The sequence below is a fragment of the Somniosus microcephalus genome, chromosome 1, assembly GCF_052327205.1.
Source record: "Somniosus microcephalus isolate GS21.2 chromosome 1, FLI_Smic_1.0, whole genome shotgun sequence".
NCBI lineage: Eukaryota > Metazoa > Chordata > Chondrichthyes > Squaliformes > Somniosidae > Somniosus > Somniosus microcephalus.
Window position 1 is genome coordinate 224,795,946 of NC_140987.1, and position 144,179 is coordinate 224,940,124.

Below are 144,179 nucleotides of genomic sequence, written 5' to 3' on the forward strand. Positions count from 1 at the left end.
GAGTTCCCTGAGCTCACCAGGCCCACATTTTCTTCTTCAGTCGCGAGGCACGGTGTGGCGCACCACATTACCATGACAGGATCCCCCGTTTATGCGAGAGCTCGAAGGCTGGAATCTGGTAAACTCGCGGCCGCCAAGGCGGAGTTCCATACAATGGAACGCCTGGGTATTATTCGACGTTCGAATAGTCCTTGGTCCTCGCCATTACACATTGTTCCTAAGCCGGGCGGCGGATGGCGACCATGCGGCGACTACAGATGCCTGAATGAGGCTACCCCATGGATCGGTACCCAATTCCACACATTCAGGATTTTTCGGCCCATCTGGCAGGGAATTCCATCTTTTCCAAAGTAGACCTCGTCCGAGGCTATCATCAAGTGCCCGTGCATCCTCAGGATGTCCCCAAAACTGCCGTCATCACACCTTTCGGGCTCTTTGAGTTCCTTCGTATGCTGTTTGGGCTGACGAATGCAGCACAAGCCTTCCAACGTCTCATGGATTCCGTGTTGCGCGATCTGCCGTTCATCTTCGTCTACCTAGACGACATCCTTATTGCCAGTAACAGCACGAAAGAACACATTACGCACTTGCGTACCCTTTTTTCTCGTCTCAGCCAACATGGCCTTATTATCAACCCGGCCAAGTGCCAGTTTGGGTTGCACAGCATTGATTTCCTGGGACACAGAATCACCTCAGAAGGCGCCGTCCCGCTGGCCACGAAGGTGGAAGCAGTCACCTCGTTCCCTCTTCCTCAGACCGTCAGGACCCTCCAGGAATTTCTGGGAATGGTCAATTTTTATTATCGGTTCGTCCCCAAGGCGGCATTGTTGATGCAACCTTTGTACGAGGCCCTCAGAGGTAAATTGGGCAAAGACCCGATCGATTGGACACCCTAGATGAACCAGGCTTTTCTCAACATGAAGAACGCTTTGGCTGCTGCGACCATGTTGGCACATCCCCTTCCGGGCGCAACCATTGCCCTTACCACCGATGCACCTGATTATGCCATCGGGGCAGTACAGGAGCAGTGGGTCGACGGCACATGGCAACCACTGGCTTTCTTCAGCCGCCAATTGCGGAAGAACGAACGCAAGTATAGTACTTTTGATAGGGAGTTGTTGGCATTGTTTCTGGCCATCCGCCATTTTCGCTTCCTACTGGAAGGACGCCCATTCACGGCTTTTGTAGACCACAAGCCACTTACTTTTGCGATGGCCAAGACAGCGGAACCATGGTCGACATGGCAACAATGTTATCTTACGAACATATCTGAATTTACAACCGACATACAACATGTCTCGGGCAAAGACAACCTGGCGGTGGATTGTCTCTCCCGCGCCCAGCTCCACGCAGTACACCTGGGAGTCGACTATGTTGGTTTGGCAAAAGAACAGAAGGCAGACCCTGAAGTGCAGGCATTCCGGACCGCACCTTCCAGCTTACAAGTGGCTGATGTCAGTTTCCAGGCCGCAGGGACCACACTCCTGTGTGACATCTCGATGGGCGTCCCAAGTCCAATCGTTCCAGTCGAATGGTGCAGGAGAATTTTCGACACTATCCACGGGTTGTCACACCCTGGCATGAGAGCGTCACAACGACTCATGGCAAAGAAATTCATCTGGAAGGGCATGCATCTCGACGTCCGTGACTGGACCAATACCTGCGTGAGTTGCCAGAAGTCCAAGATACAACGCCATGTTAAGGCCCCAGTCACCACTTTTCCGGTTCCGGAGCGTCGATTCGACCATGTGCACGTGGACCTGGTTGGTCCTCTCCCTTCCTCTCGCGGGTACACTCACCTCCTCACCGTGGTAGACCGCACCACCAGGTGGCCAGAGGCAATTCCTTTGGTTGCCACCACAGCGGCAGACGTCTCCAGAGCCTTCATCTCATCGTGGGTAGCTCGGTTCGGGGTACCGGCTGACATCTCCTCCGACCGGGGGCCTCAATTTACCTCTGAGCTTTGGAACGCCGTAGCTCAAGGTTTGGGCACCAAGCTTCATCGTACCACCGCCGACCATCCACAGGCGAACAGTCTGTGTGAAAGATTCCACAGGTCCCTTAAAGCCGCACTGCTTGCTAGTCCCTGTGGGCCTAGTTGGATGGACAGGCTCCCTTGGGTGCTGCTAGGTCTTCGCACGGCGCCTAAGGACGACCTGCATTCTTCTTCAGCAGAGCTGGTTTACGGCCAACCACTCAGAGTGGCTGGCGGTTTTCTTCCTCCTCACACGGAACTCTGGTCCCCAGCTCAGCAGCTTGTCAGCCACCAGGAAGCGGCTAGGAATTTCATCCCAGTGCCTACGTCGCATCATGACCTGCAGCGCTCCCATGTCCCGGTGGATCTTAAGAGCGCAGAATACGTGTTCATTCGGCAGGATGCTCGCAAAAACCCGCTCAAACCGCCTTACACAGGTCCGTTCCACGTCATCTCATCAGGTGACAAGTCCTTCACGGTCGACGTCGGCGGTAAGCCTGACCACATCTCCATCAACCGGTTGAAACCGGTGCATCTGGATCTGAGCGAACCAGTCGTCACCGCTCAGCCGCCTCGTCGTGGTCACCCACCGTCGACTGCCGGTCCAGTACAGCCACAGTCATCCGCCGAGTCGCCAGTGCCCGCCTCACCGGGTCGACCACAGCCGGCCTCTTCTTCTCCTCCGCCTGCGGCGTCATCCCAACCACAGCCAATGGCCAGTTCGTCTTCTAGCGCTCCGTTCCAGCTGCCGGGGTATCGCAGTCAGTTGGACAGACCTGTCAGACCCCCTTCTCGCCTTACCTTCTCTGGTGGCATAATGGTTAGCACTGTTGCCTCACAGCGCCAGGGACCCGGGTTCGAATCCGGCCTCAGGTGACTGTCTGTGTGGAGTTTACACATTCTCCCCGTGTTTGCGTGGGTTTCCTCCGGGTGCTCCGGTTTCCTCCCACAGTCCAAAGATGTGTGGGTTAGGTTGATTGGCTATGATAAAAATTGACCCTTAGTGTTAGGGGGATTAAATACGTGGGGTTACGGGGATATGTGTTGGTGTAGGGGTTACGGGGATTGGGTGGGATATGTGTCGGTGCAGGCTCGATGGGCCGAAATGGCCTCTATCTGCACTGTGAGGTTTCTGTGAGGTTCTGTGAGGTTAAAAGCAATTCTGGGGGGGCACATGTGGCAGAACCACCAGAGGATTATGGACAATTGTATATAATTCCTTTTACAGCAATGCAGTACAGCTGGGGGCTACACCTTTAATGTATCTGTTAACTGTACTAGGGCTTCTTTCCTGTACTCCGCGTGATGACGTCATGCCGTCCGTCACGTGATCTCTCAACGGCGGGAAGAACGTGATGACATCATGACGTCAGAGCTCAGAACCTTCTAGCAGTAGAGCTTGGAACCTGCTAGCAGTTGAGCTCGGAACCTGCTAGCAGTTGAGCTCGGAACCTTCTAGCAGTTTCCAGAGAGGCTTTCAAGCAGACCACACCTATTTGCATTGTATCCTACAGTTTCCTGTACAGCTTTGTTTGTTCATTAAATTTTATTGTTTTTGATTTTCTGAGTCGATCTCAATTCTTCGGCTAGGAACCCCAGTTCCTACACTAGTATATTACCCCCAATTCCATGTGCCCTCATTTTTTTCACCAACCTCTTGTGTGGGACTTATCGAAAGCCTTCTGAAAATCCAAATACACCACATCTACTGGTTCCCCTTTGTCTACTCCACTAGTTACATCCTCAAAAAACCCCAATAGGTTTGTTAAACAGGATTTCCCTTTCATAAATCCATGTTGACTCTGCCCAATCTTACTATTATTTTCTAAGTGCCCAGTTATTGCATCCTTTATAATAGATTCCAGCATTTTCCCAACTACTGATGTGAGGCTAACAGGTCTGTAGTTCCCCGTTTTCTCTCTCCCTCCTTTCTTAAATAGTGGGTTTACATTTGCTATCCTCCAATCTGCAGGAACCGTTCCAGAATCTATAAAATTTTGGAAGATGACAACCAAAGCGTCCACTTTCCCAATGGCCACCTCTTTCAAAACCCTAGGATGTAGGTCATCCGGTCCTTGGAATTTATTGACTTTTAGTCCCATTTATTTTGCTAGTACTGTTCTTTTACTAATAATAATTTCTTTAAGTTCCTCATTCTCGCCATACTTTCTCATATTTCTGGGAGGTTTCCTTGTGTCTTCATCCGTGAAGACGGAAACAAAGTATTTATTTAATTTCGCTGCCATTTCCTCATTCCCCGTTATAAATTCTCCCGTCTCTGACTGTAAATGACCAACATTTACCTTCGCCAGTCTTTTCCTGTTCACATACCTATAGAAGCTTTTACAATTTGTTTTTATATTTTTCACTAGTTTGTGCTCATATTCCATTTTCGTTTTCTTTATCAATTTCTTGGTCCTCCTTTGCTCCTCAGGCTGACCGCATTTTTTCTGGCAACTTTTTCAGCTTCTTCCTTTGACTTAATACTCGCTTTAATTTCTTTTGTTAGCCATGGTTGGATCACTTTTCCTTTTGGGTTTTTATCCCCTCGAGGAATATATGTTTGTTGCAAATTATGCATTATTTCCTTGAATGTTAGCCATTGTATGTCCATCTTCATACCTTTTAGTGTAGTCTCCCAATCTACCATGGCCAGCTTGTCCCTCATACCCTTCTAGTTTCCTCTGTTTAGATTGAAGAACTTAGTTTAAGATTGGATGACATCACTCTCAAACTTAATGTAAAATTCAGTCATATTATGGTCACTTGTCCCTAAAGGCCCCTTTACCACAAGATTATTGATTAGCCCTTTCTTATTACACAGTACCAGATCCAGAATAGCCTGTTCCCTGGTTGGTTCCTCCACATACTGATCCAGGAAACCATCTCGCATGCATTCCAAGAATTCTTCCTCCGCCATTAGTGGTAATTTGATTTGCCCAGTCTATATGTAGATTAAAGTCCCCCATGATTACCGTATTGCCCTTGTTACATGCACTTCTAATTTCTTGATTGATACTGTGCCCTACATTACCACTACTGTTTGGAGGCCTATACACAACTCCCACCAATGTTTTCCGCCCTTTGCTGTTTCTTAGCTCCACCCAAACTGATTCCAGTTCTACATCACGATCTGCCGAGCCAAGATCTTTTATCGCTACTGTACCAATCTCATCCGATATTAACAGTGCTACGCCTCCTCTTTTTTCCTTTTTGTCTGTCCTTCCTAAATGTTGAGTACCCTGGAACATTCAGTTCCCAGCCTTGTTTATCCTGCAACCATGTCTCTGTAATGGCAATTACGTCATACCCATTTACTTCTATTTGTGCCATTAATTCATCCACCTTGTTGTGAATGCTACGTGCATTTAGATAAAGTGCCTTCAACTTTGCCTGTTTAATATTTTTCTGCACTTTGACCCTTTTTACTGTTGGCCTTTGTTTCTGCTCCCTACTAGTTTTGCTGACTACTTTTCTAACTTGAAATTCCAGCTTTGTTGCTCTCCGTTCTGGGTCCACACTTAGGTCCCCAGCCCCCTGACAAACTAGTTTAAATCCTTCCCAACAGCACTAGCAAAACCCCTGCGAGGATATTGGTCCCGGTTTTGCCGAGTCCAGCTTGTACAGGTCCCACCTTCCCCAGAATCGGTCCTAATGCCTCAGGAATTTAAATCCCTCCCTCCTACACCATCTCTCCAGCCACGTATTCATCTGGCCTATTCTCCTATTTCTGCTCTCGCTAGCACGTGGCACTGGGAGTAATCCTGAGATGACTATCTTTGAGGCCCTGCTTTTTAATTTATTTCCTAGCTCCCTATATTCTGCTTGCAGGACCTTGTTCCTCTTTCTACCTTGTCCCTCTTTCTACCCATGTCGTTGGTACCAATATGGACCACAACCTCTGGCTGTTCACCCTCCCCCTTCAGAATGTCCTGCAGCCGCTCAGTGGCATCCTTGACCCTGGCACCAGGGAGGCAACATGCCATCCTGGAGCCACGTCTGCGGCCAAAGAAACGTCTATCTGTTCCCCTTACGATCGAATCCCCTATCACTATTGCTCTCCCACTCTATTTCCTCCCCTCCTGTGCAGCTGAGCCACTCGTAGTACCACGGACTTGGCTCTTGCTGCATTCCCCTGAGAAACCATCTCCCCCAGAAGCCTTGGAGAGTTCCTGCAGTGCATTTTGTAGATGGTACACACTGCAGCCACGGTACGCCGGTGGAGGAGGGAGTGAATGTTTAAGGCCGCAGTATGCTGGTGGTGGAGGGAGTGAATGTTTAAGGTGGTGGATGAGGTGCCAATCAAACGGGCTGCTTTGTCTTGGATGGTGTCGAGCTTCTTGAGTGTTGTTGGAGCTGCACTCATCCAGGCAAGTGGAGAGTATTCCATCACACTCCTGACTTGTGCCTTATAGATTGTGGAATGGCTTTGGGGAGTCAGGAGGTGAGATACTCGTCGCAGAATACCCAGTCCCTGACCTGCTCTTGTTGCCACAGTATTTATGTGGCTGGTCCAGTTAAGTTTCTGGTCAATGCTGAACCCCAGGATATTGATGGCGGGGGATTCGGTGGTGGTAATGCCGTTGAATGTCAAGGGGCGGTGGTTAGATGCTCGCTTGTTGGAGATAGTCATTGCCTGGCACTTGTGTGGCGCGAATGTTACCTGCCACTTATCAGCCCAAGCCTGAATGTCGTCCAGGTCTTGCTGCATGCGGGCATGGACTGCTTCATTATCTGAGGAGTTGTGAATGGCGCTGAACACTGTGCAGTCATTAGCGAACATCCCCATTTCTGACCTTATGATGGAGGGAAGGTCATTGATGAAGCAGCTGAAGATGGTTGGGCCTAGGACACTGCCCTGAGGAACTGCTGCAGCGATGTCCTGGAGCTGAGATGATTGACCTCCAACCACCACAACCATCTTCCTTTGTGCTAGGTATGACTGCAGCCAATGGAGAGTGCCCCCCCCCCCACCGATTTCCATTAACTTCAGTTTTATTAGGGCTCCTTGATGCCACACTCGGTCAAATGCTGCCCTGATGTCAAGGGCAGTCACTCTCGCCTCACCTCTGAAATTTAGCTCTGTTGTCCATGTTTGTACCAAGGCTGTAATGAGGTCTGGAGCCGAGTGGTCTTGGCGGAACCCAAACTGGGCATCAGTGAGCAGGTTATTGGTGAGTAAGTGCTGCTTGAAAGCACTGTCGACGACACCTTCCATCACTTTGCTGGTGATTGAGAGTAGACTGATGGGGCGGTAATTGGCTGGATTGGATTTGTCCTGCTTTTTGTGGACAGGACATACCTGGGCAGTGTTCCACATTGTCGGATAGATGCCAGTTTTATAGCTGTACTGGAACAGCTTGGTTAGAAGCACGGCTAGTTCTGGAGCACAAATCTTCAGCACGACAGCTGGGATGTTGTTGGGGCCCATAGCCTTTGCAGTATCCAGTGCGCTCAGCCGTTTCTTGATATCACATGGAGTGAATTGAATTGGCTGAAGATTGGCTTCTGTGGTGGTGGGGACTTCAGGAGGAGGCCGATATGGATCATCCACTTGGCACTTCTGGCTGAAGATGGTTGCAAACGCTTCAGCTTTGTCTTTTGCACTCACGTGCTGGGATCCACCATTATTGAGCATGGGGATATTCATGGAGCCTTCTCCCCCCGTTAGTTGTTTAATGGTCCACCACCATTCACGACTCGATGTGGCAGGACTGCAGAGCTTTGATCTGATCCATTGATTGTGGGATCGCTTAGCCCTCTCTATAGCATGCTGCTTCCGTTTTTTAGCATGCATGTAGTCCTGTGTAGCAGCTTCCCCAGGTTGGCACCTCATTTTTAGGTACGCCTGGTGCTGCTCCTGGCATGCTCTTCTACACTCCTTATTGAACCAGGGTTGATCCCCTGGCTTGATGGTAATGGTACAGTGAGGGACCTGGGTGTCCTTGTGCACCAGTCGCTGAAGGTAAGCATGCAGGTGCAGCAGGCGGTTAAGAAGGCAAATGATATGTTGGCCTTCGTAGCAAGAGGGTTTGAGTACAGGAACAAGGATGTCTTGCTGCAGTTGTACAGGGCCTTGGTGAGACCACATCTTGAGTATTGTGTGCAGTTTTGGTCGCCTTATCTGAGGAAGGATGTTCTTGCCATGGAAGGAGTTCAGCGAAGATTCACCAGGCTGATACCTGGGATGGCAGGAATGACGTATGAGGAGAGATTGGGACAATTGGGCTTGTACTCGCTGGAGATTAGAAGAATGAGAGGGGATCTCATTGAAACTTATAAAATTCTAACAGGACTAGACAGACTAGATGCAGGAAGGATGTTCCCGATGGTTGGGGAGTCCAGAACCAGGGGTCACAGTCTAAGGATAAGGGGTAGGCCATTTAGGACAGAAATGAGGAGGAATTTCTTCACCCAGAGAGTGGTGAACCTGTGGAATTCTCTACCACAGAAGGCAGTAGAAGTCAATTCATTAAATATATTCAAGAAGGAGTTGGATATATTTCTTAAGGCTAAAGGGATCCAGGGGTATGGGGAGAAAACAGGGACCGGGTACTGAAATTGGATGATCAGCCATGATCGTATTGAATGGCGGAGCAGGCTCGAAGGGCCGAATGGCCTACTTCTGCTCCTAGCTTCTATGTTTCTATGTTTCTATGGATATGCCGGGCCATGTGGTGTAATACAATTCTGCTGCTGCTGATGGCCCACAGCGCCTCATGGATGCCTAGTTTTGAGCTGCTAGATCTGTTCTGAATCTATTCCATTTAGCACGGTGGTAATGCCACACAACACGATGGAGGGTGTCCTCAGTGTGAAGACGGGATTTCGTCTCCACAATGACAGTGCGGTGGTCACTGCTACCAATGCTGTCATGGACAGATGCATCTGTGACAGGTAGATTGGTGAGGATGAGGTCAAGTAGGTTTTCCCCTCGTGTTGGTTCTCTCACCACCTGTCACAGGCCCAGACTAGCAGCTATGTCCTTCAGGACTCGGCCAGCTCAGTCAGTAGTGGTGCTACCAAGTCACTCTTGGTGATGGACATTGAAGTCTCCCACCCAGAGTACATTCTTTGCCCTTGCTACTCTCAGTGCTTCTTCCAAGTGGTGTTCAACATGGAGGAGTACTGATTCATCAGCTGAGGGTTTCCTTGCCCGTGCTTGACCTGAAGACATGAGAATTCATGGGGTCCGGAGTCAATGTTGAGGACTCCCAAGGCCACTCCTTCCCGACTGTATACCACTGTGCCGCCACCCCTGGTGGGTCTATCCTGCCAGTGGTACAGGACATACCCTGGGATGGTGATGGGGGCTGAAAGGTATGATTCTGTGAGTATGACTATGTCAGGCTGTTGCTTGACTAGTCTGTGGGACAGCTGTCCCAATTTTGGCACATCTCCAGATGTTGGTGAGGAGGACTTTGCAGGGTCAACTGGGCTGGGTGTGCCGTTGTCATGTCCATAGCCGGTGGTGCGTCCGCTTTTATTCTTACTGTTTTTCGTAGCGTGTTTTTTACAGCTGAGTGGCTTGCTAGGCCATTTCAGAGGGCAGTTAAGAGTCAACCACATTGCTGTGGGTCTGGAGTCACATATAGGCCAGACCAGGTAAAGGCAGCAGATTTCCTTCTCTAAAGGACATTAGTGAATCAGATGAGTTTTTATGGCAATCCGATAGTTTCATGGTCACCATTACTGATACTAGCTTTTTATTCCAGATTTTTATTTAATTAACTGAATTTAATTTCCCCAACTGCCGTGGTGGGATTTGAACTCATGTCTCCGGTTCAATAGTCCAGGCCTCTAGAATTAGATAGAGTTATACAGCACAGAAAGAGGCCCTTCGGCCCACCATGTCTGCGACGGCCATCAAGCCCTGTCTATTCTAATCCCATTTTCCAGCACTTGCTCCGTAGCCTTGTATGCTATGGCGTTTCAAGTGCTCATCTAAATGCTTCTTGAATATTGTGAGGGTTCTTGCCTCTAACACCCTTTCAGGCAGTGAATTCCAGATTCCAACCACCCTCTGGGTGAAAAAGTTTTTCCTCAAATCCCCTCTAAACCTCCTGCCCCTTACCTTGAAACTATGCCCCCTGGTTATTGACCCCTCTACTACGGGGAAAAGTTCTTTTCTATTTACCCTATCTATGCCCCTCATAATTTTGTACACCTCAATCAGGTCCCCCCTTCTCTGCTCTAAGGAAAATAACCCCAGCCTGTCCAGTCTCTCTTCATAGCTGAAACGCTCCAGCCCAGGTAACATCCTGGTGAATCTCCTCTGCACCCTCTCCAATGCAATCACATCCTTCCGATAGTGTGGCGACCAGAACTGCACACAGTATTCCAGCTGTGGCCTAACTAGCGTTTTGTACAGCTCCATCATAACCTCCCTGCTCTTATATTCTATGCCTTGGCTAATGAAGGCAAGTATCCCATATGCCTTCTTAACCACCTTATCTACCTGTCCTGCTGCCTTCGGGGATCTATGTACATGCACACCAAGGTCGCTCTGATCCTCTGTCCTTCCTAGGGTCCTACCATTCATTGTGTATTCCTTTGCCTGGTTAGTCCTCCCAAAATGCATCACCTCACACTTTTCAGGGTTAAATTCCATTTGCCACTGTTCTGCCTATCTGACCAACCCGTCTATATCGTCCTGTAGCCTGAGGCTTCCCTCCTCGCTATTTACCACTCCACCAATTTTCATATCATCTGTGAACTTACTGATCATACCTTCTACATTCGTATCTAAATCATTAATATACACCACAAACAGCAAGGGACCCAGCACCGATCCCTGCAGTACACCCTGCAGGCTTCCAGTCACAAAAACAACCTTCAACCATCACCCTCTGCCTCCTGCCACTAAGCCAATTTTGGATCCAATGTGCCAAATTGCCCTGGATCCCATGGGCTCTTACCTTCTTGACTAGTCTCCCATGCGGGACTTACTGAAGTCCATGTAGACTACATCAACTGCACTACCCTTATCCACACACCTAGTCACCCCCTCGAAAAATTCAATCAAATTGGTTAGACATGATCTCCCCCTGACAAAGCCATGCTGACTATCCTTGATTAATCCTTGCCTAATTCTGTCCCTCAGAATTTTTTCCAATAATTTCCCTACCACTGATGGTAGGCTCACTGGCCTGTAATTCCCTGGTTTATCCCTACTACCCTTCTTGAATAATGGTACTACGTTAGCTGTCCTCCAGTCCTCCGGCACCTCCCCTGTGGCCAGAGAGGTTCTGAAAATTTGTGTCAGAGCCCCTGCAATCTCCTCCCTTGCCTCACACAGCAGCCTGGGATACATACTAGTCCAGTAACATAACCACTATGCTACTGTTCCCTCTCAAGGGGTCGGGGAGAGATTGGAGAGGGTTCAGAGATGGGGGAGGGGTTGGTGCTGAGGGAGTCAGTGATCACAGGCTGGGGTCGGTGATGAGGGGGGTGATTGTGGAGGTAGGGGGGTGGGTTTACAGGGTAAGCTTGTTGGGAGAAGATTGGTTGCCCCCCCTCACCTGCCTCCATTAAAACCGGAACTGGGCGTGTTCGAGGCGAGTTGGGTTCCTGCTTTTGATTTTTAACATTTTAACCTCCCACCTGACACCAACCAACCCATTTTTGGGGGTAAAACTTACCCAAAATACATCTTAAGAATGTCAGACAGAGAATGCAACAAATCAGGCTGAATGATGTTACCTTCAGGGAAAGGGTAGAATTATCCTTGGTTATTTGGTTCCCCTTCAGAGATTAGGGCAATTTCATGACAGTTCATATTGCACATGGTCCATTGGAAAGATCAAACTTGATAGGCTGATTGGCCTTTTTTTGTTCCACACTTTAAGTTTTGCCATTCTAAGCAAATGCTGGGGCAAAGACTCTGAAGGGTACCAGCCATCTTGAAGCTTGTTGGGTTATAGGATAAAATTACTAAAAAATGCACTTGCTCATTACTATATTTTTCTGTTAAGCTTCGTGCTTTATAAAGTTCATATTGTGCCACTGACTAAATCCAGACAACCACTCATGATTAACTTTGATCATGCATGCAGGAAGCAACTATAGCATTAGATTACAGCCCTCTGATTCTTTGGAGAAATAGTAACCTAATCTGCCTGGTGGGAAACTGATGGGATCGGGTTGAGCACCGCTCTTGATTTTACTCTTCATTGACTTCAGTGGAGAGTAAAATTGGGTGGGCCGTAAACCCAGCATTTCCCGCTGAGTGGGCTAGGTAAAAATTTCCCCCAAGTTTACTCACTTAGTGATTGGTAATTCTCTTAATCTTAGATTGCCTATAAAATTTGTAGGTCTAGACAACACCTACTTGTCCAGTTTTAGTAGCTACATTCCCTGCCTTTACCTCCTACTAAGGATAGTCTTTCCTATATTCTGGGTTATCTAAAGAAACCAAGAATTTAACTAAACCTGTCACAGTACAGTACGACTTACAGAGAAATGTAATTCTCTTAGCGCTGTTCCTGATTAGACTTTACAGATTTCAAAAGACTATGGAGTCATAGTGAGCAGAATAGCTGTACTCAAAGGTTAATACCCCTTTCGTTACCACTGCACACGAAAAAACTATGGAGGTTGGGATCAGCAAGTGACCTTTGCAAATCAAGTCCTGAAAGTAGAATCATGTAATCTGTCAAAGCTTCCACTATGTCATTACTTTACAAGTATTAGATAGGAAAATTGCAAGGGACATACCTGAATTCTACAACTTGTGAACTGGTAAATTGCGCGGACAAGTTTGATCTTGAATACACGTATTTTATCTGTAACCAATGAAAAGAAAAGAAATATCATATCCTGCAGTACTTTGTGAGTGTAGGAATGGGTTCTAATACACTAATACTAACTGAAGGGTGGGGTACTCAGAAAATATCTTTTTAATAACATAGTTCATTCAACATTATACGCTTAGGTTAAAATATTTGCACATATCTTGCTGTTATTTTTAAAGGAGTTGCATATTATATTGCTCCTTCAAAAGCATATTTAAGCAATACAAATCGGACTGTTAAGTTCTTTTAACTTTAAAATGGTTTTGGTAGCCCAGCCATTTCTGTCTGCCTCAGCACTCTCTGAAAGAGAGAGAGACAGCGATAGAGACAGAGATAGCAAGACGGAGAGACAGAGAGAGAAAGAGACAGTTAGAGAAAGAGAGAGTTAGGGAGACAACTATAGCGAAACAGAAAGAATAATGTGATATTCAGCCTATCCCTTTTGTCACTGCAAAACACATTAGGATACATTTCTCTCTGTCGTGCTCCAAAATAGCACCAGAGCAATTCCTTTTTACCCCATTCTACACATGAACATCCTCATGTCTTTTATTATGCCTGTGCCAGACTGCATCTGAAGAAGGTGCAGTTGTTTAAATTAAATATAAATTAACACCAAACTACATTACTTGAGCATGTGCCCAGATTTCATCTACTTCCACTGGTTATATGCCAGGAAAAACACTATTGCTTCTTGTGTTGGCATTTAGGTACGAGCTGTATTCAAGGGACAGACCGCTGAGCCCTAGTATGTGCTGAAAAGTTGGTAAATTGCTTGAAGATTCATTTATCAGCATCTGAAACTGTTCCTAATGCTGCAGTAGTAGTGTTAGTAGTGACAGTCTGCTTAGTGTATTGTTCACCCTCCCACAGTAAAATGGTAGTATCACATTGGACTACCCTTGTATATTTAGCATATGTGAATGTAGCAGTGGAACATCGCTACAATTGAACACGTCTTATTCCAGCAACAACAACTTGCATTTATATCGCACCTTTAACATAGTAAATCATCCCGAGGCACTAGGGACAGGTTAGGGTCACGGGGCAATGGCATATTTAAATAAACAAGAAGAGCACAGACGATTAAATTTGAGTTTCTGGCTGTCTAAAATGGATCTTAACACGAATATTCGTCAGCAGCTGACAGTAAAAAGTTCCTTCTTCCATGAACAGACTTGAATCACTCTATTCCTTTCACGGGGGCTTCAATTGTACCTTCCCCTTTAATGTGTTGCTAAGGCCTCAGAGAAGTGTCCAAACTTACACACCTCTGTTTGCCTGCATCCAATAAGACACCTGGGGGGGGATTTTAACTCAGGTGTGGGATGGTGTCGTGTTATCCGAATTTCGTGTTTCCCACACGAATCTAAATGGATGTGGGAGATTGATGCAATTTTAGCTTAAGTGGCCAATTGATTTCCAATGTGTGGGAAGCCTTTGCAAATGGGTTTTTCATGACTGAAAGTCCCCTCCGATGACGTCATCATTGCTGCTGCATTTAAGGTCCACAGCAAGCCTTGCTTCTTCTGCAGACTACCAAGCTTCTTGACTGTGCAGTGTGAGGGAGCTGCAGCATATATTACAAGCGGGAGGGGCAGATCAGCTCCTCGCTTTGATGAGGTGGCACTGCAGGCATTAGTGGATGGGGCTAGGGCCAAGAGGGAGGTGCTCTTCCCTTCATCAGGGAGGAAGAGGCCTCCCACTCAGACCAAGGCAGTGTGGATGCAGGTGGCTGAGGAGTTCAACTCCTTGGGAGTCACCCGCAGAACCTGGATACAGTGCAGGAAAAGATTTAATGGCCTTCAGCGCACTGGAAAAGTGAGTATGAATTTCCCATCACCCTCAATCTGATCCCCACTGCCTTTCCTCACCAGCACTCAGCTTTAGCAATCTCTTCCTCCACATCCCACTTGACACTGACATCCATGCACCCTTACCCATTCCCTCTCTCTCTATGCTCACATTCACATAACTATTCGACCATGCAGCCCTCACACTCCCTATCACTCTGATGCTTTGAACACAACTGACAACACACAGGGAGGGCCCTTGGTCTTGCAACCTCACTCCATCTTTGTCTCCTTCTAAGTATCTATATTATACAATCTCTACACTCACTCCTTCATTCTCACTCAACCTCCACTTGTCTCCCTCATTGCAGGAAAAGAGAGCTCACAACAAAAGAGAGCGAGCCAGGACAGGAGGAGGGGCAGCCTCAATAGCCCACCTGACCCCTTGGGAGGAGGCCGTCCTGGAAATTATGGGAATAGAGGATGATTCGCGCATGGGGGACGGACAGACGGGTGTAACACAGCAAGCTGGTGACAGAAAAGTTTCCCATCTCTCTCTTTGACATTGCATGTGTTGCTGATAATGATTGTGAAGCTTTAACAGGTGGACTTATGAGCATCTGCAAAACGCGATGTGCATGTAGCCTTTGCATCACATCTCTGACTATTTCCTTTACTCCCCCACAGGGCCATCACAAGCATCCGTCCCCCTTATCCAGGAAGAAGAGGCTAAGCAGCCAGACTCCTCAGAGGAAGCTGCAACCTCTGAGGGTGCAGCGTAAGCAGAATTCATCGCACCCAGCACCAGCGCAGACACTCACACCTCAGTGGGACTTTCGGGACATAGGGTAGTGTTGTCACCTGGTGTATCACAGCTCACAAGTGAGCATTAGCAGATTGTGGAGACAGGGACAGCAGTGGAGAGTCCTAGTCGGAGGGCGCAGGACTCTGCCAGCTTGGCTCAGCAGCATGTCAACCCTCTACCTCTGTGTCCATCCATAAGATCAGAGGTGATAGAACTCCATGCACAGATGCAGGAGTCTCTGGCAGGTTTTGTCTCTAGGGTCACTGCGAGTGTGGAGCGAATGGAGGAGTCCATAGTGAACATGAGCAGAGCCTTTGTGGAGTCATTGGTGCATGACTGCATCACCACGGAAAGGATGGCTACCTTCGTGGAAAGGATTGCTACCTCCGTGGTAAGGCTGGCTACCATAGAGGAGAGGATGGCTATGGCCATGGAGGAGCTTAGTCGCCAGGGTATGGAAAACATGGTCCTTGTTCAGAATAGAATGACATCTCTTGAGGAGTGATGGGCATTTATTGCACATTGAAACCAGACCTTCATGGAAGTCCTTCTGAGTAGGACTGCCATTGCAGATACGTGTCCCCATGGCCCCCCTGGTGTGCAGCAAGGTGCTCTCCAGCCACTTGCAGGTGCTGAGGGGGACCTGACCCATGAGAGGGAGGTTGGTGGCAGACCACAAGGAAGTGGGGGCTCCTCTCCAAGTGCTCACACTTCCATGCCATTGCAGAGCCCTTGGTCAGAGCCCCACCAGAGTCCACACCCAAGTGAGATAGACGTCTCAACCCCTGCACAGCCGCAGGAGCAGCAGACTGTTGACGAGCCCTCACAGGCTCGCCACCCCAGAGGACGCCCGGCAAAGGTGTCGAGACAAGAGCAGCAGGAAAGTGAGCAAGGGACCTCCACATCTGCTGAAGCCACAGGGGAGGCAGCACGTATGAGCTCGCGTAAGAGGAAAATTCTGCACAAATAGTCACAAGGGTACTCACTTGGGTGCAATTTGTGTTTATTGTAAAAATGCCATCACATCGTCATTGAACATAAAAATTCTGATGGCAAATGTTGCAGTTGTGGCGTCTGTCATTTCGCTATTGGGACTTCCACATTGAGGCCTTAGGAATACTTGCAACTGTCAGTATGCTGGACAAATAGCTAGGAATCCGCAGGGTCTTGGCCATTGTCGATGCTCAGGTAAGAAGCAGCAAGGCAAAAGTGTTTGATTGACTAGGCTAAGCAAATATGGCCAGGATGAGTGCGTTCCTTGCATCCCGGGCAGCGATGTTCTCGCATAATGCTGCTGCTGGTTGATGGGCCTCTGCAGGATGTTCGTTTTCGCACTCCTTCTCCTCCACCTCCTCCTCCTCCTCATCTGAGGAAGATATGTGAGGAGCCACTTGGTCCTCAGGAATCTGCAAGCCATGATGCTGTGGCATGTTGTGAAGTGCACAGCAAACCACGACGATTCTGGAGACCCTGGCTGCTGAGTACTGCAGGGCTCCACCTGATCTATCCAGGCATCTGAAGCGCATCTTCAGCAAACCGGTGGTTTGCTTGATAATGGGTCTGGTGGAAATGTGGCTGGAGTTGTAGCACTCCTCAGCTTCATTGGCTGGCCTCCTCAACGGCGTCATTAGCCACGTCCTCAAGGGATATCCCTTGTCTCCAAGTAGCCATCTGTTAAGTTGGTCTGGCGGACTGAATAGCAGAGGCACACTAGACTGGCGCAGTATGAAGGAGTCATGGCAACTCCCAGGGTACATGTCACAATCATGCAAAATTTCCTTCTTGTGGTCACACACCAGCTGAATGTTGAGGGAGTGGAAGCCCTTGCATTTGACAAAAATACCTGGATTGCGATGGGGTGCCCTAAGGGCCACATGTGTGCAGTCAATGGCGCCCTGCACCCTTGGAAAGCCTGCCAGATTAACTAATCCAACCACTTGTGCCGTGACACTTGCTCGATCCTTGGAGAAATGGATGTGATTGTGCGCGAGGGCAAAGAGGGCATCGGTTACCTGCATGATGCAAGTGTGTGCGGCCGCCTGGGAGATGCCGCTGATGTCTGCTGCTGATCCCTGGAATGAGCCTGAGGCAAAAAAGTTCATTGCGGTGGTGACTTTGATGGCCACTGGTAACTCTTGTCCACCTGGTCCTCTGGGCTGCAGGTCTTGCTGTAGCATTGCGCAGATGCCAGTCACTACCTCTCAGACATGTTGAGGTAGCTGACCCTGCGTCTGTAGACCCTGTTTGGGGGGTATCTCCTGCACCGACGGGCTTCCAGGCGCTGGCCCCTTCTGGCCTGTGTAGCCTCAGGTGGGTGAGCAGCAGCCTGGCGCTCCTGCTGCTGCTGCTGCTGCTGTTGTTCCTGGTTCTGCTGCTGCCACAGCTGGTGCTCGAGCTCCTCTAATGCCCAGATGGGAAGGAAATAAATGGCTCCCATGCTTCTGGTATATGCCTCCGTTGAGGAAGCACTGAGTGAAGGTGGCGAGAGGGGTTTCCCAGGAGGTGACAGTGGAGATGGGTGTGAGGCTCCAACCTTCCACAGGTGTGGTTAAGCCTTCTAAAAGTTGCCCCAGACCTGAGACCACTAAGTCCTGCCACCTGCAAATAATGGCTGATCAAATCTCCTCTTTAATGGTTGACCTGCAGTTGATAGTCAGCAATCCAATAGTGCTCCCACCAGGTTTCACATTCGTGTTTCCCACCAGGCGCGTTTCACGTGGGAAAAGGGTTAAATTTGCAAGGGCCTTTCAAAATAGGATTATAGAGGCCATTTAGTGGTTGTTAAGGGCCTTAACGACCAGTCTCGCCTGTTGGATGCGGGACAGATTCGGGACCATCAGACACGACTGAGTTAAAATTGCTCGGAGTCAGGAACCAGGCCCGGGGGGGTCCCGCATGCCAGTTTTTGCGATTTTAACCCTCGCACAACTACAAGCCCGCCTCCACGTCTCAATGAAAATCGAGGCCCTGGTGTCAGCCCATGATATTTAAATTAGGCCCAAGAGGACGTTTGGGCGCTGACGTGAAGGTCCCACTTGCATTGCATTGCACCTAAAGTGCACCTGGAAAACACCAGGAGAGGAAAATTGGCCTTAATATATTGGGAATAGGAAAACACTGCTGCCAAGTGATTGCATACAATAGTCTGCCTGTCATCGTGAGTGTTTCCCATATACCTCCTGGCCAAACACCTAATTTGCATTCAACATGAAAAGTGAACTGCCATTTAGTCATAGAGTCCTTGGGCTGGATTTTGTGAATGGAGGTGAGTTGGAGGCGGGACAGCTGCTTGTCGTGTCAATGTCCCGCCTCCATCCTCGCCTGACCATTCAGAGGGATTTTCCCCTGATTGACCTTGTTAAGACCGCCCGGTGGGCTCAGCAGGCCAATTAGGGAAGAAGTCACTGATAGATCACGTCAACGTCAGACGTGCTATCTGTCAAGACTTCTTGAAAGAAGAAATGACAGTGTTTGACAGCCCTGTGAAGCTGTCAAACACTGACATTCTCTTTAGTTTGATGAGTCTTTGAGGTGAGGACTCATCAAACCTTTCAAATTTGTAAATTCCAGATGTCTGATGGATCGGAGGGTCCATCAGCCATTACCTGAAATTGACAAGCAGGGTGTCGACTCTCCCGATCCTCCGCGGCTAAAGGCTATGGAAGGAAAACAAGGTAAGGTAAGGGAACACTTGTTTAAACTTATCACTCACCTTGCATACTTACCACTCCACACTTGCACCCATCACTCACCTCTACATCTTACTTCCAGGTGCCTCCAACCACCGCAGACCTCCTCCACGCCTCCTCCAACGCGGTGGGTTCTCCGAGGTCGGGAAGCCTTCATCTGTGAAGGTAAAATGGCACTAATACTTTTTTCTGCCTGTTAACTACCTGTTAACAGGCAGTTAAAAGGATTAAATGCCTTTCCCGCCTCCAGGAGATGGGACCCGAAGCTGCACATCTTCCGCCTCCTGGCAAATGGGCACGGAGGTGGGATGGGGGTGGGTTTGCCATCTGCCCCCAATTTCTCCGAGTTTACCGGCTGTCCCGCCTCCATGCCCGCCTCCTCGGGGCTTGGAAAATCGAGCCCATAGAGTCATAACGGCACAGAAGGAGGCCATTCAGCCCATCGAGTCTGAGCCGGCTCTCTGTAGACCAATCCAGTCAGTCCCATTCCCCTGCTCTATCCCCGTAGTCCTGCAAGTTTATTTCCCTCAAGTGCTTATCCAGTCTCCACTTGAATACATTGAGTGTCTCCGCTTCCACCACTTCTGTTGGCAGCAAGTTCCAGGTCCTCACCACTCATTGCGTAAAAAAGTTTTTCCTCACGTCCCCCCTGCACCTCTTGCCCAAAACCTTCAATCTGTGTCCCCTAGTCCTTGTACCATCATCTAGTGGGAACATCCTTTCCCCGTCTAGCCTATCCAAACTCATCATAATCTTGTACGCACCTCTATCAAAATCACCCCTAACCTCCTTTGCTCTAATGAAAACAAATCCAGCTTAGCCAACCTGTCCTTGTAGCTAAGATCTCCCATCCCCGGAACCATTCTGGTAAATCTCCTCTGCACCCTCTCAAGGGCCTTCACATCCTTCCTAAAGTGTGGTGACCAGTTGTGGCCTAACCGGCACTTTATAAAGGTTCAGCATAACTTCTCTACTTTTGTACTCAGTACCTCTATTTATGAAGCCCAAGATCCCATATGCTTTGTTAACCACTCTCTCAATATGTCCTGCCACCTTCAGGGACCTATGCACATTAACTCCCAGGTCCCTGCACACTCTTTAAAACTGTGCCATTAAGTGTATATTGCCTCTCCCTGTTCCTTCTGCCAAAATGCATCACCTCACACTTCTCTGTATTAAATTTGATCTGCCACTTGTCTGCCCATTCTGCTAGCCTATCTATGTCCTGTTACAGTCGATTGGTATCATCCTCACTGTTTGCCACACCCCCAAGTTTGGTGTCATTGGCAAATTTAGAAATTCTACTCTGTATTCCAATGTCCAGGTTATTTATATATATCAAAAAAAGCAGTGGCCCCAGCACTGACCCTTGGGGAACACCACCGTCTACCATCCTCCAGTCTGAAAAACAGCTATTTACCACAACTCGCTGTTTTCTGTCCTTAAGCCAATTCCTTATCCAAGCTGCCACTGACCCACCTATTCCATGAGCCTCAATTTTGTTAACCAGCCTTCTATGTGGTACTTTGTCAAACGCCTTGCGAAAATCCATGTAGACAACATCCATTGCATTCCCTTCATCAATCCTCCCTGTTAGTTCATCAAAAAATTCAATTAGATTAGTCAAACATGATCTGCCTTTTACAAATCCATGTTGGATCTCCTTAATTAGCTTAAACCTCTCCAAGTGCCTGTTAATTTTTTCCTTGATTATTGTTTCTAAAATTTTACCCACCACTGATGTTAAACTGACCGGCCTGTAGTTACTAGGATTGTCCTTACACCCTTTCTTGAGCACATTTCATGATGATTTTTTACAAAGTTACCACCCTGATGTGCGTTAGTTCCTGATAAAATCAACCACATCATCAAATCAGTGTGTTTTATTCTCATATTGTGTAACGTTGACATTTAAAAAATTCGTTTTGTTGGCAGCTGATTGGTTGTTTAGGAAGATTGTTATTTCCTAAGGGTGAAGGAGTGGCCTCAAGCTTTGCAGTAAGCAGCACACTGTGTAATGTGGGGGAGGGGGCGCACTGGTGGGAGGGGGGCACTGGGGGGGGCGCACTGGTGGGAGGGGGGCACTGGTGGGGGGGGCACTGGTGGAGGGGGGACACTGGTGGAGGGGGGGACACTGGTGGAGGGGGGGACACTGGTGGAGGGGGGGACACTGGTGGGGGGGGACACTGGTGGAGGGGGGGACACTGGTGGAGGGGGGACACTGGTGGAGGGGGGACACTGGTGGAGCGGGGGGACACTGGTGGAGGGGGGGGACACTGGTGGAGGGGGGGACACTGGTGGAGGGGGGGACACTGGTGGAGGGGGGACACTGGTGGAGGGGGGGACACTGGTGGAGGGGGGGACACTGGTGGAGCGGGGGGACACTGGTGGAGGGGGGACACTGGTGGAGGGGGGACACTGGTGGAGGGGGGACACTGGTGGAGGGGGGGACGCACTGGTGGAGGGGGGGCACACTGGTGGAGGGGGGGACGCACTGGTGGAGGGGGGGCACACTGGTGGAGGGGGGACGCACTGGTGGGGGGGGCGCACTGGTGGGAGGGGGGCACTGGTGGGAGGGGGGGCACTGGTGGAGGGGGGGACACTGGTGGAGGGGGGGACACTGGTGGAGGGGGGATACTGGTGGAGGGGGGGACACTGGTGGGAGGGGGGGCGCACTGGTGGAGGGGGGGGACACTGGTGGAGGGGGGGGACACTGGTGGAGGGGGGGACACTGGTGGAGGGGGGGACGCACTGGTGGAGGGGGGATACTGGTGGAGGGGGGATACTGGTGGAGGGGGGGCGCACTGGTGGAGGGGGGGACACTGGTGGAGGGGGGGACACTGGTGGAGGGGGGGACACTGGTGGAGGGGGGACACTGGTGGAGGGGGGGCGCACTGGTGGAGGGGGGCACTGGTGGAGGGGGGATACTGGTGGAGGGGGGGCGCACTGGTGGAGGGGGGGCGCACTGATGGAGGGGGGGCACACTGGTGGAGGGGGGACGCACTGGTGGAGGGGGGGCACACTGGTGGAGAGGGGGGTACACTGGTGGAGGGGGGGGACACTGGTGGGGGGGCGCACTGGTGGAGGGGGGACACTGGTGGAGGGGGGACACTGGTAGAGGGGGGACACTGGTGGAGGGGGGGACACTGGTGGAGGGGGGGACACTGGTGAGGGGGCGCACTGGTGGGGGGGGACACTGGTGGAGGGGGGATACTGGTGGAGGGGGGGACACTGGTGGAGGGGGGACACTGGTGGAGCGGGGGGGATACTGGTGGAGTGGGGGAACACTGGTGGAGGGGGGACACTGCTGGAGGGGCGCACTGGTGGAGAGGGGGGACACTGGTGGAGCGGGGGACACTGGTGGAGAGGGGGGACACTGGTGGAGAGGGGGGACACTGGTGGAGAGGGGGGACACTGGTGGAGGGGGGGACACTGGTGGAGGGCGGGACACTGGTGGAGGGGGGGACACTGGTGGAGGGGGGACACTGGTGGAGGGGGGGACACTGGTGGAGGGGGGAGACACTGGTTTGACCCAGATTGCCATAACATGAGGAAAAAGCTTAGAAAAATATCAAACCAAAAACACAGACAGCCAGAAAACGAGGAATTACGCCTTACTTATTGTCAGACACTAACACAATACAGAAACACACTCAGAACCAAAAAAGAGCAGTATATTAAGAATACACTCAGCTCCATTGAGGAATCCATTGATTCCAATTGTTTCTGGGACAACTGAAATACATTACACAAAAAACAACACGACGAATTGACCATTCAAAATGGAGACACATGGGAAAACCACTTTGAAAAATTATACCAGAAAAACACACTAAGGCCAGAGCAACACCAAATATGCAAAAAACTGGAAAAGCTCGAAATGGCCATAAAAGATAACCAAAACCCACTAGACTCCATAATAACAGAAAAAGAACTAGTTGAAAAACTCAAGGACCTGTGACCAGGAAAAGCTTGCGGTGCAGACGGCATACTAAGCGAGATGATTAAACACACAGACGATAAAATGAAACTGGCTATCCTAAAACTCTTCAACTTGGTTCTGAGTGTCGGTTACTTCCCTGATATCTGGAACAAAGGACTCATAACGCCCATATACAAAAGTGGGGACAAAGTCGACCCAAATAACTATCGAGGCATCTGTGTAAACAGTAACCTGGGGAAGGTATTCTGTAGTATCATAAACAAAAGACTTATAAACTTCCTTGAGGAGCACAATGTCTTGAGTAAAAGCCAAATTGGATTCCTGCCAAACTATAGAACATCAGATCATATCTTCACCCTACAGACCCTAATTGACAAACACGTTCATCAAAACAAAAGCAAAATCTACGCATGCTTTATAGATTTCCAGAAGGCTTTCGATTCCATCTGGCACGACGGTTTATTCCTGAAACTTATTGAAAGTGGGGTAGGGGGAAAAACATATGATGTAATTAAATCAATGTATACAAACAACAAATGTGCAGTTAAAATTGGAGACAAACAAACAAAATACTTCCCACAGGGGCGGGGGGTGATGCACGGCTCGCCCATCTCACCGACACTCTTTAATATTTACATAAATGAATTGGCAAAACTACTTGAACAACCTACAGCACCCGGCCTCACCCTATGTGAATCCAAGGTTAAATTCCTCCTCTATGCAGATGACCTGGTTCTGCTGTCACCAACTAAGGAGGGTCTACAGCAGAACCTGGATCTGCTGGAGTCGTTCTGCCAGACCTGGGCCCTGACAATAAATCCCCAAAAAACCAAAGTCCTTGTGTTCCAGCAAAGATCCAGACATCAGGGACCCAAAATAAATTTCACACTAGGAACAACCATAATTGAACAAACCACTAACTACACATACTTGGGCTTAAAAATCAGTTCTATGGGAAATTTTCATCTGGCTGTGAATGAACTGAAAGAGAAAGCAAGAAGGGCTTTCTATGCCATTAAAAAATCAATCCAAATAGAAATCCCAATTAGCATTTGGCTCAAAATTTTTAAATCAGTAATTGAACCAATTGCACTCTATGGCAGTGAGGTGTGGGGACCGCTAACACAACAAGAATTTGCAAAATGGGACAAACACCCAATTGAGATCCTACATGCAGAATTCTGTAAAAGTATCCTCCAGACTCAAAGGAAAACCGTAAACAATGCATGCAGGGCAGAACTAGGCCAATATCCATTAATAATCACTATCCAAAAAAGAGCCACCAAATTTTGGAAACACCTAGAAATGAGCAACCCCCAATGCTATCATTACGAAGCCCTGAAATGCCAAGAGAGGACCATAAAGAAGAATACCCTCAGTCAACTAGTCCTGGGACTCAGTGAAGTAACTACTAACACTACTAACAATAACTAGCCCCAGGACAGTGACAGCGTAACACAAAGAATTCGACCCAACACAATCGTCGCTAAGCAAAAGGAAAAATATCTGTCATATTGGACAGAAACAACAAAAACCCAAAGCAAACTCAATTGCTACTTGGCCCTAAACAGATAATACAACATGGCTGATTACCTGACCATGGTAAAGGATAGCAAACTGAGAAAAACCTTGACAATGTACAGACTTAGTGAACATAGCCTGGCGATCGAAAAAGGTAGACACAGGCAGACCCGGCTACCAAGAGAGGACAGGATATGCTCTCACTGCAGTCAGGGAGTGGTGGAGACAGATATGCACTTCCTCACAGCTTGTAGAAAATATCAGGGCATAAGGGAGAATTTCTACCCAAAATTCACAAAAATATGCCCGGAATTCAGAAATTTGAATGACGACCAAAAACTCCCATACCTACTAGGGGAAGAGAGAAATTGTGTAACCTTAGCGGCACACTATGTTACAGCTTGCCATAAACAGAGGGACAACCACTAAATATAAGAAAAGAGTATATACAAATTATATGAATGTATATTTATACACTCAGGGATATATCTGTTTATACACTGTATGGATAGATCTGTATTTTTGTGTACAACCATGAATGTTTTTCGATGCTTTGGCAACATAAGATGTACCTTGTCATCATGCCAATAAAGCGATTTGAATTGAATTGAATTGAATTGACACTGGTGGAGGGGGGACACTGGTGGAGCGGGGGGGACACTGGTGGAGGGGGGGGCACTGGTGGAGGGGGGGGGCACTGGCGGAGGGGGGGGGACACTGGTGGAGGGGGGGGGACACTGGTGTTGACCCCAAAGTGCTTCATACCCAATAAATGACTTTTGTATTTAGGTGTACTTGAGTTGTAGGCAAATGTGGCAGCTAATATGCTCACAGCAAGATCCCACAAACAGGAATGAGATAAATGACAAGTTACACCAGGAGAACTCACTTGCTCTTCTTCAAATAATGCCATGCAATCTTTTACATTTACCTGAGAAGGTTTTGGTTTAATGTTTCATTTGAAAGACAGCACATCCAGCAGTGCAGTGCTTTCTCCGCCTAGATTAAGTGTTTAAGCTCTAGAGTACAGAATTCTTGTATCCCATTGATTAAATGGGCAGGAATTAATATCAAGTAACAACCTTAGAAGAGAAATAAGTTGAACTGCTACTGCGTATAAAGATTGATAAAGCTGATCTGGACTAAATCTTCAGTATGGCTAAAGGGTTTAAATACCAGGGACACTAATTAAAATTAGAAGGTAAAGGTTATGAAAGACAGACAGATGGGACTTTATTATACTTGTGAAATAAATTACTAGCGATAGTCATTTAAGCAAACAATATAAATGGGTTCAGGAGACAATTAAGTTTCTTATCTGGAGAGAGAAAACATAAGTGGAAGATGATGTGAAGGTTGATAAATGGGGTTGAGATCAATCTAAATTAATGGGCTTGTTGGCTTGTTGATTCCAATGTCCTTTTCCTGTTTTAAAAGAAAATCTTATTGTTTCAATTCTTGCATCATTGCCTATCACTTAGCTGCTCCTCAGATATGAATCAGCTATGAATCCCTGATTTCCAGCATATATCACAATAGTATCTTTTTCAGCAAGAAATAACTGTGAGCGCTAATGGTGGATATAATGGCTGGTGCTATTAGTGGGGCCAGCCTTGGCTCGGTTGGTAGCACTTTCGCCTCCGAGTGAGAAGGTTGTGGGTTCAAGTCCCACTCCAGAGACTTGAGCACATAATTTAGGCTGACATTTCAGTTCAGTCCTGAGGGAGTGCTGTATTGTGGGAGGTGCTGTCTTTTGAATGAGACAATAAACCGAAGCCCCATCTGCCCTCTCAGCTAGATATAAAAGATCCCATGGCACTATTCAAAGAAGAGCAGGGGATTTCTCCCTGGTGTTCTGGCCAATACTTATTCCTCAACCAACATTACCAAAACAGATTAACTGGTTGTTTATCACATTGTTGTTTTTGGGACCTTGGCTGCTGCGTTTCCTACATTACAACAGTGACTGCACTTCAGAAAATGCTTCATTGTCTGTAAAGTACTTTGGGACATCCTGAGGTCATGAAAGGTGTTATATAAAAGAAAGTTCTGGCTTTCTATATAGTGACTGGTGATATTAGTGAATATAATAGTTGGCAATATTAGTGAATATAATGGCTGGGGATGAACACTTAATTTGTTTGTATGGTGTTCCTTGGTCAGTTATTTTAATGGAGGCATTAATCTGCTTGTGGTAAATATGATCATATTTCACTTAAAATAACAGAGAAAAGAATGGTATGAAGCAAATATCCACTTAATATTGCCAGCAGTAACTACTAGGCCTATCAATTTTTATGGCTTTTGCTTGGCTGGAAACTTGAGGCCTCCCTCATGATATTTTGAGGTGGCAACATTAGCAATGCCTGGAAAACAGAGTGCCCTGCCAGTGCAGAGTTAGCTGATGTTACAGTGCCCAATTACCCTCAGAATTGGTATCTTGCAACCCCTGGGAAATGGATATGCACAGACGCTGGATGAGGATAGTATCAGGGTCATTTGTGATGCTGTCTATAGGTAACACTCACTATCTAAGTGCACACATGAAGAATGGCCACAGGGCAAGGTACTGGAGGGCTTCTGGCACAGTGCCTTTGGGAGAAGAGGGGGGGGGGAAGTTGGAAAGGAAAACATATATCTAAATATACTGTCCAGGCTCACATATGAAGAATAGTGGTTGGATGAGGTACTGGAGAGTTGTAGCTGGAGTGGCAAGGAGAGAAAATCAAAGGGAAAATTAAAAGAAAAATATACAAGCAATGTAATGTTCAGAGGAGAATCATTTAAATGGCTTTCAATGGAACATATAAACTCTTACTTGTGTCTCAATATCATTCGCTAATGCCGAGAACTCAGCTGCACTGCGTATTGCCAAGTTATCATTGTAAGGAACATTTAATATTCTGAAATTTCCTCTGTAGTAAACATCACTCAGACTGGAAGCTGCAGCTTTAAAAGAAAAGAACCAGAAGTTATTGCAGTTGTTGTATTGTACTGTGAATCTGAGCCATAAGTCAGCAAAACACATTGACCTGCTAATAGTAACAGTACGATATCCACTGTAAGGACCCATAGGGAGATTGTACATTAATTCACATTAAGGGATGCAAGTTAGGAACCAGATGCTTAAAAATCCATCCCTCACCCCCTCCTTCCATCTATCTATTTATCAACTTAGCCATCTAGCTACTTTTCCATTTATCTATCTATTTACTTCTCGATATCTATCTATCTATTGCAAATTTGTGATTTGAATTAAGAAAATAAGGCCTCGATTTTAACTCAGGTGCGGGCTATTGTCATGTTCCCCAAATTTCGTGTTTCCCACACGAATCTAAATGGATGTGGGAGATTGATGCAATTTTAACTCAATGGGCCAGTTGATTTCCAACGTGTGGGAAGCCTTTGCAAAGGGGTTTCTCATGACTGAAAGTCCCCTCCGATGACATCATCATTGCTGCTGCATTTAAGGTCCACAGCAAGCCTTGCTTCTTCTGCAGGCTTCCAAGCTTTCTCCATTTGAAGACACAGGAACCTGCAGGAACAATGGCCAGCGGGAGGCCAAGAGCAGCTCCTAAGTTTGACGAGGCAGCACTACAGGCATTGGTGGATGGGGCTAGGGCCCACAGGGAGGTCCTGTTCCCTTCATTAGGGAGGAAGAGGCCTCCCAGGCAGACCAAGGCTGTGTGGATACAGGTGGCTGGTGAGGTCAACTCCTTGGGAGTCACACCTGGATGCAGTGCAGGAAAAGAGTCCATGACCTTCAACGCACTGGAAAAGTAAGTATGAAGTTCCCATCACCCTCAATCTGATCCCCATTGCCTTTCCTCACCAACACTCAGCTTTAGCAATCTCTTCCTCCACATCCCACTTGACACTCACATCCATGCACCCTTACCCATTCCCTCTCTCTCTATACTCACAATCACATAACTATTCCACCATGCAGCCCTCACACTCCCTATCACGCTGATGCTTTGAACACAACTGACAACACACAGGGAGGGCCCTTGGTCTTGCAACCTCACTCCATCTTTGTCTCCTTCTAAGTATCTATGCTATGCAATCTCTACACTCACTCCTTCATTCTCACTCAATCTCCACTTGTCTCCCTCATTGCAGGAAAAGAGAGCTCACAATAAAAGGGAAAGAGCCAGGACAGGAGGAGGCCCACCATCATTAGCTCAGCTCACCCCCTGGGAGGAAGCCATCCGGGAAAATGTCGGGGTTGAAAAAGATGCGCACATTGGGGATGGACAGACAGGTGCATCACAGCAAGCTGGTGACAGAATAGATTTCCATCTCTCTCATTGACATTGCATGAGTCGCTTCTAATGATTCTGAAGCTATAACAGATGGACTTATGATCATCTGCAATATGCAATGTGCATGTAACCTTGACCTCACATCTCTAACTCTTTCCTTTACTCCCCCACAGGACCATCAAGAGCCCCGATCCCCACCATCCAGGAAGAAGAGCCTGAGCAGCCAGACTCCTCAGAGGAAGCTGCAACCTCTGAGGGCGCAGTGTCAGCAGAAATAAGTGCACCCAGCACCAGCGCAGACACTCACACCTTGGTGGAACCTTTGGGACATAGAGTAGTGTTGTCACCTGGTGTATCACAGCTCACAAGTGAGCATCAGCAGATTGTGGAGAGAGGGACAGCAGTGGAGAGTCCTAGTCAGAGGGCGCAGGACTCTGCCAGCTCGGCTCAGCTGCATGTCGACCCTCTGCCTCTGGGTCTATCCATAAGATCAGAGGTGATGGAACTCCATGCACAGATGCAGGAGTCTCTGGCAGGTTTTGTCTCTAGGGTCACTGCGAGTGTGGAGCGAATGGAGGAGTCCATAGCGAACATGAGCAGAGCCTTTGTGGAGTCATTGGTGCATGAACGCATCAACACGGAAAGGATGGCTACCTACGTGGAAATGATTGCTGCCTCTGTGGTAAGGCTGGCTACGGTAGAGGAGAGGAGGGCTACGGCCATGGAGGAGGTTAGTCGCCAGGGTATAGAAAACATGGTGAGTGTTCAGAATAGAATGACATCTCTTGAGGAGCGATGGGCATCTATTGAACATAGAAACCAGACCTTCATGGAAGTCCTTCTGAGTAGGACTGCCATTGCAGATATGGGTCCCCATGGCCCCCCCGATGTGCAGCAAGGTGCTCTCCAGCCACTTGCAGGTGCGGAGGGGGAGCTGACCCATGAGAGGGAGGTTGGTGGCAGACCTCAAGGAAGTGGGGGATTCTCTCCAGGCGCTCACACTTCCATGCCACTGCAGAGCCCTCGGTCAGAGCCCCACCGGAGTCTGCACCCAAGTGAGATAGACGTCTCAACCCCTGCACAGCCGCAGGAGCAGCAGACTGTTGACGAGCCCTCACAGGCTCGCAACCCCAGAGGACACCCGCCAAAGGTGTCGAGACAGGAGCAGCAGGAAAATGAGCAAGGGGCCTCCACATCTGCTGAAGCCACAGGGGAACCACAACGAAGGAGCACACGTAAGAGGAAAATAAAGCACAAGTAGTCACAAGGGTGAAATTTTATCTATTGTTAAAAAAAGCCATCAGATGAATTCTGTCAATAAAACGTCTGATGGCTACTGCTGTATTTGTGGCATGTGGCATTTCGTGAATGGGACTTGCACATTGAGGGCTTAGGATTACTTGCAATTGTCAGTATGCTGGACAAATAGCTAGGAATCCGCAGGGTCTTGGCCATTGTCGATGCTCAGGTAAGAAGCTGCGAGGCAAAAGTGCTTGATTGGCTAGGCTAAGCAAATCTGGCCAGGATGAGTGCGTTCCTTGCATCCCGGGCAGCAATGTTCTGGCGTAATGCTGCTGCTGGTTGTTGGTCCTCTGCAGGATGGTCGTTTTTGCCCTCCTCCTCCTCCTTCTCCTCCTCATCATCATCATCATCTGAGGAGGGTATGTGAGGAGTCACTTGGTCCTCAGGAATCTGCAAGCCACGATGCTGTGCCATGTTGTGAAGTGCACAGCAAACCACGACGACCCTGGCTGCTGAGTACTGCAGGGCTCCACCTGATCTATCCAGGCATCTGAAGCGCATCTTCAGCAAACCGATGGTTTGCTCGATAATGGATCTGGTGGGAATGTGGCTGGAGTTGTAGTGCTCCTCAGCTGCATTGACTGGCCTTCTCAACGGCATCATTAGCCAAGTCCTCAGGGGATAGCCCTTGTCTCCAAGTAGCCATCTGTGAAGTTGGTCTGACGGCCTGAATAGCGGAGGCACACTAGACTGGCGCAGTATGAAGGAGTCATGGCAACTGTCAGGGTATATGGCACAAACATGCAAAATCTCCTTCTTGTGGTCACACACCAGCTGAACGTTAAGGGAGTGGAAGCCCTTGCGGTTGACAAAAATACCTGGATTGCGATGGGGTGCCCTAAGGGCCACACGTGTGCAGTCAACAACGCCCTGCACCCTTGGAAAGTCTGCCAGATGAGCTAATCCAACCGCTCGCGCCGTCACACTTGCGCGATCCTTGGTGAAATGGATGTGATTGTGCGCGAGGGCAAAGAGGGCATCGGTTACCTGCGTGATGCAAGTGTGTGCGGCCGCCTGGGAGATGCCGCTGATGTCTGCTGCTGATCCCTGGAATGAGCCTGAGGCAAAAAAGTTGAGTGCGGTGGTGACTTTGACGGCCACTGGTAAGGAGTGTCCACCTGGTCCTCTGGGCAGCAGGTCTTGCTGTAGCATTGTGCAGATGTCAGTCACTACCTCTCGCGAAAGTCAGAGCCGCCTTTGTCACTGCTGCTCAGTCATGTTGAGGTAGCTGACCCTGTGTCTGTAGACCCTGTTTGGGGGGTATCTCCTGCGCCGACGGGCCTCCAGGCGCTGGCTCCTTCTGGCCTGTGCTGCCTCAGGTGGGTGAGCAGCAGCCTGGCACTCCTGCTGCTGCTGCTGTTGTTGGTGCTGCTGTTGTTCCTGGTTCTGCTGCTGCCGCGCCTGGTGCTCGAGCTCCTCTAATGCCCAGAAGTGAAGGAAAAAAATGGCTCCCATACTTCTGGCAAATGCCTCCGTTGAGGAAGCGCTGAGTGAAGGTGGCGAGAGGGGTTTCCCAGGAGTTCACACTGGAGATGTGTGTGAGGCTCCAACCTTCCACAGGTGTGGTTAAGCCTGGTAAAAGTTGCCCCAGGCCTGAGACAAAAAATCCTGCCACCTGCAAATGATGGCTGATCAAATCTCCTCTTTAATGGTTGACCTGCAGCTGATAGTCAGCAAGCCAATAGTGCTTGCGCCAGGTTTCACAGGCGTGATTCCCACCAGGCGTTTTGTACGTGGGAAAAGGGTTAAAAGTGCAAGGGACTGTTAAAATGGCATTATAGAGGCCATTTAATGGTGATTAAGGGCCTTAAAGACCAGTCCCGCCTTTTGGATGCGGGACGGATTCGGGCCAATCAGACACGCCTGAGTAAAAATGGCTCGGATTCGGGAACCAGGCGGCGAGGGGGGGGGTCCCGCCCGCCCGCCCGCTAGTTTTTGCGATTTTACCCCCCTGCACGCCTCCAAGCCCGACTCCACGGCTCAGTTAAAATCGAGGCCTAAGTGTTGACTGAGCGTAACGTGCGTTATTATCTTGGGAGATTCCCAATAAAATTCAAACCACCAGTTGGCCGATACATTAACCAATTACCAACTGCTAGACTTGGTTCTTACCTCGTGTCAAAAGGGCTCCTAAAAGAATAGCTGCAATAACTGCAAGAACCAGAACAACGCAAATAACCGCACAAATGATCACGAGTGCTTTCGAAGTTTTCATTTTGAATAAGTAGAGTTTTTAAAGTATTTAAAACCTTCAGTTTGAAGAGAAAAAAAAGTAGTTAGCTTTCTTTGCTTTTTGTCAGATTAAGAAAAAATTTACGACATTTATGGGTTCTTTTCTTGAACATTTTCCAGACGCAGTCTGGGTAGAAATTAATATGTATCAGAAATTAATCGCTGACAAGTGATTAATTTGCCCTCTTTTCTGCCTGCCTGCCCCTAATCTGTGCTGGATTAATCCATCGAGCACAGATCAGGGCAGGCAGGCAGAAAGAGGGCAAACAAGAGAGGCTTGTGATAATCTGGGTGATTGAGCCACGCTGATACCCAAGTCATTATGTGATTGATTTAGCACACTCAGTTCAAAGCTTAACATGGAATATTAATGCATTTAATCTACAAGATGTGTAAAATGTAGATGGAGTGCAGGAGACCCAGCAGCTACTTTAAGAGACAAGTAGGTTAAAAATCCTAAGGGTGATCAGGAAGTGGCAGATGAGTTCAGTCAAATCTGCACAACAGTCTTCACAGTTTAGACTGGTACACTTTCTTCTTACCTCTTACCCAATCATTATGTGTCTCGGGTCAAATGTTGTTTGATAACGCTCCTGTGAAATACCTTGGGATGTTTTAAAGGCACTATATAAATGCAAGTTGTTGTTGTTGTTGTCTGATACAGGAACTTTTAGCAACTGGTTGTTTGTTAGTACAGTGCATATTTTTAAAATTGAGAAATAGGGGTGTGGGAGCAAGGCCTATAATGCAGAACTCCACCAAGGCTGAAAGGAATAGTGATATTTTGGATAAATTAGGGTTTAAGGGTAGCTATTCAGACTGGCAAATGGTGGGAAGTGGTGTTCCACAGGGATCAGTGCTGGGACCACTGATGTTCACAATTTACATTCATGATTTAATCGGGAATCTGAAGTACAATTTCAAAATTTCCAGACAACTCCAAATTGGGGTGTGTAGTTAATACAGAGGAAGACTGTGACAAAATACAGGAAGACATTAATAAGCTTGCAGAATGGACGTGAAATTGGCTGGATCAAATGCCTGGAAATTTCTGCCTAACAGCACTGTGGGAGCATCTTCACCACATGGACTGCTGCAGTTCAAGAAGAAGGCTCACTACCACCTTCTCAAGGACAACTAGGGATGGGCCTTATGTTGAAATATCGTTATCACTGATTTATATCAAATAGTCTTTCCATTTATGTGATATTTCTTATCCATGTTTTAATTCACTAGATCACAAGATTGATTTAGATCAATAAGGTTTATGAACTATTCTTATCTATCTAAGTTACCAAACTTCCTGTCTTTCAGTTGTAACATCCAGTATCCTGGCCTCGGCCACAACACATAACAAGCCTGTTCCAGATGTTGATCACCCCTGCATAAAGAAAATACTTCCTGGCACCAATCCTAAACATGCCCTTCAGAACTTACTATCCTGCTGTATTAGTGAGGCTTCTCCTTTCTAGACAGATGAGTTTCCACACAGCTCATTCCTCTAAAACTAGGAATCAGCCTCCTTGAGTTCCACTGAGATCCTCTCAGGTCTAGATGGCCCACCTTAGACACAGTGACCAGAACTGAATGCAGTATTCCAGGTGCAGCCTGACCAGAGCAATGTACAGCTTCAGCATGACCATGTGATGATTTGAGTTCAGCTGAATTGGCAATGATTATTGCTGCCTGACACAGTTTGGACCTGCTGAGTGATGAATCTACACACAGGCATCCAGGTTTTTTTTCAAATTTCCCCCTTAGCACATTCTGTCCCAATTGTGAAGTACCTGTGCTTACTGTTTTTACTTCTAATAATAATGCAATATCTTGCACCAATCAATATAAATTTAATTGCCACCGATCAGCCCAGGCGCATATCCTGTCAAGCTCTTTGTAACAGCTTGGCTACCCCTAGCTTGGTGTAACCATTTTGGAATATGAGAGGAATTTTAACCCCCCAAAAACGGGTGTGTTTGGGTCGGGTGGGATGCAAAAAATTTTAAAATCTCAAACCTGAACCCAACTCGCCTCAAATCCGCCCACGTCTGGTTTTAAGGGAGGCAGGAAGGGGGCGGGCAACCAACAACAACAACTTGCATTTATATTGTGCCTTTAACATAGCAAAACATCCCAAGGTGCTTCATAAGAATCAAAATTTGACAAAGCCACAGAAGGAGATATCAGGGCAGCTTGGTCATAGACATAGGTTTTAAGGAGCATCTTCACAGAAATCACAGAAACCCCACAGTGCAGATAGAGGCCATTCCGGCCCATCGAGCCTGCACCGACACATATCCCACCTGATCCCCGTAACCCCTACACCAACACATATCCCACCCTATCCCTGTAACCCCACGTATTTAATCCCCCTAACACTAAGGGTCAATTTATCATAGCCAATCAACCTAACCCGCACATTTTTGGACTGTGGGAGGAAACCAGAGCACCCGGAGGAAACCCACGCAAACACGGGGAGAATGTGCAAACTCCACACAGACAGTCACCCGAGGCCGGATTCGAACCCGGGTCCCTGGCGCTGTGAGGCAACAGTGCTAACCACTATGCCACCGTGCTGCCCTTAAAGGAGGACAGAGAGGTAGAGAGGCAGTGAGGTTTAGGGAGGGAATTCCAGAGCTTAGGGCCAAGGCAGCTGAAAGCACGGCCGCAAATGGTGGAGCAATTAAAATCGGGGATGCACAAGAGGCCAGAATCGGAGGAGCGCAAAGATCTCAAAGGCTTATAGGGTTGGAGGTGGTTACAGAGATAGGGAGGGGCGAGGCCATGGAGGGATTTGAAGGCAAGGATGAGAATTTTAAAATGGAGGCGTTGCTGGCCTTGGAGCCAGTGTAGGTGGGCGAGCACAGGGGTGATGGGTAAACGAGACTTGGGCTGGAATTTTGCCTACCTCGGCGGGTCCGGTGCGGGCGGTGGAAACAAACTTATGTTAATAGGGCCAATTAAACCCGCCCAGCGTGTTACCTGGCCCAATTAAATGGAACGGGTCTGGTGACGTCATTCATGACGCGTTTTCAGCTTTAAAGGGACCATGACCATATTGGATTTGAAGGTTAATGTAACATAGTGCTGTCAGTGCACTACAGCATTTGAGTGCTGCAAACACTGACAATCACTGCACAGAGGCTTTATGCTGTAAACCCATATGGCTGCACCCAGGTTCTCTGAAGACTCTCTCCATGTACTTATGGAGGGAGTCACAGCACGCAGGGAGGTCCTCGTCCCTTCTGATGGGCGGAAGAGACCTCCCTAGGAGACCAACACAGCCTGTTTGCAGATTGCAGAGGAGGTCACAAACAGGGATGTGGTCAGGAGGACCTGGGTGCAGTGCTGCAAACCTTTCAATTATCTCATTAGATCACAAAACATTAGTACAAAGCCACACTCAACCTCAACCTGCTGTGCCTCTCATCACATCCCCATCACTTTGCCTTTCCTACCCTACTCCTGCATATCCTTACTCACACCAACTTACCTTGCACCTCCACCCATCCCTCTCTATCTATATTATCACATCCCCATCTCACTAGCCACCCCTCACACTCACCCTCATCCCTGTCCAATCATGTCAACTAACAACACACAAGAGTAGCCACTTGAGTGTTTTATCCAATGTTTATGTTTCTGTTAATGTGGTGTCAAACATAAAAATATTTATTTTCAACACTTTCCAGTCTTGGACAGATTTGTGTGCACCTTTGGAAGTGACTTAGTGAGTTGCAGTGAATGGTGAGACATAACGGTACCCCCCACAACGGTGATGAGTGTGAAAGGAATGGCTTGGGCATTGTATGAATGCTTTATGGTGTTGCTGTGGGGTGGTGCCAACCTGGCGCATCATGTGGCAGCCATATGGGTTTACAGCATAACGTTAACTAAATCTGGCCATGGTGAGACCGTCCCTGGCCTCCCAGGCAGTAATATGCTTGGGTGCTGATGCCCTCTGTCCTGTGCAGCATCAGGTGATTGCGGAGAAGGTTGGTGTTGTTGTTGGTGCTGCTGGTGTGACTGGTACTGCTGGTGTTGGGGCTCATCGTGGTCCGATTCTGAGGACAAGGTGAGAGAGTATAAATGGCAATAGCAAAATACTGTGGATGCTGGAAATCTGAAATAACAACAGAAAACGCTGGAAAAACTCAGCAGGCCAGGCAGCATCCGTGGAGAGAGAAACAGAGTTAACGTTTCAGGTCGAAGACCTTTTGTCAGAACTCAGAGAGTATAAATGGCACCCATGTTAATGGAAAAGATGGCAGGTGAAATACAGATGAGAGAAGCATTCTGTCAATAGTGAGAGTTCTTCCAATGAGGTGATATTGGATGGAGACTTTGCTGGAAAGACTTGCAGCCTGCAGAATCTGTGCTGGAAATGGACCGAGCAACAGCTTCTGCCTGAGGAAAGTGATCATTTGTCAGGTGGGAACTCTTACTGTACATTTGATGCTGTCAAGTAATCAGCTGGAGCAATGGCCACGGAACTCCCGCCTCCGGTTGACAGACGTGTTTCCCGAGCTGCGTGGTTCCTAAAAAGCAAGTTAAAAAAGCCTGTTAAGCATCTGGCAACTAGCTGTTAATCATCTCAATTGGGTCGCCCACCGCTTCCAGTCGGGTTAGCTCCGCAATGACAGACATGCCTGGGAGAGAGACGCGTGGGGGCGAGATGACAGTGGGTTCCTGACTCGCTGTCAAAAATAACAACTTTCTCACCCGACCCGCCAACGATTGCGCCCGCTACCACCTTGGAAAATTCCAGCCTTGGTGTGAGTCAAGATATGGGCAACTGAGTTTTGGATGTGCACAAGCTTACGGAGGGTGGAAGATGGGATGCCGGCCAGGAGTGCATTGAAATCTTCAAGTCTAGATGGATTCGGCAGCAGATGAGCTGAGGCGGGGTCAGGGTCAGGCGATGCTACAGAGGTGGAAATTGGCAGCCTTGGTGGTGGAGCAGGTATGTGGTCAGAAGCTTATCGTCAAACACAACATAAGGCTGCTAATAGTTTGGCTCAACTTCAGACAGTTTCCAGGGAGAGGGATGGAAATGGCAGCTAGGGAACGGAGTTTGTGGTGGGGACCAAAGACAATGGCTTTGGTCTTCCCAATATTTAATTGGAAGAAATTTCTGCTCATCCAGAACTGGATGTCGGACAAGCAGTGTGACAAATTAGACAGTGGAGTTGTCAGGAGAGGTGGTTGTGAGATAAAGCTGAGTGTCATCAGCATACATGTGGAACCTGATGTGTTTTCGGATGATGTTGTCGAGGAGCAGCATGTAGATGAGAAATAGAAGGGGGCCATAGATAGATTCTTGGGGGACTCCAGAGGTAACAGTGCGGGAGTGGGAAGAGAAGCCATTGCAGGTGATTCTCTGCCTATGATTCGATAGATAAGAATGGAACCAGGCAAGGGCAGTTCCACCCAGCTGGGCAGCAGAGGACAGGCGTTGGAGGAGGATAGTGTGGTCAACCGTGTTGCACGCTGCAGATAGGTCGAGAGGGATGAGGAGGGGCTGTCACATAGAATGTTATTTGTGACTTTGATAAGGGCCACTTCAGTACAGTGACAGGGGCGGAAACCTGATTCGAGTGAATCAAACATGGAATTGCGGGAAAGATGGGCTCGGATTTGAAAGGCGACAACAGGTTCAGGGCTTTGGAGTAGAAACAGAGGTTGGAGAGGGGGCAGTGGTTTGCAACAACAGAGGGGGTCAAGGATTTTTTTTTGAGGATAGTGATGATGGCAGGTTTGAAGGCGAGGGGTCAGTACCTGAGGAGAGAGAACTGTTAACAATATCAGCTAACATGGGAGCCAGGAAGGGAAGTTGGGTGGTTAACAGTTTGGTGGGTCAAGGAAGCAGGAGGTAGATCTCATGGACAAGATGAAAGAAAGAAAGACTTGCATTTCTATAACGCCTTTCATGACCATTGGACCTCCCAAAATGCTTTACAGCCAATGAGATACTTTTGAAATGTAATCATTGTTGTAATGTAGGAAAAGGTCAGAGAGAGCATGATGGGAGATGGGATAGAATCCCAGAAGGTAGATTGGTCATTTAAATATTTTAATGAGGCTGTGTGCCTCACATTTTAGCTCCATTTTAAATTTAACCCTGGCCGGCCGGGTTTCTGGGCTTCAGGAAACCCAGCAGCTAAAGGGAGACGAGGACTGCTGCGTCGAAGAGGTAAGTGCTTTTCCAGTACTGCTTGTGGGCCGAGAGGAGCAGGAGTGCTTCCCCTCGGCCCCCCAAACTAACCTGCTTCTCTCCCTGTGATTGGACCACCCCACGTGATCAGACCACCCCCCCCCCCACGATCACTGACCCCTCCCTCCCCGTGATCAGCAACCCACTCTCCACAATCACCGACCCCCTCCCCACGATCACCAACACCCCCCCCAACCTCTCATCTCTGCCCCCGATTTGTTTCCACCCCCCCACGATCACCCCCGACCCTCCAAACAACTCTGTATCCATCCCCCCACCGTTCGCGATATCCAAGCAGCCGCAAACCTACCTACTCCTGGGCTGCAGCCTCTGCTACAACGTTTCCAGCCCAACAGGGAGCCAAGACTGTCAAGCAGGGAGGCTTTCGGGCGGGGAACCTGCTAAACAAAACACGTTCACTGTGGAGTCGAAACTCCACACTGCTGAGGTCCCGACCAGAACTCCCCCCCCACCCCACTTGGAAATCCCACCCCAGTAACTATCAGGGCCATGAATCCAAGTTATTTATGTATGCCAGAAATAGGAGGGGTTTGTCCATCATGGACTCATTGGGCATCCCATTCAATATTCTCCCCCAACCACTATTTACTTTAAAATTACTCACTGATTCTTTCTATATAGCCCGTCACTATTCAATGTTCATAACTTACTTTTGATACATAGTTACCTTAGTTTGTTAGGGAGTTTGTCATACGGTACTTTATCAAAGGTTTTTTCGGAAGCCTCGGCTATGCCATGTGGCTTCCCCATCATTGTGCGATGTCACCTCCTCAAAAGTTCCATGGCCAGGAATTTCCTTGGAATGCCATAAGTTCCGTAGAAGTGTCTCGGCGGAGCGGGAGTAGCTCCGAGGAAATTCTCGGCCACTGAGTTAGTCAGGCATGATCTACTTCTATGCGACTCTGTTAAGTATTCGTCATTAAGTTATTTTTACACAAGTATTCTTCTGTTTTACTTCTGATCATTGATTCAATTAGTATTTGAATTATTGAGGTAAGGCTATTGGAAATGTAATTGCCAGGTGCGGCTCTGTTACTGCTTTTGAATACAGAACTACATTTGCCTGTTTCCTGACTGTTGGAATCTCCCCAATGTATATTTACTCCATTAAAATGACTATTAAACTTCACAAATCCCCTCTTTTAAGAAGAAAGAATTTGAATTTATATTGTGCCTTTCATTACCTCAGAATGTCCCAAAGCACTTTACAGACAATTAAGTATTTTTGAAGTGTTGTAATGTAGGAAACGCAGCAGCCAATTTGGGTACAGAAAGGTCCCACAAACAACAATGAGATACATGACCAGATCATCTCTTTTTTAATGATGTTGGTTGAGGGATACATATTGGCCAGGACACTGGGGAGAACTCTCCTGCTCTTCTTCGAAATTGTGCCATGGGATCTTTTATGTCCAACAGAGAGAGCAGGTTCAATGGTTTAATGTAATGGTTTAATGTCTCATCTGAAAGGCGTATGCCTGTATAGGTAACCTGCAGTATAATTCATTGGTCTCAGGGTATTTATTGGTTTTCAACCCCCTGATACCTCTTCTTTGATAATGTCAAAGACAATGGCTCGTAATTTCTGATCGGAGGCTTCCTGCGTGCAGATGCCTCCTATTGGGAAAGAAATCTACGCCCTTACCTGAGATCTCCCGAGGTCTGGCCATTTCCGCCCCTGGTCCTCTCCACAGTTGAAATGCGCAGGGCCCATGTATCCTAGGGGTGCAGGCGGTTCACAAGCATCCCTGGGATCACGTGGGCCAGGTGAGCCAATGGGAGAAGGGAATCTCCCTTCATACTTTTGACAGATAGACCAGATCACCCCAAAAACACACCAAAACATTAAGTAAATTTTAAAAAACCATCACGTTTTTAAAATGAGTTAAAATTACTGTACATTAAATTAAATATTTTAAACAAAAATTTAATTTTTTGAAAAAAATAATTGAAGTTCTTTACGGGGCTAAAAATAAACTTACCTTTTTTAAAACTATTTTTAAATTATAAATGAGTGAAAAAAAATTATTTTTTAAACTTTTTAAAATTCTTATGCTGGTAAAAGCAGGCCTACCAGGAGTACGATTTTTAAGTGTTTTCAGTGGGCGGAGGTTCTCCAGAAAGCGGAACTCTCCACCCGCAGAGGATTTTTGACAGATCGGAAATGCCGGTTTTCAGCTCGTAGGCATCGGAAAATACGGGCCAATATGTACTGGCATTGGAGGGTGTACTGTTAGTGTCCCTCCTTGTACAAACAGTTCAAGATAGTTATGTAATATATAATCTATTATTCACTTAAGCTTGTGAAGAGCTTCCTGACCACTTGCTGTTTTAGTATTTTTTTGCCATTGTGTTTTTAAGCAAACACAGAGCCAGGGAAAAGGTGAGCAGGAAAAGAACAAAGGCTGGAATTTTCTGGGGTGTCAGCGGGTGGTTTCGGTGGTGGGTCAGGTGGGAAAGTGTTTTTTTTGATAGCAGGTTGGGAACCTGCTGTTAACCCGCCGCAACGCGCCTTTCCCAATGTCGGGTCGGTCAGTGCTGAGCAGACCTGGCAGGCAGCACCAGGCGACCCAATTAAACTCATTATAATGTACTTGCCAGACCCTTACCAGGCTTTTTTACCTTACTTTTTAACTTTAACTTCTTGGCCACAGAAACCACGCTGTTCAGTGGCCACGTCTGTCAACCTGAGATGGGAGTTCAGTGGCCATTGCTCCAGTTGATTCCTTGACAGCTTCAAATGTACAGTAAAATACCCGACAACCTGTTCCTCACTGCATTTCCACAACAGATTCACCATGCTGCGTCTTTCCACAAATCTCCATTAAGTCTCACCCCATTACCTCTTTCACCATTGACAGAATGCTTCTGTCATCTGTACTTCACCTGCCATCTATTCCATCAACATGAGTGCCATTTATACTGTCTCACCTTGGTCCTCAGAATCCGCCCACAATCAGCCCCAACATCAGCTGCACCAGGTACACCAGTAGCACCAACAACAACACCAACCTTCTCTGCAATCACCTGATGCTGCACAGGACAGAGGGCATCAGCACCCAAGCACATTGCTGCCCGGGTGGTCAGGATAGCCTCATCATGGCCAGATTTAGTTAACTTTACACTGTACACCCATATCGCTGCCACATGATGCTCCAGGTTGGCACCACCACACACCAGCACCATAAAGCATCCCTACAATGACCAAGCCATTCCTTTCATACTCATCACCATTGTGGGGGGTGCCCTTATGTCTCATCATTCACTGCAACTCACTAAGCCACTTCCAGAGGTGCACACAAATCTGTCCAAGACTGGGAAGTGTTGAAAATAAAGACTTGTATGTTTGACACCACATTAACAGAAACTTTACATAAACATTGGATAAAACATATGGAGTGAGTCATGGGAGAACCTGGGTGCAGCCCTGCACCTCTGTGCAGCCATTGTCAGTACTTGCAGTACTTCAATGCTGTAGAACACTGATAGCACAAATGTTAAAAGAAAGTTGGCCATGGTCCCTTTAAGGAAACTGGCTGATGACACGACAAGAATGACGTCACCAGACCCGCTTCCTCTAATTGGCCCAGAAACGCACTGGGTGGGTTTAACAAGCCCTATCAACATAAAATCATTTTAGACAACGGATGGAGCCAGCAATGGTGCCGTGACCTGCCACCGATGTCGTCAGCCACGGACCTGCTGAGGTAAGGAAAATCCCAGCCAAATGGTCTGTGATATGGTGGAGGACAGGAGTGATTAAATGACAAAAGGGATGATGGTGCAAGGCAAAAGTCACGAGGCAAGTAAAAAAACAAAAGACAGGTCCAGAGCAATGCTCCCTCTTATTTTTTTTTGGTGTGCATGGCCCCTTTAATGGGCTGCACGGCCCATTCAAATTTCCTCGCATGCGCTGGTTTTACATTGAAAAGCCGGTGACCAGCCTGCGCAGGACCTCCAGACCACTGCACAGCTGCGCAGCCGCACAGCTTAACGGGAACATTGGTTTGGAGGCGCAGTAAATAATTCAAGCAGAATAACATTGGGGGAGAGAAGCATGGAAAATCTGGTGAAGAATGTCATCCAGCCAGTCCTGCCTCTTCTGATGACGTTCAAGTGTCTGATGGAATTTCCCGCTGTAGGAAGAGAAGGGTGTGAAGATCTGGCGGAACTGTGTCTCACCCCGAGTTCCAGATTGCCCACCTGCCACAGTGTTCTCCCACCCAGGTTTAGGAATTTCGGAGCTGTTTTCTCTGAACTGCAAGCTCCGATTTTAACTTGAGGTGCGAACCATGCTGGTGGTGGGGTGTTGGGGGTGGGGGGGTGGGGGTGGCGCCGAGGTAGATGGAGAACCATCTTGACCTCAGCAGTGAGATTTGAACCCCTGGGCCTCAGCTGCCTGGGCACTGTCAGGACGTGAAAGTGGCTGGTGGGTAGGAGCAGAACGTCGGGTGGCAGGTGGCCACCACGGGTGACTGAACAAATGGTCCCCAGCACTCGGGGGAGGGGGGGGGGACGGCAGGGAAAGCCCGGGGCCGGGGAGGCCTAAACTTTCCTTGTGGGGCTTGATGGAGCAGAAAACCACCTACCTGTTAAGGAGTCTTCTGGCTCCTCTGTCCCCTAGGTTGGCATAGCGGGGAAGCCACAACGGACCCCCCATGCAGGTCTATGGTTAAAATTGCAGTCAGGCCCCTATTATGTCATCGGAGCCCGATCTATATATTTAATGAAGGACCCGGCTTTAACAAGCAGATTAAAACCTGAATCCGCGGGAAGATCGTGCGATCTTGGCAGGTAAGTCCCATGGGAAATTTTAACTGCCCATCCATCCGGTTTAAAGTCAGCCCGACAGACACTGGAATGGTCGAAATCCAAGCAACGATTAAAGATAAAACGGAGTGCATGACTTGCATCAAATACTAAAATCAATAACAGAAACTTGTGATGAATTAAAATTCCTCCCTAAAGGAGCTCTGTTGTGACTGAGTAATAACAAGAACACATTTCAGCACCTACAGCAGGGAGTCAAGACTATTTCACCAAACAGTTTTAATTATTCAGAAGTTAAATATACAGGCTTGACCTTGAGTTCAAATTCAACCGGAATCATTTTTTTAAAGATTCATCAAGTTTCCAAACTAGGAAAGACGTAAATGAGTCACTGAATTTTTTAACGAGGTTATTGTGTCGGGGAAGTCTCCCGGGTAATGCTATTTTAAATTCAGTATGTTACTTTTATATATATAATATAATTAACTGGTAAATAAAAAGAAAAATCTAAAACAGATAGAGAAGCTGCTGATGGATTACATAGAAATTACAACACGGGAACAGGCTGTTCAGTCCAATCAGTCTGTGTCAGTCTTTACCCTCTATACAACAGTAGTCAGAATCCCATGAGCCCTCCCTCTTCCCATGTCCTTTTATTCCCCTTTCTTTCAACCACCTATCTAACCTATTCTTAAATATTGACATGGTCTTTGCTTCAATCATGCAGTAGTGCATTCCACAACCTCAACCCTCTGTGTAAAAAAAACTTTCTTCCGCTCTACGTCTTAAATCTCAATCGTATATCTATGTTCCCTTCTTCTAGATTACACAATCACTGGAAACAGTCTGTTTCTATCTATTCTTTCTCATCCCTTCATCATTGTTTATTAAGTGTATTTCCTTTATAAGCATTAGCAGTGTGAAGGCAATGAAGGCATTTGCAGAGAAGCTGAGAAACAATTAGATAAAATCTTACCTGCGACTACATCGAGGTGTGGATAGTTTGAAGTGGTGAGGAAAGCTTAAAGACAGGCAGACAAGAGCGAGCAACTGATCCAACAACAAAGAACAAGTTAAACTTGTTCTGCAAAATTCACATGATTTCTGATTGACAGCTCTAAGCGAAGCAGTTGAGTCCTTTTAAGTAAGTTTTTTCTATTTCTATTTACTGTGTTACTGTTGACATAATATTTTAAGTTAAAAGCATAAAATTTGTGTTTCTTTTTGTTTATTTATTGCATTGTGATTTATTTGTTTTATTTCTCATAAGTACGTTTAGACGGTTGGACGTCTGGTTTCAACGCACATTGTGAGCAAAGAATCCGTCCCCACGACAAAGCTCCAGGAAGAATCAAATTTAAACCTACAGTAAACACAATGGACCAATCAAGTGCCAAGTTCCAATTTTAAAAAGTATATGACTGGTATAAATCAAATCAAATCAACTTTTATTGTCATTGTTAGTGCACAAGTGCGGTACAACGAAATGTAGGCTTGCGGCTCCCGAGAGTGTACATTTAGATTAAGACATTTAAACATTCAACATACATTTGGCTTGTAATACATTAACATAAACATAACCATAATAAAGTGCATTGGCAGATGTGCAGGCTTTAGAGTTTATTTGTGGAGTTCAGTAGGATGATAGCCCTGGGAAAGAAGCTGTTCCTAAATCTGGTCGTACGGGTGCGAATGCATCTGTAGTGTCTCCCAGATGGCAGGAGGGCGAACAGACTGTGGCTGGGGTGGGTAGGGTCTTTGATGATGGACCGTGACCTCCGTAAACAGCGTTTCTGGTAAATGTGCTCTATGGTCGGTAGCCGGGTGCCGGTAATGCGTTGGGCAGTTTTGACTACCCGCTGCAGGGCTTTCCGGTCATAGTAGCTACAGCTGCCATACCATACTGTGATACAGTTCGTCAGGATGCTCTCTATTGTGCAGCGGTAAAATGCCAGGGAGACAATTACCTGAATATCAAAAATTATGTGCCTTTTTTTTAGTTTTAGCTGTGTGTGCACTGCGCCAAGCTAGGCAGGATCCAATAAATACTCCATTCACAGACAAAAATGCTTCATTTTGTCACATTCAAGCTCCTTAGCACAGGTAAAACTGCCCTATTTTACCTGTAGGTATATTACAGGTAGAGAATAGGTATCTGTAGGCCCTTGCCTCTCACTACATCTTACCTGTTCTCAGGAGTAATGGTATGAATTTCACTACTTGAATGTCTCTACCAAGCACCAGTCCATGTCCTTGATAGGATGGGGAAGCTTGTTCTCTTGATCATCAGAGCATTCTTAAAACTTGAATTTCAAAGGACTCAAATTCCCAAATCTCTGAAACCAGATCCAGCCATAACTTTCTAATTTACTTGGATGCTTTGCCCCAATTGATTGTCCTTCTGCCTGCAACTCATTTCATTTCCATCAAGGTTGTCAAGCAACAAGAAGTGATGGATATATGGATCTGTGATTTGCCGTTTGAACTTTCAACTTTGGCGGGGACATAAAACAGGTGATGACACAATGGCCACCCAATTTTCTTTTCCATTGAAGTCAATCGAGAGGAAAATCGGGCTGGGTGTGTAACGGGCAGCTGATCCAATATCGCCCGTTCCATTCCCCCACCAAAGCTGAAAGTTCTGCCGTACATTACACAGAGCTGGACTAGAGAAAAACAGAATGGACCGAAACTGAGGATGAAAGTGAAACAGTTAATAGATTCAACGATTATTTCTTCTAACTATTAAAAAAAGACTTGCATTTATATAGTGCCTTTCACAACTTCAGGACATCCCAAAGCGCTTTATAGCCAATGAAGTACTTCTGAAGTGTAGTCACTGTTGTAATGTAGGAAAGTATTCACTAGAGAAGAAAATTGTAATAATCCCTCCATAATCATAGATCACCCTAGTCGGTTTAATGACGTCAGATGGAGCTCTAAAATAGGTTAAAAAGCATTCAAAACAAAGAAATCCCAGGACTGATGCACATGGGTAGGGACATTGCCAAGGATATGGAACTCCCTTCCTAACAGCACTGTGGAAGTACCTTCACCACGCAGACTGCAGCGGTTCAAGAAGACAGCTCACCACCACCTTCTCAATTAAGGATGGGCAGTAAATGCTGGCCATATGTACATATAATCCAAAACTAATCCAACTATCCCATTCTCTACCCACAGCCCTGCCTACGTTTTCCTCTGCTTCAAATATTTTCCCCAATTTTTCCCTTAACTAATGCTGTGATCTCTGCCTCAACCATACCCTGCAGCAAGGCATTCCATGGTCCAACAATCTGCAGCTCCCCAACCAGAACCCTTTATAATTGTAAAAACCTCTTTTAAACATTCTCTGAGCCTTCTCTACTCTGGTGGAAATAATTCGCATATGGAAAATAAAAGAAATTGCATTTATATCATGCCTTTCACAACCTCGGGCTGCCCCAAAGGGCTTTACAGTCAATTAAGTACTTTTGAAGTGTAGCCACTGCTGTAATGTAGGGAAAGAGGAAAGCCAATTTGTGCACAGCAAGATCCCACAAACAGCAATGAGATAATGACCAGATAATCTGTTTTTCAGTGATGTTGATTAAAGGACAAATATTGGCCAAGGAGAACTCCCCTGCTCTTCTTTGAATAGTGCCATGGGATCTTCTACATCGACCTGAGAGGGCAGATGGGGCCTTGGTTTAATGTCTCATCCGAAAGACGATACGTCCGACAGTGCAAAGCGCACATCACCACTCACTTCACCCATAACAAGTACCAGCACCGGTACATCTATTCCCGGGGAATTTAAACTGTGTGGAGGAAGCCCCAAGTGAAGCACAGAGCATGAATGAGGAAGAGGAAGTCGAGGTGGCAGTAGGGAAGCAAGAAAATTGTTGGCCAGAGGGCGAGGGCAACATTTATCTTTGTCACTTGATCTTGCTGCTGACCCAGTCCTCCCAAACAATTGGAACAATAACAAAACCAATATTGGGGGGTCACATGTTTTTATATTTAATGCACAATTTAACTTTTGACAGTCTTCAGTTTGTGTAAAGTGTGAGTAAAATATAGGGTTGTAGAAGAAGACAGTTAGTACCTGGTGTATAAAATACATACACTCACACACTACGTATTCAGAATCACAAATATTTATTGTACATTTGATATTGATTTGTTTTGGACATATAAAATTTTTAAACAAATAATTTAAAAAAGTTGTGCAGACAGAGCTAGAATAAATTTTAAGGCTGTAATTCCATTCAGAACATCTGCTGCCAGTTTCACTGAGGTCTTTTACTGCTACACTTTAAAAATAAAACTGATTTGGTGAATTTCTATGTTCATTGAGGGCAGGGGCTGTCCGTGCGAGAGTATGAACCATTTTTCAATAAGGAACCTGGTATTAGCATCAAAGCTCTGCCAGACTAAACCAGGCCTGGTACAAACCATAGCATGATTGAATTTTACATTAAGTTTGAGAGTGATGTAGTGCAATCTGAAACTAAGGTCTTCAAACTAAACAGAGGAAACTACAAGGGTATGAGGGACAAGTTGGCCATGGTAGATTGGGAGACTGCACTAAAAGGTATGAAGGTGGACATACAATGGCTAACATTCAAGGAAATAATGTATAATTTGCTACAAACATATATTCCTCTAGGGCTTAAAAACCCAAAAGGAAAAGTGATCCAACCATGGCTAACAAATGAAATTAAAGCTAGTATTAAGTCAAAGGAGGAAGCTTATTAAGTTGCCAGAAAAAGCGGTCAGCCTGAGGATTGGGATCTTTTTAGAAATCAGCAAAGGGGGACCAAGAAATTGATAAAGAAAGGGAAAATGGAATATGAGCACAAACTAATGAAAAATATAAAAACGGATTGTAAAAGCTTCTATAGGTATGTGAAAAGGAAAAGACTGGCGAAGGTAAATGTAGGCCCTCTACAGTCAGAGACGGGAGAATTTATAATGGGGAATGAGGAAATGGCAGCGAAATTAAATAAATACTTTGTTTCTGTCTTCACGGATGAAGACACAAAAAACCTCCCAGAAATACGAGAAAGCCAAGGGTGTGGCGAGAATGAGGAACTTAATAAATTATTATTAGTAAAAAAACAGTACTAGCAAAATTAATGGGACTAAAAGTCAATAAATCCCAAGGACCAGATGACCTACATTCTAGGGTTTTGAAAGAGGTGGCCATTGGGATAGTGGATGCATTGGTTGTCATCTTCCAAAATTCTATAGATTCTGGAACGGTTCCTGCAGATTGGAGGATAGCAAATGTAACCCCGCTATTTAAGAAAGGAGGGAGAGAGAAAACGAGGAACTACAGACCTGTTAACCTCACATCAGTAGTTGGGAAAATGCTGGAATCTATTATAAAGGATGCAATAACTGGGCACTTAGAAACTAATAGTAAGATTGGGCAGAGTCAACATGGGTTTAGGAAAGGGAAATCCTGTTTGACAAACCTATTGGAGTTCTTTGAGGATGTAACTAGTGGTTTAACGTTTCATCTGAAAGATGACACCTCCGACAGTGCAAAGTACACAACATCACTCACTTCACCCATAGCAGGTAGCAGCATATGAACAACATTGCCAGTTATTACCAATCTTGTGCTTTAGGCCTGTGCCCACTTGGAATTGGGGGCCCAGAACAAAAAGAAAGACTTGCATTTCTATAGCGCCTTTCACGACCACCGGACGTCTCAAAGCACTTTACAGCCAATGAAGTACTTTTGACGTGTACTCACTGTTGTAATGTGGGAAACACGGCAGCCAATTTGCGCACAGCAAGCTCCCACAAACAGCAATGTGATAATGACCATATAATCTGTTTTTTGTTATGTTGGTTGAGGGATAAATATTGGCAACCACACCAGGGATAACTCCCCTGCTCTTCTTCGAAATAGTGCCATGGGATCTTTTACGTCCACATCTCATCCGAAAGACGGCACCTCCAACAGTGCAGCACTCCCTCAGCACTGCACTGCAGTGTCAGTCTAGCTTTATGTGCTCAAGTCCCTGGAGTGGGACTAGAACCCACAACCTTCTGACTCAGAGGCGAGTGTGCTACCAACTGAGCCACGGCTGACACAAGGGGGCATCATCTTAAAATTAGAGCTAGGCCATTCAGGAGTGAAATCAGGAAGCACTTTTTCCACCCAATGCGCAGCGGAAATGTTGAACTCTCTGCCCCAAAGGGCTGTGCATGCTGGGTCAATTGAAATTTTCATGGCTGGGTTTGATAGATTATCTTACAGAGGGTTCTTATGCCCAGCAGACAGACAAGACATTCATGCCAGCAGTCTGAGTTGAATTTGAACCCAGGTTGAATGGGCAATATCTAATCCATTGCACGACCTGATTCCATTTCAGACTTATTCAACACGGAGCCCTTACAGGCAGCGTAGAGAATTTCATCCAGTAGTGTAGGGCATTGATTTAACCCACTGCTCCACCTAATCCCTGATGCTACGGACATTGATGGCGTTCTGAATGTTGCTGATGCAAACATTAAAGAAAAATATAAAATACTGCACACTTGTGGAATATCAATGGATAATGTAGACCCCACATTGTATTTTAGATTGATTCTAAACCCTAATCAAGTAATAGTCAATAAGAAACAATTAACTATTGTGTTGAGTGGTGGGCCGAGGAAGTAATCTCAGGCGGTGGCGCTAAACAGGCGGTATCGGGTCGGCCGCCCGTTATACGCAGCGCCTGATATTCAGCTCCATAATGGAACTGCATATCCGGCGTTGCATATTACGGGCGGCTGATCCAATACCCTCTATTTGCACCACCGTCCGAGACGTATTTCTAGGCCATGGTTGTTATCCAGGATATCTTCTTTTTCACTATGAAAAATCCCTTTAGAAGCTCAATTGATATTTATTCATTTTAGACATAAGGGGGATAATCTTGACTTTTAACGATTGTGTAAAATGGGTGATATGGGTTTGGCCGCCTGTTATACACCTCTCCTGATTTTCGTTTCCACTGCCTTTATATAACGGGCGGCCAAACCCATATCGCCTGTTTTACACTATCGCCCAAAGTCAAAGTTACTCACATCCAAACTTCCATCGGATTAAAAAATATAACAGAGCTGGGGGCCAGACTCAGAATCCTTGGGCCCTTGGGCATCGAGGACATTCAGGGCCCTCCACATCCCTGCATGATTTCCCCTCTCCCCAATACATTAAAACACAAACCTGTAGTAAAATGCATGAAGAAATGGGTCGTAGAATATTTACACACTGGGTTAATGATCCAGGAAATTATATCACAATATACGACGCTTAAATTAAACTGATCCAGCAGTTGTATGGAGTTTTTTTCTGTGTTATGGTGAGTTTTACCAGGGGCCACATATTCAGCTGGGGTCCCTGGGTAAGGGCCCCCGTAACCCCAAGCGTTAATCAAGCTGTAATTATATTTTGGGTTTCTGCTCCTGGATCATTTGTGTTCAAGAACCAACAATGGAATTGGAACATTACCCATGTCAGATCATGCTCCCTCCTCCTCCCCAAAAAAAAGCATGTAGAAACTTGTGGGTTGAATTGAGATACAAACTGCATTAGTGGCTTCTGTGGCAGCAGGAATAGCTTTTTAGAAACAATTTGTTCATGCAGTAGGACTGAAATATCTGAGGACCACATCAGGACTTTTGCGAAATATTCCCGTCTACAATCCAGTTTCCTGCTGCACCCAGTCTCTAAGAGCTGGAACACGAGCATAGACTCCAGGTATATTAGGACTGGCACATTTAATCCCAAAGCTCACGATCCCAGCAAGAAACCAAGTTTTATCAGGATTCTCACAAACTAATGGACCTCCTGAATCACCCTGTAATAAGAAAAAGAAGGAAAATGCACAGCAGTTATAAATATGTAATGTTGCTGGTAAATTACATAGACCCGTTACATTTACAAAATAGCATGGTGTCCCTGTCAGTACAGGATTCGCAACAGAAATATGGATACAGGAAGGAAATTCTGCAACACTCACACAAAAAAATGGTTCTTATGAATTTTCTGCCACCTATTGTAACATTTCAAATTCCAGTGCCAAACAAATCAATATTAGCAAAATTTAAACTTATGCCATGAATTCTTCGTTGGCCAACTGGCATGCAGGAACAAACAGGTGGGCTGGAAAAGGAGAGGAACAGAAAGGAGACGGAGGAAAACACAAGAGAAAAAGGAAAGACAGGAGAGAGAACAGCATTCAGCAATAAAGGAGAATAATTAAACAAAGAACAAGGGACATAGGAGAGAAAGAAAAAAATAACAGCAGTGAAAGATGAATCATAATGTCAGAAGCTGGAATGATATTTTTCCTGTGCACAAATGAGAGTGAATGCATGAAAGAAAGTTTCATTTCTGTGCCTCCACACAAGTGCATTTTCCAGCTGCGGACACTAGATGGCACTATATTAGAGGCTATCATAAACTATGGCACATGATTCGTCCCAAAGCCCAAGCAACTTGTGCTTACATTTCTTATTCATTGGTTTGTCCCATCTGGAAGGGGCTGTTTTTAGCTCAGTTGCCTCATTGTGCACAAATCCCAGCTCAGAACACCAAGGTCTCTTAGCACCACACCTTGAGATAGATAGAAATTAATAATAGATATATAGGAATTGCTAGACGAGAAAAGACCAAGGTCCATCTAGTTCATCTAATACCATCCTGGTAGTTACATGATACAAGGATAATGGAGTTGTTGACTAATCATGGCAATCAATCTCTATCAATTAGTCTACAACAGACCCAGACATGAGGTGGCAAAATCCCCAGTGGTGGAGAGCTTTGGGAACCATAGGTCCAAAGTCACCTGTTCCTCCCAAGCATTCTATACTATCCACATGTCATGTCTCAAATTACCCATATACTGTATCCAAAATGTTATTTGCGAATATTGATTTAAACCTTTAGACCTGGCTCATGACTCATGTGAGTTGGCAGCACCAGCATATTACTGGCTGTGTGCCACTCTGTACTTGGGTAAAGCAGATTCCTGCAGCGAGCAGGTTCTCTGATCGGAAGCTCCCAGTGAGGTGTGTCCCTTGTAGATTGGAGCCTGCAGTGTTTACATTTTGGACTGAATTCAAGCGCGGCAGACCTGCCATCTCCCCAGCACCAATCCCTGAGAGTGCCACTGGCTGGTTGAGCTGAACGGCCTGCTTCTGAGTTATTGGCTCTCATTTTAATGGGGGAGGAGGGAGGGAAAAGCGCAAGCGAGCCTCGAAACAATGGAGACATTCCGGGGGAGAAATTCGGTTGCTAGCGCCTCCAATTAGCGCCTAAAGAGGCCGAGAAGTGGGGCATTAGCCAATTTTCGGCCGGGTGAAGTGAACCCAGCGCCTCGCCCCATATTGAGCATACATTTAGCGCCGGCGCTAAATCTTAGTGCCCGCTCACGGGCGCAGGCAGATCATGATGTCATTTGAGTGTGCAATGCCTTTTGGGCGCCCTGGACCGGAAATTCAGTGGCGCCCCCCTCCGTAGCGCCTGGCGCTAATAAGGACAGCTTACCTGGAGCCTTCCCCAGTCGCTCTCGGGCTGGAGGGCGTTATTTAAAGGGCACTGGTGTGGTTTAAAAGCGGCAGCCTTTTTGGCTCACAACTTCTTCGAGAGTTACAGAGAGTTGCTGGGCTGCACACTGCGAGCCATTTCACCACTGAGCCAGCGCTGGCAGAGGAACTTCAGCCTTCTGACCATCACCTTGCTGTTGGTGAGCATTTCCAACGGCAGAACTTTCTTTGCGCACTTATTATGGGGGCTGCATTGGAGGGGAACGTCCTGCTGCTGAATCATCTGGAAAGGGCACAGAGATGCAGGGAGAGAGGGGCAGGCATGGCCAGATGGAGGAGGACCAACAGACGTCGCCACACCAGACCTTACGCTGCCAGGGTTTTCCGACAGCAGTTTTCCTACATGAACATGTCGGAGGAGCAGTGTATCAGAAGGCTGCGCTTTAGAAAGGAGGTGTTGACTGAGCTGTGCCACCTGCTTCAGCCAGTTCTGCAGCCTCAGATAAGGTGCAGGACATCTCTGTCGGTGGCTGCGAGGATGACTGTTGCCCTAAACTTCTACGGAAGCGGCCCCTTTCAGGCCGCAACTGGGGACATAGCCAACATCTCACAGTTGGCGGTGCATTGCTGCATCCGTCAAGTGACTTGTTGTGTATGTACCTTTAAGAGAATAACTGGTCTCAGACTGCAGTGCCGGCAGTGACCACCCCTGTATAAAAGGCGCTAGAGAGCCTCTGTTGTTTAGTTTTGTTTATGCCTTTCACCAGTAAAGATCTCTTTGTTTCTCTCCTGCTAGTCCGTGTCTCAATCATTCACGGACTTAACACTGGCGACGAGTTAGAAACGAACTTACCTGCAACTCAGCAGCAGCTCCGACGACGTGTTGAAGGTCGGAGCTAGAAGAAAGAAGAAAAAAAAAAAATAGGCCATTGAAACTCGAGAAACGGGCGTCGACCGTCAATCATCGATTTCAAAACTTGCAGGAGAGACTGTCCAGAGCCAGGCTGGGTTCCTCGGTCCGTGATTTCCCAGCTAGTCGGGCTGGTGGCAGGGAGTGCTCTGATCCTTCCTGGGCTGCAACGGGGCCGGGCAGCGAGTCGGGAAGCAAGGAGAGAGAGAGAGGGTGGAGCATACAGGGCGCGGCTGGTGTTTCGAAGCTGGTTAGCGTTCGGACCTCAGAAGAGGGAGGGAAGTGTCCCAGAGGGCCCGCTCCACGACGGGAAAATAATAAAAGAAAATAAATACGCGCAAGAAACCGTGGAAAGCAGCGCTAACAACAGCGGGGAAGAAGGAAAAGCGCGGGAGGCGCCATTTTGTTAAATCGGAGAAGAAGGCAAAGCGCGGGAGGTGCCATTTTAGATTTGCAAGATGCCGAAGACTGGCTGTATCACTGCTTTTGATAATACATTAGAGGACTGGACCACGTATGTGGAAAGAGTCGCGGTATATTTCGAGGCAAACGATATAGCGGAGGGGAAAAAGGCATCGATATTGTTAAACTTAATGGGCGCTAGAACGTACGGCCTATTGCGGGACCTGATTACTCCAGCCAAACCGAAGGCGAAGAGTTTTAACGAAATTGTTGCTGTTCTACAGGAGCACTTAAACCCTGCACCGCTGTTGATAGCAGAAAGATTTAAATTCCACAGGAGAACTCAGCACAAAGATGAGAGCAATGCTGAGTATCTTACGGAACTACGCAAGCTATCAAAGCACTGCCAGTTCAGAGCAGGACTGGCAGATACCCTACGGGACAAATTTGTCTGTGGACTCCTGAGTGAAGGAACACAGAAGAAGTTACTCGCAGAAAAAGAGCTGACGCTAGATAAGGCTTTCAGCGTGGCAGTATCGTATGAAGCAGCAGCCAGGGGAGCTGCAGAAATTCAACAAAAACCACAGGAATACGGCACCCACGAAATGACACGGGGATTTGCAAAATGTTATCGCTGCGGCAGAACTAACCATGACCAGAAGGACTGCTGGTCCAAAGACAAAATATGCAGACAATGCGGGAAGATTGGACACATTGCACGAGTTTGTAGGTCTGGGAAGAAGACCAGCGACAACAAAAAGGCTACTAAGGAACCGTACAAGAAAGTACAAAAGATGACGGACAGTAGTTCCGAAGACCAGATGAGCGATAGTGAATCCGGAAACAGGAGACTAAGCTGTCTCAAACTTCACAATGTAATCGCAAAAGAGGATCACCGAACCATTTGGGTCACTCTCACGATAGCAGGGTCCCAAGTTAAAATGGAATTGGATACAGGATCAGCGCTAACCGTCATGAATCGACGAGACTACGAGCGGCTATTTTCACACATACCCTTGAGAGAGACATCCATCGTCTTGACGACATATACGAGGCAAAAAGTATACCCCAGAGGAAAAATAAGGGTGCCTGTCGAATACAATGGCAAGAAAATACGGAAATTGTATCTCTACATACTGCCAAATGGTGGACCACCGTTATTGGGATGGGAATGGATCAGGAAGATAAACTTAGATTGGCATTCCATTCATGCAATGACGGTGGACGGTAAAAAAGATGAAGACGTCACTCCTGGACGATTGTCAACAATCTTAGCTAACGCCAAAGAGGTATTTCAACAAGAACTGGGCACGCTTAAAGGTGTAACCGCCTCGATAAAAATAGAAGAGAATGCAGTTCCCAAGTTTTTCAAAGCGAGACCGGTACCATATGCAATTCACCCAGCCGTCGAGGCAGAGCTGGAGAATCTGGAGAAGGCGGGCGTGTTGTCTAAGGTCGACTGGAGCGAGTGGGCGACACCCATCGTTCCTGTCATGAAGAAAACGTTAACCAATAAGTCCGGAGAGCCAAGGAAGATTCGCATCTGTGGGGATTTCAAGGTGACGGTGAACCCAGTCCTTCACACAGTACAATATCCTCTTCCAAGGATAGAAGACATCTTCGCCTCGCTGTCTGGAGGGAAGCGTTTTACAAAAATTGACCTAGCACAAGCATATTTGCAGATGGAGGTTGAAGAGTCCTCTAGGAAGTATCTCACGATAAACACTCACAAAGGTCTTTACCAGTATCATCGATTGGTATTCGGAGTAGCATCGGCTCCGGCGATATGGCAAAGAGCGATGGAACAAGTCCTGCAAGGGATTCCGGGGACTCAGTGTTACTTGGACGACATCCTTGTAACAGGTGAAGATGACAGTGAACACCTTAACAACCTAGAACAGGTGCTCACTAGACTACGGGAACATGGGCTGCGAGGCAACCGCCCCAAGTGCGAATTTTTTAAGAAGCAGATATCGTATTGTGGCCACGTGATTGATGAAGAGGGGTTACATAAGTCCCCTGACAAAATTGAAGCGGTTGTTAAGGCCCCAGCGCCTGAAAATGTGTCACAGCTGAGGTCATTCCTCGGGTTGGTGAATTACTATCATAAGTTTTTGCCGAATTTGTCGACAATTTTGCACCCACTGAACGCCCTGCTACGAACGGGGGTAGCATGGAAATGGAGCGATGATTGTAAGCGTGCTTTCAGAAGAGTAAGGACTTAATCACTTCAAAGGAAGTATTGGCTCACTACAACCCAGCACTGCCAATCAGGCTGGCGTGTGATGCGTCTCCCTACGGCATTGGGGCGGTACTGTCACATAAATTCCTTGATGGTTCGGAGAGGCCGATAGCTTTTGCGTCATGCTCGTTAACTTCTGCCGAGCGTAACTACGCCCAGATTGACAGAGAGGCCCTCAGCCTAGTGTGGGGGGTGAAGAAGTTCAATCACTATCTGCACGATCAAAAATTTACTCTACTAACCGATCATCAACCTCTTGTCTCCATTTTCAACCCTCAGAAGGGCGTACCGATAATGACAGCACAACGGCTGCAGAGATGGTCCCTTTTCCTAGGGGCACACCAATATGACATCGAGTACAAAGGAACTAAACAGCATGGAAATGCTGATGGATTGTCACGTCTACCGTTGCCGATTGTGGAAGAAGAAGACCTTGCAGTGGATCCAATGGAATTATTCCACTCGACCATAGTCGAATGTCTCCCTGTGACGAATGCAAACATAGAAAAGGAAACACGGAATGACCCGACACTATCACGGGTCTATGATTTAACGGTGAAGGGATGGCCAGCACATGGCGAACCACTGCTGCCAGCATTCTCGCCGAGAAGAGAACAGCTGTCAGTGTGCAGAGGAACCTTGATGTGTGGATCCAGAGTAGTAATTCCACCTAAGTTGACGGATAGAGTGCTCAATGAGCTTCATGAGGGTCATCTGGGTGGGGTAAAAATGAAGAGCTTAGCCAGAGCGTTTGTGTGGTGGCCGGGAATCGATAGAGAAATCGAAGAGATGACCAAGAGCTGTGCAGGATGCCAGAAGGTCCAAAACGCCCCACCACAAGCTCCTCTGCATCCATGGGAGTGGCCCTCATCTCCATGGCAAAGGGTGCACATTGATTTTGCTGGTCCCTTCATGGACTCGATGTTTTTAATTGCGGTGGATGCACATTCAAAGTGGCCAGAGGTAATAAAAATGTTCTCAACCACCACGGAAAAAACTATCACAGTTTTACGAACCATATTCACCAGGAATGGGCTGCCTGAACAGATTTGCTCTGACAATGGACCACAGTTTGTGTCTGAAGAGTTCCGGAGGTTCTTAAAGAACAATGGTGTTAAGCATTACACATCTGCCCCATATCATCCAGCCACTAATGGATTGGCCGAGAGGTTTGTCCAAACATTCAAGAAGGCTATCAAGGCAATGTGTAATGAAGATATACCCCTACAACACAAGGTGGACAACTTCTTGTTTGCCTACCGGAATGCGACACATGCGGTTACCAACCAAACTCCAGCCATGATGTTCTTCAATCGAAGACTACGATGCCGCTTGGATTTGGTTAAGCCAAACGTCTGAAGAGATGTGGAGAACAGGCAGTTTCAGAATATGAATGAAAGGCCGACCAGGAGTTTTAAGATAGGTCAACCAGTTTTGGCCCGGGACTACCGCACTGAGAAATGGCAGCCAGGAACGATTTGTACACGACAAGGACCTCTCATGTATACCGTGGACATTGGGGAGAGCATTGTAAGACGACATGCTGACCAGATTCTAGAGTCACTGGAAAACGTCAACTCCACACCACGATCTGATACACCTGGTAATGAAATCGACGTTCCAATTGCAGCTACCACAGAACCGGTAATATTGGAAGCAGATGAACCAAACAACAACATTGATTCCGACTCAACATTGCCAGAAGAACCTGATACCCCAAAGAGGCGTTATCCGGACAGAATCAGGAAGCCTCCTCAAAGACTGAACTTATAATTGCTTAAACTTAACCAATGTATCTAGCAACAGTAATTGTGATTGTAATTCGTTATCATTAGTTGTTAAATGAATGTTATGTACTGTTTATCTAAAAGGGGAGGAATTGTTGTGTATGTACCTTTAAGAGAATAACTGGTCTCAGACTGCAGTACCGGCAGTGACCACCCCTGTATAAAAGGCGCTAGAGAGCCTCTGTTGTTTAGTTTCGTTTATGCCTTTCACCAGTAAAGATCTCTTTGTTTCTCTCCTGCTAGTCCGTGTTTCAATCATTCACGGACTTAACATGACTGATGCCCTGTTTAAAAGGAGGCAGCAGTACATCTCCTTCCCAATGACCCCGGACAAGCAGCGGGTGCGCGCAGAGGGCTTCGCTGCAATAGCGGACTTCCCCATGGTGCAGGGTGCCATTGACTGCACGCACGTGGCTTTGCGGGCGCATGTAGAGAATCCGGAGGAGTTCCGCAACCGCAAGGGGTTCCATTCCTTGAATGTCCAGCTGTTCTGTGACCACCGACAGCTGATCCTCGCAGTGAATGTGCAGTTCCCAGGCAGCAGCCACGACGCCTTCATCCTGCGCCAGACTTCTGTTGCAGACCTTTTCGAGGCCCCGGCTCACCCAGGAGGCTGGCTTCTCGGGGACAAGGGCTATCCTCTGTGCCCGTGGCTGATGACCCGCCCCTTTAAGAGCTGGCCGGCGCCAGTGTGTCTCGGGGAAAGTGATTATTCAGCACCTGCGCTGCGCCCCGCTGCCGCGAAATTGGGTTGCGCCGTCGGGTTGGCGCCTTAAGAGTATCATGCATCGCCTGATTTAGCGCCGCAATCACCTTCAGGGGCGTTGCAACCCAATATCGCACCAGGTGGCGCTAAATTGCGCTTGGCGCTAAACTTTGCGCATCGCCAGGACTAGCGCCCCAAACGGGGCTATACCGAATTTCTCCCCCTCCATAAAGTTAATCGGACTACCGCCCGAGCCCGACCTGTCCCACTACCTATCTCGAGGCACAGGCTGCTTAAAACCTACCTCTTTGGCCAAGCGTTTGGTCCCCTGTCCTAATACCTCCTTCTTTGGCTCAGAGTCAATTTTTGTGTGATTACGCTGTGATGAAGCGCCTTGGAACGTTTTACTACTTTAAAGGTGCGCTATAAATGCAAGTTGTTGTTTTTATTACATGGGATACTGCTATTATGGAGATTGCATTCAGCAATTGCAACTCATTTTTCTGATAAAACTAAACCAGGAGGCAGGGTCCAGGCCCTGGATAGAGTAAGAACAAGTAGTAACCTTTTCCTAGTTAGCTACAGCCTTGGAGTTGCTGAAATGATAGGAGGACTATTATTCCCACCGTAAAACATTTAGGGGGAGAAATTTGGTATAGCCCCGTTTGGGGCGCTAGTCCTGGCGTTGTGCAAAGTTTAGCGCCAGGCGCAATTTAGCGCCACCTGGCACGATATTGGGTTGCAGCGCCCCTGAAGGTGATTGCGGCGCTAAATCAGGTGCTGCATGATATTCTTAAGCTGCTAACCCAGCGGCGCAACCCAATTTCGCGGTGGCGGGGTGCAGCGCAGCGCAGGTGCTGTCAATAATCACTTTCACCGAAACACACTGGCGCCAGCCAGCTCTTAAATGGGTGGGTCATCAGCCACGGGCACAGAGGATAGCCCTTGTCCCCGAGAAGCCAGCCTCCTGGGTGAGCCGGGGCCTCGAAAAGGTCTGCAACAGAAGTCTGGCGCAGGATGAAGGCGTCGTGGCTGCTGCCTGGGAACTGCGCATTCACTGCGAGGATCAGCTGTCGGTGGTCACAGACCAACTGGACATTCAAGGAATGGAACCCCTTGCGGTTGCGGAACTCCTCCGGATTCTCTACAGGCGCCCGCAAAGCCACGTGCGTGCAGTCAATGGCACCCTGCACCATGGGGAAGTCCGCTATTGCAGCGAAGCCCTCTGCGCGCTCCCGCTGCTTGTCCGGGGTCATTGGGAAGGAGATGTACTGCCGCCTCCTTTTAAACAGGGCATCAGTCACTTGACGGATGCAGCAATGCACCGCAAGCTGCGAGATGTTGGCTATGTCCCCAGTTGCGGCCTGAAAGGGGCCGCTTGCGTAGAAGTTTAGGGCAGCAGTCATCCTCGCAGCCACCGACAGAGATGTCCTGCACCTTATCTGAGGCTGCAGAACTGGCTGAAGCAGGTGGCACAGCTCAGTCAACACCTCCTTTCTAAAGCGCAGCCTTCTGATACACTGCTCCTCCGACATGTTCATGTAGGAAAACTGCTGTCGGAAAACCCTGGCAGCATAAGGTCTGGTGTGGCGACGTCTGTTGGTCCTCCTCCGTCTGGCCATGCCTGCCCCTCTCTCCCTGCGTCTCTGTGCCCTTTCCAGATGATTCAGCAGCAGGACGTTCCCCTTCAATGCAGCCCCCATAATAAGTGCGCAAAGAAAGTTTTGCCGTTGGAAATGCTCACCAACAGCAAGGTGATGGTCAGAAGGCTGAAGTTCCTCTGCCAGCGCTGGCTCAGTGGTGAAATGGCTCACAGTGTGCAGCCCAGCAACTCTCTGTAACTCTCGAAGAAGTTGTGAGCCAAAAAGGCTGCCGCTTTTAAACCACACCAGTGCCCTTTAAATAACGCCCCTCCAGCCCGAGAGCGACTGGGGAAGGCTCCAGGTAAGCTGTCCTTATTAGCGCCAGGCGCTACGGAGAGGGGCGCCACTGAATTTCCGGTCCGGGGCGCCCAAAATGCGTTGCACACTCAAATGACGTCATGATCTGCCTGCGCCCGTGAGCGGGCGCTAAGATTTAGCGCCGGCGCTAAATGTATGCTCAATATGGGGCGAGGCGCTAGGCTCACTGCACCCGGCCAAAAATTGGCTAACGCCCCACTTCTCGGCCTCTTTAGGCGCTAATTGGAGGCGCTAGCAACCGAATTTCTCCCCCTTAATATTATCCCTTATAATTTCAAGTGCATTAGAAGTCGGCTTGGAATTGATTCTCTGCAGCATTTACAATCTATCTGTCATAGGGATTGTGCACTTCCTTCCTGTCGTGACTAGTGATTTAGATTCAGCTTAAAGTATACATGAACATACTTCTTTTCTATTGTATTGCATTCGAATGAATGTGACATAATGGGCTAAAAATTCAGTTTGGGGCGCCCAGCTCGCCTGGGCGCCGGAATGACCGCTGCGCGCGGAACCACTTGCGCCATCTGGATATTCAGTTTCAGCGCCCCAAGTGGAAGCCGGCCGCTAAACAAGGGTTTCGCCGCCCCACTTGGGGCGCAGAAACTGAATGTCGGCGCGCAAAGTGCCGCAGCGCCACCCGCTGCGGCACGGCAGGCTGCGGTACTGCAGGCCTTCCTCCCACTGTTAAGGGGGAGGTGCCTGCAACAGCGTGATCCCCGCTCGCGAGTGCCGGCAAATGAGCCCGGCACCAAGGAGAAGTGCCGGGCTCTCGGGAAACAGCCGGCAATGCCGCGGGGGGGGTGGGTGTAGGAGGCCGGGGACGGAGGTGTGGGCAGGCGGCCACCGAAAAAGCGGCCGGCCGCACCTCCACCTTAACTCGCCCCACTACCGCCACAGGTAGGCCCCTGTGTACCGGTCGCTATTTGCGGCCGGTGCGGAGGAGGCGGGCGCGACCAAAGATGGCCAGCGGGGCGATAGCGGGGCGCTGCGCACACCGATGATGGCCTAGAAATTGAGTAGCCTTAGCGCCGCATTTGAGGCGCTAGAGGGCCTAGCGCCGGAGTTATGGCCAGTTGGGAAATTGAGTGGGGCCCTTCCGTCGGCGTTAAGCCGGTAGCGCTGCGCCGGCACCGATGACGTCATCGGTGTGCGCAGCGTCCCGGTTGCCATGCCGACGGGCCCCAGCGCCGAAATTCAGTTGCGGCCGCCTCGCCCGTGGCAGCCGCAACTAAGACTCTGGCAACCGAGTCTTCCCCGAGTTAGCGCCGGCGCATTAAGGTCGCGCGGCGGCCGGCCGCTTTCCCGTCGGCTGCCTGCCCGCACCTCCCTCCCCGGACTCCTCCACCCCCCCCCCCCCGCGGAACAGATGCGTCTGGCCTGCAAGCCCGGCACTTGTCCGAGGTGCCGGGCTCATTTTTTCAATATTTGAACGGACAGCGGGCGGGTGCAGGCAGCTCCTCCTTAACTGAAGGAGGAGGCCTGCACTTCCCCAGCCTGCCGCACCGCATCGGGTGCCGCAGCGCCGGATTAGCGCCGCAATTCGGCACTCAGCGCCCATTGGGAGGCGCTCACGCCCGCCAGTAGCGCCGGCAGCCGTCTGGGCGCGGCGCAACTGAATTTTTGGCGCGCGCAAGGGAATTAGCGCCGGCGCTAAATTTCCGGCGCTAAAGCCCTGGCGCGGCGTCAACTCAATTTCTAGGCCGATGTCATCGGTGGCGGCGCAGCGCTACAGGCTAACGCCGCCATTAGCGCCCCGCTAAATATCGCGCTGGTTGTGGCCAGAGGCGCTAAAGCCTCTGAGTGGCCTCTTTGGGCGCTAACTGGTGGCGCAAGCAAGTGAATTTCTAGGCCAATGCATTTTCTTCAAAGGGTAGAGCTAATATCTTAAGCAAATATAAATAAAAAGCATGTCTACATTCTGTTTAGGGCAAAAGGCTACCTGACAGGCATCGACTCCTCCTGCTAAGATACCAGCGCACAGCATCTTATCACTAAAAGGTTTACTGTTGATTCTCTTGCATTTGTGGTCATTGATGATGTTCACTTTTGCTTTTTGAAGGATTTTTGCAAGCGAGCCTGGAGAAAAAGACCAGAAATTACACACTTTCCATTGTGTTCATTAGTTAAAAACTGTCAGGATATTGACCGACACGTCCCCTCTGCCCTGCTGTCTTCATTTGGATAAGGCCGCATGGATGAACTACAGAATTTGTTCATCCCAGTTTGGCATAAAAATAAAACAAAAAAGGTGACTCAACTGTGGCTAACGAGGAAAATTAGGGATAGCATAAGATCCAAGGAGAGGACATATAAATTGGCCGGAAAAAGCAGTAATCCAGAGGATTGGGAGCAGTTTAGGATTCAACAAAGGAGGACAAAGGGATTAATTAAGAAAGGGAAAATAGAATATGAGAGTAAGCTAGCGGGGAGCATAAAAACTGACTGTAAAAGCTTTTATAGGTATGTGAAGAGAAAAAGATTGGTGAAGTCAAGCATAGGTCCCTTGAAGTCAGAATCAGGGGAATTTATAAAGGGGGACAAAGAAATGGTAGACCAATTAAATACATGTTGGCCCAGAAATTGGTGTCAGGGGCTTCCCGCGGGTGCAAGCCCCCGACCTACACTTACCTAGCGCACCGACATTTGAAGCCTGGGCCTGCGTGCATTTCCTCTCTGTGGCCCGGTTCAGCTCCCGGCACGCTGTGCGTGCGTGATCCAGCGGCGTAGTTAGTTCGATGAGCCAGCTGGGATCACGTGAGCACTGGGCAACCAATCGGAGGTTGCAAAAGTTCATTCATGAGTTTGATAGTAAGAACTGTCAAACTCATGAAAACTCCGGACGCCCAAAACAGTACTTAAACTTCAAATAAAAGTTTTAAAAAATCCCACTAATTAAATGAACTATTAATAACTGTAAAGTCTTTAAAAATAATAAACCTGTGGAAAAAAATTTCTAACTTTAATTATTAGACCACTTACCTTTGAAAACTAAGTCCTTACGTCTGCTTTTTTCATTTGTAAAAAGTTGAGGCCTTCACGCACGGACAAACCTTTAAAAATAAAGGAATTTCAGCGCGCACGCACAGACTCCTGCGCACATGCGTTCGACCTCTGAACCCCTTGGTTCAGAGGAAAGGAAATGCCGGTTTTCCGCGCATGCGCTGTGCATGCTGAAAACCGACACTTCCATCGGGCCCACGCGTGAGTACCCCGTCCGTACTCACGCGTTGGGACCCGAATTACTGGGCCATTTTGGTTCTGTCTTCACAAAGGAGGACACAAACAACCTCCCAGAAATGTCGGGGAACATAGGGTCTGATGAAAGGGAGGAACTGAAAGAAATCAGTATTTGTAGGGAAATGGTGTTAGGGAAATTGATGGGATTGAAGGCCGATAAATTCCCAGGGCCTGATAATCTACATCCTAGGGTACTTAAGGAAGTGGCCCTAGAAATAGTAGATGCATTGCTGATCATCTTCCAACATTCGATGGAATCTGGAACAGTACCCATGGATTGGAGGGTAGCTAATGTTACCCCACTATTCAAAAAAGGTGGTAGAGAGAAAATAGGGAATTACAGACCGGTAAGCCTGACATCGGTAGTGGGGAATATGCTAGAGTCCATTATAAAAGATGTAATAGCAGATCACTTGGAAAACAGTGACAGGATCGGATAAAGTCAACATGGATTTACAAAAGGTAAATCGTGCTTGACTAATCTACTGGAATTTTTTGAGGATGTAACTAGTAAAATAGATAAGGGAGAACCAATGGATGTGGTGTATTTGGACTTTCAGAAGGCTTTCGATAAGGTCCCACATAAGAGATTAGCGTGTAAATTTAAGGCACATGGGATTGGGGGCAAGGTATTGACTTGGATAGAGAACTGGTTGGCAGATAGAAAGCAAAGAGTTGGAATAAACGGGTCTTTTTCCGAGTGGCAGGCAGTGACTAGTAGGGTACCGCAGGGATCAGTCCTTGGACCCCAGCTATTCACAATATATATTAATGATCTAGACAAGGGAACTAGATGTAATATCTCCAAATTTGCAGATGACACAAAGCTGGGTAGGCATGTGTGCTGTGAGGAGGATGCCAAGAAACTACAGGATGATTTGGACAGGTTGGGTGATTGGGCAGAAGCATGGCAGATGCAATATAATGTGGATAAATGTGAGGTTATCCACTTTGGTATCAAAAACAGGAAGGCAGATTATTATCTGATTGGCAATAGATTGGGAGAAGGGGAAGTGCAACGAGACCTGGGTGTCCTTGTGCACCAGTCGCTGAAGGTAAGCAGGCAGGTGCAGCAGGCGGTTAAGAAGGCAAATGGTATGTTGGCCTTTATAGTGAGAGGGTTTGAGTACAGGAACAGGAACTGTCTTGCTACAGTTGTACAGGGCCTTGGTGAGACCACATCTTGAGTATTGTGTGCAGTTTTGGTCGCCTCATCTGAGGAAGGGTATTCTTGCCATGGAAGGAGCTCAGCGAAGATTCACCAGGCTGATACCTGGGATGGCAGGAATGACGTATGAGGAGGGATTGGGTCGATTGGGCTTGTACTCGCTGGAGTTTAGAAGAATGAGAGGGGCTCTCATTGAAACTTATAAAATTCTGGCAGGACGGTGGCATAGTGGTTAGCACTGTTGCCTCACAGCGCCAGGGACCCGGGTTCGAATCCGGCCTCGGGCGACTGTCTGTGTGGAGTTTGCACATTCTCCCCGTGTTTGCGTGGGTTTTCTCCGGGTGCTCCGGTTTCCTCCCACAGTCCAAAGATGTGCGGGTTAAGTTGATTGGCTATGATAAATTGACCCTTAGTGTTAGTGGGATTAAATACGTGGGGTTACAGGGATAGGGTGGGATATGTGTTGGTGTAGGGGTTACGGGGATCGGGTGGGATATGTGTCGGTGCAGGCTCGATGGGCCGAAATGGCCTCTATCTGCACTGTGGGGTTTCTGTGATTCTGTGATTCTGTGACTAGACAGACTAGATGCAGGAAGGATGTTCCCGATGGTCGGGGAGTCCAGAACCAGGGGACACAGTCTAAGGATAAGGGGTAGGCCATTTAGGACAGAAATGAGGAGGAATTTCTTCACCCAGAGAGTGGTGAACCTGTGGAATTCTCTACCACAGAAGGCAGTAGAGGCTAATTCATTAAATATATTCAAGAAGGAGTTAGATATATTTCTTAAGACTAAAGGGATCAAGGGCTATGGGGAGAAAGTAGGGACTGGGTACTGAACTTGGATGATCAGCCATGATCGCATTGAATGGCGGAGCAGGCTTGAAGGGCCGAATGGCCTATTCCTGCTCCTATCTTCTATGTTTCTATGTTTCTATAATAGTGGGCCACTTGATCTCGGAAGTGGCCTTGTACCACTGTGAAGTAATCCTCCTGTTGCCCAGAAAGAAACTTGATCCGGCAACAGTCTTTGGGACTGTTGTGGAGTTGGGAGCAGCACTCCTCCTGGCTCAACATTCAGGTAAGTTTTTTTATAAACTTACCTTTTTGGTGATGACCTGCAGTGGCCCCCTTTAAGAACCACCAATCAGGCTCTATGTAGACTTGGCTATCCTGCACGCAGCTGGCCTGGCACCGTCAGCATTCAGGGCAGGAATTTTGGGAAGGAGTCCTGAAACAGATGTTAGGCTTGCCACAGGGGTGATGGGTGAACGGGACTTGGCGTGAGTTAGGATAAGGGCAGCGGAGTTTTGGATGAGCTTAAGTTTATGGAGGGTGGAAGATGTGAGGCCAGCCAGGCGAGCCTAATGATATCAATTCTTGCTCTTGTTTCCCAGCATAAGAGAAGCTGATCTATAAAATTTATACAATGGTTTAACTGACATCAAGAAAATTGGATGTATTCCCAACATGAAGACACATAGGTTGGAATTTTCACCTTTGCGTCAGGTTGGGTGCGTGCGGGGGGTGTAGCGGGTCCGGAACGCGATGTTCAGAGCAGCACGTTGTTCAGAGTGGCTTTCACTTAATGGCCCCAGTTGAAAGAGTCATGCGCGTTTCCTGGCCCTATTAAATGGTGCGGGTCTGATGATGTCATCGATGACTCGTTTCCAGCATCCATATTTAAAGCAGCCTTGCACTGAACTCACTTGAAGTTTGCCAGAGGAGGGCGGAAGGTGTCAAAGAAAGGCCACAGTACAGCTAAAACTTTTGAAAGGTGGATAGCCAAAGGCAGAAGGCTGCACCCCGGTTATCTGATTCTTTGTTGCATACTCTTGTGGAGGCTGTCAGAGCACCCAGGGAGGTCCTCTTCCCTGCTGGCAGGCAAAGCAGACCTCCACAAGCAACAAAAAGAGCCTGGCTGGATATTGCTGAGGAGGTCAGCAGCAGGGATGTGGTGAGGAGGACCTGGATAGTGCAGGAAGTGCTTCAATGAGCTCATGAGGTCAGGAAAGGTGAGTGCAAAGCCACACACCCCCTTCATCTTGATGTGCCTGTCACCACATCCCCATCACTCTGCCTTCCCAAGCCTACTCCTGCATATCATTCCTCACATCAACATACCTTGCACGTCCAACCATCCCGCTCTGTCTAGGTCACTAGCTGCAGTGTTGATTAAGGTGACATGCTCCGTGACTGACTGCAGCGTGGCAATGCCATGCACCAGGATCCCACATAAGTTGGTAATGGACTCCTCCACTATTCTGACATGTTGCGACAGCTTCCTGACAGGCAGTCCAAGACATTCAGCAATTTCTGGTGCACAGATAAGCATTTCTCCTTTAAAGGCTGAGCCTCTGAAGCCTTCATCTCTGTCCTCTTCAGCAGAGCTAAGATGCAGGTTTGCCCTCTGGTGAGCCATTTCCTGGGCTGTCCCTTCCACCTGCATCTTGTGCTCCATCAATTACTCGGTGCAGACTCCTCTAACTCACATCCCCATCTGACTAACCACCCCTCACACTCACCCTCGTCCTAATGCAATCATAGCAGGTAACACCACAGAAGGAGGCCATTTGGCATTGGCAGCCCACTCTCTCATAGTCACCCTCTACAGATGTAATCCATCTATTCCTTACACTTATTCTATCACTCTCACTCAAACTTCTCTTCTTTCCCTCCTTGCTGGAGAGGAGAGCCCAGAACAACAGGGAGAGAAAGAGAACCTGAGGTGGTCCCCCAGTCCTTGCACATCTCACAACAGCAGAGAAGGCAGCTCTGGAAACTTCGGGAGCTCGAGAGACGCTGGCAGTGGGAGACGGAGAGAGGGGCACATCCCAGCAACCTGGTGACAGAATCACATCTCATAAAGCCACATGGCATACAACAGTCACCCATTTGGTGACGGATTCCAGCAGCCAGTGAAATGTCATCATGTGCATAATGGTAACATTACCTATTCTTATTATAACAGTTCTAATTCATCTCCTTACTCACCCACAGGTTCATCAACTGCCCACCCCACTGTCCAGCCGGAGAAGGAAGACGACTCCTCAGAGGAGCCTCCAGCGTCTGAGGGGGCACCGTCAACAGACCCAAGCACACCCAGCATCAGCGCAGATACGCACACCTCAGTGGGTCCTTTGCACCATAGAGTAGTGTTGTCATCTGGTGTCTCACACTTCACAAGTGAGCAAGAGCAGGCAGTGTTGACAGGGACAGCAGTGGAGACTCCTTGCCAGAGGGCACAAGATGCTCCAAGCTCTGCTCAGCTGCATGCAGACGCTGAGCCTCGGGGCCCATCGAGAAAGAGGGTGATCCTGGAGGGGCAGTAACAATTGCAGAGGCTCTAGCATCTTTTGCAGCCACAATGTCTGCTAATGTTTGTGGTAAACCACTGTTTGTATTCCACTTCCTCAACATTATTGATGAGTACTCTCGTTTCCCGTTCGCCATCCCCTGCCTGGACATGACCAGTGCCACGGTCATTAAATGTCTGAACGACCTCTTCACCCTGTTCAGTTTCCCCAGCTATATCCATAGCGACCGAGGCTCATCGTTTATGAGCGACGAACTCCGTCAGTACCTGCTCGCTAGGGGTATTGCCACAAGCAGGACCACCAGTTACAACCCCCGGGGGAACGGACAGGTGGAAAGAGAGAATGCGACAGTTTGGAAGGCCGCCCTGCTAGACTTAAAGTCTAGGGGCCTTCCGACCTCCCGCTGGCAGGAGGTGCTCCCCGATGCGCTCCACTCTATTCGGTCACTGCTCTGCACTGCCACTAACGCCACCCCTCATGAGAAAATGTTTGTCTTCCCAAGGAAGTCCACATCGGGGACATCGCTACCGCCATGGCTGACGTCCCCAGGGCTGGTCCTACTGAGAAGACACGTGAGGACCCATAAAATGGACCCCCTGGTCGAGAGGGTCGACCTCCTCCACGCCAACCCCCAGTATGCTTACATTGCGTACCCGGACGGGCGGGAGGACACAGTCTCCATACGAGGCCGCGCACCCTCGGGGGCCGCAGTAACCCACTACCCACGACCACCCCCCCCCACGACCCAATATCCAGCCCCAGCAGACGGCAGGCCTGGGCCCTGCGACCCGCTCGACACCTACGAGGACTACACACCAGTGCCCCAGCCTACGCGGGACTCGACGCCAGAAGCTTCACTACCCTAGCCGTCGCCACGTCGATCACAGCGGCAGACAAGACCTCCGGAGAGACTCCAATACACTAACTTTTAATACACTTCACCCCGCCGGACTCATTTTTAAACAAGGGGTGAATGTGGTAAACCACTGTTTGTATTCCACTGTGTACATGCCTGAACATGTCTCGGCTGACTCCTCCCACGAGTCCAGGTATAAAGGTGACTGCTCCACAGTCCCTCTGTATTCTGGACCGGTCGACCGCTCGAGGCACACCTTCATTCTCTTGTTAATAAAAGCCTGTTAATTACACGCTTAATCTCAGTCTTTTGAGTTATTGATAGCGCAACAATTTTATTAACAAGATTTTTATAATGGAGAAGATCCTCACACCAGCATGCCTGGACTTAGATCATCGGGAGGCAGACTCATCCACTAAGTTTACTCACTGGCTTAGGTGTTTTGAAAAATTTCTGATCGCCTCCGCTGAAACGGTCAAATCGGACGAGGACAAACTGGACGTCCTGACCTCCAAAGTGAACCACCGAGTGTACTCGGTCATCCAGGATGCGACCTCGTACGCGGATGCTATCAAGCTCCTCAAGGACCAGTACACGCGCCCAGTGAACGAGGTGTACGCTAGGCACCTCCTGAGGAGTCGTAAACAACAACCTGGGGAATCGACCGAGGAATACCTTCAGGCACTGTCTGTGCTTGGCCGGGCCTGTGGTTGTAAGGATGTAAAGGCTGCCGTGTACACAGAGGAACTTATCCGGGACGCTTTTGTAGCGGGCCACAGGTCCAATTACACCGGACAGCGACTGTTGGAGCAGAGTGACCTCGATCTCAACAAGGCCTCTGAACTCGCACTATCATTGGACGCAGCCTACCGGGGCATGGACGCCTACTCCTCTGCACCGTGGACGCCGCGGGGAACGACAGCCTGGGACATGGTAGGACCGTCTCATAGCGCCGTGCCACCCCAGCCACATCCCAGCAATGGCCCAACTACCGCAGCAGTGTCCCAAGGCCAGACAGCAGTGCCCCAAGGCCAGAAATGCTACTTCTGTGGCCAGGCCAAACACCCCAGAGCGCGCTGCCCGGCGAAAAATGCGATCTGCTCGGGCTGCGGGAAGAAAGGACACTACGCCAGCATCTGCAGGGCCAAAGCCACCCCGAACCCCAGCAGTGCCGCGTGTGGGCCGTGCGGGCCACCATCTTGGGCCTCCCCAGCCATGTGCGAACCACCGGAACAGCAGCCATTTTGGACACCTCCAGCCACATGGGGATCATGGACGCCGCCATCTTGGACGACAGCCGGGACGCAGCAGGCCCCCAACACCACCTCATCTGCTACCCGCAGCGACACACCGACCCCTACGCTGGCCTCCGTTACGCTGGACCAAGCGAGACCGCACCAGCTGGCCCGGTCCACAATGGACATTAAGGTAAATGGTCACGAAACAATCTGCCTTTTTGACTCTGGGAGCACGGAGAGCTTCATCCACCCCGACACGGTGCGGCGTTGCTCTCTCCCAGTCCTGCCCGCGCACCAGCAGATTTCTATGGCCTCTGAGTCCCAGTCGGCGGACATTGGCGGCTACTGCGTGGTGACACTCATAGTAGACGGGACTGTGTACGATAATTTTAAACTTCTGGTCCTGCCCCACCTCTGCGCTGCCGTTCTACTGTGGTTAGATTTTCAGGGCCACCTTAAAAGTGTTACGATGGCGTACGGTGGACCCCTCCCCCGACTCACAGTCCGCAGCCAGCAGCTTCCAAATTGCCCGCTGCGCACCAGGTGCAACCTCTCCACACTCAGAGTCACCCCCCCCCCCCACTGTTTGCTAACCTCACCCCCGACTGTAAGCCCATCGCCACAAAGAGCAGGCGATACAGTGCCGGGGACAGGGTTTTCATTAAAACCGAAGTGGAGCAGCTCCTGAAGGAGGGGATTATTGAGGGCAGCACCAGCCCCTGGCGAGCCCAGGTTGTGGTCGTTAAGACCCACAAGAAGCAGCGCCTGGTCATCGACTACAGCCAGACAATAAATCGCTACACCCTGCTGGACGCTTACCCACTCCCCCGTATAGCTGATATGGTCAACCAGATCGCGCAGTACCGCGTCTTCTCGACCATTGACCTGAAATCAGCGTACCACCAGCTCCCTATCCGCCCTGAGGACCACCAGTATACTGCCTTTGAGGCAAACGGCCGCCTCTATCACTTCCTTAGGGTTCCCTTTGGCGTCACCAACGGGGTCTCCGTCTTCCAAAGGGAGATGGACCGGATGGTCGATCAAAATGCGTTGCAGGCCACCTTCCCATATCTGGACAATGTGACCATCTGCGGCCATGACTTGCAGGACCATGACGCAAACCTCGAAAAATTCCTCTGCACCGCCAAACTCCTCAACCTGACGTATAACAAGGAGAAGTGCATATTCCGCACAACCCGCCTCGCCATCCTTGGCTGTGTTGTGGAACACGGAGTCATCGGTCTCGACCCCGACCGGATGCGTCCCCTTATGGAACTCCCACTGCCCCACTGCCTCAAGGCCCTGAAGAGGTGCCTAGGGTTTTTCTCTTATTACGCCCAGTGGGTCCCCTACTATGCGGACAAGGCCCGTCCGCTGATCAAGTCCACCTCTTTTCCCGTGATGGCAGAGGCCCGCTTAGCCTTCCACCGTATCAAGGAAGACATTGCCAAAGCCACCATGCACGCAGTGGACGAATCCATCCCCTTCCAGGTGGAAAGCGACGCGTCCGACTTTGCCCTGGCCGCTACCCTTAATCAGGCAGGGAGACCCATGGCCTTCTTTTCACGAACCCTCCAGGGCCCGGAGACCAGACACTCCGCTGTTGAGACGGAGGCCCAGGCTATTGTGGAGGCTGTGCGTCATTGGAGGCACTACCTGGCCGGAAAACGATTTACCCTGCTCACTGACCAGCGTTCAGTTGCTTTTATGTTTAACAACAAGCAGAGGGGCAAAATCAAAAACGACAAGATCTTGAGGTGGAGAATCGAACTTTCCACCTACAATTACGAGATCTTGTACTGGCCCGGGAAGCTCAATGAACCCCCGGATGCTCTATCACGTGGCACCTGCGCCAGCGCGCAGATCGATAGACTGCGGGCCCTCCACAATGACCTCTGCCACCCGGGGGTCACCAGGTTCTTCCACTTCATCAAGGCCCGCAACCTGCCTTACTCCATTGAGGAGGTCAGGACCATGACCAGGAACTGCCAAGTCTGCGCTGAGTGCAAACCGCACTTTTATAGACCAGACAGGGCTCACCTGATAAAAGCCACTCGCCCCTTCGAGCGCCTGAGCGTTGATTTTAAAGGGCCTCTCCCCTCCTCTGACCGCAATGTGTACTTCCTCAACATTATTGATGAGTACTCCCGTTTCCCGTTCGCCATCCCCTGTCTGGACATGACCAGTGCCACGGTCATTAAATGTCTGAACGACCTCTTCACCCTGTTCAGTTTCCCCAGCTATATCCATAGCGACCGAGGCTCATCGTTTATGAGCGACGAACTCCGTCAGTACCTGCTCGCTAGGGGTATTGCCACAAGCAGGACCACCAGTTACAACCCCCGGGGGAACGGACAGGTGGAAAGAGAGAATGCGACAGTTTGGAAGGCCGCCCTGCTAGACTTAAAGTCTAGGGGCCTTCCGACCTCCCGCTGGCAGGAGGTGCTCCCCGATGCGCTCCACTCTATTCGGTCACTGCTCTGCACTGCCACTAACGCCACCCCTCATGAGAAAATGTTTGTCTTCCCAAGGAAGTCCACATCGGGGACATCGCTACTGCCATGGCTGACGTCCCCAGGGCCGGTCCTACTGCGAAGACACGTGAGGACCCATAAAACGGACCCCCTGGTCGAGAGGGTCGACCTTCTCCACGCCAACCCCCAGTATGCTTACATTGCGTACCCGGACGGGCGGGAGGACACAGTCTCCATACGAGACCTCGCACCCTCGGGGGCCGCAGTAACCCACTACCCACTACCACCCCCCCCCCACGACCCGATATCCAGCCCCAGCAGACGGCAGGCCTGGGCCCTGCGACCCGCTCGACACCTACGAGGACTACACACCAGTGCCCCAGCCTATGCGGGACTCGACGCCGGAAGCTTCACTACCCTTGCCGTCGCCACATCGATCACAGCGGCAGACAAGACCTCCGGAGAGACTCCAATACACTAACTTTTAATACACTTCACCCCGCCGGACTCATTTTTAAACAAGGGGTGAATGTGGTAAACCACTGTTTGTATTCCACTGTGTACATGCCTGTACATGTCTCGGCTGACTCCTCCCACGAGTCCAGGTATAAAGGTGACTGCTCCACAGTCCCTCTGTATTCTGGACCGGTCGACCACTCGAGGCACACCTTCATTCTCTTGTTAATAAAAGCCTGTTAATTACTCGCTTAATCTCAGTCTTTTGAGTTATTGATAGCGCATCAATGTTCAGAGAATGGAGGAGTCCATCTCCAAAATGAGCATCACCATGTCGCAGGCGATGGTGACGATGTGCTGTTCCATGGAAAGGATGACCACCTGCAAAGAGCAGCAAATGCGCCACTCACATGAGCACATACTAGCTGTGGATAACAGATGGCAGGTGCTCATAGACCTCCTCCCAAGGAGGAATGTAAACATTGACTTGGGCCTTCATCACCCCACTGCTGTGCAGCAAGGTGCTCGCCAGCTTCTTGTTAGCAGGGAAGTGCAGATGACCCATGAGAGGGATGATGGTGAGAGGGGACATGGAAGTGGGGGCTCTTCTCAAAGTGATCACACTTCTCCCCCATTGCCTCCCCTTCATAAGAACATAAGAACATAAGAAGTAGGAGCAGGAGTAGGCCATACGGCCCCTCGGGCCTGCTCCGCCATTCAATAGGATCATGGCTGATCCGAATCTAGACTCACGTCCACTTCCCTGCCCTCTCCCCGTAACCCCTAATTCCCTTATCTGCTAGGAAACTGTCTATCTCCATTTTAAATTTATTTAATGTTGCAGCTTCCACAGCTCTCTGGGGTAGCAAATTCCATAGATTTACTACCCTCTGAGTGAAGAAGTTTCTCCTCATCTCAGTTTTGAAAGGGCAGCCCCTTATTCTTAGATTATGCCCTGTGCCAAAACAAACGGCTGTGACGTGCCTGAACGACTATCGACCTGTCGCACTCACACCCATCATAATGAAGTGTTTCGAGAGACTGGTCTTAGCCCACATCAAAGCCAGTGTTCCTGCCTCTCTTGACCAACACCAGTTTGCCTATCGTGCAAACAGATCAACGGAGGATGCAATCACAACTGCTCTACACTCGGCACTGAATCACCTAGATGGTAAGGAGACCTACATCAGAATGCTGTTCATAGACTACAGCTCAGCATTCAACACTATCGTCCCCAACAAGCTGGCCACCAAACTTCAAACTCTTGGCCTGAACACTTCCCTCTGCAACTGGACCCTGGACTTCCTAACAAACAGACCCCAGTCTGTCAAACTAGGTAACCACACCTCCACCCCCCCTGACCCTGAACACGGGGGCCCCACAAGGATGTGTGCTGAGCCCCCTCCTCTACTCCCTCTTCACCCACGACTGTGTGGCTGTTAATGGTTCCAACACCATCATCAAGTTTGCGGATGACACCACGGTAGTAGGCCAGATCACCAACAACGATGAGTCAGCCTACAGGGAGGAGGTCCAGCATCTCGTGAAGTGGTGCGCCGATAACAACCTGGCCCTTAACGCCAAGAAAACAAAAGAAATCATTGTGGACTTCAGGAAGTCCAAAGGCGGAAGTCACACCCCCATCCACATCAATGGGGCTGTGGTGGAAAGGGTGGACAGCTTTAAGTTCCTCGGAGTCCACATCACGGAAGACCTCTCCTAGTCCCTCAACACCTCCTCTCTGGTGAAGAAGGCCCAGCAGCGCCTATATTTCCTAAGGAGGCTGAAGGGATGTAATCTGTCACCCTTGATCCTCTCTAACTTTTACCGCTGCACTATAGAGAGCATCCTGACAAACTGTGTCACAATATGGTATGGCAGCTGTAGCTACTATGACCGGAAAGCCCTGCAGCAGGTAGTCAAAACTGCCCAACGCATTACCGGCACCCGGCTACCGACCATAGAGCACATATACCAGAAACACTGTCTACGGAGGTCACGGTCCATCATCAAAGACCCTACCCACCCCAGCCACAGTCTATTCGCCCTCCTGCCATCTGGGAGACGCTACAGATGCATTCGCACCCGTACGACCAGATTTAGGAACAGCTTCTTTCCCAGGGCTGTCATCCTACTGAACTCCACAAATAAACTCTAAAGCCTGCACATCTGCCAATGCACTTTATTATGGTTATATTTATGTTAATATACTACAAGCCAAATGTATGTTGAATGTTTAAATGTCTTAATCCAAATGTACACTCTCGGGAGCCGCAAGCCTACATTTCGTTGTACTGCACTTGTGCACTAACAATGACAATAAAAGATGATTTGATTTGATTTGATTTGAGTTCTAGTCTCACCCATCAGTGGAAACATCCTCCCCGCATTCACCCGATCAAGCCCCCTCACAATCTTATATGTTTCGATAAGATCGCCCCTCATTCTTCTGAACTCCAATGAGTAGAGTCCCAACCTACTCAACCTTTCCTCATACGTCAACCCCCTCATCTCCAGAATCAACCGAGTGAACCTTCTCTGAACCGCCTCGAGAGCAAGTATATCTTTTCTTAAATATGGAAACCAAAACTGCACGCAGTATTCCAGGTATGTCCTCACCAATACCCTGTATAACTGCAGCAAGACTTCCCTGTTTTTATACCCCATCCCCCTTGCAATAAAAGCCAAGATTCCATTGGCCTTCCTGATCACCTGCTGCACCTGCATACTAACTTTTTGGCCTAGAAATTGGGTATAGCCCCGCTTGAGGCGTTAGAACTGGCGCTGCGCAAAGTTTATAGCCAGACGAAACTTATCGCCGCCTGGCGCGATATTGCGTTGCAGCACCCCTAAAGGGGATTGAGGCGTGAATTCAGGTGTTACACGGGACTCCTAAGGCGCTAATCTTCCGGCGCAACCCAATATCGGAGCGGACGGGCGCAGCGCAGGTGCTCTCTATTACTGATGACCACGAGACTTCCAGGCGCCGGCCAGCTCTTAAAGGGGTGGGTCAGTCAGCTTCAGCATCCACACTCTTCGCCTTGCAGGCCTCAGAATCGGCGCAGGCCCTTCTCTGGCGCTAAAAACTTGGACCAGATGGAGAAGGTGAGACAGAGAGCAGAGCGCTTCACCAATGAGGCTCTGGAGCAATTGGTGGCCGCAGTGGAGCGCCGGCGAGATGTTCTCTACCCAGACAATGGCACGAGGCCGAATCATAAGGACTACCGACGAGCTTGGAGGGATGTATGCCAGAGGGTCAACTCCAGCAGCATGGTGACCAGGAGCCCTGTCCAATGCAGAAAGAAATTCAACGACCTCACTCGGGTTGTGAGGGTGAGTGTTGTTTCTGCATCCCTTCATTTGCACCTGACTTTATGGCTACAGGGTGGGCTGTGCCCCATTGGCCATCTGCCAGCAAGCACCCATGGCCCTTTCTGGGCACACACATGCACATTTGACTCACGGCATCATGTAAGGGCTCTTGCACCATGGGGGGTATGAGATGATCACTCAGGGCATCATGTAAGGGCTCTTCCACCATGGGGGGCATGAGATGATCACTCAGGGCATCATGTAACATAACTTCCCCTCCTTTCCCCTGCAGTCCAAGCTGGCGAGGATTGGCAAAGACCAGCTTCGCACCGGTGGAGGACCTCCACAAGTGGTCACTCTCACGGATCTCGAGGAGGGAGTCCACCAGATTCTTGGAGGACATCTGAGTGGTCCTGTAACCACTGCAGCTGCCGGCCCCATTGTCGACAGCGATGGTAAGGTTCTCACCTTTTACAACTGTCTCCTTCCACTTGTTCCCCCCGTCAGCATGCTTTCTCACTGTGGACCCATGTCATAGCCTTGCCGCAATCTAGCATCCCTTGCTGCCAAGCTGTCCTTTTGCTAAAGCCACTCTTCCTCCTCCCTGCTTTCAGATGCTGCATCACCAGCTCGGGAGCTGGGCCCTCAAGCGGCCAGTGCCAGTGCCTCCGAAGGCTCAATGAGAAAATTAGGCCTAGAAATTCAGTTGCGTTTGCGCCCACTTATTGGCTATAAAGTGGTTTGCGCCTGAAGTTTTTTATCGCCCGAAATTCAGATGGACCCTAACATCGGCGTTAGCCGGTAGCGCTGCGCCGGCACCGATGATGTCATCGGTGTGCGCAGCGCCCCGGTTGCAATGCTATTCCGGCCCGATGGCCAAATTCAGTTGCGGCCGCCTCGCCCGTGGCAGCCGCAAACAGCGTTTGTGAAACGGGGTCTTGCAGCTCCGAAAGGCCGGCGCATAAAGGTGGAGCGGCGGCCGGCCGCTTTCCCGGCGGCCGCCTGCCCGCACCTCCCTCCCCGGACTCCTGCACCACCCCCCCACGGCATTGATGTCTGAGTCCCGCGAGCCCGGCACTTCTCCGTGGTGCCGGGCTCATTTGCCGGGGGAATCCACCGGCGATCTGACGGCTGCAGGCAGCTCCTCCTTAAGAGAAGGAGGAGGCCTGCAGTACCCCAGCCTGCCGCACCGCATCGGGTGCCGCAGCGGGAGCTGGACGCCTGAAAGTGACATTCATCGCCCCTAGCGAGGTGGCCAAACCCTGCAATAGCGCCCGCCGCCATCTTGGCCCGTCGCAACTGAATTTTAGGCGGGCGCTACGGGAATCCTGGCGACCGCAAAATTTCGGGCGCAAAATACCTGGCGGGGCCATACCGAATTTCTAGGCCTTACTGTCCAACAGAAGGTCAGCAACTCTCTCCAGCAACGATCAGAATGGCCAGCCCAAATGGCTGCAGCTTTTATACTAGTGCTGTCCCCTTTAAATAGCGCCCCCCGAGTCCGAGAAGGGCCTGGGAACGCTCCATCCAACTGTCACTAATAGCGCCAGGCGAAAAGGTTGCGGGCGCCACCGAATATCCGGTCCGGGGCGCCAAAAAGGCGTTGCACACTGAAATGACGTCATGATCTGCCTGCGCCCGTGGGCGAGCAAAAAGAGTTAGCGTGGCGCTAAAAGGATACTCAATGTGGGAGGTGGCGCTATATTCACTGCGCCCGCCCGAAAATTGGGTAATGCCCCAATTCTCGGGCTCTTTAGGCGCTAATCGCTGGCGCTACCAACTGAATTTCTAGGCCTTTGTGTTTCATGCACCAGAACACCCAGATCCCTTTGTACTGTAGCACTTTGCAGTTTCTCTCCATTTAGATAATAACTTGCTCTTTGATTTTTTTCTGCCAAAGTGCATAACCTCACACTTTCCAACATTATATTGCATCTGCCAAATCTCTGCCCACTCACTTAGCCTGTCTATGTCCTTTTGCAAGTTTTTTATGTCATCCTCACTCATTGCTTTCCCTCCCATCTTTGTATCGTCGGCAAACTTGGATATGTTGCACTCGGTCCCTTCCTCCAAATCGTTAATATAGATTGTAAAGAGTTGAGGTCCCAGCACTGACCCCTGCGGAACACCACTAGTTACTGATTGCCAGCCCGAGAACGAACCATTTATCCCAACTCTTTGTTTTCTGTTAGATAGCCAATCTTCCACCCATGCCAGTATATTACCCCCAATCCCGTGATTTCTTATCTTGATCAGTAATCTTTTGTGTGGAACCTTGTCAAATGCCTTTTGGAAGTCCAAATACACCATATCCACTGGTTCCCCTTTATCCACCCTGTATGTTACATCCTCAAAGAATTCGAGCAAATTTTTCAAACATGACTTCCCCTTCATAAAACCATGCTGACTCTGTCCTATTAAATTATGTTTATCCAAATGCTCTGTTACTGTTTCCTTAATAATGGACTCCAACATTTTGCCAACCACAGATGTTAGGCTAACTGGTCTATAGTTCAGTCAGAACCCCAGATGCTTCCTCGGATTGCGATGGCCGAGTCTACCCCTGCACCGTGGCAGGAGGAGCAGACTTTGGCGGGGCCATCACTGGCTCCAAAACCCAGAGGACGTCGCCAGAAGTGTTTATGCAGTCGCAGCCGGGAAATGAGCAGCCTGCCTCTACCTCTGCTGAAGCCACAGTGGGTGCACCTCATAGAAGCACTCGGAAAAGAAAAATGACACAAATGTAGATTCACAAAGGTAAGCGCATGGGTGTATCAAAAATGTTAGTGCTAAGTTTCAGTTGTTTTGATTTCACACATAAATATTTTTCTTTGCACCACTTTCAGATCTTGTCCATTTTTGCCTCAAACCTTAGAAGTGGCTTTGTCAATTGGAGTAAATGGTGACACATTACTTAACCTCGAGCATTGGGGCTTTGGGTGAGAGGAATGGATTTGTCATTGTAGGGATGCTTTAAGGTGTTGTTGCAGGGGGCAAATTAGTACAGCATGTGGCAGCCATGTGGCTGAATTGGAGCAAGTTAAGTAAATCTGGCCATGATGAGGCCATCCCAAGCAATGTGCGCCACTGCAGGTGGCATCTGCATCTCAGATTCATCCTCCTCTTGTCTTCCACTTGCTCGGCCTCCTCCTCTGCCGAAGAGGCTGTGTGCTGTGCGCCTTGCTCCTCCTGCAGCTCCAATCCTCGCTGCTGCGCTATGTTGTGCAGCACGCAGCAGACAATGATGATTCTGGAGACCCTGGCTGGTGTGTACTGAAGGGCTCCTCCAGAATTGTCAAGGAACATAAGAAGAACATAAGAACATAAGAAACAGGAGCAGGAGTAGGCCAGTTGGCCCCTCGAGCCTGTTCCGCCATTTAATAAGATCATGGTTGATCCAATCTTGGCCTCAACACCACTTTCCCGCTCTCTCCCCATACCCCAGGAATCTGAAGCACATCTTCAGCATGCCTATTGCTTGTTCTATGACACATCTGATGGAGATGTGGCTCTCATTATAATGCTCCTCAGCCGAGGAGCGTTATAATGAGAGCCACATCTCCACCAGATGTGTCATAGAACAAGGGATGTCATGAGCCATGTCTTTAGTGGATAACCCTTGTCTCCAAGCAGCCAGCCGTTAAGTCTGTTTGGAGGTGCGAAGAGTTGAGGGAGGGTGGACTGGCGCAGCACGAAAGAGTCATGACAGCTGCCAGGGACTCTGGCGCACACATGCATGATCATCTTTTTATGGTTGCAGACGAGCTGCACATTGAGGGAATGGAAGCCCTTGCGGTTCACAAACACTCCTGGGTGATGATGGTATGCTTTCATGGCCACATGTGTGCAGTTGATGATGCCCTGCACCTGTGGGAAGTCAGCCAGAGCTGCAAAGCCAAGCGTCCATTGAGTAACACTGGCTTCATCAGAGGCAAAGTTGAATAATTGGCTGACTTGTGAAACATGGCATTGGTCACCTGGGTGATGCATCTGTGTGCGGCCAACTGCGAGATCCTGCAAATGTCCACTGCAGATCTCTGGAAGGAGCCTGAGGCGAAGAAATGGAGGGCGGTGGTGACTTTGACAGTCACTGGTAAGGAGTGTCCACCAGGACCTCTGGGCAGCAGGTCTTGTTCCACCAAGCTACAAATGTCTGCGATGACCTGGCACAATAGCCTGAGCCTCCTGAAGCACTGCTGCTCAGTCATGTTGATGAAGCTCATCCTCTGCCTATATACCCTGTGTTGGGGGTATCGCCTCTGGTGCGCTTCAGCCCTGTGGTGCCCCCCCCCTTTCCTGTGGAGCATCAGGTCGTTGAGGAGAAGGCTGCTGTTGTGGTTGCTGCTGGTGCTGCTGGTGTGGTTGGTGTTGTTGGTGGTGCGGCTCATCTTGGTCTGATTCTGAGGACCAAGGTGAGACAGTATAAGCGGCACCCATGCTGATATCATAGATGACAGGTCAAGTAGTGACCACAGGGCCAGTCCCTCAATGATGTAATTCTGACTAGCAATGTGCTGAGAGTGGTTTCCGAGGTTGCAGAAATAACCTGCAAAGTTCAGAAACCTAAATCTGTGCACAAAATGGAGTCAGCAAGAGCCTTTCCCTTAGGCAACTAATGAAGTATAAGGTGTGTGTATTTACGTGGTTTTCCCAGCTGTCAATTAATGCCCTCGCACAATGGTCACTGAGCTTCTGCCTTCCCTTCATAGGTGAGGTTCCCGAGCTGTGTGCTTCCCGTGCTCATGCCGTTACATTCAGTTAAATGCAGTTAAAAGCCCTCATAAGGGTCTGATAACAAACATTTAATGAGTTGAATTAGGTCGCCCGCCTCTCCCGATCGGGTCCGTGGCACACTGGGAAACGCACCTAAGTTAAAGGCGCGAGGAGGCGGGAGGACGGCGGGCTCCCGACACGCTGCCTATTTCCGCAATTTTTACAGTTGATCAGCCTCCAAACCTGCATGCACGGCAACGGGAAAATTCCGGCCATAGTTTACTTAACTGGTAGGGTTTGGATGGACACATACCTGTCACAGGACTGCAGAATTAAGGGAATTATTAAGGGAATCAAGGGATATGGGGATAGTGCAAGAAAGTGGAGTTGAGGTAGAAGATCAGCCATGATCTTACTGAATGGCGGAACAGGCTTGAAGGGCCATATGACCTACTCCTGCTCCTATTTCTTATGTTCTTATGAATCCACTTCCAAATCTTAAAATTATAGAATTGAGCAAATCTGGGTTATAGCAAAATGACCTAATAATGCCATTTTGGATTTTTGTGTCGAGCTTCATGTTCATCATTGTCCCAACGTGCTAAAATATTTTGTTTCTATGCTAAAAAACCTATAAAAATGTTTGTACCATTAAAAACCTTGTGCAGGGAGTGCACTTCCTATCCAGAAGCCTTGCTTCCTGTTGTCACCTTTTTTTAGGTCACACTTTTCTGTCAACATTTACCATTGCTAATTGTTATGTCAATATTTCCCATTATATTTTGCTGTGTCTGGTTCTGGTGTCCTTGTGGAATGAGTTTCTTAAGTTTCTCTCCCAACTCCGTTTCTATCTTGCATATAAAAGAAAAACACACTCGTCAATTGACCACAGGCAACGCCATAGAGTGGTTACTGGTAAGTGTAACAAGGGGATAGGATACTCAAACTGATGATGATTTATCGTATCTGACACATCTGCTGTACTTAAAGCAGGAAATAAACACTAAAATATTAACAGCTGTGAAAAGATGAGAAAAACAGCAGTTCTAGCTACATTGCAGAAAAGTAGAACTATTCAATTGACAGCAGAATAAAGCCAAAGTTGCAGTTTAGCAAAAAATCTAACCTTCATAGGCAAGCGTCCCCCATCCTGTGATTGTGCAGCTTTGGCCAGCAAAGAGGACTTTGCTACTCGATGGGAGACAAACTGGCCGGATGAAGTCATTGAAGACGAGAGGGGAAGAAAGCTCCAGTACTGCGATGTCATTGTTAAAGTTAATTGGAATGCTATAGTTGGGATGGGTCTGGATTCTTCTGATGGTTCTAGATGTACCTTGTTCAACAAAAACTGATCCCATGTAAGCTGTCCAGATTGAAGGATTGCCATGTGCACTTTAAACAAACATGAATATACATAATGTCAATCACACTGAGAACATTTATGTTCAACCTCTATCTCCTGTTCAACCCTCAGCTAACCCTCTGCCTCTACATCCTCTCCATCACAAAGGCTGCTAAATGCCACAGCACCATGGTACAGGAGGTCATTTATGTGGTGGAGAATGAAAAGGAATGTCGAAGCGGTCAGGGACAGTATAGCCATGGGGATAGATATTTTTCTCTGCAGCTGCAACTGAGAGTTTTGAAGGTTGTGTTGTCTGCCCGGTGCCAGGGTTAAGGACACCTCCTCATGGCTGGAGAGGAAATTGAAGTGGGAATGGGGAGGATCCAGTTGTCGTGGTCCACGTAGAAACCAATGACATGGGTAGAACTAGGAATAAGGTTCTGCTGAGGGAGCTAGGGTCCAAATTAATAAGCAGAAACTCAAAGGTAATAATCTCTGGATTACTACCTGAGCCACGCGCAAATTGGCAAAGGGTCATACAGATCAGAGAGTTAAATGTGTGGCTCAAAGAGTGGTGTGGGAGTCAAGGGTTTCAATTCAATGGGCACTGACACCAGTTCTGGGGAAAGAGGAAGATATTCCTTTGGGACAGGCTCCACTTAACCCAGGCAGGGACCAGTGTCCCTGGCGAATTGAATAAGTAGGGCTGTAGATAGGGCCTTAAACTAAAAAGGCGGGGGAGTGTTCAGGTGAAGGGAAATTTAGAAAGCTAAAGAGGAAAGTCAAGGCCATAGAGCAGTGTAGCGATTTGGGTAAAGATAAGCAGAGTGTGACAGAGAGTTTAATGGTAATAGTGCATCAGTGAATAAGGTCAAATCAGGGAAAAACGGTAAAAAGTTAAAATTAAAGGCGCTGTATCAGAATGCACAAAGCATTCATAACAAGATAGATGAATTAATGGTACAAACAGCGATAAATGGGTTTGATCTTGTTGGTGTTGGGAAATGTTGCTGTTCAGAGGGACCTGGGTGTCCTTGTACACGAATCACTGAAAGTTAACATGCAGGTACAGCAAGCAATTAGGAAATCACACTGAGAACATTTATGTTCAACCTCTATCTCCTGTTCAACCCTCAGCTAACCTTCTGCCTTGTTGGCCTTGATTACAAGAGGATTTGAGTATAAGAGTAAAGACGTCTTACTGCAATTATATAGGGCCCTGGTGAGACCACACCAGGAGTATTGTGTATAGTTTTGGTCTCCTTACCTAAGGAAGGATATACTTGCCACAGAGGGAGTGCAACTGAAGTAAGATATTAAAAATTGGATAACCGGGCAAGACAAACCAGGATTCACTTGCAACATCAATATACAAGGTGGAGGGAATGGGTTAATTCATGCTCTTGAGTTGAACAATAGAGGTCTGTAAAATTGCATGAACCCAGCTAAGTTTTAAACATGATTAAGGGGCTTCAAATGCTGAGAGATTAAAACTGCCAGAACAACTCCTGGAAAGATTGAGAGAGCTGGGTATGTTCGGCCAAGTGAGTCGACCCCTATGCACTTAAGGGTCGGTTTAGAGTAAAACACAACAGGGTTCTATTCTTCAAAGTATATTGAGGATTAACTAAAGTGTTTTTGCTTTGTAGAAATGACCCAAGAGTGAGACAGAAAGTCTGCAGATTGCCCGCTTTGAAAAGAACTGCTATCTTAAGAAACACTTAAACAGATCGAACCATCTGACCACGGCAAATGGATGGTTGTAAAGTAATTAAGATGAGGCCCATGGTCACAAGAGGTGACGGGACCAACTGATAATGAAATGTGGGATTTGTAAGTGGCTGGAAGGATGGAATGTCACAGTTTTATAATTACAATTTAGCTATAACTCTGTATATGCTAATAAGCTTATCCCCACCTCTAGGGCAGGGCCTTAATTTTTGTATAACTGTGTGGACTTTGAGAGGCTTGTTGGAGTTGGATTCAGACGTGTCTGAAAGGCTCTCCCTCAGGCCTGAGTAAACCGTTTTGACTTCAATTAGTTGGTCTGTCTATCTTTCAACAAGCCAGTGACGTCGACCTTGTATATCACTTGGTCCGCACTTTGGGGGCTTACATCAATTGACGACGAGGATGGGATGCGCGATCTGAACAAGACTCTCAGACAATGATAACCTAAGATGGGTGAGTATGTTTTAATTACCACCTGTAAAATTAGAGGTTAATCGCTGGCGAGACGTTAAGTCAGAATCAACGTATAAAAGAACGTAAAAAGAAAGACACCTTTAATTGAAGGTGGTTAAAAAGTGAACTGCAGTTAGGGGCAGGGCGTTCCCTAAAGCCGTGAGGCGGCGAAACCTCAGTTAGGGGCAGGGCGTTCCCTAAAGCCGTGAGGCGGCGAAACCTCAGATAGGGGCAGGACGTTCCCTAAGCCGAGCGGCGGCAAACCGAGAGGGGCGGAAAGACCCCTACCCCAGGAGGCGGGAAATCCTTTAAGCCGAGAGGCGGCGAAACCTCAACAAACGAATGAATGGGTGCACCGTAGTGAGTGAATGAAATAAAACCCCTACAGTCACAAAGAGGTTAAAACTCAAAGCCTCGGGACTAAGTGTGTGTTTAATGAAACGGAGTGATTGACAGGAAGTGAGCAATTAATCAGAGTAACGCTATAGCGGCGAGCAACGTAGTGTATAAACCTAATTTACCAACACCGTGAATTAAGCATTAAACATAGCAGTTAGTTATGACTAAGACTGTGGAAGAAGAATCCTTCGGGGACCTGGATTCTATAACCCGACTTCTGGCAGATAAAAAAATTTTAAAAAAAAAACTAGTGCCGAGAGCCAAAAGGCTTAGTGGAGGGGAGGAGCTAAAGATAAAGAGGCACTGGCAATCTGAGCTTGTTACAGACAATGTAAGGAATTGAAACAGAAGGGAGAGATAAAGAAGGAAAAAGATCTAATTTGCAGGCGAACCAATTTGAAACCCCAGCAAGGGAAAAAACAAACAAACAGGGATTTGGAAACTAGGGAAAGCTGTTGCACCACCGATTTAAAACGGAAGAAAAAGATAAACTTAAAGCTTTACCAACATGGAAGTTATTAGCATCTGTACCAAGACAAGTAAAACACAAGATTTGCTGAGTGAAGGGAACCTTAGACGTAGGCTGGAATTTTAGGCTGTATAAAATTGTGTGTTAAAGTGTGAATGTTTTCCGGACTAGGAATGTTTAAGAGGTTACAATATTCCTTTGTCTGAAAATCTGTCCTTTAGAAAAAAGAAATGTCTGCTGTGTGTGTTGTAGCTCCACCCACTTCTCTGTGTGAAAGAAAAGCATTTAACCCTTTTGTCTTGTCTCGGGTTTTGGAAGTTTAAGAATGTGCAAATAAGATTGTGCCCTCAGAATGAAAAAACCTATTACAATTTGAGTTAAGCTGGAGTGTAAAAACTGAGAAGAGCAACAAAAAGTTTGTTTAACAAAAAATTAAGTTTCAGTCTAAGATCTAACCTTGGAGTTATGAGGTAAATTAACTTGTTAAAACCAGACTTTCATTGTGGCCACAGTGAAATTCTGGTTGATGTAAATTGGTGTAGTCTGAATTGAATAAGATAACTCCACTCCGCAAGAACGTCCAGCAGTGGCAGGTCCCTCTAAAATATTTAATTAACTACGGTACTGGGAGCCCTACAGAATGTGGGACTAAAGTTAAACCCTAGAAAGGTACAGGTAGGGAAGGACGAAGAAATCTACCTAGGACACCGAATAACACAAGGGAAGAGACAAATGCCCTAAAACAGATGGGAGGGGCATTAGGACTGGCTGCGTGCTTTGATTACTTGCAAGCAGCTAGGGATGGCAGCAGGAAGGGACCGCACCAGAGAGGGGAGGGGGATCCAAGGATATTTGTTGGCGCATTGGTAGGGGGCCGACAGGGCAAAATGTTAATAGACACAGGAGCCACAATCTCATTGACAGACTTACCCTTGCCCCGAACGAAACTTTCAGTTAGTATAGCAGGAATCGGTGGATGAACAATCAGGGCTTATAAGAGTGAAACAGTCTTACTAGAAATTGGATGCATAATAATACCTACACAGTTGTGGGTATGCGAGAACACCGAAGGAACAATCCTAGGGATAGATATACTGCGAGAAGTAGGAGCTTTAGTCGACCCTAAAGCGAATGAAATGTACTGGCCACCAGATTATAAGTCAAACAAACAGGCAGCCCCGGGAAACAAAGCAGTTCGGGTAGGGGCAATTAAAGTTATAGACCCAGAATGGGATAAGAAGGGACCGTGGGCAATCCCATGCAAAGAGTATATTGTGGTGGGGGCAACACATAAACAAGATTGTGGTTTAGTCCAAACCCCCCCGGTGAAAATACCAGGACCAATGCATCGCCCACATAAACAATATCCTTTAAAGGAGGAAGCCAAAGCAGCAGTACGGGGCATAGTGTTGGAATTAACCAAACAGGGAATCTGACCAATGAAGCCCAAGTGTTCATGTTTAGTTAAAGTGTGAAACCACAACTGTCTTTCAGTCAGGGATGTTTTTGGGTTGCGTGAAGTGACGCAATAATGTTTAGCTCCACCTTCAAAAGCCTGCGAAGGAGTTAACCCTTTCCACTGACAGCTGTTTGAGTTCACCAAGCAACAACTTCAGTATTACTGAATAGAATTTAAAGATATTGGACATTATTAAATTTAAGTTTCTTAATGTTAAGTTAATATTTCCCCACAGTGATAGAAGGAGAATTATGATTGATAAATGGAAGTTATCTTATAAACTAATTGCAGCACCATCTCAAACGGCTGGGAGACTGCTTGGGAGGCTGTCCTGTTACCCAAAGAATATCCAATTGTAGCAAGCCCAGCTACTATCTTTAATGACTTAAAGCCCGAACATAAAATATTCACCATGTTAGACATCGCAAATGGATTCTGGTCTATTCCTCTGCATGAGGAATCACAAGAAAAGTTTGCTTTCACCATAGACAACAAACAGTATACGTGGACACGGGTTCCACAGGGATTCCATAATAGCCTCGCCATCTTTCACCGCCACATGGCCAAAGCTTTGGAAAACTTAGATTTAGAGGATGAAAATAGTACCTTCTTGCAATATGTAGATGACCTCCTAATCGCATCAGACACACACGAGGGACATAAGGAGGCCCTAACAAAGGTTCCTCAGCCCTACGGGATGCAGGTTTTAAGACAAACCCAGCCAAAGCTCAGATAGGAAAATCAGAAGTGTTACCCGGGGTGGGAAGCCAGGTAATGTCTAAAATCCTACCAGTAAAACCGGGACTAAGGCTCCGGTGGGAAGGACCCTACGAGGTGTGAATGACCAGTGATACATGTGCGTGTATAGACATACACGGCACGGGAAAATGGAGATGGAAACACTGGACACAGCTGAAATTATATAAAGAAACCAATGAGTAGTCCAGAAATCACACATTACAGAGAGAGCGAGGATTACTGGAACAGGAATAACAACAGAAAATGCTGGAAAAACTCAGCAAGTCAGGCAACATCCGTGGAGAGAAATTTGAGTTGACGTTTCGGGTTTGACCCTTCTTCCGAAACGTCAACTCAAATTTCTCTCCACGGATGTTGCCTGACTTGCTGAGTTTTTCCAGCATTTTCTGTTGTTATTTCGGATTTCCAACATCTGCAGTATTTTGCTATCTTACTGGAACAGGGTCCAGCAGGAAAGAGATGACCTCGTATTTGCAGTAATAACATCATGCTGTATGATGCTAGTAGTATTCTTTGTAGTGTGTATATTTAAATACCTCTGGGAAGCTGGTCGAGAGCGGAGGGGCATGCCTCCACCAGCGGACCAACCGGGAGAAGGAAATTAATTAGGGAGGCTAAATTGAAACCTAGAATAAGTGTAACCACTCTTCAACAATTCATAGAGATTGAATGTATTACTATAATATGGATGACTGCGGGATTACTGTGTGCATGCCCGGAAATATAACGGGACGATATAGAGCCCGAACTGTTAGGAGTAATAAGACTGGATTAATCAATTGCTGGTGATGACCAGCTTTATATTTCTACAGAACCCATCAGAGGAGGAGCCAGATGCAGAGGCAGCCGACAAGCCACAAACAGCATGATTAACTATCTGTTTTTATGTGGCCTCTTAGGCCTAAGGGAGTTCGATAACGTGGAAGAGAATCCCGCAACGACAGGGAACAGTTACCTATATATGTCATGGAAGTACACCAGCCAGCTAAATCTCTCGAGTTGTTGGGTTTGCACCAGGGTCCCAACACACTCAAGGGGAGGAATTCCCTTGATGGCGGGCAAGGGATATGAGTATTCCGAGATAGTCGAATGGTTGGTAAGACAAAATGCCAGCTACGGCAACTATTCATGGTTAAACAACATGTGCACGAAGATGTGGAGGATAGCCGGATACCCAATGAACAAATTTGAGGGCTGGTACCTGACTTCTTTCGATGCAATCAGGCCACCTCCCTCATTGATACTTATGGGGGAGCACCGGGGAATGGTGTCTAAACAAAACCAGGAGCGAGGGACAGTTCATGGGGTGGAGCATTTGTGATAACTTCATTGAAGTAAAGGCAAACTATAAAACTAGAAATAGATTAGTCATTCCATCAGGTGATCTTATTTCCTTAAATTGGACTAATGTGATTAATAAAACAAGCAGAGAAAAGTGGAATGCAGGGAAAACCGCACAGCATTCGTGGAGTGACATGTTTCGAGTCAATAAAACCGTACTCGCCTATAATGGCACGTATTTCATATGCGGGGAACCCTAACCGACGCGCAACAAGAGGTCCCAACGGGCAGGAGCAAGCGGGCGGTGCAAACCTGGGAAAAGGTTATAGCCATAATGTGGCCTTTTTATGGGGTACACAGGGCCATTCATGAAACGGACCAATTAAATACATTATTGGAACAAGTAGCCAATGATACAGCCGAGATAGCCAGATCAATAAATGAGGAACTGGTGGCCATGCGTACAGTATCAATGCAGAACCGAATGGCCTTAGATTACTTATTAGCTAAAGAAGGAGGGACGTGTGCTCTAATAGGACCATCATGTTGTACTTACATCCCAGATAACTCAGAGGAGATTGAAAATCTCGCCAGTCACATACAGGAAGCGGCTAGGAAAACTTGAGACTCCCCCCCACTTCCTCCTATTTTGATAATTGGGGATCAGGATGGTCAGGGACGTTGGGCGCCTCAGTGATACAAGGCATAATGATATTCCTCATGACTGTTATTACGATATATTGTGTATTTTTACTGCTCCAGTGCCTCTGCACCAGAATGAGTAAAGCCGAAATTGGTGCAGTAAAAGAAGTCGAGCCTGAGGAGAGGCAGGTAGCGAAGTTAAGAATGGAAAACTCCCCCGCTTCTCCAAGGCAAATGGTGTAAGATGTGATAGGAAGCCCTGAAATTATGAGGGATTAATTGGGCATGGTAATTAAGGACCGGGCCGGCCAACCATAAGACGGAGGTGGCAGAAGGAGGGTGGCAGAAGGAGGGTGGCAGAAAGAAGGTGATGAATGAGGATTGGTGAGTGATGACAGTCTCGAATTGGCACGTCACGCACCCAATGCGGGAATGAGGGACAGGCCTGAGTGGAAAGCCTAAACCATTAGTGCAGGGTCTAAGGGGCCCCGGGAATGGCTACACGTAAAGGAAAGACCACCCTAAAGGAAAGACCACCCTAAAGGAAAGACCACCGTAAAGGAAAGACCACCATACGGCGTGGAGGGGGAAGTCGGCCTCCAAATTGATAGGATATATACACGTGTATAACCTAAACTGGTAGAAGGCCAGGGAGTGCATGCTCTGGCAGACACCAGGAAGTGGAAATACATGTTGACATGTTTTGGAGCAATTGTCCAAAAGGTCAAAAGGGGGGACTGAAGTAAGATATTAAAAATTGGATAACAGGGCAAGACAAACCAGGATTCACTTGCAACATCAATATACAAGGTGGAGGGAATGGGTTAATTCATGCTCTTGAGTTGAACAATAGAGGTCTGTAAAATTGCATGAACCCAGCTAAGTTTTAAACATGATTAAGGGGCTTCAAATGCTGAGAGATTAAAATTGCCAGAACAACTCCTGGAAAGATTGAGAGAGATGGGTATGTTCGGCCAAGTGAGTCAACCCCTATGCACTTAAAGGTCTGTTTAGAGTAAAACACAACAGGGTTCTATTCTTCAAAGTATATTGAGGATTAACTTAAGTGTTTTTGCTTTGCAGAAGTGACCCAAGAGTGAGACAGAAAGTCTGTGGCTTGCCCGCTTTAAAAGGAGCGATATCTTAAGAAAACACTTAAAACAGACCGAACCATCTGACCACGGCAAATGGATGGTTGTAAAGTAATTAAGATGAGGCCCATGGTCACAAGAGGTGACGGGACCAACTGATAATGAAATGTGGGATTTGTAAGCGGCTGGAAGGATGGAATGTCACGGTTTTATAACTACAATTTAGCTATAACTCTGTATATGCTAATAAGCTTATCCCTTCCTCTAGGGCAGGGCCTTAATTTTTGTATAACTGTGTGGACTTTGAGAGGCTTGTTGGAGTTGGGTTCAGACGTGTCTGAAAGGCTCTCCCTCAGGCCTGAGTAAACTGTTTTGACTTCAATTAGTTGGTCTGTCTTTCTTTCAACAAGCCAGTGACGTCGACCTTGTATATCACTTGGTCCGCAGTTTGGGGGCTTACATCACAACGAAGGTTCACCAGACTGATTCCTGGGATGGGGGCGATTGACCTATGAGGAGAGATTGGGTAGACTAGGCCTATATTCTCTAGAGTTTAAAAGAATGAGAGGTGATCTCATTGAAACATACAAAATTCTTACAGGGCTTGACAGGGTAGATGCAGGGAGGATGTTTCCCCTGGCTGGGGAGTCTAGAAACAGGGGTCACAGTCTCAGAATAAGGGGTCGGCCATTTAGGACTGAGATGAGGAGAAATGTCTCCACTCAGAGGGTGGTGAATCTTTGGAATTTTGTACCCCAGAGGGTTGTGGATGCTCAGTCATTGAGTATATTCAAGACAGAGATCGATACATTTTTGGATATTAAGGGAATCAAGGGATATGGGGATAGTGCAAGAAAGTGGAGTTGATGTAGAAGATCAGCCATGATCTTATTGAATGGCGGAGCAAGCTCGAGGGGCCAAATGGCCTACACCTGCTCCTATTTCTTATGTTCTTATGAAGAATGAGCTTATACTCTCTGGAGTTTAGAAGAATGAGAGGTGATCTCATTGAAACATATACGATTCTGAGTGGGATTAATAGGGTAGATGGTGAGTGGCTGTTTCCCTTGGCTGGAGAGCCTAGAACTAGGGGGCATAGTCTCAGGATAAAGGGTCAGCCATTTAGGACTGAGATGAGGAGAAATTTCTTCACTCAAGGGTTGTGAATCTTTGGAATTCCCTTCTCCAGAGGGCTGTGGATGCTTAGTCATTGAGTATATTCAAGGCTGAGATCGATAGATTTTTGGACTCTATGGGAATCAAGGGATATGGTGATCAGGCAGGAAAGTGGAGTTGAAGTCGAAGATCAGCCATGATCTTATTGAATGGTGGAGCTTGCAGGGCTGTATGGCCTATTCCTACTCCTATTTCTTATGTTCTTATTTCTTATGAAATTACGATAGGAGATGGGGAGATGCTGCCACGGAATTTCAGGGCTAGGCAGTCTTCAGTCGAAGTGCAGTCAGGGTGTTTGAAACTCACAGCTGCCAACTGTTGGATCCGTGGTTCAGTGGATATGCTATTATTAAATAATCACACGGATGCTGTACATGAACAATAAACAGGTCTTTACTGGAGGAGGGTAGTCTCTAGACTGGGGGTACAGAGGCATGCGCAAAGCTTATATACCGGTGTGGTCACTGCCGGTACTACAGTATACAGGAGCTGTAAAAGTAGTTCTGACTTAAAGGCACATACACTACACCAACTGTAACACTGACTTCTTGTTAATGTTGGGTCGCCAGGGGAGTTAGGCTAGAGAAAGTTTACAGCAAGTGGACCACCGTTTAAAATCTGCGTTTAGAGAAAGTCTGTGTGATATCTTTGTTGTTTGATATATTGAGTAGTGTAGGAAACATTTATCCTGTTAAGAACATAAGAACATAAGCAATAGGAGCAGGAATAGGCCACTTGGCCCCTCGAGCTTGCTCCGCCATTCAATAAGATCAGGGCTGATCTTGGGCTCAAAGCCACTTCCCCACCCACTCCCCATAACCCTTCACTTCCTTATCTTGCAAAAATCTGTCTATCTCCACCTTAAATGTATTTAATGACCCAGCCTCCACAGCTCTCTGGGGCAGAGAATTCCACAGATTTACTGTTGTGTATGTAATATGTGTGCTACTTTGAACCTATGGACAGGACTGCACTACTTGTTGGGCGTAGTGATACGCAGTACCACTCCTGGCCATAGGGGTATAAATAGTACTGTGGGTACTGATTCCCCTCAGTTCCCGCCTGTGGGCATGAAGTAAAGACCTATGTGCAGTCCCTACCTCCAACCAGTAAAGGCCTGTTTGAGTTATACGTTTAAGTCTTTGTGTTAATTGTTCAATACAATACACATACTTAACACTGGCGACGAGTCAGGCTCTTACCCTGCGGCAGTTATTCCAGGCGGCTTCGTCCAAAGACAGGACGTTGAAGAGAGGTTTCAATCCTCAACACCCCACTCAAAACTGAAGGGCAGCAGAAATCCTGACAGCTTCCAGCGACTGGAAGCGACAGGCATTAGGACCCTGAAGCCTCCATCAGCTTGTGAACCGGAGTAAAGACAGGACTGGGGAAGAGAGAGAGGTAGGGCGATAGCGATCGGCAGATAAGGGCCGGGCCGCTTTGAAGTGAGGGGCGCAGCCGGGCCAGCGATCGGGACCAAAGATAAGAGCCGCACTCGGACTGAAAGGCGCGGCGGCTGCAGAAGCTCAAGGTGCGAGAGTCGCGGTGCACAGCGCGGGCTATCGATCGCGGCGAAGATAAGGGCCGCACTCGAGGGCTGAAGGGAGACGGCGTCGGGGGACGGGTGAAGACCGCCAAGCACGGGAAAACCGCCATTTTGTGGGCGGAGGACGACGGCAAGAGCGGGAAGCCGCCATCTTTGATAACAAGTAAAGAAAATAAAATCTGAGAAATTGCAAATCTACAATGCCTAAACACGGGAATATTAGCACCTTTGATAGTGACCTCGAAGATTGGGCCATATATGTTGAAAGAGTAAAAAAATTATTGTAAGGCCAATAAAATTCGTGACCAAGATAAAGCTCTAACATTATTAAATTTAATGGGTGCGAAGACGTACGGGCAATTGAAACACCTGTTATCACCAGATGAACCGGCGGATAAGACGTTCGATGAGATTGTTACTGTCCTGAAAGATCATCTAAACCCCACGCCGCTGATGCTAGCGGAACGATTTAAATTTTACGACAGAAGGCAGCTACAGCATGAAAGCAATGCTGAATATTTGCTGGAATTGCGTAAATTAGCGAAATATTGCCAGTTTGGAACGGGATTGACAGATGCACTACGAGACAAATTTGTGTGTGGTTTATTTAAACAGGATACACAAAAGCGACTGCTCGAGGAGAATGAGCTGACGCTTGAGAAGGCGGTCACTATGGCAGCAGCACACGAAGCCGCAGCGAGAGGCACGGCAGTAATGCAGCTACGGTCACCGGAGCTCAGTGCACACAAATTGGGTGTGAGTTCTGGCAAATGTTATCGTTGTGGAAAGACAACGCATGATCAGAACCAGTGTTGGTTTAAAAACCAAGAATGTAGAACTTGTGGTAGGCTTGGACATATAGCTAGAGTATGCAGGTCAGGGAAGAAGACCAGCAACAAGAAGTCACCGCAAGGAAAATACGCAAAGGTACACAAGGTGACCGAACAGGAGTCCGATTCAGACGCTAGCAGTAATGAATTGGCTAGCTTAAGAGTACTCAACGCTGGTAAGGGTGCAGACCTCCAGACAATTTGGGTCACTCTTCAGATAGAAGGAGTCCAAGTAAAACTGGAATTGGACACTGGATCGGCATTGACGGTCATAAATAAGAAAGATTACGGAAAGTTATTCCAACATATTCCCCTACAGGATACGGGGATTATATTGAAAACATACACGGGGCAAAGAGTGTACCCCATCGGGAAAATAGAGGTTGCAGTGGTCCACAAGGGCGAAGACAGTCAAATAATGGACTTATATGTGATATCTGAAGGAGGTCCTCCACTACTAGGACGGGAGTGGATTAGGAAAATGAATATGGACTGGCATTTCCTACAAACAATAACGAGTGAGAACTCGGTGAAGATAGTCGGCCCAGACTCTGGAACGGATGATGGTAAGCCCAACTCAGGTGCAAAAGACAAAGTTTCAGCACAGAATTCCACTGAGCAACAACAACATAGTTTAACTGTGGATTCTGAGTCTGGCAAGTCTACTGATGTGCCCATTTCTGAGGGACACCGGGCTCGAACTCAACTCCATTTCAAACTACAACAGCAATTAGAACAAATGCTTCGCCGTTTTGAGCAAGAGTTGAATGCAACGAAAGAGTTCTTTGATATAGAGTTGGAGAATCTGGAAAGACAACAGAAGCAGCTGATGGAGAAAATGGAGCAGGAGCACACAAAACGTCTGATGTCAGAGGAGTTAACGGTCAGCCAACTCCTGCATATGCTGAAGGACAGGACTCTGAAATGGGAAAAACTTGAACATGAACTTCAATATTCAAACGAAAGGGGTTCGGAGCTCTCAAAGGTTATTGGAAGAGCTGAGGTGGCAACACAGACTGAGATGACTGCAACAGAGCAGCCATTGGATGCCAAAAGTACGCTGACTCACGTCAACGTAGAACAACAGACCGCTGAAACAGCTGCTCCGGTAGAGGGATTGCATAGTCCGATCAATCAATCTCCAAAGGAAGTTGAAGTATTAAAATCACAAATGAGGTCACTAGTAAACGACTTGCTGAAAGCCCAGAAAAAGCTGGATGCAGAGGTACACATGAAGAAGTCTCTTCAGGAAAGATGTCTGGATTTGGAACAAGAGCTGGCTAACGTCCAGCTGGGTATGGAGGAAATAGACGACCCTCTCACTGGTCTAGCTCAGGACGACACCGAATATTACGATGTCCTGTCCTGCCCAGCTTGTAACTTCGACTCCCAAAGTGCAGAAATCATGGAGGAGCACCAAAAGTCTACGGAACATCGGGAGAAGCTGGCTCTACGACGGAAACAGGAGGAAGAGAAGGAGGAACTGCGCATGCAGCTGGCAGCTGTGGCAGCTGACAATGGAGCCCAGAGAGTCTCCAAGAAGCAGAAAAGGAAAAGTAAAAACAGAAGATGACCCACCTGAACCATTATCACCTCTACCAGATCACACACGTGGCCCCTCCGAACGGAGCCAATTCAGTTCGGAAGTTCAGACTGTTAAATCCATGGAAGGACTATTGAATGAGTCACTCCAGCAACGTGAACCGACTACACCACAGAGATTGAATCTGTGAACTGTTTTCCGCAGAGACTGAATCTGTGATCTGTTTTGACATGAAGTTATCTATGTATCTATGTTATTCTGTTATGTAAACCTGAAGTTATATATGTATATATGTTATCACGTTATGTTAAATGGGGAGATGACTGTAAAGCTAGGAAGGGAGGAATGTTGTGTATGTAATATGTGTGCTACTTTGAACCTATGGACAGGACTGCACTACTTGTTGGGCGTAGTGATACGCAGTACCACTCCTGGCCATAGGGGTATAAATAGTACTGTGGGTACTGATTCCCCTCAGTTCCCGCCTGTGGGCATGAAGTAAAGACCTATGTGCAGTCCCTACCTCCAACCAGTAAAGGCCTGTTTGAGTTATACGTTTAAGTCTTTGTGTTAATTGTTCAATACAATACACATACTTAACATTTACGATCCTCTGAGAGAAGAAATTCCTCCTCATCTCAGTTCTAAAAGGGCGACCCTTTATTCTAAAACTGTGCCCCCGAGTTCTAGATTTCCCCACGAGGGGAAACATCCTCTCTGCATCTACCTTGTCGAGCCCCCTCAGTATCTTATATGTTTCAATAAGATCACCTCTCATTCTTCTAAATTCCAATGAGTATAGGCCCAGCCTGCTCAACCTTTCTTCATAAGTCAAACCCCTCATCTCTGGAATTAACCTAGTGAATCATCTCTGAACTGCCTCCAATGCAAGAATATCCTTCCTTAAATAAGGAGGCCAAAACTGTATGCAGTACTCAAGGTGTGGTCTCACCAATACCCTGTACAGTTGTAGCAGGACTTCACTGTTTTTATACTCCAACCTCCTTGAAATAAAGGCCAACATTCCATTTGCCTTTTTGATTACTTGCTGTACCTGCATGCTAACTTTTTGTGTTTCATGCACAAGGACCCCCAGGTCCCCCTGAACTGTAGTATTTTGTAATCTCTCTCCATTTAAATAATAATTTGCTTTTTTATTTTTCCTGCCAAAGTGTATAACCTTGCACTTTTCCACATTATACTCCATCTGCCAAATGTTTGCCCACTCACTTAGCCTGTCTATATCCCTTTGCAGATTCTTTGAGTTCTGTGCACAACTTGCTTTCCCACCCATCTTTACATCATCCGCAAACTTGACTACATTACCCTCGGTCCCTTCATCCAAGTCATTAATGTAGATTGTAAATAGTTGAGGCCCCAGCACCGATCTCTGTGGCACCCGACTAGTTACTGTTTGCCAACCAGAAAATGACCTATTTATCCCAACTCTCTGCTTTCTGTTAGTTAGCCAATTCTCTATCCATGCTAATATATTACCCCCAATTCCGTGAGCTCTTATCTTATGCAGTAACCTTTTATGTGGCACCTTATCGAATGCCTTCTGGAAATCCAAATACACCACATCTACTGGTTCACCTTTGTCCACCCTGCTCGTTGCATCCTCAAAGAACTCCAGCAAGTTTGTTAAACATGATTTCCCTTTCATAAAACCATGCTGACTCTGCTTGACTGCAGTATGATTTTCCAAATGCCCTGCTACTGCTTCCTTAATGAAGGACTCCAGCATTCTCCCAATGACAGATGTTAGGCTAACTGGTCTATAGTTTCCTGCTTTCTGTCTCCCTCCTTTCTTAAATTATATACTGTTCATTCATCTAGTTTATGTAAATAAAAACACTCACTGGTTCAAAGCCTGTGTCCCGCTTTGGTAAGAATGTTCAACCAGTGTGCCACTTTGAGAAGGAGAATTCATGTAGCATGGGATATATTCCAGTGGCCGATCTATAGAGGCAGAGTTCCCTATTACAATCCCTGAGTCGCGCTATTGCTTACCTAGATGCTGGGCAGAAAAGGGCACACTGCAGATCATAGGGGATGTGAGGTCCACTTACAGGAGTGACTGGTGACAGTGAACCTAAAAGGACATCTAGCGTAATAACGCAAAAAAACGACATAGATGAACTTGAGTTTTGTGTTAGAATTAGTGATTATTTCTAACACCAAATGAAAGATCCTGGTATTTATTTTTTTAATTCATTCACAGGATGTGGGCATTGCCAGCATTTATTACCCATCCATAATTGCCCTTGAGAAGGTAGTGGTGAGCCACCTCCTTGAATAAGTGGCTTGCTAGGCCATTTCAGAGGGCAATTAAGGGTCAGGGTAAGGGTGGCAGATTACCTTCCCTAAAGGACATTAGTGAACCAGATTGGCTTTTACAACAATCTGGTAACCTAATGGTTACCATTTCTAATACTTGTATTTTTTTAATTCCAGATTTATTTAATTAGTTGAATTTAAATTCCCCAGCTGCTGGGATTTGAACTCACACCTCCAGCTCATTAGTCTAGGGCTCTGGATTACTCATCTAGTAACATAACCACTATGCTACCATATCCCATTTAGGAGGCTCTTTAGCGACACAACTGATAATTCTTACGCTACCATGAGGAAAAAGAAAAATGTGAAGAGATCGCAAAGTCTCTGGGCTGGATTTTGATGCTGGAGGCGTGTAGGAGGCGGGACTACAACTTTTGGGGTTGTAGTCCCGCCTCCATTGAGTTGTGGCCAACCCATGTATTTTCACTTGATTGACTTTGTTGAGCCCGCCTAGCGAGTCAGAAAATCGAATAATATGATGTCATTATTGCTGCTGCATTTAGGGTCTGCAACAAGCCTTGCTTCTTCTGCAGGCTGCCAACCTTTTGGCATTTGCTGATACACTGAGCTGAAGCAGAACAACGTTGCCCTGCAGGCTTTAGTGGAGGGAGCAAGAGCTCACAAGGAGGTGCTTTTCCCTTCAACAGGGAGGAAGATGCCTCCCCAGCAGACAAAGGCTGCGTGGCTGCAAGTGGCAGAGGAGGTCAACTCCTTATCGGCTACCTGCAGAACCTGGATACAGTGCAGGAAGAGATTTCATGACCTTCAGCACACTGGAAAAGTGAGTATGAAGTTCCCATCACTCACAATCTGATCTCCATTGCCTCTCCTCACCAGCACTCAGCTTTAGCAACCTCTTCCTCCACATCCTACTTGACACTGACATCCATGCACCCTTACCCATTCCCTCTCTCTCTATGCTCACATTCACCTAACTTTTCAACTATGCAGCCCTCACACTCCCTATCACTCTGATGCTATGAAAACAACTGACAACACACAGGGAGGGCCCTTGGTCTTGCCACCTCACTCCATCTTTGTCTCCTTCTAAGCATCTATGCTATGGATTCTCTACACTCACTCCTTCATTCTCACTCAAACTCCACTTGTCTCCCTCATTGCAGGAAAAGAGAGCTCACAATAAAAGAGAATGAGTGAGGACAGGGGGAGGGCCACCATCAGTAGCCCACCTCACCCCCTGGGAGGAGGCGGTCCTGGAGATCGTACGACTGGACGATGAGGCTCAAGTGGGGGACGGACAAACGGGTGCATCACAGCAAGCTGGTGACAGAATAGTTTTCCATCTCTCTCATTGACATTGCATGAGCCGCTGATAATGATTCTGAAGCTATAACAGATGGACCTATGATCATCTGCAATATGCAATGTGCATGTAACCTTGACCTCACATCTCTAACTCTTTCCTTTACTCCCCCACAGGACCATCGAGAGCCCCCGTCCCCACTGTCCAGGAGGAAGAGCCTGAGCTTCCAGACACCTCAGAGGAATCTGCAACCTCTGAGGGCGCAGCGTCAGCAGAATTCAGCGCACCCAGCACCAGCGCAGACACTCACACCTTGGTGGGACCTTCGGGACATAGAGTAGTGTTGTCACCTGGTATATCACAGCTCACAAGTGCGCATCAGCAGATTGTGGAGACAAGGACAGCAGTGGAGAGTGCTAGTCGGATTGCGCAGGACTCTGCCAGCTCGGCTCAGCTGCATGTCGACCCTCTGCCTCTGGGTCCATCCATAAGATCAGTGGGGCTGGAACTCCAGGAACAGATGCAGGAGTCTCTGGCAAGTTTTGTCTCCAGGGTCGATTTGAGTGTGGAGCGAATGGAGGAGTCCATAGCGAACATGAGCAGAGCCTTTGTGGAGTCATTGGCGCATGAACACATCACCATGGAAAGGATGGCAACCTCCATGGAGGAAATAAGTCGCCAGGGTATGGAAAACATGGTGAGTGTTCATAATAGAATGACATCTCTTGAGGAGCGATGGGCATCTATTGAACAGAGAAGTCAGACCTTCATGGAAGTCCTTCTGAGTAGGACTGCCAGTGCAGATACGGGTCCCCATGGCCCCCTGATGTGCAGCAAGGTGCTCTCAAGCCACTTCCAAGCGCTGGCCCCTTCTGACCTGTGCAGCTTCAGGTGGGTGAGCAGCAGCCTGGCGCTCCTGTTGCTGCTGCTGTTGCTGGTGCTGCTGTTGTTCCTGGTTCTGTTGCTGCCACGCCTGGTGCTCGAGCTCCTCTAATGCCAAGAAGGGAAGGAGAAAAATGGCTCCCATGCTTCTGGCATATGCCTCTGCTGAGGAAGCGCTGAGTGAGGGTGGCGAGAGGGGTTTCCCAGGAGGTCACACTGGAGATGTGTGTGAGGCTCCAACCTTCCACAGGTGTGGTTAAGCCTGGTAAAAGTTGCCCCAGGCCTGAAACAACAAAGTCCTGCCACCTGCAAATGATGACTGATCAAATCTCCTCTTTAATGGTTGACCTGCAGCTGATAGTCAGCAAGCCAATAGTGCTCCCGCCAGGTTTCACAGGCGTGATCCCCACCAGGTGTGTTTTACGTGGGAAAAGGGTTAAAGATGCAAGGACCTGTTAAAATGGCATTATAAAGGCCAATTATTGCTGATTAAGGGCCTTAAAGACCAGTCCCGCCTGTTGGAGGCGGGACTGATTCGGGACCATCAGACACGCCTGGGTTAAAATGGCTCGGGTCGGGACCCAGGCGGGGGGGTCCCGACCCCCAGTTTTTGCGATTTTAACCCCCCACACGCCTCAAAGCCCGCCTCACGGCTGAGTTAAAATCGACCCCAGTGATTTTGTTTAGTAGTGCATGTTTTAGCCAGTGTATGTTAGACCAAATAAATATAAGTTTGATTTTTCACCGAAGCATTCCTGTCCGTGACTTATTTCATTTACACTCTAAATAATAATTCCCGGGTATAGAACTTTCGTAAGGTGGGGGCGATTTGAACCGTCTGTCTAGCAATTGGGCTAGGATCAAAAAACGCTTACAAGTGGGGGGTTTGGCAAACAGCAGAGAGGACGATAATAGACTTCCGCATGACAAGATAGGCAGAATGGGCAAACAGGTAATACAAGGAAAACAAGGAATGGAGTACTGTATACACTGAATGGAAAAACAATGAAGGGTGTGAAAGAACAGAGATGACTCGCGGTTCAAATACGTAATTTTCTGAAGATGTGGGTGCGGACAGATAATGCCATTTTTCCGGGATTAAGCCTATCTCCCACAAAAGCCAACAGCACTTTGGGTTCTATAAATCGAAGCATAAAATATAAAAGTAAAAAAGTCACAATAAATTTATACAAAGCATTGGTTAAGTCACACGGTTAGAGTACGGTGTGCATTTCAGGATGCTCCATTACAGAAAGGACATTAAAGTCATAGAGAATGTATAGTGTAGATTTGCCAGGATGATGCCGGGGATGGGAAACTAGGAGACTTGAGATACTGGACTTATTTCCACCGGAGCAAAGAAGGCTAAGAGGAGATTTAATAGTTTTTCAAAATTATGAAAGGTTTTGATGGAGTGAATAGGAAAGGATCATTTTCTCTGGTTGAGGGGTCAGCACTGAGGATTCATCAATTTAACTTTGCCAGTAAGAGACTGAGGAGTCTACTTTACACAGCAGGTAGCTGGAGCATGGAATGCTTGGCCACAGGGAACGGTTGAGATAGCGAACATTGCTTCTTATAAGAGAAAATTGGATAAATATTTGAAACAGAAGATGATATGGGGAGAATGTAAGGCCCTGGGTTTATTTTAGGATTGCTGTAACAAAGAGCTGGCAAAGACACAATGGGCTGAATTACCTCCTTCTGTGCTGTAAACTTCTAATAATTCTAAAAATCTATGTAGAGAAAAAAATGAAGTTCTAGACTGAGACCAAGAGCAAGACCTAGCTCTGGCTGCTAAAATGTTAGCAAGCATTCATTTATGTGGTTAGGATATTAGGACACTAAAACAGAACAGTGTACCATACTTTATGTTCTTATGTATTTGCAAAAAAATTTCCATGCCAGCTTCCCAATCTTAGTTTTGATCTTTTTGAGCAGAAGTGAGACACTTGCAAATGGAAATGAATGGGTTGGCCATGGTAAGAAGTACATTGGAGGGCTTAAAGACACATTTCCAAAGTATTTTCCTTTTTCTCATCAGTGTGTTAACATTCCATGATGAACATGCAGGTTAGTCGTGTAGCAGCTGCATTTTAGTTAACATTTCCATGTGCTCAAAGCCCTCACTGGGAAAACCATTGCAAAGTAGTTTTCCTGAATCTGACTAGCCCATTGTCTCTGTTTATCTGGACCAGACCGTCGATGACCCCACCAAAAAGACTTATAGGCATGTTGACCCAGAAATACCACAGGGGGCTCTCCTGGTTTCCTGCTCCAACTTCAACGGGAGATTGGCGGAACTGCCAGAGAAATGGTACAAACGTCCGTTTTCTCCCATTTACAGTTTTTCCACAAATGATCTGCCAAAATAATGGTATGAGACAGGGAGAACCCCATCAGAAGTAAGGCCAATTACCGTTTTGCAGAAAATTTGTAAAATGAATGCATGTATAAATTAGAACTTCAATAATTACTTCTGAAAGCAGTGAGCTGCAGAGATGAGCCATCTGTCAGAGATGATGGAAGCACCACAGACATGTGATCCGATCTGGAGGCTAACCTGCCAAGGCCATTCCCCGTTCGCCGAGTCTGTCCCACCAACAATCCTACTGGATATTGCAGGTCTGGAGCCACAAGCTGTATAAAAGCAGAACTGTTTAGTGTCCAATACACTCATCTGAAAGGATTTTATATAAGCATTCACAAGACACAAGTAAAATTAGCACATGTTAAGAATAGATTTTCTGAACCTATGCACAGCGTTAGCATGTATTGAAAAATTGCAGGTCCTTTTTTCAATGCATGCTCGTGGAGTGCAAGGTACTTGGACACCCGTGTAGACTCAGAAAATCTGCCCTGTAAAGTCTAGCTTGCTGTTTGTACAGATTGTTTTTACATTGAAAGGCTAACTCTGTACAAGGCTTTACTAATGGGAATGTTACATACAGTAACAAACACTCAATGTTACTTCACTATTAAGCTGGGGAGGGTGGGGGAGTGCGGAAAAGTGAGGATGGGCACATGTGCTGGAGTTTTGTTTGTGGATCAAAGAGTACTTATGCTGAAATTTTCCTCAACAGCTTAAGTTAATGCGGTAAAGTCTATTACTGGGTTGGTGGTACTTAATTGGTGAAAAGAGCAATCCTGATGGTCCAATAGCCTTTTCTTAATCCATGCTTTCTTTTTGTGAAAGTTCAGCAGTATTTGGGAGACTGCATTCTTTTATCTCATTGTCTTTGTTCTCCCAAGTGTCGTCCCCCCACACACCCACTCCCCCCTCTGAAGGTACTACCTCCCTTCAGTTCCATGGGTGCCTGTTACTCTCCCGTACTGTGCACAAGTGGCCATTATTCATATAGGATCCTTGACTGAGTTAGCATGAATCATAGCCAAAGGGTCAGTGTCGAAATGCATTAGTTAGCTATCATAAACAACAGCAACTTGCATTTATATAGCGTCTTTAACATCCCCAGGCACTTCACAGAAGCATAATCAGACACAAATTGATACCAAGCCAAAAACAGGTTTCCATTAGGCCAGGTGACCAAAAGAGGTGGGTTTTAAAGAGCATCTTATAAGAGGAGAGTGTGGTAGAAAGACAAAGAGGTATTAGGAGGGAATTAGGGCCTAGATGGCTGAAGGCATTGCTGGCAATGGTGGGGCAAAGGAAGTGGGGGCGCACAGTTCTCGGAGGGTTGTAGGGTTAGGAGAGTTTACAGAGATAGGGAGGGGGCGAGGCCATGGAGGGATTTGAACCTGAGGATGAGACTTTCAAAATCAAGGCGTTGGTGGACCATGAGCCAGTGTAAGTCAACGAGCACAGAGGTGATGAATGAACAACTTGTATTCTGCCCCAAATAAAATAGCTTCAACTTACTTGCATTTGCTGAAGTCTGGTTTGTTACTGGAGATTCTAAAGCCTGCCCTGTTAAATCACCTGGAAGATAAAGGGATTCGATTTGCATAAGTTTATTGTAACTGCACTGAAAACAAACAACAGAGAAACAGAGCAGAAGATCAGCTTTCTTTACTTCATTCCTTTCTCATTTTTAATGTGAAAATTTGACTGATTAATTAAAAGAACTTTCATTTATATAGAGCCTTTCATGACCTTGGAATGTCCCAAAGCACATCTCAGCCAATTAATTTTGAAGTGTAGTAATTGTTGTAATGTAAGGAAATGCAGCAGCCAATTTGTGCACAGCAAGGTTCCATAAAAAGCAATGAGATAAATAACCAATTAATTTGTTTTAGTGATGTTGGTTGAGAGATAAATATTGGCCAGGGCACTGGGGAGAACTCCCTTGCTTTCCCTTGAGAGGGCAGATGGGTTCTTGGTTTATCGTCTCAACTGACAGACCAATTAATTGAAAAAGAACACATGAATCATGTCTCCTAGACTTTGATTTTACAACATTAACAGGAGTGAAGGAAAAATAATCTGATAGATTAAGAAAATAAAATTTGCATCTCAGTTTTAAAAGTTTAAACTTACTGCAATTTGTGTTATTTAGTGTTTATTCCTTATAAAAATCTACGAAATGCAATACTAAACAAGAAGGCTGGGTAATCTGGCTCTTTGTGAACTTTTATACTGATCAGGTTGGAGAATGAAGCAATTTTTCCCCTTTTGGCACCCAGTGTGTGCCAGCTTGTCTTAGTTCGTACTCTTGCATCTGGGTCAGAAGTTTACTGGTCGGAGTCCCACTCCAGGACTTGCGAGGGAAGAGTGAGAGAGGCAAAGAGCTCCACAGTTTTCAGGACTCAGAAGAAAGAATTTGAGTGGGATGAGCTTCAATTTAAACAGTGATCTGTCAGATAGGAGGAAGATGTGTAGAATTATGTATTTTGAGCTTAGAGTCAGGGGAAAAATTCGGTTGCTTTGCGCCTCCCGTTAGCACCTAAGAGGGTCCTAATGGGGCACAAAGCAACTAGCACCCGGGCACGGCAATGTTTGCGCCGCTCGCGAAATTGACCAGACATTTTTGCAGCGGCACTAAACACTACCGCCACGATCTCCTGCGCCCACAGATCGTGACGTCAGTTGAGTGTGCAGCGCCCCGGTAGCGCTCTGGACCAGGTATTGAGTGGCGCCCCCTGTCTTTCCACCTACCGCTAGCAATGACAGGTTGAGGGGAACGTTTTGCAGTCAGGAAGGGACTGGGGGAGTGCTATTTAAAGGTGACTGCTTCCTGCCTTTTTTTGTCGGCGACATTTTTGCACCATGCATTCTGAGAGAGAGACTGAGACTTCTGGAGAGATTCAACGCTGTATGAAGGTGTTTTGGGTACTGAGCAGCACTTTGCAGGTTCATTTTGATTTGACCTTCCGTGCATCGATTTAGAAGAGACTATGGGAGCTACACTCTGAGCTCTTTCCCTGGGCCTCTCCATTGTTCTTTCCAGCAGATTTGATGTACAGGTCTCTCCAGGCTGAGATTCAAGGCTGCAATGAGCAGGGTGTGGCTGGAGAGTAAGATCGACCCTCCCCTTTAAGAACTGTCCGGCACCAGTGTGTCTGTGTTCCATTGCTGACTGACATCACATGAGCTTCGCCAGCACTCTGAGATAGCAGCTCGCTCCTTGGCGTTAGTGCCTTAAGAGAGGTGTGTAATGCCTAATTTAGCGCTACAATCACCTCCAGGGGCAATAGAAGCCAAGTTTGTGGTCGGAGGCAATAATTAGCACCAGGCGCTAAACTTTGTGCCTGGCCGATAATTGTGCCCCAAACGGGGCGATACCGAATTTCTCCCCCATGGGCCAGAAATTTGGGTCCCCACGGGTGAGTACGCGCTGGGTACTCATGCGTAGGCCCAACGAAAGTGCCGGTTTCGTGCATGCACTGCGCATGCGCGGGAAACCGGAACTTCCGTTCCCTTAAAGGAAGGGGTTCACAGGTCGAACGCGTGCAGCGGAGAGGCAGCGCGTACGCCTGGAACTTCCGTTTTTTTTGCAGGTTTCTCCGGGAGGGTAAGTCTCCAGGAGCTACGCTTGTAAAAAGCAGTCGCAAGGCCTGCTTTTAACAAGGTAAGTGGTGAATTAAGTTAAATTAAAACATTTTTTCCACAGGTTTATTATTTTTAAATACTTTAAAGAAAGGTAAGTTTATTTTTAGCCCCGTTAGAAACTGTAATTAATTTTTCAAAAATTTAAATTATTGTTTAAAATAGTTATTTTATGTAATTTATAGTTATTTTAAAAATGTGATTTAAAAAAAAAATTATTTGAAGTTTTAGTTATGTTTTGGGGCTGAATTTTATTCATAGATTTGACAGGTCTTCCTGTCAAATCTATGAATACAGATTCCCTGCTACCATTGGCTCTCCATGACCCACGTGATCCCAGGGGACGCTTCGAACTAACTGCACCCCTGGGATACACAAGCACTGCGCGCCGGCAGTTGGAGCAGGCCCAGGATCGGAATCCCACGCGGGCCCACAGCACAACGGCCGGCGCGCTAGGTAAGTGCAGATTGGAGGCTTGCACCCGCGGGAAGCCTCCGACCCGAATTTCTGGGCCAATACTCCAGCTAGGGTCTATCCAGTGTTTTATAAAGGTTCAGCATAACTTGTTGCTTTTGTACTCTATGCCTCTATTTATAAAGCCAAGGATCGGATATGCTTTTTTAACAGCCTTCTCAACTTGTCCTGCCATGTTCGAAGGTTTGTGTAAGTACACCCCCATATCTCTCTGTTCCTGAACCCTTTAAAATTGTTTCATTTAGTTTATATTGTCTCGCCACACTCTTCCTACCAAATTAATCACTTCACACTTCTCTGCGTTAAATTTCATCCGCCATGTGTCTGCCCATTTCACCAGTCTGTCTATGTCCTCCTGAAGTATGTTACAAGCCTCCTCACTGTTTACTACATTTCCCAGTTTCAAGTCATCTGCAAACTTTGAAATTGTACACTGTATACCCAAGTCCAGGTCATTAATATGTCAAATAGAGCAGTGGCCCGAATACTGACCCCTGGGGACACCACTGTATACTTTCCTCCAGTCTGAAAAACAACTGTTCCCCACTACTCTCTGCTTTCTGTCCCTTAGCCAATTTTGTATCCATGCAGTCACTGCTCCTTTAATCCCTTCGGCTTCAATTTTTCTAACAAGTCTATTATGTGGTACTTTATCAAGCACCTTTTGAAAATCCATCAACCCTCTCTGTTACTTCATCAAAGAACTTAATCAGGTTAGTCAAACACAATTTGCCTTTAACAAATCCGTGCTGGCTTTCATTTATTAACCCATATTTTTCCATAGGAGGAATGAGAGAAGGCAGTTCAGCAGAATAATAATCCATAATAAAATCAGTAAAGAAGAGGCAAGGAACCTTGCAATAGAGAGAGAGAGATTAGATGCTGGAGAAGATCACTTATCAGATGACAAGCTTATATCCTCTCCAAGAGTTTGTGAGAGATGATAGAAGAGCATAACCAGATATTGGAGTACTTCACATTATATATCCACCTAATGAGATCATTCAATGGAGCAGCTTGATTGAGAACAGTAGAATGTGAGGATCACATTGCAAGCTCTAGAGTTTAATTATGGATCTAATTTGATGGCCTGAGCTGAGCTTCTGACCCCATATTCTCTCCATCACAAAGACTGCCGACTTCCACCTATGTAAGATTACCCATGTCCACCCCTTCCTCAGCTTATTCGCTGCTGGAACCCTCATCCATGCTTTTGTTAGCTCCAGAACCAACTGTTCCAATGCTCTCCTGGCCAGCTCCCATCTTCCACTCTCCATAAACTTGAATGCATATATATTCTGCTGCTTGTATCCTAACCTATGCCAAGTCCCATTCACCAATCACCCCTGTGCTCACTGACCTACGATGGCCCTGGTCCACCAACGCCTCAATTTAAAAATGTCTAATTTAATGTTCAAATCACTCCATGGCCTCACCCTCCTTATCTCTGTAACCTCCTCCAGCCCTACAACACTCCGGGAACTCTGCATTCCTCAAACTTTGGCCCCTCATGCAGCCCCAGTCCATTCGCCCCACCATTAGTGGCCGTGCCTTCAGCCATCTAGGCCCTAAACTCTAGAATTCCCCCCCTTAACCTCTTCACTTCTCTCTCCTCCTTTAAGACCCTTCTTAATACGTGCTTCTTTAACCAAGCATTTAGTCACCCATCCTAATATCTCCTTCCTTGACTCGGTGTCAATTTTTGTCCAATTACATGCCTGTGAAGCACCTTGGGATGTTTTACTAAGTTAAAAGCACTATACAAATGCATATTGTTGTTGAGCCCAAATACATGCTATTACCTGATTCACTTTAAATTTCAAATCCCTCAAGACTGACAGGCGTGAAGTATGCATTATCTGATAGACTTTCTTCTTACCTTTTGTCAGAAATGTTGCCAGAACAATAGTTGCTATCGATGCAAAAATCAGAATACCACCAAAAGCCAACACTAATCCTTTTGAAAATTTCATTTTCCAGTGTAAATTTTAAACTCTTCCTCAGTTCCTCTGTGAAGAAAGAAAAAGGGAAATTTCTTATTTGGTTTTTATTAATACAAAGCTTGAAAACTGTGGGGGGATTGTTCCTACATTTGGCTGTTGCCATGCATTAGCATTTAGTTATATATTTTATGGAGCAGTGTGCTTGATGGACATTGTATTGCTCGTTCAGTATCCACTGTGGAAGATCATTGCAAAGTCCATTTGGTCATTCCTGTATTTAGGCAGAAGGTTGTGAGTTCAAGACCCACTCCAGAGACTTAAGCACATAATCTAGACACTTCAGTGCAGTATTCAGGGAGTGCTGCACTGTCAGAGGTGCTGATGACATGTTAAACCGAGGCCCTGCCTGCCCTCTCTGGTGGACGTAAAAGATCCCATGGCATTATTTCGAAGAAGAGCAGGGGAGTACTTTGGGTTTCCTTGTTAACATTTATCCCTCCACCAACACCTAACACAAATTATCTGGTCATTTATTTCATTGCTGTTTTTGAGATCTTGCTGTGTGCAAATTGGCTGCCACGTTTCCTACATTACAATAGTGACTACACTTCAAAAATATTTAATTGGCTATAAAACACTTTGGGAAATCCTGTGGTCGTGAAAGACACTATATAAATCCAGTTGGTTATTTTTCCTACCAACAGATGAATTGAATTTGATTTGATGCAGGGGGGGATACGAGATGCAGGGATTTTCAACTCAAGAACTCTAGACTGTTAGTCCAGCACCATAACCACTCGGTTGGGGAAAGTTACATAAGGTGAGTAATGCCAAAACCAGTTCCATTACCACTATTATACCACTATTCAAGAAAGGGGAGAGGGGTAAACCAGGAAACTACAGGCCAGTCAGCCTAACATTGGTTGTGGGGAAGTTATTGGAAACCATTATCAGGGACAAAATAAACATGGAAAGGCATGGTTTAATCAAGGAAAGACAGCCTGGATTTGTTAAAGGTAAATCGTGTCTGTTGTGTATGTACCTTTAAGGGAATAACTGGTCTTAGACTGCAGTACCGGCAGTGACCACCCCTGCATAAAAGGCCCTAGCAGGCTTCTGTAGTTTCAGTTTCAAGCTGCCTCTTGTTCAGTAAAGTACCTGTTAAACTGTTCTCCCGAAGTCCGTGTATTATTGAGGCGCGGACTTTACAGTGGCGACGAGTAAGTTCGAACTCACCTGCAGTGTGGCATCATCTCACGGGGATCTTGCCTGAAAGGAAGGTCCTGGAAGGTCGTAGTCTGAGCAACGGGCGTCGACCGAGGGCAACCGCCCAAAGAATCCATCGGTGTTTGGAGAATTGCGGGAGAGACTGTGGTTCCAGCGAATCGTGCTGGTAGCAGGTAGCGCGCTGACCCTTCCGGACTGCGGCGGGCTCAAGCTCGATCGAGCGGCTCTACAAATCGGGCCGTGCAGCGTCGCCGGGAAAAGAAAACAAGAGAGAGAGGGTGGAGCGCACAGGGCGCGGTCGGTGCTCGAGAACAGGACAGCGGAGAGAAACTAAATAGGGGGGAAGGAAAGCGAGACGCGCCGAAGCTGCGGGTCGCTGCCATTACCCCGTAGAACGCTAGGAGCAGCGTGGCAGTAAGGGGAAGAAGCAAAAGCGCGGGAGGCGCCATTTTATCCCGTTGGGGAAGAAGCAAAAGCGTGGGAGGCGCCATTTTATTCCATTGGGGAAGAAGCAAAAGCGCGGGAGGCGCCATTTTAAATCACCCAAGATGCCGAAAAGTGGCAGTATCACTGCTTTCGACAACGAGGTAGAAGACTGGACCACGTATGTGGAAAGAATTGAAGTGTACTGCAAGGCAAATGAGGTGGCTGATGGAAAGAGGGCGTTGGTATTATTAAAGCTGATGGGTGCGAGTACGTACGGCCTATTGCGGAATTTAATTACCCCAGCTAAACCAATGGAGAAAAGTTTTGAGGAGATTGTTCGTATCTTACAGGAACACCTAAGCCCTACACCACTGCTGATAGCAGAAAGATTCAAGTTCCATAAAAGAAACCAGCACAAAGATGAGAGCAATGCTGACTATCTTACGGAACTATGCAAGTTATCGAAGCACTGCCAGTTCGGAGCAGGACTGGCAGACACCTTACGGGATAAGTTTGTCTGCGGGCTCCAGAGTGAAGGAAGCCAGAAACGACTACTTTCAAAAAAGGACCTGACGCTAGAACAAGCTGTCAGCGTGGCAGTATCCTACGAAGCAGCAGCACGGGGAGCTGCAGAAATACAACGGAAGCCACAAGAATACAGCGCTAATGAAATGGCGTATGGAGCAGAAAAGTGCTATCGCTGCGGCAGAACAACCCATGAGCAGAAGGACTGCTGGTTTAAAGAAAGAATATGCAGGCAATGTGGGAAAATGGGACATATAGCAAGAGTCTGCAGGTCGGGAAAGAAGACCAACACGACAAGAACTACTAAGGAACAGTACAGGAAAGTAAAGAAACTGACAGATAGTAGTTCAGAAGATCAGGAGAGTGATAAGGACTCTGGGAGCAGGCGACTAAGTTGTTTAAAGTTACACAACATGATCGCAAAAGAAGATCACCAAACCATTTGGGTCACCCTCATGATAGCAGGGTCCCCAGTGAAGATGGAATTGGACACAGGATCAGCCCTAACTGTCATGAATCGACGAGACTATGAGCGGCTATTCTCACACATACCCTTAAAGGACACGTCCATTGTATTGAGGACATACACGGGGCAAAAGGTCTACCCCAGAGGAAAAATAAGGGTGCCAGTTGAATATAACGGAAAGGAAACACAGAAACTATACATGTATATACTACGAGATGGAGGACCACCATTATTGGGACGTGAATGGATCCGAAGACTACAATTGGATTGGCATTCCATTCTGGCACTAACTGTGACTGACAAGAAAGATGATGACATCGCACCTGGACGTCTGTCACAAATTCTATCTGACGCGGAAGAGGTGTTCCAACAAGGACTTGGGACTCTAAAAGGAGTAAAGGCAACCATAAAGATTGAGGATAACGCAACCCCAAAATTTTTCAAGGCCAGACCGGTGCCATACACAATACGCCCAGCTGTGGAAGCTGAACTGGAGAGTCTGGAGCGTTCGGGGGTGCTGTCTAAGGTGGACTGGAGTGAGTGGGCCACGCCCATCATTCCTGTAATGAAGAAAGCATTGAGCAGCATGCCTGGGGGGGCCAAGGAAGGTTCGCATCTGTGGGGACTTCAAGGTGACTGTGAACCCAGTCCTGCACACAGTACAGTATCCGCTTCCGCGGATAGAAGATATTTTCACCTCACTATCTGGAGGGAAACGTTTTACAAAGATTGACCTGGCTCAAGCGTATCTACAAATGGAGGTGGAAGAAGCATCTAGGAAATACCTCATGATAAACACTCACAAAGGCCTTTACCAGTACAATCGACTGGTATTCGGGGTAGCATCGGCCCCGGCTATGTGGCAGAGGGCAATGGAACAAGTCCTGCAAGGGATCCCGGGGACCCAGTGTTATTTGGACAACATCCTGGTTACGGGCGAAAATGACAATGAACACCTTGCCAACCTGGAACAGGTGCTCACGAGATTGCAGGAATATGGGCTACGAGCCAACCGTCCCAAATGCGAGTTCTTCAGGAGACAAATCTCGTATTGTGGCCACATGATTGATGAGGAAGGGTTGCATACGTCGCCGGACAAGATTGAGGCTGTAGTCAAGGCACCAGCACCGGAAAATGTGTCGCAACTGAGGTCGTTCCTCGGGTTGGTGAACTACTACCATAAGTTCTTGCCGAATTTATCTACAATTCTGCACCCACTGAATGCCCTCCTTCAAACTGGTGTAACATGGAAATGGAAATGGCAGTTGGAAAGGTTACCTGTAAACATCTGACATGATTTTCTGACTATATAAGCTGTGTCTTTATGCATTTCTCCACTTCACCTGAAGAAGGAGCAGCGCTCCGAAAGCTTGTGATTTCAAATAAAGCTGTTGGACTATAACCTGGTGTTGTGTGATTTCTTACATTTGTCCACCCCAGTCCAACTCCGGCATCTCCACACCATGGAAATGGAGTGATGAGTGTAAGCGTGCTTTTCAGGAATGTAAATGCCAAATCACTTCAAAAGAAGTATTGGCCCGCTACAACCCAACACTACCGATTCGGTTGGCATGTGATGCGTCACCTTACGGCATTGGAGCGGTGCTGTGACACAAATTCCGTGACGGTTCAGAGAGGCCAATAGCCTTTGCATCGCGCTCGCTAACCTCAGCCGAGCGTAACTACGCCCAGATTGACAGGGAGGCCCTCAGCCTGGTGTGGGGGGTGAAGAAGTTCAATCACTATCTGCACGGGCAGAAATTCACCCTACTGACTGATCATCAACCCCTGGTCTCAATTTTTAACCCAAAGAAGGGCGTTCCGGTGATGACGGCGCAACGGCTGCAAAGATGGTCACTTTTTCTAGGGGCACATTAGTAGGACATAGAGTACAAAGGTACGAAACAACATGGAAACGCTGATGGGCTGTCGCGCCTACTGTTGCCTACGGTGGAAGAAGCACCTGCAGTGGACCCTGTGGAGATATTCCATGCGACCATAGTCGAATGTTTGCCTGTTACTGTAAAGTCTGTGGGTTGTGCAGTTAATAAATGCACAGACTTCAGAAGTAACAAACAAACAGGTCTTTACTATTCGAAGGTCAGGGCGAATCTGCCCCAGCAATCCTGTCACAACACTTATATACTGGTGTGGTCACTGTTGGTATTACAGTATACAGAAGCCAAACAAGTAGTGCCACACCTAAAGTAGTTCTCTTAAAGGTGAACGGTTACATACAATAATTTCCTTAAAGGTAGACGGGTACATACACTACAATCCTCCCTTTTTAGCTTATTACTTACAGAGTCCCCATTAAACATAACATATCTTCAATTTCATATAAAACAATTTACAGATAGAGTCTCAGTGGAAAACAGTTCACAGGTTCAGTCTCTGCGGGAACAGTTCACAGATTCAGTCTCTGATCTTGACTTGGTCCGAACAACATCTCTTTGGTGTAGACGGTTCACTTGGCTAGCGTGACTCCTCCATAGCCTTTTCTTGACGTAACCATGTGAACTTTTGTCCTGCTGAACCAGCAGTGCTGATTTTTACAACAACTGGGTTGCCTTGGTAATTTCCTACTTTCCAACTGATTTAGCTCTTTTCGTAGGGTCCACGCATGATCTGATAGAAGTGATAATATTTGAGATAGTTATCATCTTCGGCTTCTTCTTTTTCTTTTCTGCTTTTTGGAGACTCTCGGGGCTCCCTTCTCAGCTCCCAGCTGTAGCGCCACCAACTCTCTATGTTCCTTCGACCTTAAGTGCTTCCTCCTGATTTCGGCGCTTTGGGAGTTTTCATCACAAACTGGGCAGACCACATCCTCGTAATATTCAGTGTCACTCAACAGGTCATGGTAATATTCGGGTTCGTCCTGAGTTAGGCCAGCGAGAGGGCCTTCTACTTCCTCCTTACCCATCTGGACGTTAGCTGACTGTGGTTCCTTCCCGAGACATCTTTCTTGAAAAGACTTCTTCATGCATTCATCTTCATCCCACTCTTCCTGGGTTTCCTGCAAATCCTTCACTAATGACCTCATTTGTGATTTCAATACTTCCCCTTCCCTCGGGGATTGATTGATCGGGCTATTCAATCCTTCTACTGGAGCAGCTGTTTCAACATTCTGTTGTTCACATAGACGTGATTCAGCGTACTTTTGGCATCCCAGTAAAGTCTGTTTTGCAACCTCAGCTATTTCCCTAACTTTTGAGAGCTCCGAACTCCTTCCCGTTGAAGATTGAAGCTCGTGTTCAGATTGTTCCCATTGCAGAGTCTTTTCCCTCAGCACATGAAGGAGTTGGCTGACCGTTAACTCTTCCACGGGAACACTGTGGATCAGAGTCTTCTCCATTTCATCCACCTTCTCCTCCAATGCTTCCACCTTCTGTTCCTCTTGTACTTTGGCTTTCAGCGCTCGGAAAAGTTGCGCCCTGATGCTCTCTAGTTCATGTTCAGGGACCATTCTTACAGTCTCTGAGTTTCTTACAGTTTCCTTTTCTTCCACTGAAAGGATTCCCAGTTGAATCTGTTCTTCAAGTTGTTGAACCTCGGTCATTGCCGCCTCATATTTGTCTTGGGTTTCCTTCAATATTTTTATGAGTTCTTGGACATCCTGTCTTTCATGTTCTGCCATGTTTTTCACCTCTAATTTCTCATCTATGGATGGAACTTCTACCGATGAGTCTGTCTTGGCCTTGAGCTCATCAAGAATTTCCTGCAGCCTTTGGACTTCTTGCTCATGTTCAACCTTTAGTTGTTCATATGCTTCTACTGAAACTAGCTTTTCGGAGGTTGCCGAGTTAACCCCCTCCAGAATTGTAGCCTGGGCCTGTTCATACTGTTCTTTCAACTTCTCACACTCTGCTTGTAAGTAGTCGTAGAGAAGAACTGGAATAACACCCTGGCTTCCTGAAGATTCCTCTTCATTTGCTTCTTTCGCAATTTCCTGTTGGAGTTCAGCCAAGGCTGCTATGCCATCTGCCTCTCGAAGTCTCACTGCCATCAAATCTTCTTTATTCTTGCAGTCTATCTCAGCCATTTTCCGTTTACTTTCATTTAACTGAGTGAGTAGTCCCTTATTCTGGGCTGAGAGATATTGCACCTTCTCATGTAGACCATAGCACTCCTTCTCTGCTCGACATAGCTGGTTACTGCTGATTTGGTTCTGTGTTTCAAGTTCCAACATCCTTTGCTTAGCTTCTTTCAGTTTCGCCCCTATAAGCTCCTCTTGCAACATGGCCACATTATTCACATCAGGTAAAGAAGCGTTTCTCTTTTCCATGTCCAAGATTTTTTTCTGCATCTCTTTAAGTGCACACTGCGATTCAGCTTCTCTTAACCTTGCCTGCACTAGCTCCGTTTCCAATTGCAGAACAAAATCCTCAGTGTAGCGTGGTTTGCCTTTATGCTGTATCTCTAGATCATGCAAATATTCTAACTCCTGAACATCATAAGGGAGATGTGATTGGTAATTTGTCACGATGGCTCTATGGTCGCTCTTTGCTTGAGCTAGCTGCCTCTGCTGTCTTTCCAGGTTCTCCCATTCGGTGTCCCAGAACTTTTCTATTGTTTTCATCTCTTGTACGAGACGGTAACTCAACTGTTCTAATTGTTGTCGTACTTTGAAATAAGTTTGAGTCCGAGTTCGGTGTTCTTCCGTCGTGGATAAGTCCTTAACTTGAACAGGCTCAGAATTCTCTGTCAAACTGGAGTTCTGCTCTGAAGCTTTATTCTTCTCGGTAGCATAAGCCTTTATGCATGTCTTCGTTTTCTCCACCATAGTCGGCAAGTCCATTTTAGCCTTGTCTTCCATATTTGCGTTGGTCTTATCGTCATCCGTTTCAGAATCTGAGCTGATAGCTTGCACCGAGTCCTCACTCATTATGGCTTTTAGATAGTGCCATTCCATGTCTATTTTCTTGATCCATTCCCGTCCTAGAAGTGGTGGTCCTCCCTCAGATAATACGTACAAGTTCATTCTTGGGTGTTCTTTACCCCTATCTCTCACCTTGACTCTTATCTTCCCCATGGGGTATACCTTATGCCCCGTGTATGTCTGCAATACGAACTTGGTATTTCTTAAGGGTATGTGAGAGAATAGCCGGTGGTAGTCCCTTCGATTTATGACTGATAGAGCTGATCCAGTGTCCAACTCCATTCTTACTTGGACTCCAGCTATTTTTAGTATGACCCAGATAGTTTGTAGGTCAGCTTCCTTACTCACATTGTGAATTCTCAGACTACCCAGCTCCTGGCTGTTTGGGTCTGAGTCTGAATTCTGTTCGTCTGAACTCTTCTCAGCCACCTTGTGTACCTTGTTGTACTTTTCGTGTGGTGGCTTCCTTTGGTTGTTGGTCTTCTTCCCTGACCGGCATACCTTAGCGATGTGACCCAGTTTGCCACATTTCCTACATTCTTGGTTCTTAAACCAGCATTGATTCTGGTCGTGTGTTGTCTTCCCACAACGATAGCATTTTGTTGTACTCGAGGTAATTTGGTCCACCCCGAGTGCCGCCGCCTTCAGCTGCATTTCCGCCGTTCCTTTCGCTGCGGCTTCGTGCGATGCAGCTATAAGGACAGCCCTGTCTAGTGTGAGGTCGTTCTCTTCCAGTAGTCGCTTTTGCGTCCCTTCTTTGGACAATCCACATACGAACTTGTCTCGCAGTGCCTCTGTCAGATTCCCTCCGAACTGGCAGTCTTTCGCCAGCCTACGCAGTTCGACCAAGTATTCCGCGTTACTTTCGTCTTTCTTCTGCGTTGTTGCATAGAATTTGAATCGTTCAGCCAGCATCAACGGTGTGGGGTTCAAGTGATCCTTCAGCACTGCTATAATATCATCGAAAGTCTGATCCGCCGGTTTAGCTGGTGAGAGAAGATGCTTCAACAACCCGAATGTTTTCGCACCCATCATGTTAAGTAAGGTGAAAGCTTTTTCATCCTTAGCTATTTTGTTAGCCTTACAATGTATCTCAATACATTCCACGTACGTGGCCCAGTCTTCTATCTCAGAATTGAAATCGTTGATGTCCGCCCGCTTAGGCATCTTCCTTTCCTTGGGTACAACACAAGTATTTCTTTAAGTATTCTTATTTATTTGTTTATTTCTAAGATGGCGGTTTTCCCGCGAAAATGGCGGTTTCCCGCTCTTTCCTTCTCTCCCCGCCCACTTCAATGGCGGATTCCCGCTTCTGTCGTCTTCTCCGCCTAATGGCGGCTTCCCGCGTTTCTTCCCTGGTGGAAGGGGTACGCTTTCCCCACAGCGGACAGGTTCAGCCGCTGGGCTGGCTTCCGCACAGCTCCCCTTACTCGGCTCTGTCTTTCTCTCCCGCTCGCACGGCTCTACCGGCGCTGGGTACCCCGTTCACGGAGAACAGTTCAGCCGCTGGACTGGCTCTCGCGCAGTCCCTCTCCCCTTGCTCGGCTCTGTCTCTCTCTCCCCCACGTTCGGCTCTACCGGCGCTGGGTACCCCGTTGGTGGAGAACAGTTCAGCCGCTGGACTGGCTCTCGCACAGCCTCCTTTGGTCGGCTCTGCCTCTCCCACACGCCCGGCTCCCGTTCGCCTCCCAGCCCTCACGCAGTCCGGTGCTTCCCTCCCCGGCTGCGGCTGAGTTTCTCTCTTCCCGCGCCTGCTCCCGGTCTCAGCGCTTCGTGGCTTCGGTCGCTGCCCGGCTTTTCCCGCCGATCGCGGTCCGGCTATCTCACGACGCCGTTGGACCCGACTTCCTGACCAGCTCTGCTCCCCCTCGACCGTGGTCGAGTGCACAGCCCTTATCCTCCGGATTTTGTTACACTTTCCCCTACTCACAGTCTCCGCGGCCGCCTTGTTTCCTGCTGATCGGCTCACTCCGCACCGTGGTAGAAGGGTAGTCAGTGCCTGTTGCTGATGGAAGCTTTTGTTGCTAAAGTCTTCCTCCTTTCTCCTGCTGCAGCCTCGTGTTTTCTTTCAGCAGCACGACGAGGGCGGTTGCCTCTCTTCGACGCTCTTCGTTGCTTTGGTAGTCTTGCCGCAGGGTACGATCGGACTCGTCGCCACTGTAAAGTCTGTGGGTTGTGCAGTTAATAAATACACAGACTTCAGAAGTAACAAACAAACAGGTCTTTACTATTCGAAGGTCAGGGCGAATCTGCCCCAGCAATCCTGTCACAACACTTATATACTGGTGTGGTCACTGTCGGTATTACAGTATACAGAAGCCAAACAAGTAGTGCCACACCTAAAGTAGTTCTCTTAAAGGTGAACGGTTACATACAATAATTTCCTTAAAGGTAGACGGGTACATACACTACAGTTACAAACGCAAGTATTGAGAAGGAAACCCGAAATGACCCGACACTCTCTCGGGTCTATGATTTGACGGTGAAGGGATGGCCAGCATATGGCGGCTCACTGTTGCCAGCATTCTCGCCAAGGAGGGAACAGCTGTCAGTGTGCCGGGGAACCTTGATGTGTGGATCCCGAGTGGTAATTCCACCCAAGTTGAGAGATAGAGTACTCAATGAGCTTCACGAGGGTCATCTGGGAGGGGTAAAAATGAAGAGCCTAGCCAGGGCGTTTGTGTGGTGGCCGGGAATCAATAAAGAAATCGAGGATATGACCAAGAGATGCACAGGATGCCAGAAGGTCCAAAACGCTCCACCACAGGCCCCGCTACATCCATGGGAGTGGCCCTCATCTCCATGGCAACGGGTACAAATTGATTTCGCTGGTCCATTTATGGACTCAATGTTTCTAATCGCTGTGGACGCCCATTCAAAATGGCCAGAGGTCATTAAAATGTCCTCCACCACCACGGAGAAAACTATTGCAGTCCTAAGGACCATCTTCGCCAGGAATGGCTTGCCAGAACAGATCTGTTCCGACAATGGCCCACAGTTTGTGCCTGAGGATTTCCGGAGGTTCCTGAAGAATAATGGGGTGAAACATTACACATCTGCCCCATATCATCCAGCCACAAATGGATTGGCTGAGAGGTTTGTTCAGACCTTTAAAAAGGCCATAAAGGCAATGTATAATGACGACATACCACTGCAACACAAGGTGGATAACTTCCTGTTTGCTTACCGGAATGCGACACATGCAGTAACCAACCAAACTCCAGCCGTACTGTTTTTCAACCAGAGATTAAGATGTCGCTTGGATTTGCTCAAACCAAACATAAGACGAGATGTTGAGGATAAGCAGTTCCAGCACATAAATGAGAAGCCAACCAGGAGCTTCAAGATAGGGCAACCAGTCTTGGCCCATGACTACCGAACAGAAAAATGGCAGCCAGGCACGATATGCACACAGCAGGGACCACTAATGTACACAGTGGACGTTGGAGAGAGCATCATGAGATGCCATGCTGACCAGATTCTAGAGTCACAGGAACAAGCCAAACCTGTACCACAAGCATGTGCACCTGGTAATGAGCCTGAAGTACAGATTGCGTCTACCTCAGAAGCAGGGGTATTGGAAGCTGACGAACCAACCAATGACAATGAGCCAGAATTGGCTCCACCGCCAGAACAGGATACTCGAGAAAGGCGCTATCCAGTCCGGATCAGGAAGCCTCCTGAACTTATAAAAGACTGAACTTATAAATGACTATTTCAGTTGATGTATATATTACTGAGAAAATTGTAATTGTAATTAGTTATTATTTAGTTGTTAAATGAATGTTATGTACTGTTTCTCTAAAAGGGGAGGAATTGTTGTGTATGTACCTTTAAGGGAATAACTGATCTTAGACTGCAGTACCGACAGTGACCACCCCTGTATAAAAGGCCCTAGCAGGCTTCTGTAGTTTCAGTTTCAAGCTGCCTCTTGTTCAGTAAAGTACCTGTTAAACTGTTCTCCTGAAGTCCGTGTATTATTGAGGCGTGGACTTTACAGTGTCTGATTAACTTGATTGAATTCTTTGATGAGATAACAGAGAAGGGTGATCAAGGTAATGGAGTAGATGTATATGTGGACTTTCAGAAGGCATTCGCAGTTTTGGGTCCATTACTCTTTGCAATTTTTATAAAAGACCTAGACTTGGGTGTAGGGAACAGCATTATAAAGTTTGCAGATGATACAAAACTTGGCAAAGTAGTTAAAAAAAGAGACTTGCATTTATATAATGCCTTTCATGACCTCAGGATGTCCCAAAGTGCTTTAAAAGAAAGAAAGACTTGCATTTATATAGCGCCTTTTGTGTCCACTGGACGTCTCAAAGCGCTTTACAGCTAATTAAGTGTTTTTGAAGTGGAGTCACTGTTGTAATGTGGGAAACATGGCAGCCAATATGCGCACAGCAAGCTCCCACGAGCAGCAATGTGATAATGAGCAGATAATCTATTTTTGTTATGTTGATTGAGGGATAAATATTGGCCAGGACACTGGGGATAACTCCACTGCTCTTCTTTGAACTAGTGCCATGGGATCTTTTACCTGAGAGAGCAGACAGGGCCTCGGTTTAACATCTCAATTGAAAGACGGCACCTCCAACAGTGCAGCAATCCCTCAGTACCACACAGGAGTGTCAGTTTAGATTTTTGTGCTCAAGTCTCTGGAGTGGGACTTGAACTAACAAACGTCTGACTCATAGGCAAGAGTGCTATCAACTGAGCCACAAAAGACAGGTGAGCAGGATTTTGTGCAGGATAGGATGCGAGCAGCAGATTCCTGGGTGAGTGAAGTGTATGTTGGATGGACCTTGGGACATCAGTGAGGGAGCTCTGGAAAAGCCTGGCGGTGACAAGGCATGGATGAGGCTTTTAGCATCAGTATTTCATGCTTCACCACCTCATGGTATACAAGTAACTTACAATACTATGAATAAACAGTATCCCTGGGTCAGCTATAGTTATTTTGGAACATAAGAACATAAGAAATAGGAGCAGGAGTAGGCCATTTGGCTCCTCAGGCTTGCTCCGCCATTCAATAAGATCATGGCTGATCTTCTATCTCAAGACCACTTTCCTGCCCTATCCCCATATCCCTTGATTCCCTTAATATCCAAAAATCTATCGCTCTCTGTCTTGAGCCTCCACAACCTTCTGGGATAGAAAATTCCAAAGATTCACCACCCTCTGAGTGAAGACATTTCTCCTCATCTCAGTCCTAAATGGCCGGCCCCTTATTCTGAGACTGTGACCCTTGGTTCTAGACTCCCCAGCCAGGGGAAACATTCTCCCTGCATCTAACCTGTCAAGCCCTGTAAGAATTTTGTATGTTTCAATGAGATCACCTCGCATTCTTCTAAACTCTAGAGAATATAGGCCTAGTCTACTCAATCTCTCCTCTTAGGACAATCCCCCCATCCCAAGAATCAATCTGGTGAACCTTCGTTGTACTCCCTCTATGGCAAGTATATCCTTCCTTAGGTAAGGAGACCAAAATTGTACACAATACTCCAAGTGTGATCTCAGCAGGGCACTATATAATTGCAGTAAGACGTCTTTACTCTTATACTCAAATCCTCTTGTAATAAAGGCCAACATACAATTTGCTTTCCTAATTGCCTGTTGTACCTGCATGTTAACTTTCAGTGATTTGTGTACAAGGACACCCAGGTTGCACTTTACAATTTTGGCAAATATCAGTGAACAGACTTGATCACATTTATTCAGTACTAGCTGGAGTGCCCGGCGGTGCCGAGGGTTTTTTGAGGACATGTTGTTATGAAAAAAGTAGAAATATTTTTATATATATATAAATGAGTTTGTCTGTCTGTCTGTCTGTGTGGGAAGGAGAGAGAGAGAGAGAGAGGGAAAGAGAGAGGGGGAAGGAGAGAGAGAGAAAGGGGGAAGGAGAGAGAGAGGGGGAGAGAGAGAGAGAGAGGGGAAGGAGAGAGAGAGAGACTGGGAGGAGAAGAGAGAGACGGGGAGAGAGAGACTGGGGGGAGAGAGGGACTGGGGGGAAGAGAGAGGGAGAGAGGGACTGGGGGGAAGAGAGAGAGAGAGAGACTGGGGGGGAGAGAGAGACTGGGGGGAAGAGAGAGAGAGAGAGACTGGGGGGAAGGATATATATAAATGAGTTTGTCTGTCTGTCTGTGTGGGAAGGAGAGAGAGAGAGAGAGAGGGAAAGAGAGAGAGAGGGGGAAAGAGAGAGGGGGAAGGAGAGAGAGAGAAAGGGGGAAGGAGAGGGAGAGGGAAGGAGAGAGAGAGAGAGGGAAGGAGAGAGAGAGAGGGAAGGAGAGAGAGAGAGAGAGAGGGAAGGAGAGAGAGAGAGAGAGGGAAGGAGAGAGAGAGAGGGAAGGAGAGAGAGACAGAGAGAGAGAGGGAAGGAGAGAGAGACAGAGAGGGGAGGAGAGAGAGACAGAGAGAGGGGGAAGGAGAGAGAGACAGAGAGGGAAGGAGAGAGAGACAGAGAGAGAGAGGGAAGGAGAGAGAGAGAGAGAGAGAGAGGGAAGGAGAGAGAGAGAGAGAGAGAGAGGGAAGGAGAGAGTGAGGGAAGGAGATAGAGAAGAGAGGAAGACACCCCGGGGAAGGGGCTGGACTCAGAGCCCGGCGGGTGAAGAAGGGCGGCCGCCATTTTGTGAGGTCGGTGGGAAGTTTGAATTGCGGCGGCCGAAGGAAGGAAGAAGGCGAGCTCTCCCTCCCTCTCCCACCACTTCACTCTTTCCCTCCCACACCCTCTCTCTCTCCCTCCCTCCCCGCTCTCTCTCCCCCTCCCTCCCCACGCTCTCTCCCCCTCCCTCCCCGCTCTCTCTCCCCCTCCCTCCCCGCTCTCTCTCCCCCTCCCTCCCCGCTCTCTCTCCCCCTCCCTCCCCGCTCTCTCTCCCCCTCCCTCCCCGCTCTCTCTCCCCCTCCCTCCCCGCTCTCTCTCCCTCCCTGTCTCTCCCTCCCTAGGCCCCGCCCAAGACCCGGAGCCCCCGTGCGCCGCCGCTCACCTGCTCGCTGGGCGGGGAGGAAGGAGGGAATGGCGCCGAGTCTCTCAGTCGGGCTGACCCCTGCACGCTAGGCCCCGCCCACGACCCAGAGCCCCCATGCGCCGCCGCTCAACTGCTCGCTGGGCGGGGAGGAAGGAGGGAATGGTGCCGAGTCTCTCGGTTGGGCTGACCCCTGATGGCTGCGAGGGTGAGAGAGAGAGGGGGGGAAGGGGAGAGAGAGAGAGAGAGAGAGAGAGAGAGAGAGAGAGAGAGAGGGAGGGGGGGGAAGGAGAGAGAGAGAAATTCCTGAATCAATACTAATGAATCAGCAATTTCCTCACCTCCATTACCATTTTTTTAGCTTCAGGCCCGGCCGGTCTTTAATGGCCGCCACTCACCTCAGCTCAGCTCCCGCTCGGCAGATTGAAGGATTAGGCCCCGCCCACAAATGCCATGAAACGCCCCCGTGCCCCCGTAGGATTGGTCAACCATCACGTCACTCAACGCTAATGAGCGGTAGGATTGGTCAACCGCTAATGAGCGGATTTTGTCCATTTTTTGAACTTTTTTGTATACTGTCCGAACAATTTTTGTCTGACCAAAAAGTAAATATGCCTATGAGACTCCCCTAATCATAAGCTTTCTTTTGATATAACATATGTGTAGTTACGCTCTATAACTTTTGAGTGATGCCCCGGACAGACAGACAGACAGACAGACACCACGATCCTTTTATATATATAGATAGATTGACAAAGCCACCATCTGTTTTCCAGTATTAGAAATAAACCAGCTTCAGACTAGGACAGACACCAGTGAATGAAATGCCAGCAACTGCAGTTTATGTTACATATAACTAGACAGAACCAGCACAGAGATGATGTCATACAGTTTAAAATAGTCAACATTTTCAAATGATGAATCTGCTGAACCATTACAGAGCCCACTGAACAACTTTAGGTAAACAATTTTTATTTGGGTCCACTTTTTCAATACAAGCCAGCAACTAAGAGGCTCAAGTCCAGGAGCAGTTTCTTACATGCTGTCCAGCCCTTGCAATGTAATCCCCGCAGCTGTAGACTAGGTACTTGGTCAAAGGATCTGCAGACAAAGCCACACAAGCTATCTTTTGATCCAGAGGAATCTCTTCCAACAGGAGTCAGTGAGACTTGGCCTACTTGGCTGTGTCTCAATCGCCTCAGGACTGGTGTCGGCCGCTTCAGGGCCATCATGCAGAAGTGAGGATACAGCCAAACTGATACTACCGACTGTTACTGTGGAGAGGCATCTCAAACAATGGAGCATTTCCTAGAATGCCCTCTACTACCAGAGCCATGCAGACCTAAAGATCTGAGGGACTTCAACTCTCAAGCCAGTGTCTGCATGGGACAGTGGTGAGGGAAGGTGTAGCGACATGACCTGACGATTTGGGTGTGGGGAGGGGAGTTATATTTTGATCACCTTTTCTTTGTCTGCCTCACCTGAAGCTGCCAGCCAAAGAGAGCAGGTACCTAAGTACATGTCTAGGCTGCCATTAATGTTCCCTGTAACTGGTTGCCAAGAAGTGCTTGGGACTGCCAAGGTGTGAGTCATCCCTCTGATTTCCCCCCTGAGGGTAACGCAGCCTCCATTCAACAGCACCACCCAGCTTGATGTGTCTCAGATCTGAATCTGAATGGATGGGGGTGGGACTTGAACCTGTAGCAGCAGACACCAGTGTGCTAATAATCAGCATCTTACACCATGGGCTGTTAACCGACTGACCAGGGCACGTCTCAAAACAAGAAGGTTTCAACAATGCAGTGGCATGCCTGATCTGAGACTTCCACTGCCCTCCCAATAATTTTACTGAGCAGTTGCACTTTATTCAGACAATGTCACACTGGTGTGAAATTTCATTGTTTAAAATCAAAATCAGAACTGTAAGTTTGTTTTGTCTGGAGTTTGTTCAAAAACTAAGTAATGGGGTTAACAGAAGTCCTTAGAGCAATACCACACGTTAAGAACAAGCTACAGATTAAGATCCGACCCAGGCTTCGAAGGAGGCGGGACTACAAGTTGTCATTTTCTCTCCATCCCTACCCCCATCTCGTGAAAGTGGTCACTCACCCTGGGGTACAGTTTCACAGCCATTTCGCCCAAATGGCTATTCTTTATGTGTGAGCCCAGGCAGGGAGTATCAGCGGAGCAATGAAACTGATCTCAGTCCTTTTCCCACCTGACACCCACTTGTGTTTCCAACAAGGAAAGGGGTCTGTTGCTAGATAATGATCACAAAAGTGACACTGAGATCAGTTTAGCATGCCTTGGATAAGATTAGCTAACTCAGCCTGTTTTAACAGGCAGTTAATTGGCACTAATCCCTTCCCACCTCAGGTAGGTGGGTCCCAGTGCAGGGCGGGTACCCGCCTCCTTTGAAACTGGCGTGGAGGCGGATTTGGGTGCGGGAAGGGGTCGGGACCCCTGATTTCGGGATTTTAACCCCCCCCACTCCCGACTCCACGGCACAATGAAAATCCTGCCCAACGTGTTTTAGTAATGTTGGTTGAGGGATAAATATTAACCCGGACACTGGGGATAACTCCCTTGCTCTTCTTCGAAGTAGTGCCATGGGATTTTTACATCCACCCGAGAGAGCAGACGGGGCCTCGATTTAGCATCTCATTTGAAGGACAGCACTCCCTCAGTACTGCACTGGAGTGTCACCCTGGATTTTGTGCTCAAGTCTCTGGAGAGGAACTTGAACTCACAACGTATTGACTCAGAGGAAAGAGTGCTACCACTGAGCCAAGGCCAGCACCTAAAGTAAGCTAACATTTACTCAAAGAACTCAATCATGTTAATGAGGCATGGCCTCTGTTTTCTGAAGTCATGCTGAAAGTTTCTAATAATCACTAAATTCTCTACGTAATCATAAATCACATCCTGTATAATGCCCTCTTGCAATTTCCCTATAACCACTATCAAACTGATGGCCTATAATTCCCAGGCTCTGATTTCTTCCCCTTCTTAAATAATGGCTCCACATGAACCTCTCCCCAATGGAATGAGACAAATCTCAATAATCTATTGAATATATGAGTCAGTGGCTCACTTATGACTCTACTATTTCTTTAAGCACTCTGGTGAAAATGGAATCTGGTCCACGAGCACAATAAGCTTTAAGATCATGATGAGGATAGTTATCAGCTTCAAGACAACATAGACAGGCTGGTGAAATGGGCAGAAGCATTGCAGACCAAGTTCAATGCAGAGAAGTGTGAAGTGATGCACTTTGGAAGGACTAATACGAAAAGACAATATTAATATTGGGCCAGAACTTCGGGTCCCCACGGGTGAGTACGCGCTGCGTACTCATACATAGGCCCAACGAAAGTGCCGGTTTCGTGCATGCACTGCGCATGCGCGGGAAACCAGAACTTCCGTTCCCTTCAAGGAAGGGGTTCACAGGTCGAACGCGTGCGCCGGAGAGGCAGCGCGTACACCTGGAACTTACTTTTTTTTCCAGGTTTCTCCGGGAGGGTAAGTCTCCAGCAGCTACGCTTGTAAAAAGCAGTCGCAAGGCCTGCTTTTAACAAGGTAAGTGGTGAATTAAGTAAAATTAAAACATTTTTTCCACAGGTTTATTAGTTTTAAATACTTTAAAGAAAGGTAAGTTTATTTTTAGCCCCGTTAAAAACTGTAATTTTTCAAAAATTTAAATTATTGTTTAAAATAGTTATTTTATGTAATTTATAGTTATTTTTAAAATGTGATTTTTAAAAATAAATTTATTTGAAGTTTTAGTTATGTTTTGGGGCCGAACTGTATTCATAGATTTGACAGGTCTTCCTGTCAAATCTATGAATAGAGATTCCCTGCTACGATTGGCTCTCCATGGCCCACGTGATCCCAGGGGACGCTTCGAACTAACTGCGCCCCTGGGATACACAAGCACTGCGCGCTGGCAGTTGGAGCAGGCCCAGGATCGGAATCCCAGGCGGACCCACAGCACAACGGCCGGCGCGCTAGGTAAGTGCCGGTCGGGGGCTTGCACCCGCGGGAAGCCCCCGACCCGAATTTCTGGCCCAGTATACATAAATGGCACGATTTTGAAAAGTGTAGATGAGCAGAGAGACCTTAGTATCCATATACACAAATTCTTAAAAGGTGGCAGGGCAAGTTGATAAGGTGGTTAATAAAGCATATGGGTTTATAAATAGAGGAATAGAATATAAAAGCAAAGAGATCATGCTAGAACTTTATAAATCACTGGTTAGGCCTCAGCTGGAGTATTGTGGACAATTCTGGGCACCACACTTCAGGAAAGATGTAAAGGCCTTAGAAAGGGTAAAGCGTAGGTTTGCCAGGATGTTACCAGGGATGAGGGACTTCAGTTATGAGGAGAGGTTGGAAAAGTTAGGACTGTTCTCCTTGGAACAGAGAAGGTTAAGAGGTGACCTAATAAAGGTTTTCAAGATGATGAGAGGTTTTGATAGAGTGAATATGGAAAAAGTATTCCGTCTGGTGAGTGGGTCAATAAGTAGAGGTCATAGATTCAAATCATTGAAAAAAGATCTAGTGGGAAGATGAGGAGACATTTTTTCACTCAGAGAGTTGTCTGGATCTGGAACGCTTTACCTGAAAAAGTGGTGAAAGCTGATTCCATGAATAATTTTAAGAGGGAGTTGGACAGGTACTTGAGGAAGAGGAACTTACAGGGTTACGAACATAAAGCAGGAATATGGGACTAAGCACAACTGCTCTTTCAAAGAGCCAGCACAGGCACGATGGGCCGAATGGCCTCCTTCTGGGCTGTAAGTTTCTATGATTCAATGATTCTATGATTACCCGTACGGGGGCAGGGGCGGGGAGAATTTCTAGGTCAATGTCTTCTAATTCCTCCCATGCAGAATTAGTGGAACCCAGCTCTAACAATGAACCCTGATCATGATTAATTGATTTCTGGAAAACACGTAGGATGCCCAGTAGATCTCCTGACCTCTGTGCTGAGAGGTAGCATAGAAATAACTAGGAAAGGTCCAAGGACTGAGCCTTGGGGCAGACCAGAGGTGGCTGTGCATGTGCAAAAGGAGAAGCCATTGGAAAATTTGTTTTGGGGCAGGTAGGTATGGAACCAGAAGAGGGTGATGCCATGAAGGTGAACCACGGAGGACAGACTGTGGAGGAGGATGGAATGATCAACTGTATTGAAGGTTATGGAGAGGTCAAGGAGGATTAAGAGGAATAACATAAAATTGACAGAATTAACTTGGATGTTGTTGGCTAACCTTGACCAGGGTGGTTTCAATGGTTTTACTAATCAGAAGTTCAATTTTTTTGAGGTATTTGTGCATTCCTCAATTATGAATTATTTCATTCTGAAATACCATGACATGGAATTGTGTTCCAAGTTTAAACATGGATTTTCCTCTGATGTTTGCGTAGAATGTGGTGCTCCTGTCAGAAGAGGTGAGTGTTAAACTCAGACGCAAATCTTTCTAAAATGTTCAAGTTCTGGAATAAATCCCACTTTTCTTCCTGTTCTGATCGGGAGTACCTATCCCTTTAATGAATGGTGCCATTAATAGGCTGCAACATAAGATTGCAAAATCAATCTTGCACAAGCCTGATAAAAAAACATTCTTAAACATGTGTAGGATGAAACTGTGCATGTTCAAACACAATCATTGACTGATCAGATGTATCAAAGCTTACATAGCTTCTGGGAACATTGACTGCCTCTACCTCTTCATTCTTCTAAACACAAGTAATGCCTTACTTAGAAATTTTGCTTTGCTCTAAACTTCTCCTGCTAGTTCAAGAAAAAGTTATATCATTTTAGAGGGTGCAGATGTTTTTGTACATTTACAGGTTTTGAATGTGTGAAAGATTTGTGCCTGCTTATTAATTATTTCTGATCAAAGTTTTAATGAATTTATCATTTACTGATGATCAACTTTTATTAGACTATGGCCCTCTTTACAAAACTTTGTGGTTTCTCTCTTTTGCTGTAACCATTAGACGTCTATGGCTAAATTGTAAAAAGTTCTTGTCCTTCGCAGGGGCACACTTTCCCCCATCACCCCTTTTCATTGAGGCAATTTGTACGCTCTTGGCCCCAGCATCCTTTCGTTAATCACTTTCATCGCTGGGTGGAGTTATAAAAAAAAAAGTAAACTTCCTTGAGTGTCAGCTGTAGCTTAGTGGTAGCACTCTTGCCTCTGAGTCAGAAAGTTGTGGGTTAAAGTTGCACTCCAGAGACGTGACCACAAATTCTAGGCTGACACTCCAGTACAGTACTGAGAGAGTGCTGCACTGTCAGAGGTGCCGTCTTTCAGATGGAACCGAGGCCCTGTCTGCCCTCTCTGGTGGAGGTAAAAGATCCCATAGCACTATTTCAAAGGAGAGCTGGGAGTTCTTACTGGTGTCCTGGCCAATATTTATCCCTCAACCAACATCACTAATAATAAACAGATTATCTGGTCACTATCACATTGCTCTTTGTGGGAGCTTGCTGTGTGCTAATTAGCTGCTCTTTTTCTTACATTAAAACAGTAACTACACTTCAAAAGCATTGTAAATTGGCTGTAAAGCACTTTGGGGTTTCCTGAGGTTGTGAAAGACAGTATATAAATGCAAGTCTTTCTTTTTATTGTGGTACAGTTTGAGCGTCCCAAATCCGGAGTTCCGGAATCCGGACTCCGGGACGATTCGTGGCAGCGGTCCAGAATCCGTAAAATGTTCCGGAATCTGGACACCCTGAGGGAGGCTTACCAAAAACCGGAAATAGCGCAACCTGGGCCCAGGCATTTCCGGACTCGGCACGTGTTTCTGATGTCCGAAGTCCGGAAATATCGCAACCTGGGCTCGGGCGTTTTCGGACTTCGGACATCAGAAACATGTTCCGAAGTCTGGGAAAAAACCCGAAAACCGGTTCGGCCTCGGTCCCGAGGTTGCCGGGTTCGGGGCGCTCAACCTGTAATTTGTTAAAGGCAAAAGGAGAGTTCAAATAAATTCCCTCTGTGTTTACATGACAGAAAAATTAACCATATTGTGGAATGATTTTCTGTCTTGTTAGATGGTCAGATATAATATGCATAAAAGTAAATTAATTTTAGAATTTTGATTCATTTTATATATATGTATGCTTAATGTTGGGGAGCTGTAAACTATTGACTTGTAGTCACTTCATATGGAGCAGGCATTAATTATATAAACAGACTTCATGCTAGCAGAATTGACAGCTGGATTCTCCACTCAGGCCTGAGTTAAAATTACAGTCGGGTCGCAAAGATGCCACAACATGCATATGTAAAGAAGGACCCTGTTGGCTCTGGGCGTGTGTCTTTGCTGCCTGCTCAGGAGAATATGTTAAAATTGTAGATGCTGTGATCATAGCGGCTTTCGGACAGGTAAGAGCCAGGACGATTTTAACTGACCACCTGCCAGGTTTCTGCTGAGTGAGTAGGGTTAAAATTGCTCTAAGGTTTTGTTTCTTTAAGTGCAGCAGTGGAAGCAAGCTGTTACATTGTTGTGACTGTCAGATACCTGTTTGCAAACAAGATGAGAAGAGGTAAATTGATAAAGCCGAACAGCCATCGAATGGAATGTTCTGTTCTGTTTGATAAATGTCTTTCTGCATAATGATTTGATTGACAGATGTAACCAAAAGTCACATGGACTGTACCTTTATAGGCTTTATATGTGGGAACGGTTTGCAGCTTAGAAACTCTGGAAGAAGAACTCTGACAGCTATAGCCAGGGTAAAACGTCTCATGGTGCCTCCCAGACTTGGTAATGATTAAATCTGCTAGTTTATGGTCACAGCTTGTTGGATGATGAACTGTACTATGTAACTATAATATTGTATGAATATTACAATAAATATTCCTTTGGAGAATCTCTTATATGTTGAATAGTTTGCATTCATTTAGTATATGAGTTGTATTATTGTGGAATCTACAGATGAAAAATAAAGTCTGTCCTCAGGGGGATTAAGGTGTGTGGAGTGTTTCACTGAAGGTCTCAAACTAAACTAGACATTAGCCGAAAAGCTAATAGTCTTCATGTTCCGGCCAGGGAGCCTTGCCCGCTGAGAGCGCTTATCAGAAATCTGGATGCGTACTGCGCACAGTTGTCTGATCATTAATGGGAGCCTGAATTCAGAAAACTAATCTTGATACCTCCACTAAATTCAGTACAGGAAAACTTGAATGACAATAGAATTCACTGAACTACAAGCTCGGTCCTCTGACATGCAGCTTCAAGGTGTGGAGATGCCGGTGTTGGACTGGGGTGGACAAATGTAAGAAGTCACACAACACCAGGTTATAGTCCAACAGCTTTATTTGAAATCACAAGCTTTCGGAGCGCTGCTCCTTTGTCAGGTGAAGTGGAGAAATGCATAAAGACACAGCTTATATAGTCAGAGAATAATGTCAGATGTTTACAGGTAATCTTTCTAACTGCCATTTATCACACCTCGGCAGAGAGACAATCACAGCAATCAAAGGTGTGAATGGTGTCCAAACAGGTCAGTCAGGAAAACATTACATCAAAGAACAATGAGGTGGGGTCAAATGTTGCAGATGCTGGGGTCTGTATGAAAAACAAAAAAACAGACAAAAAACATTTTTTTTGCTGGAAATCACACTTTCTCGTGTGTCTAGATTGGACTGCAGACTTGTGGAGCTCTCAGCCCTGGCTCCTACAACTCCTGTTTTGTGTAACTAGTAGTTTGTTAATAAAATGCAGATACTTAACAACGCATGGCCTCGCCTACTCTCCAAGAGGTATCAATACAATATCCTTCCAACATTTTAATAACGCAAGCAACAGCTTTCCAGAACTTTCAGTTACAATGTATTTGAAATATATAAAGCCCCAATATTCTTTATAGCAGACACAGAAATATTTCCACCATTAATATTACGAACAGGGAGTTACTGAATAGCCTCAACCTCAGCTCTTGTTTAAACGGCACTTTAATCATCCGGAATACTTTAATAACCGACATCTTCTACCGTACATTTAATGGAACGTTCTGTAGGTGAGTACCCAATTATACAGTTCATTTCTTGATTTTTTATTTTTGTTTGTGTTAAAAATTGCCTTGGTAGATATACCTCTCTGTTATCCAGAATGTTTCATCAACCGGCACCATCCTGGTCCCATAGGTGCCGGATAAGAAAGAGTTGACTGCATTGTTGAAATACATAAATAACTAACAATTTCCTCTCCATGTTGACAGACTCTACCACCTTTATACAATGGTGTAGAGGTGATTTTAGAAGTGTGATGCGCTATCAATTACTCATAAAAGACTGAGAGTTAGAAGAGTAACCAAAGGCTTTTATTAACAACAGAATGGAGGTCTGCCTCGAGTGGTCGACCGGTCCAGGATACAAGGGCTGGGGAGCAGTCACCTTTATACTAGGACCTGTGGGAGGAGTCAGCCGAGGCATGTCCAGGCATGTACACAGTGGAATACAAACAGGACAAACAGGAATACAAACAGTGGTTTACCACAAAGTGGTTATACAGTCTCCACCACTTCTAGCGGCCGTTTTGGTGCTACCACAATTTTCCTGCTTTGGATGGTTTATATGAATTTGGTTATGTGCAATATTTTTGACTGCCCCACTGCAAATTCACTGTTTCACATTTCACGGCAAATTTAAGGGCTTCACTAGATCCCTCTCCACTTAGAGGGGATTAAGTTACAAGGTAATTGCATCAAATGGAGTTGAGGTACAGATCAGCCATGATCTAATTGAATGGTGCAACAGACTCGAAGGGCTAAATGGCCTACTCCTGTTCATAATACCTCTTTAACCAGGTGTGAACTACTCACTGAGCATGTCTGATATTGCTGAACACCTGCTTCTGCCTGAAATACCCTCATATGATACAATGATAATGAAGTTGTTGACTAATCATAGCAATCAATTAGTTTACAACAAACCCAGACAGGATGTGAGGAAAACCCCAGTGGTGGAGAGCTTTGAGTCCAATGATGTACATAGGACCCTGATGCAATTTTGAGGCGGGGCCCATTGGTACCAAGTGTTAAGTGGCCTAACCAGCGGTCCTTGAAGAGACAGCGGGAGGCCGCTCAGAAAAAAGTACATTTCTGGCTTTTCACAGATTCGCAGGGCATGGATGCTCCTGGCAGCGCAAAAATCTCCCTGCCTGCTTTCGGACCAACAGCAACCGTCTCTGCAATTACCTCCCCACCTTCAGTCCCTACGTGCCGCTCAGAGCGGCTGGATTTCCCCACCCCCAACGGCGAGCTGCCTGTGAGCACTGGTTCTGTGCTCAAAGCTCACTGTTGATATTGAAGTGAGGCCCGACTCGGCCCTCAATATGACATGGGCCTCACACCTTGTGACTTCAGCTGGGGAGCACAAGCATTCCTCCCACCTGGCACCCCCCACCCCCCCCCCCAAACACACGATGTCCACCTGATGTAAAAATTGGCCCCAGTGTGTCTGCAATACCCCCATCCATGTCAGCACGACTGACAGCTAATGGTGTTATTCAGGTAGCCCTTATGGTTGGAGCAGATGCAAAGTTATCAAGTTACTGGAAGCGACACCGCCAAATTATACCTCCAAGAAACCTACTGCTTCCTGTTGCAGTGTAAATGAGTCAGACTTAGGGTGTTTGGCCCATATGAAATTAGATACTTGTTTTTTTAAGGAAACTATGAACAAGAGTGTGTTTTTTACCCAGAGGTTATGGACGACAGAAACTTCGCACCAATTGGAACCCGAGGGTTATTTAAAATGTTACGAAGTGCACTGTAGTTAACCTTTAAAATATACAGCCACCAGGCAAGCAGGCACATCTCAGCAACAATTGCAGGTAAAATGGAAAAAGCCATTTATGCCAAATGTAAAAGTGGAACTATGAAATAGGAAAATCTTCCCATGAATTGGAGTTCCCTATAGCTTTAAGCTTACTTATGTAGTTTGTTAAAATTTCACTAGCAGGGGTCTAAGTCAATACACGATTCAGTTGCCAAACTGCAGAGCACTGTGTAGCTTAGATTTTTAAAGAACGCTTGTTCCTTCTAACCTCTCCAGCAATCACATTTACATAGTTTATACTTCAACCCTATCAGGCGTTTCAGTCCAAAGTGTTTTTTTCTGAAGGTTCTTCAGTGAGTTTGTGGTATAGTAACAGAAATATAAACCCAAACTTGTCAAACCTTCTGAATTCTGGGACATCTTTCCTGCTTTAAAAGTTCAGCAAAGTGTTCTTCCTTTTTTAAAACATGGCCTATTCAGAGAAAGCAAGAAACTAGGGGAAAGTAAATGACGATACAACCTTACCTCATGCACGGCAATGCTGTGATAAGTAGGAGTGATGATATTCAATATCCACACACGTTTTCTTCCCCAGAGAGAAGATCAAAAATGGAAGATATGGAAACAACTGATTGAAGCAAGCAATCTTATACACATAGACAGATAATGAGTCATTTCAGAAACGTCATTTAAACTGTCTGTGTGTGTATGCAAGATTGCACAATAAGAATGAACTGCAACGAGGAAAAGATTTGCCATGAATTTGATGTTGGTTGTTATTTAGTAACCCGGGCTGTTTTGATTGTGAGCTATAGAAGTCAGCAGGAGTTCAGTTTTCTCTCGAGCTGTGTAAGGATTTAGAAATGTACATCTTTTGCTGCTTACTTTCCCATCATGCCATACGTAGTCAAATACACCGAGGCTAAACCTAAAAACAACTGCTGATACATTAAGAGGGAACAAAGACGATTGGAAATTGCATAATCACAGAAAAAACAGGGAAAAACAGAGCTGGTAAACATCCTATCCCAGAACGATCCATTTGTTCTTTCCTCCCCCCACCTCCTTTCCCTGCCTCTATGCTTGCTTAAAACCTGTTACCTCTGTAGCATTTTCCAGTTCTGAAGAAAGGTTACAGACTTGAAATGTTAACTCTGTTTCTCTCTCCACAGATGCTGCCTGACCTGCTGAGTATTTACAGTATTTTCTGTTTATATTTCAGATTTCCAGCACCTACAATATTTTGCACTTTTTATTAAACAGATGGCCCCTGATCACATTAACCATCTGGGCTCTGAGTGAGATATCTCATGTTCTTCTGATATGCCAAAAGGAAACAAAGTTTAACTTGATCAAGCAGCCAAGTCAGAAAGCAGACAGCATACACACTGCCTGATAAAGGAAGATGAATCTGAGAAGCTGACCGTTTTGATTGGTCTGGGGTTGTGTGACTGAATGGGATACAAGAACACAGATGAAGCAGCTTCTAGTTGTAGAGGTCGCGATGCTACACCCAGAGGAGGAACGGGGTAATACTGTTTTACTTCTCTGTAAGTTACTGCTTAAATACTGAAATGTATTAATGCTCGCTTGTGCTTGAAATAAAGGACTGTTGTACCCAATTTGGTATCACCCCTAGTGTCAGCCGTGGCTCAGTTGGTAGCAGTCTCGCTTCTGACTATTTCGAAGAAGAGTAGGGGAGTTCTCTGTTATGTCTGACATTTGGTGATAGGTACTCGATTGCCTTGGCCTGAGCACATGGAGTTTGATAGTGCTGTGATCATTGTATTGTGTATAGGTATTCGATTGCTTGTGCCTGGAAGTGTGTGTGTGTGTGTATGGCAGCCATATTAAAAGCAGCATGAACTGAACTCACTGACGGTCTCTGGATTATCTTTGCAAATGCAACATTTGGCGACAAGGATGGCTGAAATCTCTCTTCCACCACCTCCTCCCTTCCTTGCACTACCCGGTGAGCCCCCGATCCCATGGGTTCGCTGGTTACAGTTCTTTGAAACCTACCTCATTGCTCTTGGACTAGAAACTGTGAGTACGGCTCGGAAAAAGGTACTGTTATCCCATTGCTTGGGAGTGGAGGGCCAGCGTGTTCTTGGGACATTATGCACAGCAGACTCAATCCAAACATATGATGAGGCTGTGACTCTGTTAAGCACACACTTCTCTGCCCAACAAAGTGCCCTCCTGTGGCGATTCATTTTTAGACAGCGTCACCAACTCCTCGGCGAGTCAGTGCATCAATACGTGGCTAATTTGAGGGGGTTAGCTAGCTTGTGCAAGTTCGGTGCATTACAAGATGAGATGGTGCATGATCAACTAATAGAGCACACAAACAACGTGAGAACATAAGAACATAAGAAGTAGGAGCAGGAGTAGGCCATACGGCCCCTCGGGCCTGCTCCGCCATTCAATAGGATCATGGCTGATCCGAATCTAGACTCACGTCCACTTCCCTGCCCTCTCCCCGTAACCCCTAATTCCCTTATCTGCTAGGAAACTGTCTATCTCCATTTTAAATTGATTTAATGTTGCAGCTTCCACAGCTCTCTGGGGTAGCAAATTCCATAGATTTACTACCCTCTGAGTGAAGAAGTTTCTCCTCATCCCAGTTTTGAAAGCGCAGCCCCTTATTCTTAGATTATGCCCCCTAGTTCTAGTCTCACCCATCAGTGGAAACATCCTCCCCACATCCACCCGATCAAGCCCCCTCACAATCTTATATGTTTCGATAAGATCGCCTCAGAGTCCCAACCTACTCAACCTTTCCTCATACGTCAACCCCCATCATCTCGGGAATCAACCGAGTGAACCTTCTCTGAACCGCCTCGAGAGCAAGTATATCTTTTCTTAAATATGGAAACTAAAACTGCACGCAGTATTCCAGGTGTGGCCTCACCAATACCCTGTATAACTGCAGCAAGACTTCCCTGTTTTTATACTCCATCCCCCTTGCAATAAAAACCAAGATTCCATTGGCCTTCCTGATCACCTGCTGCACCTGCATACTAACTTTTTGTGTTTCATGCACCAGGACCCCCAGATCCCTTTGTACTGTAGCACTTTGCAGTTTCTCTCCATTTAGATAATAACTTGCTCTTCGATTTTTTCTGCCAAAGTACATAACCTCACACTTTCCAACATTATATTGCATCTGCCAAATCTCTGCCCACTCACTTAGCCTGTCTATGTCCTTTTGCAGGTTTGTTATGTCCTCCTCACTCATTGCTTTCCCTCCCATCTTTGTATCGTCGGCAAACTTGGATATGTTGCACTCGGTCCCTTCCTCCAAATCGTTAATATAGATTGTAAAGAGTTGGGGTCCCAGCACTGACCCCTGCGGAACACCACTAGTTACTGATTGCCAGCCCGAGAATGAACCATTTATCCCAACTCTTTGTTTTCTGTTAGATAGCCAATCTTCCACCCATGCCAGTATATTACCCCCAATCCCGTGATTTCTTATCTTGATCAGTAATCTTTTGTGTGGAACCTTGTCAAATGCCTTTTGGAAGTCCAAATACACTACATCCACTGGTTCCCCTTTATCCACCCTGTATGTTACATCCTCAAAGAATTCGAGCAAATTTGTCAAACATGACTTCCCCTTCATAAAACCATGCTGACTCTGTCCTATTAAATTATGTTTATCCAAATGCTCTGTTACTGTTTCCTTAATAATGGACTCCAACATTTTGCCAACCACAGATGTTAGGCTAACTGGTCTATAGTTTCCAGCTTTTTGTCTACTTCCCTTCTTAAATAAGGGTGTTATATTAGCAGTTTTCCAATCTGCCGGGACCTTTCCTGAGTCCAGGGAGTTCTGGAAAATAATCACCAATGCATCCACAATCCCTACTGCCACTTCTCTCAAGACCCTAGGATGTAGGCCATCAGGTCCGGGGGATTTATCCGCCTTAAGTCCCATTATTTTACTGAATACCATCTCCTTAGTGATTTTAATCGTCTTTAGCTCCTCCCCCCCCATTGCCCCCTGTTTGTCCAGTGTTGGGATATTTTTAGTGTCCTCTACTGTAAAGGCTGATACAAAATATTTGTTCATCGTCTTTGCCATCTCCATGTTCCCCACCACTAGTTTCCCAGTCCCATCCTCTAAGGGACCAACGTTCACTTTAGCCACCCTTTTTCTTTTTATATAGCTGTAGAAACTCTTGCTATCTGTTTTTATATTTTTTGCTAGTTTACTTTCATAATCTATCTTCCCTTTCTTAATTAATCTTTTAGTTATTGTTTGCTGGCTTTTAAATGCTTCCCAATCTTCTATCCTCCCACTAGATTTGGCTACTTTATATGCCCTTGTTTTCAGTCGGATACTATCCTTTATTACTTTACTAAGCCACGGATGGCTGTCTTTTCTTTTACTCCCCTTTTTCCTCAGTGGAATATATTTATCTTGAAATATGTGAAATATCTCCTTGAATGTAGACCAGTGCTCTTGTACCGTCTTACACTTTAATCTATTTTCCCAGTCCACTTTAGTCAATTCTACTCTCATACCTTCATAGTCTCCTTTATTTAAGCTCAGTATGCTGGTTTGAGATCCAACTCTCTCACCCTCAAACTGAATTTGGAATTCAACCATATTATGGTCACTCATTCCAAGGGGATCCTTTACTAGGACATTTTTTATTAATCCTGTTTCATTACACAGGACCAGATCTAAGATTGTCTGCCCCCTGGTTGGTTCAGTTACATACTGCTCAAGGAACCCATCCCTAATACACTCTATGAACTCTTGCTCAAGGCTGCCATGCCCAATTTGATTAGTCCAGTCAATATGAAAGTTAAAATCCCCCATGATTATAGCTGTTCCCTTATTACAAGCCCCAACTATTTCCTGATTTATACTCCGACCAACAGAGTTGCAACTGTTAGGAGGCCTATAGACTACGCCCACTAGTGACTTTTTCCCCTTCGTATTCCTTATCTCCACCCAAACTATTTCACTATCCTGATCCTTTGACCCAATATCATTTCTGACTATTGCAGTGATTCCATCCTTGATTAACATAGCAACCCCACCTCCCTTTCCTTCCTGTCTGTCCTTCCTAATTGTCAAATACCCTTGTATGTTTAGTTCCCAGTCATGATTATCTTGCAGGCATGTTTCCGTAATGGCCACCAGATCATACCCATGTGTAGTTATTTGTACCGTCAACTCGTCAATTTTGTTATGAATGCTGTGTGCATTCAGATAAAGAACTTTCAAATATGTTTTCTGACAATTTATTCCTGCTTTTACCCCTTTTACTACTTTACCTTTATCATTATACATTCTGTCCCTTCCTGACACGCTCTGGTTTTTAATTCCCCCACTGCTACCTTGCTCTATTGCCTTCTCCGCTGTCATTTTTATTTTTTGCTCTCTTAAAACCTCCCCCCCACTAATTAGTTTAAAGTGAGAGTGCGTGAAAGACTGTTACTTGAGTCCAATGATCTGTCGTTGTCACAGGCAGTCAACATTGCCTTTCAAGTGGAGTCTGCAGCCGAATGTGCAGCGAAACTAGCACTCACACCCAGTGACAGCGCCCTCGGCCCCGACAGCTCTGACATGGTAATGCTCGCGCGATGGCAGCAACGCGCGCTACCGCGGCAACAGTGTGGAAACTGCGGATCTCGTTCACATGCTAACAGAGCGCAGAATTGCCCTGCGTGCGGCCAAGCCTGTCGCAATTGTGGAAAACAAAATCACTTTGCCAATGTCTGCCGCTCTGCCCCGGTTGCTACAAATGAACACTCTCAGTCCTCAAGCACTATAATTCACAATGTGAACTCTGGGCCAGTAGTGGCTTTCAAATCATGCACAATTAACCTGAATGATGTGTGCATCCCGCTGTTGTTGGATACCGGTGCCAGCGTCTCACTGCTGAATGTGGACACATTCAAATGCTTTTTCAGCTCCCTGCCACTCTCTGCGCCCTCCACTACCCTTTGCGGGTATGGTAATTCAAAAATTGGACTAGTGGGCTCAGTCAACCTCACAGTACGCTATGGAACAAAAGTTTTGCCAGATTTTTGTTTTCATGTGGCACGCCAAGGAGCTAACCTGATGGGACTGGATCTTTTCACTGACCTGGGTTTTTCTCTCTTGGACATCGGCGGGTCTGCGATTCTGCACGTCGCCTCACCATGGCGCCAAACATGGCCAGCACTCTTCGAGGGTCTGGGCTGCCTGACTGCCTTCACCCACCAGCCCATGGTTGACTCCACCGTTACCCCTGTCATTCAGCCACTGCGCCGCATCCCGCTTGCTCTCCGTGACGGGGTCACAGCTGAACTAAAGCAGCTGCTGGAAGCCGGCATCATCGAACCAGTTGATGCCTCCCCATGGGTCTCCAAGTCAGGTGGTCTACACGTCTGTGTCGATCTTCGAGCAGTGAATAAGGCCGTAATCCCTGACAAGTATCCACTGCCCACGTCAGAGGAACTCACAGCGCAGTTCTATGGTTCCATCCTGTTCTTGAAACTGGACCTTCGACAGGGCTATCAACAGGTTCCCCTCCACCTCAGCAGCAGGGACCTCACTGCTTTTGTGACACATGCTGGCGTCTTTCGGTACACCAGGATGCCATTTGGACTTAGCTCTGCACCCAGCTGCTTCCAAAAGGTGATGGCCTCTGTGCTCGCGGGCATTCCTGGGGTGGCCATCTACCTGGATGACATCGTCGTGCATGGGCCCTCGGCCTCCACTCACGATGAACGCCTTCACAGAGTTTTCACAGCTCTAGCAAAACACAAGCTCACACTGAATGGCAAAAAGTGTGTCTTTGCTGTTTCAGAGATCGAATTTGTGGGGTTTCGGTTGTCGGCTGACGGTATATCCCCACTCCAGTCAAACGTGGATGCCATTCACAGCATCCCAGAACCCAGCTCTGCAGCACAGGTTGCCTCCTTCCTTGGCATGACTGGGTACTACCTGAAGTTTTTGCCCCAGTACTCAGCCACCACAGCCCCACTGCGCCAGCTCCTGCGAAAGGATGAGCCCTGGGTGTGGTCACAAGCCTGTACGGAAGTTGTTCGCCTCCTCAAATCGCAGCTCACGTCGCCTCCAGTGTTGGCTCACTTTGACTTCGTCAGCCCCACCCTCGTCACCTGCGACGCGTCCGCTGCAGCTGTGGGGGCGGTGTTATCGCAGATACAGAATGGAGTGGAGAAACCAATCGCCTTTGCCTCCCGAGCCCTTAGCCCCACCAAACAGAAGTACTCAGTTGGCGAGCGTGAGGCGCTGGCGTGCGTCTGGGCATGTGAGCGGTGGCACCTGTACATGTATGGCCGTGCCTTCACCCTGCGAACCGATCACCAGGCTCTCACTGCCCTGCTGTCGACATCTGGCACGGGCCACAGACCACTGCGTCTACACCGCTGGTCTGACCGCCTCCGCCAATACAATTTCAGTCTCCAGTTCACACCAGGACGTGACAATGTTGTTGCAGATCTGCTCTCCCGCACTGTCTCTGCCCCAGCCCCACTCGTCGGGTCTGAACAAGTGGAACAGGATATCGTCCAGATGCTGCACACGCCTCTCCAAACCACAGTCTCTCTCCAGGAGCTCAAAGAGGCCTCTGAACAGGATCCGGCCCTCTCCCAGCTGTGCACCTTCATCAGAGATGGCTGGCCTCGCAAGGTGCCTGAGGAACTGTCTGCCTACTCCAGAGTTAAAGAGGAGCTCTCCTGCTGGAATGAATCCTGTGTTGCACGTGGGCTCTGCACTGTGGTCCCAAGTGCCCTTCGTGCGCGTGTTTTATCCATGGCGCATGAGGGCCACTTGGGCATAGTGAAGCTCAAACAACGATGCCGAGACCTAGTGTGGTGGCCGGGTATCGACAGGGAAATCGAGGCCCTGGTCAAGGACTGTGCAGCCTGCCTTGTAAGTGGCAAGACTGGCCACCAAGCTCCCCCACCCCTGCAACCCCTTGCCTGGCCCTCTCAGCCCTGGGAGCACCTGCAGCTGGACGTCTGCGGGGAGATCCATGGTGTCCCCCACCATCAACGGTTCCTAGTGGTGACCTATGACCTGCACTCAAAATGGCCAGAGGTCACTGCCGTGGGCTCCGTCACCTCTTGGGTCATCATTGATATCCTTGAGTCCCTCTTCTCCCGCTGGGGTCATCCAAAGGCCATCACCACAGACAATGGCCCCCAAATGGTCTCTTCGGAACTCTCCTCTTACCTTGAGAGCAAGGGCATCCGTCACATTCGCACAGCGTACTACCACCCAAAGTCAAATGGGGGGGTGGGGCGTTTCAACCAGGCACTGAAAAATGGCCTCAGAGCACACCTATCCCAGGGGTGTGCATTTGACAAGGCTCTCCTCCACACACTGCTGCACTACAGAGCCTCCCAGCATTCCACTACAGGGGTCTCACCCGCATCCCTCATGCTAGGCCGTGAGCTCATGCTGCCCCTTGGCAGGCTCCGCCCCTCATTAGCTCAGAGCCCTGCTCCACCGGCTCAAGCCACAGTCGCTCGACAGCAGGAGAAGATGAAACTCCACTTCGACCAGTCGAAGAGGGCCAAGGCACCCAACATCTCAGTCTCCGATTGGGTCAGGGTCCACAGGCCTCATCGCAATAATAAGATGGCGTCATTCTGGTCCTCCCCTCTCCAAATCAGCCGCCAACTTGGACCAGCCACTTTCTGCCTCACTGACGGCTCTCGGTGGCATGCCAGCCGCCTTCGGAAGGTGCCAGCACCCCCTGATGCGGGATTATACGGACCTAACCCCCAAGCCTTACCCCCAGAGTGGCGGGATGCACATGTGGCTCAGCCAGCCAACCCTCAAGCAGATGTTGTGCCTCAGCCTGCTCCTCACCAGTCCACACCTCGGTCTGTTCGTACACGTTCTCGCCCTGGCCACCTACAGGACTTTGTCACTACATTTCATGTTTGAAATTCTGTGAGGGGGGAGGAAATGTTATGTCTGACATTTGGTGATAGGTACTCGATTGCCTTGGCCTGAGCACCTGGAGTTTGATAGTGCTGTGATCATTGTATTGTGTATAGGTATTCGATTGCTTGTGCCTGGAAGTGTGTGTGTGTAGCAGCCATATTAAAAGCAGCATGAACTGAACTCACTGATGGTCTCTGGATTATCTTTGCAAATGCAACATTCTCCCCAGTGCCTTGGCCAATATTTATCCCTCAATCAATATCACTAAAACAGAATATCTGGTCATTATCACATTGCTGTTTGTGAGAGCTTGCTGTGTGGAAATTGGCTGTCGTGTTTACTACATTACAACAGTGACTACACTTCAAAAGTATTTAATTAGCTGTAAAGTGCTTTGGGGTGTCTTGAGGTTGTGAAAGGCTTTATATAATACACGTCATTCTTTTCTTACTTTCCTATTATATCTGTTGAACAAGACTACTATGTTCCATCACTGGGAAGACACAGGCTATGAAGAAGGCTGCATTTATCATTGAGGCAAATTGGCCAAATATTTTCTGAAGGATTTTCACTGTCCTACTGCTGTTAATGCACTTACTTGGATGTTAAAACCAAGTTTTGTGCCTTATAAAGGTGAAAAACATGAAAAGTGTGAGGAAAGACAGTCCGACCCACCCATGCTCACTCTCTGTTAGACATTGCAACAT

General features: G+C 47.3%; 1 protein-coding gene and 1 long non-coding RNA gene across 2 annotated transcripts in view; both read right to left on the bottom strand.

Moving 5' to 3' along the window:
• Nucleotides 1–27,458, bottom strand: part of LOC147124641 (uncharacterized) — a 50,894-nt gene extending 23,436 nt beyond the window's left edge. The window contains exons 1-2 of the long non-coding RNA XR_015080064.1: nt 27,338–27,458; nt 12,692–12,759 (exon numbers count right to left, since the gene is read on the bottom strand). This is a non-coding gene — a long non-coding RNA (uncharacterized LOC147124641). The remainder of the gene's footprint in view (nt 1–12,691; nt 12,760–27,337) is intronic.
• A 19,850-nt stretch (nt 27,459–47,308) lies between these two features.
• On the bottom strand, nt 47,309–109,318 carry LOC147124642 (transmembrane protease serine 11C-like). The gene is made up of 6 exons (XM_085982952.1): nt 109,205–109,318; nt 104,725–104,784; nt 103,322–103,484; nt 82,761–83,026; nt 62,805–62,941; nt 47,309–51,167 (listed from the first exon to the last, which is right to left on the bottom strand). The coding sequence occupies exons 1-6, from the start codon at nt 109,296–109,298 to the stop codon at nt 51,006–51,008; spliced, it is 882 nt and encodes a 293-aa protein (XP_085839078.1). The 5' UTR covers nt 109,299–109,318; the 3' UTR covers nt 47,309–51,005.
• Nucleotides 109,319–144,179: the final 34,861 nt, after the last annotated feature.

What these genes read in the sequence shown, in the direction of transcription:
- LOC147124642 (XM_085982952.1), bottom strand. Translation starts at nt 109,298, where the DNA reads ATGAAATTTTCAAAAGGATTAGTGTTGGCTTTTGGTGGTATTCTGATT. An exon ending in GCAGCTCACTGCTTTCAGAA is followed by an intron (nt 83,027 to 103,321) that starts GTAATTATTGAA and finishes GTTTGTTTAAAG; the next exon opens with TGCACATGGCAATCCTTCAA. An exon ending in GGGGACGCTTGCCTATGAAG is followed by an intron (nt 62,942 to 82,760) that starts GTTAGATTTTTT and finishes CTTTTTCTCCAG; the next exon opens with GCTCGCTTGCAAAAATCCTT.